Source organism: Juglans microcarpa x Juglans regia, chromosome 6S (assembly GCF_004785595.1).
Source record: "Juglans microcarpa x Juglans regia isolate MS1-56 chromosome 6S, Jm3101_v1.0, whole genome shotgun sequence".
NCBI classification, from domain to species: domain Eukaryota; kingdom Viridiplantae; phylum Streptophyta; class Magnoliopsida; order Fagales; family Juglandaceae; genus Juglans; species Juglans microcarpa x Juglans regia.
In genome coordinates this window covers 19,347,648-19,487,979 of record NC_054605.1, presented here as the reverse complement: position 1 = coordinate 19,487,979, position 140,332 = coordinate 19,347,648, and the positions used below count along the sequence as shown (strand labels likewise).

The 140,332-nt window shown below is 34.7% G+C and overlaps 13 protein-coding genes across 19 annotated transcripts; 8 read left to right on the top strand and 5 right to left on the bottom strand.

The window, feature by feature from the left end:
- The first annotated feature begins 9,388 nt into the window (after positions 1–9,388).
- LOC121236407 lies at positions 9,389–10,847 on the top strand. Its single transcript, XM_041132832.1, has one exon. It carries the CDS (start codon positions 9,737–9,739, stop codon positions 10,607–10,609), a length of 873 nt encoding a protein of 290 aa, XP_040988766.1. The 5' UTR covers positions 9,389–9,736; the 3' UTR covers positions 10,610–10,847.
- A 1,368-nt stretch (positions 10,848–12,215) lies between these two features.
- Positions 12,216–18,456, bottom strand: LOC121237670 (adenine phosphoribosyltransferase 3-like). The gene is made up of 7 exons (XM_041134513.1): positions 18,309–18,456; positions 18,047–18,136; positions 17,526–17,636; positions 15,195–15,287; positions 14,084–14,233; positions 12,835–12,893; positions 12,216–12,588 (listed from the first exon to the last, which is right to left on the bottom strand). Exons 2-7 carry the CDS (start codon positions 18,126–18,128, stop codon positions 12,535–12,537), a joined length of 549 nt encoding a protein of 182 aa, XP_040990447.1. The 5' UTR covers positions 18,129–18,136; positions 18,309–18,456; the 3' UTR covers positions 12,216–12,534.
- Positions 18,457–38,794: 20,338 nt separating this feature from the next.
- On the bottom strand, positions 38,795–41,758 carry LOC121237754. Of its 2 annotated transcripts, XM_041134626.1 has the most exons (7): positions 41,607–41,758; positions 41,022–41,111; positions 40,536–40,749; positions 39,830–40,009; positions 39,474–39,576; positions 39,035–39,379; positions 38,795–38,904 (listed from the first exon to the last, which is right to left on the bottom strand). In XM_041134626.1, coding segments are annotated over exons 3-7 (774 nt in total). In that variant the 5' UTR covers positions 40,680–40,749; positions 41,022–41,111; positions 41,607–41,758; the 3' UTR covers positions 38,795–38,902. The 2 variants fall into 2 exon arrangements, with proteins under 2 accessions (XP_040990560.1, XP_040990559.1); XM_041134625.1 differs by lacking the exon at positions 41,022–41,111.
- A 9,047-nt stretch (positions 41,759–50,805) lies between these two features.
- On the top strand, positions 50,806–54,714 carry LOC121237884 (flavin-containing monooxygenase FMO GS-OX-like 4). The gene is made up of 7 exons (XM_041134805.1): positions 50,806–51,572; positions 51,948–52,018; positions 53,116–53,268; positions 53,388–53,470; positions 53,614–53,749; positions 53,833–54,006; positions 54,324–54,714. Exons 1-7 carry the CDS (start codon positions 50,975–50,977, stop codon positions 54,534–54,536), a joined length of 1,428 nt encoding a protein of 475 aa, XP_040990739.1. The 5' UTR covers positions 50,806–50,974; the 3' UTR covers positions 54,537–54,714.
- Positions 54,715–55,932: 1,218 nt separating this feature from the next.
- Positions 55,933–57,560, bottom strand: LOC121237725 (protein RGF1 INDUCIBLE TRANSCRIPTION FACTOR 1-like). Its single transcript, XM_041134583.1, has 5 exons — positions 57,290–57,560; positions 57,011–57,187; positions 56,777–56,851; positions 56,524–56,667; positions 55,933–56,432 (listed from the first exon to the last, which is right to left on the bottom strand). Exons 1-5 carry the CDS (start codon positions 57,290–57,292, stop codon positions 56,070–56,072), a joined length of 762 nt encoding a protein of 253 aa, XP_040990517.1. The 5' UTR covers positions 57,293–57,560; the 3' UTR covers positions 55,933–56,069.
- A 6,417-nt stretch (positions 57,561–63,977) lies between these two features.
- Positions 63,978–70,312, top strand: LOC121236953 (3-oxoacyl-[acyl-carrier-protein] synthase 3 A, chloroplastic). Its single transcript, XM_041133479.1, has 8 exons — positions 63,978–64,661; positions 65,912–66,060; positions 66,338–66,474; positions 67,215–67,320; positions 67,405–67,523; positions 68,635–68,699; positions 68,785–69,007; positions 69,848–70,312. Exons 1-8 carry the CDS (start codon positions 64,468–64,470, stop codon positions 70,067–70,069), a joined length of 1,215 nt encoding a protein of 404 aa, XP_040989413.1. The 5' UTR covers positions 63,978–64,467; the 3' UTR covers positions 70,070–70,312.
- Positions 70,313–70,476: 164 nt separating this feature from the next.
- On the bottom strand, positions 70,477–72,418 carry LOC121236952 (probable xyloglucan galactosyltransferase GT19). The gene has a single exon (XM_041133477.1). The coding sequence runs from the start codon at positions 71,986–71,988 to the stop codon at positions 70,645–70,647; it is 1,344 nt and encodes a 447-aa protein (XP_040989411.1). The 5' UTR covers positions 71,989–72,418; the 3' UTR covers positions 70,477–70,644.
- An 11,474-nt stretch (positions 72,419–83,892) lies between these two features.
- LOC121236879 (probable trehalose-phosphate phosphatase F) lies at positions 83,893–89,399 on the top strand. Of its 3 annotated transcripts, XM_041133376.1 has the most exons (14): positions 83,893–84,030; positions 84,197–84,273; positions 86,435–86,522; positions 86,622–87,133; positions 87,238–87,378; positions 87,480–87,551; positions 87,642–87,770; positions 87,897–87,953; positions 88,047–88,148; positions 88,244–88,321; positions 88,475–88,544; positions 88,637–88,707; positions 88,937–89,029; positions 89,133–89,399. In XM_041133376.1, the coding sequence occupies exons 4-14, from the start codon at positions 86,831–86,833 to the stop codon at positions 89,211–89,213; spliced, it is 1,197 nt and encodes a 398-aa protein (XP_040989310.1). In that variant the 5' UTR covers positions 83,893–84,030; positions 84,197–84,273; positions 86,435–86,522; positions 86,622–86,830; the 3' UTR covers positions 89,214–89,399. The 3 variants fall into 3 exon arrangements, with proteins under 3 accessions (XP_040989310.1, XP_040989311.1, XP_040989312.1); XM_041133377.1 differs by lacking the exons at positions 83,893–84,030; positions 84,197–84,273 and adding an exon at positions 85,115–85,532; XM_041133378.1 differs by lacking the exons at positions 83,893–84,030; positions 84,197–84,273 and adding an exon at positions 85,371–85,494.
- A 6,098-nt stretch (positions 89,400–95,497) lies between these two features.
- Positions 95,498–99,222, top strand: LOC121236877 (acid beta-fructofuranosidase-like). The gene is made up of 6 exons (XM_041133374.1): positions 95,498–96,153; positions 96,719–96,727; positions 96,982–97,832; positions 97,993–98,390; positions 98,545–98,632; positions 98,738–99,222. The coding sequence occupies exons 1-6, from the start codon at positions 95,721–95,723 to the stop codon at positions 98,939–98,941; spliced, it is 1,983 nt and encodes a 660-aa protein (XP_040989308.1). The 5' UTR covers positions 95,498–95,720; the 3' UTR covers positions 98,942–99,222.
- A 7,833-nt stretch (positions 99,223–107,055) lies between these two features.
- On the top strand, positions 107,056–111,426 carry LOC121236878 (monocopper oxidase-like protein SKU5). Its single transcript, XM_041133375.1, has 9 exons — positions 107,056–107,394; positions 107,653–107,762; positions 107,854–108,124; positions 108,218–108,356; positions 108,890–109,256; positions 109,677–110,042; positions 110,151–110,229; positions 110,781–110,980; positions 111,065–111,426. The coding sequence occupies exons 1-9, from the start codon at positions 107,254–107,256 to the stop codon at positions 111,165–111,167; spliced, it is 1,776 nt and encodes a 591-aa protein (XP_040989309.1). The 5' UTR covers positions 107,056–107,253; the 3' UTR covers positions 111,168–111,426.
- Positions 111,427–118,408: 6,982 nt separating this feature from the next.
- On the top strand, positions 118,409–121,326 carry LOC121236880 (protein YABBY 4-like). Of its 2 annotated transcripts, none has more exons than XM_041133379.1 (8): positions 118,409–118,710; positions 118,863–119,018; positions 119,106–119,229; positions 120,103–120,151; positions 120,288–120,363; positions 120,492–120,566; positions 120,897–121,007; positions 121,192–121,326. In XM_041133379.1, the coding sequence occupies exons 1-7, from the start codon at positions 118,618–118,620 to the stop codon at positions 120,969–120,971; spliced, it is 648 nt and encodes a 215-aa protein (XP_040989313.1). In that variant the 5' UTR covers positions 118,409–118,617; the 3' UTR covers positions 120,972–121,007; positions 121,192–121,326. The 2 variants fall into 2 exon arrangements, with proteins under 2 accessions (XP_040989313.1, XP_040989314.1); XM_041133380.1 differs by having other exon boundaries at positions 120,897–121,015; positions 121,197–121,326.
- Positions 121,327–124,566: 3,240 nt separating this feature from the next.
- On the top strand, positions 124,567–127,985 carry LOC121237708 (thylakoid lumenal protein TL20.3, chloroplastic). 2 transcript variants are annotated; one of them, XM_041134561.1, is made up of 7 exons: positions 124,567–124,842; positions 124,952–125,150; positions 125,236–125,265; positions 125,934–126,040; positions 126,319–126,353; positions 126,452–126,580; positions 127,566–127,985. In XM_041134561.1, the coding sequence occupies exons 1-7, from the start codon at positions 124,695–124,697 to the stop codon at positions 127,755–127,757; spliced, it is 840 nt and encodes a 279-aa protein (XP_040990495.1). In that variant the 5' UTR covers positions 124,567–124,694; the 3' UTR covers positions 127,758–127,985. The 2 variants fall into 2 exon arrangements, with proteins under 2 accessions (XP_040990495.1, XP_040990496.1); XM_041134562.1 differs by having other exon boundaries at positions 124,701–124,842; positions 124,948–125,150.
- Positions 127,986–134,042: 6,057 nt separating this feature from the next.
- LOC121236435 (NAC domain-containing protein 7) lies at positions 134,043–138,746 on the bottom strand. Of its 2 annotated transcripts, XM_041132863.1 has the most exons (5): positions 138,518–138,746; positions 138,042–138,310; positions 136,906–137,090; positions 136,492–136,763; positions 134,043–135,212 (listed from the first exon to the last, which is right to left on the bottom strand). In XM_041132863.1, the coding sequence occupies exons 3-5, from the start codon at positions 137,063–137,065 to the stop codon at positions 134,487–134,489; spliced, it is 1,158 nt and encodes a 385-aa protein (XP_040988797.1). In that variant the 5' UTR covers positions 137,066–137,090; positions 138,042–138,310; positions 138,518–138,746; the 3' UTR covers positions 134,043–134,486. The 2 variants fall into 2 exon arrangements, with proteins under 2 accessions (XP_040988797.1, XP_040988796.1); XM_041132862.1 differs by having other exon boundaries at positions 138,042–138,746.
- Between the last annotated feature and the right edge of the window lie 1,586 nt (positions 138,747–140,332).

Sequence of the window (140,332 nt, the reverse complement as noted above, 5' to 3'; positions counted from 1 at the left end):
GGTTTTTTTTTTCTTTTTTTTCCTTCGAAGAAGCAGAGCCTCATTAATGCTGTTCTTACACCAATTTTTGGAATTATCACGAGCGAGAACTTGGCAGAGAGACTGGTTGGAGGCAAAGTCAAAACCTTTTTATATTACTCTTCTATATCAATTTACTATTCTTTTTATATTTAACTTTTTTTAACATTCTTAATCCGATTTATTATTTTTTTATATTTACTTTTTTTTAATTTTTAATTTTATTTAATAATTAAGAAAGTAACTATTAATAAAATTATATATTTTTTTAGTGATTAAAGATATTAAAAAATATTTAAAAAATAATAAAAAAATAAAAAAATTTAAATATAATATAAATAGTAAAAAAATAATAAACCGATTGCAAGGTATCATTGCCCATACTGTCAATACATACTGCAACTGTAAGGCCATGATGCAATGTCACGAGTAAACTTCCGTCGATCTGAAACAGAAGAGAAAAGTCGTAGTAGCACATTTCCAAGGTACACGTAAACATCAGGGACCATCTACAACAAGGGTCCCACCAACCGAACCCTCGCTTTTCATTCATTCATATTCATTCACATTATGCCAATACGGTCCCACTCCTATACAGTAAATCTCCATGTGTCACATTCTATCGAAGATTCGTAGCATTGAGCAGTCAAAATCAATTTTTATTTCCCAAAAAAAAATATCATTATTGATTTTACTGGACTGCCATTAATAGAAAGTTTAAAAACCAAAACAATTTGAGTGTTCCCACGAATAAATGCTCCGATCTTACATTTTTATGGCATAAAAGACTGCCGTAAAGATTGCTACTGTAGTGGTCCATGATGTTATGCTTCTGGTTGATTTGATTTTATAGCTAGATATGGGATATCAGAAATGGGTGGTCAATAAAATAATTTTATAACATTAATTTTATCATTTTGTTAATCACGTATTTGGCACACCTATTATCGGGTTTCCATCACCTGCAACGCAAGGGAAGTAGAGGGCTTAGAGTTGATGAAACACTTTTAATGTCTAAGTTAATTTGGATTCTATTAAAAAAAATTCTTACATATGAGAGAATGTAAAAAATAATTTTGACCTGGTGCTCAGCTTTAATACTGGTTATTAAGGTGGTATTCTGTATCTTACGTCAGAGGTATCTATCTTTCATATGGGACCCCCACACTGTCACCTTTGATGTGATGTGGCCTTATCAAGTCACATCCTTGTGACAGGTTAGTCAGTGCGACCATCTTCCATGCGTTTTGTCAGAGATAGGGGTAGTGTCGCATACACTGTCAAGGATAAGGTGATTCACCGTGATCCTTGTCCAAACTTCGTGTTAGTCCTTAAGGGTGGCGTGTCCTTGTCATTACGTGCGTGCGTAGGACGGTGTCAGAAATATTGGCGTTCCATCACTTCACGTCAACTGGATTTCCCGCGTGGGCCCTGAGCCTTTTTCTCCTTTCCCTGACTAGTGGACCGATTATACTATGGTTATTGGGCCCCCCTGTGTAAGTTAGGTCTAGCCTAGTAAGAGGTGTAAACATCCCCTTCCACATATGATATTATACATCAAATTATAAATTTATATAAATTTATAATTTATTTTTATAAGATACACATTTATATTTCTTACAGATCGTTCGAATTTAAACTGTTAATAAGAGGCACAAATTCAAGTAAAAACAAGACCGGAATGGTTGGATTTTGGGGATCGAAGGATAAGCAATCGAGCGTGCAGTTCATGAAGCGATCATACTTCAACTATGCTCCTAAAAGGCCCAAAAATGACCGATCATACTTTAACTATGCTACAAGTGCGAAAACAAAGAAAGAAAAACTTAATATATAATTACATTTTTTGCACTGGTTCCTAGGTAACAAATATTGCACTGGTTCCTAAGGTAACAAACCCAATTTTAGTAAATGAGTTTAGGCCCATCTCTTTATGTAATGTTTTGTACAAACTTATTGCTAAGGTTTTAGCAAACAGACTTAAAAGAGTGCTTCCTTATATTATTTCAAGTTGGCAAAGTGCTTTTGTATTAGGAATGTCTATAACAGACAATGTAATGGTAGTTTTTGAGATCTTACATTCAATGTTGACAAGAAATAAATGAAAAGTGGGGAGCTTAGCACTAAAATTGGATATATCAAAAGCCTATGATATGATAGAGTCAAATTTTTTGGAAAATATAATGAGAAAGCTAGGTTTTGTGGAAGGTTGGATAAGAATGGTCATGAATTGTGTGAGATCAGTGTCATTCTCAGTTTTAATGAATGGTAGACCTGGTGAAAGTTTTAAACGAAGTAGAGGATTAAGGCAAAGTGATCCTCTATCACCTTACATTTTTATCCTATGTGCAGAAGGTTTAAGTGCTATGTTATGTAAAACTGAGAAAGAGGGAAAGATAAGTGGGGTGGCTGTATCAAAAAGGGGTACCAAAATCAGTCATCTGTTGTTTACATATGACTGTTATATTCAGTAAAGCTAATAAGGAGAATTGGAAGGTTATTCAAGAGGTATTGGAAAAATATGAAACGGCCTCAGGTCATGCACTTAACAAGCAAAAGACCTTTATTCTATTTAGTGTTGATACTCATAGGGAGACTAAGAGAGAAATCATGCAGAATGCAGGTGTGATGTTGTGTGTGGACTATGGTTAGTACTTGGGGCTCCCACTGATGATAGGCAGAACTAAATTTCAAACTTTTAAGATAATAAATGAAAGGATATGGAGGAAAGTACATTGTTGGAAGAATTCTTTACTCTCTACAGTTGGAAGAGAAATCATGATTAAAGCAGTGTTGCAATCCATCACAACTTACACAATAAATGTCTTCTTGTTACCTAAGAGATTATGTATTGAGATTAATGCATTGATATCAAGATTCTGGTGGAAGAACAATGATGAAGTAAAGGCTATTTATTAGAGGAAGTGGTCTAAGATGGGAGATAACAAAGTGGATGGTGGGATGGGTTTTAGAGATATTGAGGTGTTTAATAGAGCACTGTTGGCAAAACAGGGTTGGAAATTGTGATTGGATTAAGATACTTTGGTAGCAAAGGTGTTTAAAGAGAAATATTTCAGAAGAACCCAGTTTATAGATGCAAAACTTGGATTCAGACCATCATATATGTAGAGAAGTTTAATGGAAGCACAATCTATTGTGAATGATGGTTAGACATAGAGGGTTGAGAATGGAAAAAAAGTGACAATTTGGTTTAATAAATGGCTACCTCAATCTGAAACACATCAAATCAGATCACCTATAAGGTTGCTAGCAGAAAATGCAAAGGTGGGAGAATTAATAAATGAGGAAAATCACAGCTGGAATGAAGAACTAATAGAATAAATTTTTAACATAGAAGAAGCAACTCAGATATGCAGTATCCCATTAAGCAAGAGAGGAGGGGTAGACAAAGTTGTTTGGGAGTATACAAAAGATGGGAGATACATAGTGAGAAGTGTTTATTATGAAGGGAAAAAAAAAAAAGAAAAGGTAGTTATGGGGGAAAGTTCAAACTGGCAGATTAAAAAATAGATGTAGAAGCTTGCGTGGAACTCGAATGTGCTAAGAAAAGTAAAACATTTCATGTGGAAAGCTTTGCAATCAATCTTGCCTACAAAATTGAATCTGTGGAAAAGGAATGTGGTGGAAGATGCAACTTGTCCTATCTATAAAAAGGAGGAGGAATCAATCCAGCATGTCTTGTGGACCTGTCCAGTTGCCAGTGATGTATTGGCTAAGAGATCTAGTGGCTTGCATAAATGGTGCTGTGAAGAAGTAGACTTTTTCAACTCTGGCAGAGACTAATGAAGACGTTGGAAAAATAGAAGTAGGAGAGAGTAGCAGTAATATTGGTAGGCATATGGTTCAGAAGAAATATATTTGTTTTTAATGAAAAGTTTGATAGTCCAGGTCTGGTAATGAAACAAGCTGAATTGATGATGGAAATGTTTCATAAATCAGAAGAAAAACAAGGTGAACACATAAGAGACATGAGAATAAGCAAGATAAATACAAAGTGGTTGCCACCTAATGAATATTTCATGAAAATTAACTATGATGACTCAGTTAATAGAGAAGAAAAGAAGATGGGAATTGGGATGGCAGCCAGAAATCATACAGGAGAAATTCTATTTTCATGTTGTGTTGTAAGGAAATTTGTGGGGGAAATTGAAGTTGCTGAAACACTAGCATTGTGGAAGGCAATGGAGACAGCTGCATAACTAAATTTGCAAGGAGTTATCTTTGAATGGGATGCACAGACAATAGCAAAAGTAGTGAGCAGTAAATATGTTTATCATGGGTGGATAGATCAACAAGTTCTGGATATTAAAGAGGTTCTATCACATAAGTCATCTTGGTCTGTACAATCCATCTTCAAAGAAGGTAATAATGTAGCACATATATTGGCAAAGAGAGCTATGTAGAGAGATGAAGAATCATTTTGGATGGAAGAAACTCCTTTTAAGTTTGTATCTGTAGTAGAAATGGAGAAACCTTGTAATGAGCTATGCTCTGTTATTTCTTAATGAAATGTGATCAAGTGATACCGTTTCAAAAAAAAAAAAAGTTTTTGCCCCAAAACTTTAATATTTTGAGGTATTTTTATAATACATACTTTACAAAAATTAATTCCTTCGTCCTCTAGAGCGTATGCCCTCTCAATTTATAATTTTCTTACGTCATCACCCCTGGATAGGGTGTATGTCTTCTAAAAGGATGTATTTTGAAGTCAATTTATTATAAAAAAAAAATAGTATTTATGACAAATTATTTACGATGAGAGTGATTATTTGTTATGAGAATAGACTCATTTTGATAGAAAATACTCATTTTTACATTAGGTAACTAACTACAATTAAGCATTTTTCTTATAGTGATTCTTGAAAAAAAATGCCTTTAATTGATCATTAAGTTGGTTTTGTTAAAACAAATATAAATGATCAAATATACATCTTCTTAATGTTAATATTTTGAGATAAGTAATTATTTCACTTGTATCAAAACAAAAAATTTTAAAATAAGGGATATATAATTTCACATTTTTTTAGTCAAAATCAATTTTCTTTGTATAAACACCCAAAATTCTTTTTTACCACAGCTTTGGTACCTCTCAATCTTCAATTTTCTTTTCAAATCTTGAATCTTTTAAGATAAGGTTTGGATAGTAGGGGTGGGCAATGGGGCTCCGCACCCCGCCCCCACATCTGGCCCCCTAGCGGGGGTGGGGGGCGAAGAGCGTCTAACCCCGCCCCGCACTTATATATTTTATTATTTAAATATATATTTATACTATACATATTTATAAATATTTATTATTTGTACTATAAATAAATATAGTAATATGTATTAAGTATAACTTTTACTTAATATTTTGTGTAAGTTGTAGTGTAGTAGGGTGATCATTTTATTGATTGCTAAGGCAATACAAGAATCCCACATTACTTAGCCACCCTACTACTACAACTTACACAAAACAATACTTAAGTGTGAGATTTGTATTGTGAAGGCAATCTATAAAAAGATCACCGTATTTCACTACATTGTATACAAAATATGCACTAGCAAATTTAAAAATTGTATAATTTTTAAATTATAGTCATATTTACAAATTTATTTTTACGATTTGGGTCCAAAAATATGTTTTTGATCACTTTTAGACCTAAGAATATTTTTTGGACATAGTAAACTGTAGTTCATTATTGAAGTCGGTGGGGGTGGGGGCAGATCAGGAGTCCGCCTTACCCCTGGTATGTGGGGCGCAGGTGAAAACTCCATCCTCAGTCCATGCAGGACGGGGGGCGGGGAGGGGTTATCCCGCACCGTATGGTGCAGGCAACACTCCTATTGAATAGTAAATTGAGATGAGAATAAATTATATAAAAGTTGAATAAAATATTAGTAGAATGTTATTTTTTAATATTAATATTATTTAAAAAATTAAAAAAATGAAATTATTTATTATATTTTATATAAAAAATTAGAATGATTACAAAATATAAATTAAATGAGTTGGAGGTTTTTAAATCAAACCGGTCAAGTGATTTATAATACTTTTTTGACAGCCTAAGCAAAATGGTTTTAAAAAGGAGGCTACCAATTAAATGCCAAAGTGCAATTTTGCAGACTGCATAAATGGCGTTGACCACTTGGCTTGGATTAGGACGTATGAAAAATCGCACATTTATTGTATAAAGGTCGGAAAGAAGAGGTGCATTTATTTGAGTTGAATACTTTGTTGCAGGACTAAAGTATTCAATTCAATTTAATGGGTTCACGGCTCCATGTCAATCAAAAACATACATATCAACCTGCTATTAATGTTCAAAATCAAGACATTTTAAATCAAATCCAAATACAAATATAAATTCATTTTTCCAAACTCAAATTACAGTTTTTTTAACCTAAACACCTTGTACGATTCAGGAAAATAGATGCAATATATGGATTCCACTGTATTTATTAATAGAGAAGTAGTCACGTGAAGATTTGATATGATTTGATATAATATGTTAAATTTATTTTATAATAAAAATACATTTAAAATCTAACTTATCATATCAATTTATAAATTTATTTTTATATAATTAACTAAATCATTTTTCTTAATGTTAAGGTTTACATTGTTCACAATAAGGTCCTTGAATTGCATCTATATCTCTCTATAATGGGAAAAAAAAATTCTATACATCATATTATTATCTCACTTTTATCATTTTAAGTACGATGTGACATATTTATCATTATTAAATGATTATTTAATACATACTTTTTTATAATTTAATGGTGATAAATGTGTCACATACTATTTAGTATAATCAATATAAGATGAGAGTGTGATATATAACATTCCTCGAAAATGAAAATATTCAAATAGATCTTATCTGGATTCTAAAACCAAACTAATTTAGCGCACAAAATTTATACAATTTGACAAAAAGTAAGTCAAAAGGTGAGAGAAGTTATGGGTTTAATACTAGAATTCCTACCGTCCACAGTGAAAGTGAAGTTCTGGGATTGTTAAACCGCAGCACGCCCAGATACACATACATGACAACGCAGTTCCCGGGACGTCTCAGATTTTGATGATTCCAGAGACGTGAGACCAAAGGCTGGCAAAACTCCACCCGCAGCCCCAACTGCCACCACTCCCAGTCCCATGACCCACCATATATACATTTACATATATTGCTTTATGCACTCCTAAACCATGCACTTCTTTTAATTAAACATCATGAGCATATATATACAACCTCATGATGACTATAAAATAAAGCAAATGGACGTGTTTTTTGGTTTAAAATTTTGATACTTTGCCGAAATGGGTTGCCCATTTCAATCACAAATCGTCGAGTACTTTTGGACCTCTAGGGGTTTTGAATTTGAAATGCAGTATTAATATTATAAAAATTTTTCTAGACTTTGATTATCTCAATGTAATTGTCTCCTTCTAATCCACCTCCAAGCCACTATCCCAATGGCACCCTGGATTGCTGTTTTGTACCCCACAATGGGGATTAAAGTTGTTCATATTATATAGAAGAAGTGGAAGAAAATCTGTCGCTTTACTTGTTTAAATTTCAGTGCTTTTTTAGACGCATTCTCCGCATGCCATCTTCTATTCTCCTTCCATTCTTCTGTTGCCAACTGTTCTTTCTATTTTATTTCCTAATAGCTTACCAATTTTTTAAGAGGGGAGAACCTCCCAGCCGGTCGGGTGAAAAAAAAAAAAAACTACTGGTGCTTCTCTCTTAAGCTTCTCTGTCATTGTTCCAGACCAGTTTGGGAGATGGGTGCTACAACTTTTTTGCATCTTGTATTGTTTTCTTTCAGCCTTTTCCTCAGCTCAAATGATTTGTATTATCTTTTCTTCGTCACTTTTTTGCGTCTTGTATTATTTTCATATCAGAAAATCATCATTGTAGGTAGAAAAATGCTTGTTGCAAGCACTTAGTGTAAATGGCGTACAAACGTGACTGATGTGGAGACATTTGATGAAAGAGAGACCGAGCTGAGGAGAGAGAGAGACTGAGCTGATGGAGCTGATAAGAGAGAAAGACCGAACTTATGAAAGAGAGCCCGAGCTGATAAGAGAGGAAGAATTTATTTTAAATCTGATGTGACATGGACAACTGCACGCCGATTGTATCTACTGACTGTATATAGAAGAATTGATATACATAATTGAGAGAGAGGGGTTGCAGGCGTCGGGGTGGGAGAGAGATAAAATAAAATCATGTACCTGTGGGTGTAAATTTAAGGTTGGTACGCGGCCTATGTGACAGATTTATATTGGCTAGTATTAAAATTAGATTCATACCCGACCGGCTGGAAATTTTTCTCTTTTAAGAATATGGAGAATTTAAGAATAGTTATATAAGAGATTATTATTTATTTTTAATTAATTATTGTAATGGCAACAATTACGGCAATATCTTGTAATATTAGAGTAGTTGAATTTTGTGAGGAGGAACAACATGCAGGGTTCGAAGTTTTTCTTGTTTCATTGAAAACTCTAAGCTCACCAACATATGAGTGAAATAATAATTAATTATTATTGTTGCTTTGATTTTAAGAAGCAACAAAGTAATGAACCATTCAAAGTTAGATGGCACAGGCACAGCAAACTTTTTATTAGAAAATGACCTCACCAGATTAATTAATTACGTACTTCTCCAACTGAATATATAAAACAAGTTAATGCAAATCAAAGTAGCAGTGTCTGAGTATTATGTATGATCTCTCCTTCTCTGATCTGCTGTGATCAATGACCAGTGTAGGGATTTGTTTTTAGGGCATTGAAAGAGACAAAAATAAGGTCTCGTGATTTTTAAGAAATATGTTTTAACTATCAAAATATTTTATAAAAATAAATTTATAAATCGATCGTGTGTTTTGATATACGTAAGGTCGTAATTTTATTTTTATTATAAAATAAATTTAATATATTATATAAAATTATATCAATTTGAGAATTTATTAAAAGAAAATTTGAAAAAAAGAAAAAAAGATTGGTATTGCATGCAAAAGAATACCAAATATGGATGTGCAAATAGTGCGTAATTTTTTTAAAAAAAATAGATAAATATAAAACCTATATAAAAAATTAAAAAAAAATTAAATTTTCAAAAATTTTGCTACTCACTTTTGAGTATTTTTTACGCACTTCATGAATATGCTTAATCAAAATAATTATTTTATATTAAAAAAATATAACTAATTATATTAGTAAAATCTACAAAAAATACATAAAAATTACCACATAAAATTTTTTATTTTTTAACAATGAATCTAACTCCTTTTGTTGCACAGCACACACTCGACTGTACGTACCATTATTTCGTGCGATGATAACCAGACGAAGACTCACCAAACAAAACCTATCGATGAAATTTTGTTTGTTTGCCCTAATAAATGGATTTGTTCCTATTATCTCCACTTCTCACAGAGAGAGAGAGAGAGAGAGAGAGAGCGTCCACGTGACGTGGGTAGTTCTGAGACCGTCAGAAGGGCAACTCAGTCATTTACGTCTGCATTTTCTAACCACGTCAAACCCACCAAATATCGCGCCATCGCAATCCCATCCCATTCTTTCTTGGAACCCAACGGGCAACCAGCACAGTTTAGCACATTCATAACAGAAGAAGATGAGAGCGACAGAAGCACCACGGTAATACGAAGAGAGTGAGTGAGAGGGGAGGATCCGAACCCTGGTTTTTGCATGGCCAGCGGGTGGGTCAAGTCGTTGCACTGCAAGTCCAGAGCTTTCGAGGACGTTCACCACCCCAACCCGAAGCAACTCATGCCGGGCACCAGTTGCAGAAAGAGCGTTCAGAGCATCAAGGACGTTATCGATTCCACCAAGCAAAAGCCCAAGAAGAAGCCGAAATCCTCGTCGCCTAAGCGGCAACCCGGTTCCAAATATAAGGCCGAGCCGGTTTCTACCCCGCCCAACCGTTCTAGGCTCAGTGACTCTGCTGCTCGGCCTGCCCGTGCTCCGGACCCGTCCCTCCCTGCACTGATGGAGCTGCATGAGGGCCATCCTTCCCGTAATGTTGTCGAGATTATATTCCACACGAGTTGGAGCCCCAAAGCCTTTACGGGTCGGATCGAGATGATTTTCAAGGTCCAGAACGGTTCAAGAACCGTGTCCCGGTTCGAAGAATATCGCGAGACGGTGAAGTCCCGGGCTGGTTCGGGCGGCCCGACCGGTGGCGCTACGTGGGAGGAGAATGCGCGGTGCGTTGCAGACGGGAACGAGGTGATGCGGTTCCATTGCCTGGGGCCCACCTCGGGCGGTGGAGTTTATGACTCAAGGGGCGGCGCGTGGGTTTTTCCAGGGCGGAAGGGCAGAGCGATTTGCACGTTTTCGGGTAGCGGTGGGGCCCACGAGAGCGCGGGTAGTGGGAGGGGCATGAGGGCAATGCTCGTGTGCCGGGTGATTGCAGGTCAGGTGTCGAAGCAACAACGGGTGAACGACTCGGTAATGGATGGCCGAGTGGGATTCGACTCGGTGAGCGGCGAGAATGGGGAGTTGCTAGTGTTGGATTCTCGTGCGGTATTGCCTTGTTTTCTTATCATCTATAAATTGTAAAAATACAAGCAATATTTTTCATTTTTTTTTCCTCTATTTAATTTTTTTTGTTGGCGAGGGTTCATAAACCTTCTTTCTTTGCATTTATCAACACAATTTTTCGTTTTCCCTTTTTTTTTTTTTTATTTGGGGGGGGGGGGGGGATATTTTCTGTAAGTTACGAAAAATTGGGTTGATAAATGCTAATTAACCAATTTAGGATTTCTTTTCTTTTCTCTTAATTTATATGTTTGTAAGATGTAGTTTCTATTACTTTTGCTTTTGGGTATTGAGTAATGTTGATATGTTGATTATAGGATTGACTGAAAATGGGTATTCAGCCAGATTATTTGTTAATGGTTAGAATATATGACAATGCTGCTTGATAATAATAATAGCAACAATTCTGGGGGGAAATATTGAAAACAATGGTATTTTTTGTAGCTGAAAGAGAAATATTACAAGAAATTCTTATAACACAATGGTGATTTATCATTTTTGCCGTTATATTTTAAAAAACATATTTAAGCATTTAGATAGAACGACAAAAAATACAAATCACATGTTATTTGAAGGAGGTGCGTAATATAAGACTTTCATATAGAATTTCTTTTTGTCCAAAATAGTAGAGTACCATTAAAAAGTAATATTTTTTTATTAGTTCTAAATTTATCTATTTAAAAAAAATACGCAAATTATTTTTCAGTTCAAAAGAGTTCAGCGGTGTTATTTATGTTTTTTTTTTTTTTTTTTTTTAAATATTCGAAGGTGCCTAATTATGTATGTTTTATAGGCATTTAGACTCGAGTTTCCATGCTCCAACCTCTCCATAAAAGTATATAAATAAAAGAAAGAAAAGAGAATTATGCATGTAGACTAGAGATCAAATGAAGTTGGGAGTCTTGGGAACGGCTAAATTCGAATGCGATTATTCGTTTCTTGTGCTTCTCGAATTGGCTAATGATATTGTATATGGGAGTGGCTTAACTAGTTAAGGTTATCTTTGAATTCATACAGCTTGGCCGTGGATGTGATTTCTTTTAAATTAATCCGATGCCAGCAGCTTTAATTGTTAGCTTTTCTTTATTTGGACATTCAAGATCTTTGCAACTCTCAAACAAACACAGCTGCTTCTGAATTTTGGAAAATTTCACCACAAAACTCAGTTGCTTGTTGGTGCTACAGCGAGTTTAAGGTTGACACAAAAATTCACACGCCTAAACTCCAGTTGAGTTAGAAAATTTAAGCATCACTAATAATTTTGTAAGATCTCTTTGCGGTTATAACACTTTTCCTATTGAAAACAACCTCAAGAATTGAGCAGCATTGTATTGTTAGCTTTGCTTTGTGCAGACTCCGTTTTGTTCCTCTTAACTTTTGTCTCATAACTTGAACATCTCAGGCAAGTGCAGGCCTATTCAAGTTTAGTTAATGAGGTGATTCTAAAGTGTGAGTAATAGCCTTGATGTGGTGTGTACTTGATCAGAGTCCCAAACTTTCAGCAAGCCTGATATAAATGTGCAGAAGCAAGTTATCAGGCTGCAAATATTTCAAGAGATAACGACTTGTGCTCGAAGTCTCTGTCCGTTTCAAAGTCAAAAGATCGAACTACAATCTGATGGCATGACAAAGAAACCCTTGAGAGGCGGTATGAATTCATTTCCAACCAAAAAATGTGCTCTACTACAAGCATTTCTTAGATCAACCCCTTTCCATAATTCAATGTTCTATACTAATAGGTGAAATGAAGGGTATCAATAAATGAGGTACATCAAAATCCATTAACAATGGAGCCGATAAAAGGGGGCAAGGGTGAAGAGAAGGGAAGGGAGAGAGGAGATCTGAAAATCAGATTCCAGATGGGAAATACCCAAATAATATCCTACTGTAAATGGCATCATGGTGATTGGTGAGCAATAGAAGGCAAACTGTATCATCAGCCATGATCATTGGTATTCCACTAGTACATACAACGGCTTACCATTCAAACGCCCACGGCCCTGCAATGTCCAGAAAGTTTTAGTTACATCCAATGCTTATGATAGATGTCGGTGTGAAAACTCAATTTCCAATAAAATAAAACCAGTACAAATTAACATTATCATGCAAATATATATTAATATTTCAAGAAGGCAACTAGGTGACAGGCATACCTAGTAGCATTAGCAAATTCTGTAACCATTAGATGGCTTATAATGGAAAAGCAAAAGAAACAAAATAAGAAAGAGTTGAAGCAATATGCTCACCTTTAACTCCGGTAACTCTATTAGACATGCGCATTCAACTACTACTGCTCCAACACGTTCTGAGAAGCAAAGCAATTACGTCAATATTGACTGAAAGTAATCAGCACAAAGATTTGAACACCATCGACAAAAAGAAATCACAAAGATTTTCAAATTCAGTATGACTTCGAATGTGAAAATCAGTAGCGCACCAAGTTCAACCAAGCAAGTAAATTTATTGAGCCAACAAAGTACCAACATTTTTTTTGAGGAAGAGGACAGTACCCTAATTTTATCGATAACCCTCACAACAAAGTACTAACATATTTTCCTTTTTCTTTTTGCTATCTTGACCTCAAAATTAGCAAACCTAGTATTCACAACACACCCCCCCCCCCCCCCCCAAAAAAAAAAAAAAAAAAAAAAACCAGCTTGATCATATAGAGTTCTGCTAAATGCAGTAGCTTGAGGACTAAAACATCTTTCAATACAACAGGCATCAAGAATTGATTCCAAAGAAATTTCATATTTAGACTCCCATTAGGTGTCAATTAGCTTCCTACCATGAGAGTAAATCCATTTCTTGTTCTTTACATAAAACACAATGTACAAACCCATACGGGACTGAATCCATGATCTCACTCGCAATCTATTATCTTAGAAGGACAGGAAATGTAATTTGGTCCCATCTCCAATGGTTGTGCTTGCTGGTGTTTTGGCTCGATTAAGTTTGCAGTGTCTAAATGCTACATTAACATTTTTTTAATGGCACCAAGTGTCCGAGAACAAAGTCCTGACTAATCCCGAGAGTGTACAGGCCCTCGGCAAGGAGTTTCCCGCAAGTATACCTTGAGTTCAGGTAATTCAAGGGAAGTTCCCCCAGTCTGATGACCCCTAGAAATTATTTACACCCAAGAGGATTTGAACCTTAGACCTGAAGGGAGCATACCACCAAGACCAAGGCATTTACCACTTGAGCCAACCCGTGTGGGTTTGCCACATTAACATGTTAAATATCATGTATGTCATGCTAGTTTAGCATTGTTATTCATGACAGTCCCATCAATGAAATGGATCTCCCAAAAAAATCTACCAAATGTTCAAAAAACTTACAAGATATGAATCAGTCATAAATTTATACTAATGTTAAATTAGCATGAAAATATTTATGCATGTGAAGTATTTAAGATCATAAGAACCCCAACAAAAACTGTATTTAGAATTTATGATGTGATTGCCTAGTGACCTATAAAAAAGATGACGTGATTACCTAGTAAGTTCATAGCTGCACAGAGTGTGCCACCAGTGGCTATTAAATCATCAACCACCAAAACACATTCTCCAGGTTCAACTGCTCCAAGATGCATCTCCAGACAATCGCTTCCGTATTCCAAAACATACTCTTCAAAAATAACTTCACCTGCCATTAAGATAGATTTAATTAGAAAAATATGAACAGACTAATTTCTGTCGTGCCACAACATCTTCAGAGTTGATTTCAAATACATAAATATATATATATATAAGTAAATATTTTCAGGTAATTTTAAAGCTTTTTTAACAGGTTATGCAAGATTCTTGAGAAAAGGAGGCTGCCAAAGGCAAAAGGCAAAATCAAAAGAGACTCAAAGACATGTCTTGGATAAGCCCTGATATCACTGTAGGGCTGAAAGTTGGTCGGTCCGGACCGGAGAAACCGACCGGACCGGACCAAATTGAGACTCAGTCCATGAAATAGAAGATCAAAAGTTTTTGGTCCAGTCCCGGGGTGGGGTTTTTCCAGACCGGACAGACCGAATAGTAAAATAATATATATATTATTATATTATTTATATAATAATTGTACAATTAATTATGTAATTTTCATCTAACCTATCACTATTTACATTATAAAATTTTAAATTTGTAAATTGTAATTACAAATTAATATTAATGTAATTAACTAATCCACACTAATAATTCACTTAATTTTAGCCCATCACCCCCCCCCCCCCAAAAGACCGGACCGACTAATTTACACACCGACTAATATGTTTTGTAAGAGCCATATCTGAATATTACTCTATAGATCTATTAGTAAACTAACTTGTAATCAGGGAAAATATATAAAGAAAGTTGCAAACTACAAGAGACCAAATTACAGGTTCAAGGATCACATTAAAATAAATAAATAAATAAAATAAGGCGAAAGCAACACATAAAAGTTTCTGAAAAAAAGCCATGCATTGAATCCGATAGCATTGCCAGGAACCAACAACCTATGTAAAGAAAAAGAGTCTTAAACATACATAAAAGTGGAGATCTTTTGGGCAGTATTAAATTGGAGAATAAATATATTCATGCAGAGAGAGAGTAAATAATAGTAGCAAGATTAAAAGTACCGGGCAGCTTCCTTGGTTTTCTCAAAGGAACAAACTTTGCCCCTATAGCCAAAGCAATGGGAGGACCAAATATAAAACCTCGAGCTTCGATTCCTGGAAAAACCCAAACAAAACAAGAAAGCACTCTATTTTACAACACAATGCAAAGGATAAGTTGTTAAAAAACTCATTAGTTTTGCATATAAAGAAAATAATTACAATAATTACAAGAAATGGCATGTGTGAGCAATGGCTATCCACATAACATGAATTAATGTTAAACCAGAGGCAGTTCAAGGGATAAGCACCCTACCAATTTGATAGTTGAGGGTGTATATTGTAAAACCGGAGCTAGTTCAAGGATGCTAAGTGCAATTTCACATTAGATTATTCAGTCTAACTCTCCAACTGCCAACTAAGAAATGGCTGTCCATGTAACATCAATTATGCAGATGAAAAAACAACATGAATTAATGCAGAAAACTTCATGAACCGTGTAAATCTGGAACCCCCTGTAGCAAATATACAGTTCATTCACAATCCATTGACTAGCCATATGCTAGAATACAGAGAGAGAGAGAGAGAGAGAGAGAGAGCTTCAATTCAAGCGGTGCACCACTGAGAGTCTTGTATAATTTTGACAACATAAACAAGCAGATTATGCCAATAAGTTGACTTTTATATTCATACAAACTACAAAGTGGAGTTAATTACATAACATTAGCCATTAGAAGTCCAATACCAAACTAAACTACTATTTGTAGTAGTGGCACTAGTAATAAAGGCAAACATCAGAAGGGTGTCAACTGTCAAGCCCAGTTCCTTATAGCATACTATTTTTTTAAGCATTCCTTCTAGAAAAATACCATTGCCCAATCAAAAAATTTCTTGGAAATACAATTACTATAAACTTGTTGAAAATACAGAATATTGATAATGGTTGCAGAAATGTCTAAGAGATATTAACACAGAAGACTGAATAGTGTTGAAAAACTGATACGACTTTGAAAAACTGCATTGGGAAAAGATATTGAAATAGACACGTCTTGGCAATGGTTGAACATAACATATCTTCACATCATTTCAAGGGTTCAGCTTTCAACCTAAAATGCCGTAATTTAGGACTTTAATGGTAATTGAGTGCAACATATCCTTGTGGAGAACTCGACAAAGTTCATATAAGCACACTAGGGAAAGATCCTGATGCGCACACGAGGAAAGAATGCATATAATGATTGTGAATCAAATCATCTTTGGATCCAATATGCAAAAAATGAGAGGCTAAACTTACAACAAAAGAAATAAAAGAAATGAACTTGCAACAAAAACGAGAGCCCAAGGCCCTGTCAATAATGAAATTCTATTAGCTTTTACAACTCCCCACATGTTGTGGGAAAACTGTTAGGATAAGAGATTTTCTTAGAGTGTGAGACCATCACTGCACAGGGCATGCATTTCATTAAGAAGCAACTATAGCCAGAATAGCAAGTCTTATTTTGTCGTCGGGTTCTCATTTTCGTCGATATTTTCCAAATTTCAATAACGGAATATCAGAATATTTGTGATCTCACAAGTTACTATCGTTTAAAGGGCAATTGAAAATTCAAGGATTAAAAAGAAGAAAAATAAAATAGTTGGATGATTTAGTTATTAGAGTTTCAGGGGTTAATCTCAAGAAGTTGAACCTGAAGAGAGGGAAAACCACAGAAAAGAAGGCAAGAGACAAACCCCTTGAAAAAAATAAAGCGCGACAGAGGAAGAAAATAAACGAGGCATCGAACCAAGTCAATTAACAGTGAAATGGCAAACCCATATGACAATGGAGCAGAAACAGCCGCCCAACTGAAACTCGCATCAGGCGGGTCCACATTTTTACAAGGTGGGCATCCATCAGCAACCACCGTTCATGCAAATTGAATCAGAGCACATGTCCAGAGAGAGAGAGAGAGAGAGAGTAAATGTGAGCCGCACAAGAATAACTTCAGAGGGAGTAATCAATGGCCACCCCACTACCAAAGTTTATAGTCAAACAAACAATCACTCCAGCAAAAACCCACAGTCACTTCCATTCCATAATGTCCCTCGAAAGCTTTCAAAAAAGACAACCAGAAACTTATGCAATTGAAAGTTAGAGGGAAAGAGAAAGCACTTTCTGCATCATCCAGGCCTACTTTGGCGTAAGAAAGGAGCCCACCACCTTCAAGCTAATCAAAGTGATGTAAAAAGTTCTCCAAAAAATCTTTTGATCAAAATCTTAACCCCACGAAAATGAAATCTTTTACCAAAATAATAAAAATATAGGAAGCTCTCTCTCTCTCTCTCTCTCTCTCTCTCTCTCTCTCTCTTTTTCACCTGCAACAACTGAAATGTTTTTGTCTTTGTATCGCTCAACGAACAAATCGACTGCGTCCTTGAAGGCTTTCGGATCCAGTAATAGAGGAGTGATGTCTTGAAACATAATACCTGCCATTTTGGCCATTGAATAACAGAAATGCGAAACAAAATAAACCAAAAAGGAAAAAAAGTAGTAAATGAATACGAATACAAGCAACCCTTTATGTGGTAGCCCGGGAATTTGCGGAAACAGAAACGAAACTGAAAAAATATAAAAAAAAAATTACTTTCTTTTTTGGGATAGAAAATATTCAACTCTGTTGACTCATGGGCCATTGTTTCTTCAAAAGGAAAATGGAAACCCACTACTATCAAGCCAAATAGCCGTACAAGGTGTTTCCCAGTTGAATTTCTTTTTCTGGGGTTGTAAAATATGAAAAAAAAATACCTGAAAAAAAAAAATCTCCTGCATGTAGTTTCATTTCCTACATTTACTCAGCGAGCAAACAGAGAAAGAAAGAGGAAATGACAAGCCGAACCTGGTTTTGGGAAATTGGGGACGACCCCAATCTTAGTTTTGATGCCATGGATACGAGGATCTTCGTCTCGGCAACCCGACATTATCGTATCTACGTCACAGACCGAACACTCAGCAAATAAAAATAACAACAAAACTCAAAAAACTCTCCCCTCTTTTCCGCTTTCTTTACTTTCCCTCTCACACAGTCGGTCCAGGCCGGAAGCTAAAAACACCCTAGCGGAGTAGAAGCACTGGAAGAGAAAGAGCAAGAAGTTACTTACAGATGGAAAAGTGTTTTGGTGAGAGAGGCTCTCTGCACAAGAATATATATGAGAGAGATGGGAAATCTTTTCGATAAGTAAGAAAGAGAGGGATCGAGCGATGAAATACAAAAAGAGGTATCACGAGGCATCTTTATAAATATTTATTGTATGGCATATGCTTTCTTTAGACAATAATATTATTCATAAATTATATTTAATTATTTATATCAATATTAATCCTCTCGTTTCCTTTTATGATGTAATTTCTAAATTTTAAATATCATTTTTAAAGAAATAATCTTAACGTACTGTCATGAAATAAAACTAAGAAAAGTTCAAAGGTTCTGTACATTGTGTAGTCTAGATAATTACTATACTCCAAAATATTTTTGATTTAAAAATGATAGCATAAATATCATAAATTTCACTGTTGAGTTATTCCTACAGTCCAAGATTCTCGTTCGTACGACATCTTTTTGACTATTGTAATGAAATATAAGTCACACGCTCACAATTGGTGACTTTTCTCAATTTATTCTTGCTGGCTTTTGATTACCAACCCATCAATTTATTCATTTTTTTTTTAAATAAGTTTGTGAAATTTGTATATATAAAAACTTTAAATATCATTTCTCTCTACAAAATAATCAAAATATAATAGCTTAAACACATAACACAATAGAATATACTTGAAAATATTTGTTGATATTTTTTTAATAGAATGTATTTTATCATCTCATCAAACTAAATTCTCATCAAACTAAATTAGTTGATGTTTTATATTTTAAACAAATTCTTGTTTAAATAATTAATTACTAAAATCACTTAAAATATATCATAATTATAATAATAAAAATACGGTATAATAAATAAAATTGCGAGACTACATTTGAATAATCGACTTGTGACTAGTTGTAATGTCCTATTTTTATTGTGGGTTTTTTTTACTCGGGGTTTTAGTCACGTTTATGTGATTATGTGATGAAATAATAATAAAACATTTTCAAATCAAACATTATGGGAAATGAATAATTTAAATAATTCAGAAGCTGATTAATTAATTTAAATTTAAATTTAAAGCAATTATTTAAGAGAAAAGCTACACCCACCGAGGATCCATCTCGATGATAGGTCCCGATACATTATTTTTAAAAAAAATTTACTTAGTAATTAAAGAAGTATTTTTTAATTATACTGTGAATTTTTTAAAAAATATTTAAGAATATAAAAAAAATGAATGAAACAAAATAAAAAACAATAAAAGGGACCAAATAGTCTCATGGGAGCTACACTATTGGTGGGTGTAGAACGGCTCAAAGTATTGGCATTGGTTTCATCAAATTTATCTTTAAATTTTGTTGAAAAGTACATATTTTTTATAATTTCAAAACTTCCATATTCATAACTTCACATTAGATTAGTTATTAGATTTATCAAAATAATAATATAATATTATTTTTTAATAATAATATTTTAAGTTTTTTTTCATATTTTACAATTACACTATCCAAAGAAAGCCCATTAATTAATAATAAAAGATTAAACGAAATGTATCCCAGATTGTATCGACAATTCTTTTGTTGACTTAGAATTAGATGGGAGCATCAGCTAATAATATTATATTATATTATTATAACAAATAAAAATTATTGTAGCTATAACCCTATACGAATTTAATTGGATTATTATTTAAAGAATAAATTATTATATTATTATACACCGTTTACTTAGGAAAAAAGTTGGTTTTAGTTTCTATAATAAGTATTACTTTTGATGATGAACAATATATCTTTAAATTTGAAGATGCACTTAAAACCACTATAGCTCAAAGTTTAAACTTTTATATTTTGATGAAGTCATTGTCGATTATTTTATCTATATTTCTTCAAATTTTACAGATATATTAACTTTTAATGAAGCTATTGCCAATTCTCTCATTCTTTAATAGTATACTTACAATGACATGAAATTGTTGGGTGAATCTAATTGCTTCGAAATGCGTTATGTTCGTAATGTGGTTACTGTAAGTTGTAAGAGTAACGATATATATAAATTTTAGATAGACAAATTTCATATAAATCTTTATTAATTTTTATTTTAATAAAGAATAGGCTTTTTATACTTTTTTTAAGTTAGATCTAATTTTTTACGATGACTTATATAAGATTTATATATTAGATTTGTACAAATCAATTTTTGAATCAAAAAGGGACATATGCCATGTCGTTACAAGCTTACAACTCTTGCTTACTATTTATGACGGGTGCACCGTTGGGGGCTCTCGATGGTAAATTTCATCTATGTTTTTTATTATATATATATTTTTTAATATTTATGTTAAAAAATATTTATAATATTATTAAAAAACATTTCTTTAATCATTAAATATGAATAAAAAACAAAAAAATTTCCAGCGGGAGCGCGAGCGGAAAGAGTTGCATTATTGAATATTCATTTATTAAAAATTTTATTGTCGCATGTATAGAGTATATTTAATAAAATATTTATATGATATACTTTAATTTAAAAAATAAATTTATATTAAATATATTTTCTATTTATCAACCTAAAAATAAAATAACTCATTTGACATTTCTAATATTTTATGGTTAACACTTTTCCGTATTTTCTTGAACTTTTTTTTAGTTGTGGCCAATTTTGATTTTATAAATTATATTATTTAATTAGATTTTGTCACATCAAAATCTTATTTCATAGGCATAAAGATATATAATCACGGGTAACACTACTTTTATCCAACGAGGTGGCTAACGTGGCACATGTCAGATTTTAATTGTGAATTTTTTTAAGTAATGACGTAAGTGCAAATTCCAAAAAGTTCAATGGGTAATACAGGAAAATATTGAAAACTCGGGAAGCTTCTTAAAATTAAGGGGAAAACCATGGAATGATTTGACATTTTACCCAAAAAGATATTCAGGGAATCTCAATTGCGGATTTGAACAAAACAAGTAATTAAAGGGTTTGTGAAAAGGTGGGGGGACAAAGGAAACATCTTATTCCCATACCCCATCTCTTAAGAGTAATGGTTTATGCAAATAATGCATGTGATATTTTATATTTTATATTGCATAATTAAAATAGGTGGTTTATGATATGGATCAGTTTTACATTATTTAAGAATAGGTTGTTACTCTTTATAATGCTTTAAATAGAACTTCAATTATATAATTGATTAATCTTTTTAAAATATAGATTGAACGTATTGATTTGTTGGACCATAGTAGCTTAGATTTTCTTTTTTCATGTTTTTGGCAGCACCGGAGGTTCGGTGGTCCAATTCCTTCCATGTGATAGATTGAGATTTCAACATCCAAGTCTAATTCGCATTTATAGGGGGGCGCAATGGTTTTATTCTTAAAGATCTTGTCTCTCTCTGTTTTGCTATTCCAGCACTTCTGTCTCGAACCAAACATCGATCATCGAAGACGAATATACAGCAAATAAACCAATACATGCGAAAGAAACCTTCTCTTTTTGTTGTAATCTTTTCATAACCACAGTGAAATATTGAAATTAAGAGCATTTATCGATAAGAACTACAAACAAAAGTTGGTGGTGTCATGTCTCAACCCGTTAGCTGAAAAAACTAATGGACAAGTCAATAACACTGTTAAGGTAAAAAATCGCACAACAGTCTAAAAGGAGATAAAGTGTATTTCTCAAACATGATTTGGGTCTCGATCAATGTGTTATGGAATCTCCTGCGTGGTCCGGTGTGGCAGTGCGTACTTTTATAACAGTGAATGAAAAATAAATATTAGAAATATAAAAAAGAGATAGACACATAAATTTATACAGTTCGACATAAAGTCTACATCCACAAGATTTTTGGAGAGGAGAAATTCACTATGATGTGCTTATTTTACAATCTCTCATCCAACTGTTAATGCAAAAAATCCTACAACAGTCTGGAAGGAGAGAGAGTCATTTCCTACCTGTTATGATGATTTGGGCCTCAACCGGTGTGATTTGGAGCTCCCGACGTGGTCTGGTGCAGCTGTGCGTACGTTTATGACAGTAAATGAAAAATAAAATTGAGAATGGAAAGAGAGATAGACATACAAATTTATATGGTTCGACGTAAAGTCTACGTCCACGAGATTTTTTAGAAGGAGAAATCTACTATAATATGTTTATTTTACAGTCTCTCATGATCCATCATTTCTCACTGTACAATAGAGATCTTGAACATATTTTTTTAGAGAAGATGTTCTCGTTGGAGCCCATTTTCAGAGATTTAAGAAACTGAAGAAGAAGTCCAAGAGTTCACCTAGAGTAGTCTGACCGTTTCCTTTTATTTATCTCTTCTTTTTGGGTGCTCCTCTTTTCGTGTACTCCTAGAGAGTGGTGATGATTTACCGCATTTCCTTTACGTGTCTGATATTCTCTCTTCTCTTCACTTTTTTCTTTTTTCTTCCCGTCTCTTTCTCCTAAAAACCTAATTTCCCTTGTCTCCAAGGGCAAAACTGTGTTGTAGATTGGGGCGGTAAAAAAGTTTTGAAAATTAATCATATATATTGTATAATTATAATTTTAAGTATAAATAGTCTTAAAATATTTAAAATTGTCCACTCTCTCAATACTCAAACACACGGTGTACCATTTAAATATCCTTTAAAGTCCATTAACATTCTTTAGGTTTTCACCATTTGAGCCCCAGAGGGTAGCATTGACACAACCAAACAAATTTGAGAGTAGCACTGACATAGAGTAGTCTACTTGACTACCTCTATGCCATGTATCCAGCTAAATGTCATTCCTTTTACCAGATCGAACAAATTTGAGAGAGAGTAGAGACAATTTTTTTTTTTCAAATTTGAGATTAAGAGGAAGCCAAACAAGAAAAAAAAATCCACAGAACTCGGAAGTCTATCCCAACACCATAGACACGAAAAGCAGAACTGGTAAAATATTTGATCTCTATTTCACTTTATTTGCTTTTGGTGTGAATTGTGTGATTTGTTTCGTATCAATTATATCATGTAAGTTTTTCTTATCTTTTTAAGTTTACTTAGTTACATAATTTTTTTATTTTTTTATTTTTCTAATCTGGGTCATTCTCAACTTTATTGAGTTTATTGCCTATCACCTGTACATAATCTTCATTTTACAACCTTTGAGATATTTTTAACCACATATTAAATCAATTAACTAACTAGAAGCTCCAAAAGAGTTTATCTAACATATTCTTGCATATAAGAGGCAACAAATTTATCTATCTAGATGATTAATAAGAAGTTTCTAGAAAGATAGAAAAAGTATGTGAAGAATTTATTTCCTTTTGTGAAATAAATATCTATCTAACATATTCACATGCTTTTTTTTTTCACTTATTGATAGTAATATAATTATATAAATTATACAATAAAAATCTAACGACTTTTATATTATTTGGTACTTTTCAGATTTAGGGTTAATTTGGATTCAGATATGAGATGAGATGTTTTTAGATGAAAGATGAAAGTTGAAAAAAATATTATTAGAATATTATTTGTTAATATTATTATTGTTTTGGGATTTGAAAAAGTTGAATTGTTTATTATATTTTAAGTTGAAATTTGAAAAAATTGTAATAATGAGATGAAATGAAATGTAATACTTTCCGAATACAAACGGGGTGTTATTCTTGATCTATAAATTTTTCTTAAAACTTAGAAAAATATGAGTAAGCCGAGAACAATTGTATAATTTTCTAACATATGATTATTATTTTTATATAATTACTTTCAAAAAATACATATTATTTATGCTGACACATACCACACACTTTGTCAATCGCCTCCCAAGACACCAAATCCTAATTCTGCCCTTGCTTGTCTCCTCATTGCCTCCTATTCATTTCTCTTCCTTTATTTTTTAGTGATGAGATCTCCCCCTTGACCTGAACTCTTCTGGGCTTGATATATTTTACCTATTCCAAACATCGTGCAAATAAGTTTTCATTGTCTAGCTTTTTATGATTAATATGATGCGTTTGAGTAGTGAGATATTTTTAAATATTCTGTGAATAATAGTAAAAAAGTCGTAAAAAAGTAATGATGGAATATTAAAAAGTATTAAATAATAACAAAAAATAGATAAAAAATAATGATAAAATAATAAATAGTAATAAAGTATTCTAGATATTTAAATTTTCGTTAGGAAAACTCGATCTTTTTAAAAATTAGGTAAAATATTTCATATTAACGGATGTAATTATAAATAACAAATCTACGGTAAAAAATAATATACATTTTTTTCTTTCGTATCAAATATATGGGTGCATGGATGGTTATTTAATTTCTTTGAATAGTTTGTCCCCTTCCGGGCATTATGGCAAATTAGGAACGAGCACTTAATTTTATATCTTTCCTAACTAATTACAGCTTTCTGACACAATCTGCCCATCTCTATCAATGTGTATAAAGGGTTGCTTTCCAAAATCTGCGTTGTAATATTCTGTGGGCAACTCTCATCCCTTTCTTGTTTCATGCAGCATCTGTATAACTGTTTTTAAATTATTTTATTATTATTATTTATAAATAATTTATTATTATTTCTTATTATTTATAGATATTTTAAGATATTATTAACATAGATAGTGATAGGCTTACTATTCTATTACTACCTATCTATTATCTAAATATATTTTAACTTTTTTTATTTTTTTCTTAAGTATTTTTTTAACATCCTTAATTACTAAGAAAAAATTAAAAAAATATATAATTTTACTAATCATCACTTACTTAATCATTAAATAAAATTAAAAATTAAAAAAAAATAAATAAAAAAATAATAATAAATAAGTAACCCTATCATTAATCTCTTAGCATTCAAAACTGAGTCTTATCAGTGATAGAGAGACCTGCCTAACTACTGATCTAACATCTCGTATATAAAAGCAGGGTCATCACAAATTATACAATAAGATCTTCCAACTTTATGCGTACCTTAAATTCGACAATGACTTTGGCACTTGGGTTTGGAGCACTCCTTCCGGGGCACACCATTTCAATGACAAGATATAGAGTAATGTTAATATCCCCTACTGTTCATGCATTTAATTTTATTTAATTTTGTTACTTACTGATTAAGAAAGTGACGATTAGTATATTAGTATTTTTTATTTTTTTAAAATTTTTAAACATATTTAAAAAATGTTTGAAAAAACAGAAAAATATAATTTGTACTAAGAGCATATCAATTAAGCAAATTGAGGGGATATAATAGCCCTACCCGAAGATATATTTGTCCTCCTTTTTTGTTGTCTTCTCATCCAATTGGCTGTGTCGTTATCATTTTTCCTTCAATATCTATCAAAATGAAATATATAAATGCAAGTATTTTATTTTTAAGTCGATAGAGTACATCATTTATATAACTTATATGTTAATATTTGATTTGTAAGATTTAAATTATAAAATTTAAAATTTAAATTAAATTATATCATATAAGTACTTTAGTAAGTGTACTCTACATACCGACACGAGGATATAACTTTTCATTTATATGGTTATATATAGAGGTGCTTATTTACATTTATTTTTCTTATAAAAGAATGAATATGACTAGTACTAAATTATATTATTTGGCAAGAATTTTTTAACTTTTTTACCAACTGATCTATCACATTTAAGGGGTGCCCAAATGCTGAGATTAAAGCCTTAGTAAATCATTTCAAAAGCTGGGGTTTATCATGCGGGTAGAGATCAAGATGATCTTATCTCATGAGGTTTGCAATAATGAAAAAAAAATAAAAAATAATAGTAAGATTTTTCGACCAAAATTAGTCGAATCATGTGGATTCTATGGACAGTAAAATAAAACACACATTTCAGCATCAAATTGTTCTTTATGATTATCTTTTCCGATTAGGAAGGCTTTTAATAAGCTAACCTACGGAAAAAAGACAACCTTCTGAGAACTGCAATGCCATTAGAAGTCAAGAAAAGTTGAAAGAAAGAATCTCTCTCTCTCTCTCTCTCTCTCTCTCTCTCTCTCTCGCTCTATACAAAGAATATATATAGTTCATAAAAGGGCCCTATCGATCCCTAGCTAGATGATCTATCTCTACGATAAAAAAAAAAATCATTTTGATCACTACTTTGTGAGCGAGCCTACGAGCAATGAGGTTCCCCTTTTTCTACCTTTTTATCAACGAGGCAATAATCACTCTCAGCATTATAGGCATTTCCATCGATCATTGAGATTTTGTGATGATGGTTCTTATCTGCATTTCATTGTTTGTCCAACAAAAATCTTTGCCATGTTCATACAGTGTTTTAGATTTTGAAAGATTATGCTGATTCAGCATTGCATGTTTTGTCAAAGGAAATACGGCCAATATATAATATGTTGCAGTCATTTTTGCGAGCTTGCTAGCTATAATGATTTAAAACTGTTGCACATTAGAACCGTCGGTGTTACTTTTCAATAGGAAAAATTGCTACTCCCTGTTTTACGTTAGCATTAAGCATATAGTTTGGTGGGTTATTGTAACGCCCCAATGAAATTTTCAAGTTATATGATCTATATTTACTTTGTTTGTTTTTATTGATGAGATAGAATGATATGTAATGAGTTGAAATTAAAGTTGAAATTTAAATAAAATTTTGTTATAGTATTATTTTTAATATTATTTTTATTTTAAGATTTCAAAAAGTTGAATTGTTTATTTTATTTTATATGAAAATTTGAAAAAGTTGTAATGATTAGATGAGTTGAGATGAAAGGAATTGTGAAAATAAATTAGGCTAAAATGATTAGTCAATAATATAATTGGGGTCATATTAGAACATTATAAAAAGTAAGAACTTTTCATTTCTCAAATAATGTGGTATCTCATAAACCACATATCCTTATTAATTATCAGAATGAATATCACATATCTCTTTAATATATATATATATATATATATCATTAAGTCTGTGTTTGAAAGATGAACTCACATCCATCCATCTTATACCAATCATTGATGAAATCTACTACCTTTTTAATTTCCTATATAAAGTTAAAATTCATCTTAACTTACTTCATATATTGAAACATACGTATCAATCTATTTGCATTTAAATACTTTTCAATATGATCTACAAAATACTACTATTTATAAATTAACTCAAATCATCTAAAATCACATCAACATCACGTGTAAAAGCAGCCTAGGAGTGAGATTTTTCACATAATTATTAACAGAGAAGTTACCACCATCATTAAAATTGTTATAAACAGAGCTATAAATATATATACACACACATAGTTAGGATTCTTGTAATTGCTTCCAAAATGATGGACTCTATCATGACAGTCACTCGTGTAATGAGAAACTTTTTTATTTTTTATTTTTTTGAATGACGTGTAATGAGAAACTTGGTAGATTAATCTCTGATTATAAGAGTGCTGGTGACAACGATAGCATACTAATCGTTGAATTAGCATTGAAGATAATGATATCAACGGTATAACTTTTGGATCTTGTGAAAATGATGACAATTGATGATAACGATGAGCATATATATAAATATATATAATATGATGAGTATCATGACGACGGTGAGCAACAATGTTGATGCTGTGATTGAGCAGAGTGATGATCATTTTTATTTTCTGGGCCAGAGTGATGATGATAATTAATTTTAAAGATTTTATGATACTCCAAATTCTGACTTTTACCTGACAATTTTATTTATTTATTTATTTTTATTTTTGAAAATGGATCTCGATCAGAATGAATTAGGATGCCCCTTTTTCAATTCATAAAACTGATTATAGTGTTCATAAATTTCTTACGAAAGTTTTTCACCATATATTTTCATTTAATCAAATATATTATTTTATCTTAATATTTAATCATGTACATTTAAATAAAATGATAAAAATAATAAATTACACGTCATAACCAAATATATATGGTTTGAGACTTTTTTATAGCATTTTATCTGTTTGGTGCTAATTAGACTGATCATCAACAATAGCTGCAAATTAATAAATAAAAAAAAAGTTACTCAAAATCTGTTAAACTCCAAATTTACCATATGCAGAGGATTCTCTAGACCAGAAAATACAATAAAAGTAAAAATATGAATCGATGACTTTTCTCAAGAAACAAACAACTTGGATTAAATGCAAAGGGAGTAAAACTACAAGAGAGGACTCAGAGGAGGCAGTTAGGAAGAATAGCGCGCGGAACATGGTGTTTGGCAGTACCTGTGTGGGACATGGCAAAAGCATGTAAAATTCACATGCTCGGATCCACCGGATGCTTGTATCCCAGATGACGTGGCACGATTCTGCTCCTTTCGCGCGGAAGACTGGTTCGTACTTCGTTGTTTGATGTCTCGAACATTTTTGTACGTTCCAGATATTCTAACCTCGCCAGCGGTAGACACTCGTGACAGGTGTATATATATCATTGGGTCCATATAATCACTTGTAAATCAGTGTAATTTTTTTTATTTAAGAGGTACCGATTAATGTCACCTTATAAACCTGCAACACCTCGAACGTACGGTTAATGAAGATATAGCTCAAAGATATAGTCGTACTCTTTATCTAAGTGTACGTAGCGTGGAATTGGATTTGTAATGAATCTATGAGATTCACGTAGTAAAGGGTGGTTGAAGAACCAAACTACATCAAACACATCCTATGAGTTCAAAGATAAAGGTCAGCCACAGCACGTATCTCTCTAATATCAAAGTAAATCCATAGAAATAAACTGATCACTGTTTAGCCAATGAAGTGTCGGTTCCTCAACAGTCGACACAAAATCAAGGCCTCACATGTTTGAAGGTCACAAAATCGATCACACTCAACTCGTGGCAATCATCAAGAGTGACTTTAATTTCTGATTTTGTATGTTTGTTATGAGTGGCGGCAGAAATCAGAAATGCTGATTTGTTGTCCTTTTCAAATGGATGTGTATATATATGGGTTTGGTAGCACTGTTTTTACAATATCAGAGGAGTAGTACCACCCTTGTCCCCAGTCCCAACCGACACCTTGGATTTGTCAACCCTTCTATGTCTTGATCGTCCTAATCTTCACAAGCATGTGAATCCAGCTTAGGTCGAGGGAATTTAAAGAGATTGACATATTTACTATCAATTAGTTTATCAGAGCAATATATATATATATATATATAGCAAAAGGTATCATTACTCATAGGTAATAGAAATTGTAGAGCATTATGTTAAAAAGTGAATAGATAAGATCATTAGAAGTTTGATGGAAAAGTGAATTTATCTTTTTACTTAAAACAATTTTGCCTATTTATTTTTTCAACGGATGTATTCAATGAATTTTTAACGGGATGTAGGCCGAAACCCTAAAATTATAAGTGTATGTTCTTTCATGGTCGGCGCAAACGGAGTAGTACATAGTTTGCTAAATGTCGGCTGCATGCGCTTGGTTAGTACATAATTATTCGTTAAACATAGTGAAGGTTAGGTAAGGAGAAGCAGAAAATATTTAATTCTGATCCATGAATTTAATCCTACATGATCGTGACATTGACATGAAATTTGGACCATCTGACTACAATTCCATCTATAGTGGGCATGCTAATTAGATTGAAGAGTGATTACTAATTTAGAGAATAAAAATAAAACCTCGTGAGGGCTAGGAAAAAAAAAATAACTTTAATGGTAGCCTTATCTTAATCTAATTATAAGCCTATGTTTGAATTAAAAACCCACTTCAATTTATCTCATCTAATCATTACAAGTTTTTTTTTAAATTTTTACATAAAATATAATAAACAATTCAATTTTTTCAAATCTCAAAATAATAATAATATTATGATAATATTTTATTTTATTATTTACAAACCATCTCAACTCATCAGAATCCAAACGAGGCAACCAAGCTCCTCTCTCTCTCTATCACACACCTTCTTTAGATCCCCAATGTTTCTAAAAAGTAAAAAGGTCTTCACTTTTCTAAGTTGTTTAACATATCCAGACAATTCCATCATGTTATGAATTATACCGCTCTACTCTTTATAAAGAGTTTACCCATAACAATCAAGTTATTATAATCTGAGGTGGACCTAAGAATTTGGTGTGAACTAATTTTTTTTCTTTTTTAAATAAAAAATTGCACAATCCTAGTCCTATTGGACTTGCATGCATGTTGGGGCCGCATATACCAAAGAATCATTATTTTAAAAGAAGAAACGGTACTCTTTGAGAAGGGTTGAGAAAGTTAATTACTTTGACAGAAATGAATTAAATTAATTAATGAGAGCAAAATCGATTACTGCGTAATTGAATGCAATACCGGTTTAAAATTGTACAACCGCCGGAACAAGAGATAGTGTCATCCCGATCCACGGATAGGTGGCTCAGGCCTTGACGAAGCTTACTGAAGCCTGTGGTGGCGTCTTGGGCATGTACGGTATATCTATAAGCTGTAAATAGAAAAATAATATAAAAAATATAAATAAAGAATAAGATATTCTGATTTAAGAAGTTTAGCCTAGAACTTACGTTCGTTCATGAGTTGTTTGGAGGGTAAATTTAATATGATGAGAATACTATTTTTACAGCCTCTCATAATCTCTTATACTTCTCTATATAAATGGGTCGATGACTCATTCTGACCTAGAGAATATGGTCTTTGGAGTCTCCTCATTGTGAGGTTAAAGAAGATCTCGAGTTTAGTTATTCTAATTGAAGTCACCCAGAAGTCTCCTTTAGCTTTCTATCATATCCTTTTATTCAAGCCCTTGGAAGTGGTAAGAAATGTCAGTTTTATATCACCTAAATTTTTTAGTGTCTGATTTCCTCTCTTATCTTGTCCCTGGCCTACTTTTACCTCTCTTGCTTCCCGATGATAGCTTCCTCCTTGACTGGACCTAAAATGCTATATTGGCCGGGGTCTGGTAGATTTTACCGGAAGCTTCCTCATGAGCATGATTAATTAGTGTCACCTTCACAGCAAAGCTTGGGGGTTTGACAGCAAAGCTTGGAAGATGGGAAACAACCATTTTACAAATTTTATGCAACTCTTCAATAAAATATAACTATTTTTTCATTTGAAATTCCTTAATATTCCTCGTCCCATGCGCATCATGTTCTTTTCTGCTTAATTGGTCAGTGGAAGAAATACGCACATTCAATGCATCAAAATCATTCATTTGGACACCTGCATGCATGCAGCATATATTTGATAGAGCAAGCAAGTTGTATGTAAGAATTGCAGATTTGCAATCTAGCTACTAGGCTAGCGCTGGACAGGAAATTCAGGAATTATGCCCGAAGCAATGAAACCATTATAAAGAAGAGAATGACGAGCATTTTCAGCGGTACTTGATGATCATATGCTCGATCTGATTTTCATTTTCTGTTTACCTTTAGAAATTATATTGCATGCCAACCGTACGTAATCATGAAAGTCCACAGCATTTATAAAGGCATCTTCCCATGTACTATCAGCAAATTAGAATAAGAATATGCCTAGGTCACACTCGATTCATTCTCTTTGATCCCTTTAATACTTTCTTTATTCGGTCAATCTATATAAAATATATGTGGGTCCAGCATGAAAACATACCCCGAGTTATTTCTACCATGAGTATGATCAAGATCGATAAAGCAATGCGCGACTGGACTAGCTATAAACAGAAAGTTTAATTGGGTGGAGATCGATGCGCTTTATTTCTTGGACAAAAAAGAGATCGCTGGGAAACATAATGTTCAGTTTTTAGAAGGTGAAAGTTTTCTACTAAAATGATGGGAGATTGAACTCTGAATGATATCGTTTTCTACAGCAAACGATAGAGGAATATAAGTTTCTTTTCATGTCCACGAAGATATGATTATTTTTAGGAAAAAGATGGAATCTCAAAAAATGAGATCTTGTTTGTACACAAACATATCATTCTTTGGCTTGGGTCCTCTCTCTCTCTCTAAAAAAAAAAAGAGGTCCTTACTAAAACCGACCTTCAATGATTTCAAGGGATTTATAGCTTCAATGCATCATCTACTAAAACAAAACTATTATGTCAATTTAATTGCTTGTGTTTGTCTGATAACAAGAGCAATACTATACTGATCTATATCTTACCATGCATGCATTTGTTTCAAGAATGTTCATACTTCATGTAATTATGAGCATCAAATGAGATGTCATGTATGTATTAAGATTTGAGTAATGCTACCATTCCATTATGTGGTATTAAATTCTCATATACCACATATCCTTATCATTCATTATGGGGTATCACAATCTCGAATCTTGAATTCTCGATGTCCTTGTAGGTCAGTCCATTATAAATAGCATGGCTCGAGTCCTATATTTCTAGTTGATATATGTTCTAATATCATTTCTAACGCACCAAATGAGGCATAAGCCACATCTGGACCTATATTCTAAAATGACTAATCGATAATATAATTAGTGTATGTTTCATTGGAACCTTTATAAAGCAAGAACTTCTCATTCTCAAACAATATAAAATTCTATACACCATCTATCCTTTTCACTTATGAGGTATCACATGAGACGTTGAGAGAATCATGGTAAAATAGATGATAAGTAGAATTTTTCTTCATATTGTTTTTATTAATCCTGTGGACAACATAATCGGTAGAGAGTGAGCATGTTAGAATATTTCCAGTAATTATGTTCTCATTGATAATGTTGTCGTGGTTCGTAAAAGTAGGTTGAATACGTTATTTAATTATGATGATAAATACTAAGTTCCATATTGCATTTATTGCCACTATTACACCTTAGCTGTGCATAGATTATAATTCTAAGTTATTACTTGAGTTGTGGTAAATTCCACGTAGGCCTATCTATCTAGTTTAATTTCTTTATTAATGTATTAATGTCGGTATCTATATATCTTTATTAATGTACATGTGGGACCGCACGCACACAGATTGTGGATGTTTACTCAACGTTAACAAGAGATCATGGGATAGAAAGTCTTGGATAATAAATATGATCTTGTACCGAAATTAAATTGATCATCAGCTGGTCTTCTACCCCACTTATTATTATACGCAGACTCGATGATCATCATCTTCTATATCTGCTTCTTTGTGAATTAATGACGTGTGTGTGATAATATTGGATAAGAAAAAAGCCACTTTCAAAAGATAATCATGACCTTCATATACATAAAATCTGGATTTCGAAGACATGATTTTGGTGCCTTGGGAATTTTCTTTATCTACCATAATTGATCGAGTTGGATCGATGGGCCCCATAATGTAATATTTCCAAATATTACCAGCTTACGAAAGGATCATAGCTAGACAATCGTATATCCGGGACCTACCATGCACCTTATTAGAGAAGTGATATAATTATAAAAAGAATTTATAAAATATAAAACTTGCAAATTGATATAGTTTCATGCAATACGTTAGATCTACTTTAGAATAAAAATAACTTTATAAAGTGACGTATTATATCAAACCATATCAGTTTATAGATTTGATTTATTTATATATTATATCCATCACTGATTGTGGTTGAGAAGTCTTTTGATCTTCTAGTTCTACTGCTGGTGCTGGTGTCCATTAGTACCCATTAATTCATGAATCAATCTAGACTCATTATCATCTTTGGATAAGCTTCGGACCCAACACCAAAAACTTATTAATTCTTGCTTATGAAAGGACCGATCGAGAAGATTCATGTAGGATACAGATCATATAATGATAAGAGGATCTTGAATAAGTCATTAATCCAGGAATTAAGTCACAGATTCTTTAATCAAATCAAGGATACAATGTCTTGGGATATAATTAATTTGCACGTAGTCAAATAGGCACTTGAGTGATGGATTAATCTAGATCATATAATGCAACGTATCTGTTTAATTGAGTCATGCATTAATCTAGAAAGATTCGTCTCCTTTAGAGTCGGTAATGGTCGGCCATATCAGTCTATTTTTTATTTTTTATTTTTTTAAAAAAATCCTAATAAATTAATTATATCGAGCTCTTGAATTTCTGCAGATCGAAGTCGTCGGAACCCAATTGGGAAAACATCGATCGAAGTCATTTATTTCGGGAAAAAAAAAAAGCCAATGCATGTCCTGCACGATTTTGTCCTTTATTCATTTTTGTCGATTCGTAGTGGAGCTAGTGAACTTATAGAATGAAAAGGAGAGAAGCTAGGGCGTTAATGCTGAAATAATATCCCGGAAAAAATAAATAAATAAATTATGGATCTTCTTTTTCTGAATAAATCTGTATCCATTAATGATCGTATATGCGTGTTAGAACATTAACTAAGGCTTTTTCTACCTCCTATTTAATTTCATGATAATTATCTATAATTGCATTGAAAAAAATGAGTGAAGTTGTTGGTTTTGCCAAATAGTCGCTTTTACATCAGAGTATTGTCGTAAAAAAAAAAAAAAAAAAATTTGGACCATTTCCTAAAGACAGTAGGAGGAAAAAAGAAAAAAAAAAAAAAAAAAGAGGCGGTTATAAGAGGTGGGTGGTTCGTAGGGGTGGAACCAGAAAATCAGGTTTTGGGGAGCTAAGTTACAAAAAAATAAAAAAATTCGGGGTAACTAATTTTCAATATAATCTACTTTATAAAAAATACATTTCAAAATTTAATTTTCATCAAATTTTGAAAATCTTGGGAGTCTAAGACCCCCCAATGCCCCTTAGTAGTTTTGTCCCTAACAATTCGAACTAGATTTTTTATTTAGAAAATTGGGCTATATGCCATCAAATCATCACGATCTTAGCACAGGGTATTTTGTTTTTGACTTTAGAGAAATCATAGTATTTGTCGCCACGAAGTTCTGAATTGTTAAAACTCGTCTTAAGATTTGTGCAATAAGTACGATAAAAATATATATATATATATTTTTACCAAGCCACACAAAGTTCCCTCCCCATGGGCCATCTCACAAGGTCAAGCTTTCATACCCAAAAGATTATGGCTATAGAAACACTATGTAAGGGGTTTTCTACTATTAATGGCCTATAAGGAGCAACTAAGAGAATAAAAAAAGAAGGCCTAGCTCAAAACAAATAGGCCCTTCGGCCCAGCCCGCAGGTAGGCTTCCCTAAATGCAACCCACATATGGGAGCAGATTGCAAGGGGATGGGACTTGCGTCCTGGAGATCCCTCGAACAACATCTAGACCTTGAGTACTTGCCTACAGGAACGAGTAGGAAGCAAAGGAGACCCTCAATCCTCTGATAAGGTGACATCGACGGACCACCGAAGAGGCAAAGATACTAGCAAAGTAAGGCAAATTGGAGAACTACGCCACATTAATGACACCACTACCCAAGCAACACACCACATTAGTGATGTCGCTGCAGAGGCACGCTGCATTAAAGGACTCTGACAAAAGGAACAGTAAAAAGGATATGGGCTCTACAGGGGCAAGCACGGTCTGTCCTCCAGACTCCCAATATAAATAGCAATTTTTAGGTACAAAAAAGCTTTAGACTCTCTCATTATTTACAAACTTCCAAAATACTTTACTGATTTTGGCATCGGAGACTCCCGACCCCAAGGCTGCCCTCTCCCAGTTTCTCTTTTCTTCTTTTTTGCAGGTCCAACTTTAAAGATCTGAATTGTTGACATATGATTTAAAGACGTACAAAACACGACGTTAACACACTAGATTGGGAAAACAAACACCATGCACTTAGAAATATTCAGGATCCCCAATCGCAGAAAGAACATCTGCTTCACAAAGAGGGCCAAGGCCCAAGAGCTGTTTAAGCTAAATACCGTTCGTCCATATCCAAAAGATCTAAAGAACTTATTTACCACTACTCAAACAAAAAGTAAAATCTTTCTGTCTGTCGTGGCTAGAAAATGACAATTTGAAGCATATTTTGTTCAGCTTCACGAATGCTCGGCCCCGTTTGGATGAGATGAGATGAATTGAGATGGTTTGTGAATAATAGTAAGATTTGTAAATTGTTGAAATTTGTTAATAGTAGTAAGACGAGTCTCCCAATCCAAACTGGCTAGTGCTTCATGGAACACTTAACTGTCGCAGGTGTTAAACCTCTATTGCTGCAGGCACAGCCGATACATTTTTGAGAAATAAGAAACCTGAACATATAACTAGGATGCTGAGATCCCTTTATGGGCTTCTGCCCATATTTCCTCCCGGAGTACTCATCAGGAGGTAAATCTGTTAAGTTTATTGGTTTATTCTGGGACTCTAGTTTTTCTCTTTATTCTCCATTTCCTGTAAGATAAATCACAAAAGGAGGGATATGAAACTTCATGAACAACCATTATCAGCGGACAACCAGACAGCAAGTCTAGGGTATCTGAGATATGAACGTGAAAAATGATATCGTTTCGTCCATCTATTTACCGATATTTGTGAGTATACATATACAATTTCCATGGCGTAAAAACCGACTTGGGGTATTCTAGTGGAAGTCCACATTTAAAAATGTAGAGATGCTACGCTACTGCATGCCTGGTTCCTCGCAGCTTACCTTCTATATGAACTTTGGATTTCTAGCCCACAATTTTATTACCCTTCTTCCCATGGCTTCTGTTATCTATTAAAGTGGTATGTAAAGCATCATCCCATTGAATTGTGTGAGAAGTTACTGTTGAGTGCCTAGTGTTCGGTTTATCTAACAAGTTTGGATAAATGGAAATTATTTCATCTCGTTTTATCTCATTATTATATTTTTTTAAAATTTTTATATAAAATATATTAAATAATTTAATTTTTTTAAATTTTAAAACAATAATAATATTAAAAAATAATATTTTATTTAACTCGTTTAAAACCATTTCATTTCATTATTTAAAATGCAATTAATGTAAAACAACTACCTTTCTCATACCAGACAACCTTTTCAGTCATCATCCTCTTTTGGCGAAGATATAATTGCAAAAAATATTGCCACAATGAATCTTCTTCTATTGCCAGAATAATCTAGAAGTTCGAAAAGGAGGAAAAGTGTTGATGTAGCTACTGGAGACCAAAACAAGTAAAACTAATATAAATTCTTGCTTCGTTTGTTATTTAAATCCATCTCAACTCATCTCAATTCATCATTATAATTTTTTCAAATTCTAACACAAAATATAATAAATAATTTAATTTTTTCAAATCTCAATATAATAATAATATTAAAAAATAATATTTTAATAATATTTTATCAGCTCAACTCAACTCAATTCAGTTCGAGCCTTCCTCCCCACTCGTAGCCATAAAAACCGTACGTCTGCGAATAGTGCTACTCCCATTCTAGAAAGAATTTTCATATAATGGAATTCCCCACAGGAATTCTTCGTTAAAATATTTTCCTCTGAACATAATTGATTCTTGACCGTCTGTTTCTCACGGGTGCACACCAGTCCTGTCCATTAGCCATCCTTGCTCTGATCTTTCGATATTCTCTTGATCTTAGAACCCCCTCCAGAATGCTTATATCCTCACGAATCTCGGGTCTGGAAACGCATGCAAGACAAAGAAGTATGTCCTTCTGAAAATCTTTTAATCTCCTACCCCTTTTTAACTTAAAAGCAGAATCTTTTGTCTCCATGTCATTTACTTCAAATGGCTTTGACGATACAGAATACTCATCTGCACTGCATTCTTTTAAGTTTAGAGCAATTAACTCAAAAGAATCAAAAGAACATAGGGGTTGCTCCCTCTCCTCATTTTTCATCTCAGTTAGTCCTGCTTTGGCAGAACAATCATGCTTACCAGATGTGATCTCCAATGAGAAATGGACAAGTGATTCAGCTGCCCTACGGATCAATGCATCTGCTTCAGATGATTCTTCTTTGTGATCGAGGCATTCATGTTTCAAGTCACTGCTGTCAGAAAATTCTTGGTCCTGATTGCCTGACTAGGTTTCTGCAACTTGACACCTTAAATGGGTTCCGGGAAACTGATCAAAAAGACCAAGATTTGAACTACCCATTTCAATCCTAGATTGCATTGTCTTCACACTGCTGGAGTCGTTATCACCATTGATGTGGGACTTGCAAGAAGCATGATATTCATTGCCACGCCCATCTTGAACTGTATTTTGACTTTGACCAGAACCTGAAAGCATAACATCGACTTCGCTCTGCTCAAAGTTTATCTGGCTAGTAGCTATAGATGTACAATTTGGGTCATGTAAAAGATCATTTTTAAGTTCCAACACAAACCCATTACTGCCATCCTTGGGGTAACGATTGTGGCCACCAAGGTCTTTGCAAAGGCCTGGTGGGGGCCCGGAGATGGCCTCAACGCCTAAAAGGCCAACTTCACTTCCACCCACTCCATCAACCTTCAAACTTCTAGCCCGAATTTTTGTTATATTGCTTCTGCTGTTGGACTCTACCAAAGAAGAATTCACTGCATCATCTTGGTGAGGCAAGTCAGAGATGTCATTTGAGCATCGTTTGTTTTCTTTTCCCCAAGTGATGGATGCACAATTGTCCTCCTGAACCCTGCCAACTAGCTCAATGAAAACCTGTGCTGAGTTGGCTGTTGAAGGATGGGCCAACATAATATCATTTGAGCAACAAGAAGATTCATCAAGCTGAACTTTGTTAAGGTCTAAATGTGCTTTACAGAAAGTGAGCTGTTGCATCTTGGTGGACTGATTGCCAGTAGGGATATTAGAATTGCAGTCTTTAACTTCTGAAGGAAGGGAAAACATAGCGTAATGATTAAACATACCAGAATTAGAATTTTGTTGAATCCTAATGATAAAAAGAGCTAAATTGCACAAGGCTACATCTCAAGAAGATGACTTCATGTATACAGATACATTTATTTAAATAGACCTGCTCTTGATGGTACTTTAGGTCAACTAGAAAAGCACGACTATCTGCAGTTCCATCCTGTAAATCATTCTTTACACCACTTGAGATGACTGGATCAGAGAGTACAGAAAATCCCAGCTGATGCTTGCCACCAGAATGAGGTGTCGGAGGAGCATAGCTGAAAGAAGGTGCATCTTTTTCTCCTTCATTTGATACCCTCTCAATTGACTCTTCTAAGTCAATAATGATGCGAGCGCAAGAATGGACTTTTTTATCAAGCCATGTTTTCTTAGCACTCCCCTCTCTCCAATTGTCATAACCAAAGCTCAAGGAGAGCTTAAACTCTGGATCTGAAACATTACCGCCACCAAGAAAAAAAAAAACTTCAAATTCGATGCTTCTCTTAGGTGATTGAAAATATTCCAATTCTTCGAAAAATCTTACCATGATCACAAGGAAGTTGAAGATCTCGAGGCCCCTGCCAAAGATTATAGGGCATGCCCTGGCGCCCTTCAAACATGTGGCCTGTAGATAGAGTAGGCCCCGCCTAAAGGACAAACTTATCACATTAACAGTAAAACTTAGCAGATCATTGAAAAAAATAGGTTAGTTGTGCAAGGCGGTGGATATAATGCATTCACAACCACCTAAAATGCAGGTAAGAGCAAATAAACCTATGACTGAATTTTAGATCCCATCATAGAGTAAAGACAATTTCTAATCCAGCTCCTCTTAAATAGTCATTCAAATGGTAACTCTCGAAAAACCGAATGTCCCGAAAGTTGGAGGCTTCTACTTACCATTTGAATTGAGGAAAACATTGTTTCTTTTGCAAGTGGATCATATCTTGCTGAATTTGCAAAAGGGAACAACTTTGAACAGGCACTTGCTTTCCTCAAATTGTATCTGTCAAACTCCCTCCAAGCAAGATTCTCCATTAGTGTCTTCTGTTTCGAATATAATCGATGGAGTTGCTCAACCTGGATATAAATCAATAGCAAAAATGAGAAAATATTTCCCATCTCAAAATAGATGGGATGTGTTCTTTTTGGGCTGTCCTAAAATACATAGTAGTTTTACAAAAAAGAAAGCAATTATCCATTAACTTCTCATATTTGTTTCTTTAAAGTTTGGATCCATTCTTGATCTACCAAAGGTTAAGAAATATTTTGTGTTGCTATATTCCATTAAAATGCATGCCAAATCCCACAACCATATATTAAAGGAAAAGTATTTCTTTCTTTTTTTGTCTTTTTTCTTTTGCGTGTGATTTTGTAACTACATGCATGCTCCATCACTACAAGTAGGAGCCATACTTCAAAGAGAGAGTCCCAAATACCTCTAAAGTCCAGTTAATTTAAGTAGCTAAAAAGTAGTAATCCATAAGCAATTTAAATGATTTATGTGTATCAAACATAGGGGACACAATTATTTCAAACAAGATATAAAATCCTAACTGAAGTCAATGCATAAATCAACAAAAGTAAAGTGATGGTGTCTGCATACCTGCTTCCTAAATATAACCTCCTGGCTAAGCATAGTCTTCTTTAAAGCTTCTTTGAGAGACTCAGCATACATTTTTAATGAACTCAAATCAAAATACCCTTGCTTCAGCATGATGTCCATGACAAAATCAAAAGATGATCGCATCAAAACTGAGGTTGCATCTTAGGAATAGCAACTTGTGAGGTTTTCACTACCCCATCCCCGAACAGCTCTCCTGGGAAGAAATGATTATCAAAACACCCAATTTCGAAAAGTTAAAAGAAAAGCTTTTAACATAAGTGTGGTGCTGCAACAATTAGCTAATCATTGAGAATGCACCACAATACGAATAAAATTTAATAGAGTGGGAAATCCGACTTCTTAGTTCCCACCAATTGAAGCATTTGTTCGATCAATGTACAATCTGAACAGCTCCAGAAGGTTGATTCACGTTTGAAATAAAACACAAACAAGCACACATGATATAATGCTATTTACAGGTCATACCGTCCCACAAAATGTGTCGTGAGTGTAACAGTGGGTAGGCCAAAAAATGCTTCCCCAATCCATACAAGCCACGATAACCAAACAGTAATACTGTATCAGATTGGAAAATAGATTAAATTTTGCTAAGACAAAACGTGTTTCTATTTCGAGTGTGATTCTAATTCCAATTTGTACCAACCAGTAAATCATTCATTTTCAATACCGATATTAACGAAAATGGAAAGGAGCACATTTTTTGAAAAAATAAAGATTTTCAGCTTCTCTCGTTGTGATTGCTTTATTTATTCATATGGGGAATATCCATCGATGGTTTTTGTAGCAAATTACTAAAAAAGTTAACGAGAATGACACTGTACATGCAAAATCAAGTAATTACTTTGTTCCCAATAACAACAGGAAAATATAAAATTTTTCAGAAGAATAATTAACCTGGTAATGAGTAACTACACACAAACATTTTACCATAATCGTTCTCGTATCATATCTTAGAAAAAGAAAACCCAAAAATTTAAGATTTTGTAACTTTACCACGACGGAACTACTCAATAGAAAACAGGGCGAGAGAGAGAGCGAGAGAGAGTTTACCGTGAGGCAGGGAAACCTAAAAAGAAAAAAGCTTTCCTCCATTAGAATATATGCTTCGGCTTCTAGTTTGTCAAGAAAATCCTCATTTTACAAAGCATATCACAGTGCATGATCCAACAGAAGCAAAGAAAATGGCCAAACAGTTCAGAGAGAGGGGGGGGGGGGGGGGGGGGGGGGGGGGGGGGGGGGGGGGGGGGGGGAGAGAGAGAGAGAGAAGGGAAAGAAATATGAGAAAGATACAGAGAGCAGAAAGGGAATCAGATCGCTGGGGACAAAAGTAAAAGGACTGGGGATGATCCCTCTCTCTCTCTCTCTCTGGGTGTGTTCGTTCGGGAGTGGATAAATAGGCGTGGAAATCGTATCTCTCTTTCAGGCACACAAACTCTTTGCCTCTTTACTCTCTTCTTTCTCTCTCTTTTTTGGTTTTCTCCGCTTTTCGCACTTTAAGATCTCTGGCTTAAAAAGAGGAGCAGTCAGAGTCAGAGACACGGTGGGAGTGGGGACTGTGGGACATACACACAATATCAACTGCAACTATAAACCCGACGTTGCCTGTTTAGTTACGGTTTAGATAGTAAAATGATATGAGGTGATATTTTTAAATAAAAATTTAAAATTGAATAAGATATTATTAAAAAAAATTAATATTAATATTATTTTAAAATTTAAAAAATTTTAATTGTTTGTTATATTATATTTAAAATTTTGAAAAAATATTATTATTATTTTAAAATTTGAAAAAACTTAATTATTTATTATATTTTATTTAAAAATTTAAAAAAATTATAATAATAAATTAAGAGGAAATATTCACTCTCCTTTCAGTTTTTCTCATTTTTACGTCCTTCTCCCTTAAGAGCACTAGCATTGGATTCATCAAATTTATCCTCAAAATTTGATGAAAAGTATATATTTTTCATAAATGTAAAACCTTTATATTCATAATCTCACATTGGATTAGTCATTGGATTCATCAAAATAATAATATAATATTATTTTTTTTAAAAAAATATTTTTAATTTTTTCTTTCATATCTTGTAATTACACTAACAATATGTTAAGTAATAATTTAATTTGATACTTAAATAATTTAATTCAAATTTTTATTTTTTTTTTAAAAAAAATAATTAAATCATAATTTGGAATTAAACCTTACAACATTTAATCTAACTTCCTGCCACATAACATTCATATTAAATTCACTCTTTCAGCTGGCTGCCATCACACAAAATACTAAACAAGCATCTTAGATCAAATTTAATTCCAACATTTAGATTAAAAACTGTAATTCTTTGAACTTGTTGCCACATAACATTCATATTAATCTAACTCTTTCATTGTGCGATAAGATTGGATCTGCAAAGATCACTTCATCACACCCACGGGTTCATATAAAAAAAGATTATGGAATTTTGAAAAGGGGGACCCTTCACTGAATAACCAAAAAGCTATGGTCCACAATATGGCAATTGGACTCATTGCAGATATATTCAAACAAACAGAAAAGTATCGCTTTAGTGACAATTTAGCTATCAAACTCATTATTATTACGGTTATACAAGACAAGCCATGCAACCAACCTTGCTATGTTGCTCCATCCGAACATCCAAGGGCACGTCATCTGCCTTTGTGAAACCTCCCAGAGGATGCAACAATAAAATTGGTTTCTTGTAACCCATTTCCAGAACTTGTAACCCATTTCCAGGATCCAAGGGCACGTCAAATTTGGTCTCTGTTCATCTCAAGGAAAAAAAAAAAAAAAAAAAAAAAAAAAAAAAAAAAAAAAAGCAAAATCAGCTCAGTACTCAAGTCACATGAAACACAGGGGATGACTTATCACAGAATAAACCAATACAGGGGATTTCTAATCGTGAAATATACCAACAATACCAAACAGAAAAAACAACCAAAAAAATATCACACACTGGGATGCAAATCTAGTAATCTACCAACAGAAAGAAAAAACACAATACCCTTTTTCCGAGTGGTTGACAATCCGTAACACTGAGTGCTGCTGAGAAAATAGCCAAAAAAAAAAAAAAACCAGGGTCAGTAAAATGTAATAGATGAAATTCTTACATGATTCCCACTAAGCAAAAGCCCACATCGAGACTGACCAATTCCATTTCTTCTTGAAACTAGGATTGCAGGAGAAAAGGAAAGAGACAAACAGTACATGAAAGGAGAAGAAGCAAAGTTTTGAATACCGTACCGGAAGTCGTACCGGTCAAGGCACTGGAACGAAATATTTCGGTATCGGTACCGTTTCGTGTACCGTTTCGGGATAATATTTCGGTCCCGATACCGTTTCGATACCGGTACCGGTACCGTTTTGTATACCGTTTCGGAATAATTTATACTTGAATAAATTATATATATACAAGCATTAACTGTATTATAAAATAACAACAGAATAAGTCATAAACTCAATACTTCTCAATACAAGTCTTAAGTTTTAAGTTACAACTAACATAAAGTTATAAACATCAACATTATCATGATAAAGTCATTAACGTCACCACGTCATCAAAGATACTCATCCTCATAAAAAAGACAATAAGGATCAGGATTCGACATGTTAATCAAAATATTTTCATCAACGTCATCACTGTCATCAACATCAATACCAACATTATCATTGTCTTCCTCATTTAGTGAGGCTAATGGCTCCTCAATATTTGCCCAATCCAAATATTCTCCATCAAGAAGCTCAGATTCTTCACCCACCCATTCTTCCATCAAATCAATGTTTTCAAGATTAATGGGATTTAAAGCATCTCTTCCCTTTTTTATGCTCCTATAAAATCAAACATAAGTAAAAATATTATATATTTTTCAAGAGTGAAAACATTAGTATTAAAACATTAACAACTAGACATTTATAACTATTAAAGTATAAAACATTAACACTTATAAGTAAGCCATTAAGAAGAAACTCAATCAAATCTAAACTATAAACAAACATCTATAAAATATATAAACAAACATCTATAAAAATATAATCTATCAAAATATAAACAATAAACAAACATCTATCAAAATATAATCTATAAAAATATAAACAAACATCTATCAAACATCTATAAAAATATAATCTAAAACATTTATAAAAATACAAACAAACACTATAACAATATAATCTAAAACATCTACAAAAATATAATCTATAAAAATATAAACAAACATCTATAAAAACATAATCTATAAAAATATAAATAAACATCTATAAAACATCTATAAAAATATAATCTAAAACATCTATAAAAACACTATAACAATATAATCTAAAACATCTACAAAAATATAATCTATAAAAATATAAACAAACATCTATAAAAACATAATCTATAAAAATATAAACAAGCATCTATAAAACATCTATAAAAATATAATATAAAACATCTATAAAAACAAACACTATAACAATATAATCTAAAACATCTACAAACATATAATCTAAAACATCTATAAAAATACAATTATGATTTATTTATAAAAAAAGTAACAAAAAAAAAAATCAAACTAAGTAATAAACAAAAAAAATAGTAAAATACCGAGATGAGGGCGATGGTCGGCGACGTGCGGTGCGACGAGACGGAGGGCGGTGGACGCTGGCAACTGGCTGGCCGTCTGCGGTTTGGGACTCGGGTGCTAGCGCTACGCTGCAGCTGCGTGATGAAGGAAGAATTCAGCCTGAAAGTGAAAGAAGAGAAAAGAAACTGAGGTGTTAGGTTTTAATTTTGAGGTGAAATTCCAACTTTGCCCCTAATTATTTGCCATAATTTTGAAAATGCCATCAGCTTTAACACTCGACTGACCCGGCCGAAATATGTACCGGCCGAAATTTCTGTTTCGGCCAAAACATAAAATACCGGCCGGTACAGGCCGGTACCGGCCGGTACACCCGGTTTTTAAACCGGTACAGAATAGCAGATTTTCGGTACCGGCCAACTGGCCGGTACGGCATGTACCAGCCGTACCGGCCGGTACGGAACGGTATCCAAAACAGTGAGAAGAAGCTCGCGCAAACCTGAAAGGAGAGAAACCAGTGTGCTTTGATTTGTTTATGCGTGAAGAATCGAAGAGATGCACTGCGAAAATGAGAAAAATATAGAAAGAGGGCACTGCGAAAACGAGAGAAAGAGAGAAAGTGAGACACGGCGAAAACAAGGGAGAGAAAACGAGAGAAAGACAGAAATGGGTTCACTGCGAGAACGAGGGAGAGAAAACGAGAGAACGATCGAAAAGGGCACTGCGATGGGAGAATGAGGGGAAGAAGAGAAAACGAGAGAATGAGGGGAAGGGAAAAGACGCGGGGAGGAAAAGAAGAGAGAGAGAGAAAGGAGAAGGGAAAAGATGTGGGGAGGAAAAAAAAAAGGCGGTTCGGATTAAAATGAAATAAAAAACACATTTGATGACTGAACAGTTACTCTTCAAATTTGAAGAATTCTATAAATTTACTGTAGCTCATCTCTTCCCATTCATCCCTTTGATGAATCCAATGCAGCTGAATTTTACTAAAATTCATCAAATTTTGCATTTGGCTAGACTTTTAATGAAGCCAATGCCAATGCTCTAACTATTTGTCATTTGCTTTCTTGGGTAAACTAAATACTATTATACTACCCCAAATTCCCTAGCTTCTTCCCCGTTGGATGGAGTGTCCAACAGCCTGTCCTCACTTATTGACCTCTCTCTCTCTCTCTCTCTCCCTCCCTCCCTCCCTTATTCATTGGGTTCCCAACATTAACCATGAAATATAGTTTAGTATCCTCGTAATCCCCAGACTAATCATGTCGATCGATCACCATTTTTTAGAATTTGGGACTTAGAATAGAAGAGATAATATTATTTTTTTTAAATCTTTGTACAAATAAAAATAAATAATATGACTATTTTCTTATAAATATATCTTTTACTTTAATTTTTAAAATAAACATGTTAATTGACCTTCATATAAATGTGACAACTTCCATTAAAGAAGGTATTTTTCTAGCAGTTTTCTAATACTGTGACAACTTCCATGAAAGAACAAAATCAAAGGGTTCTAGATTTCCAATACTATCATATCCATGCTTCTTCGTCTATTTCTATATTGATGCTTCAATAAAAAGATTATTGGCCACAAATTGTTTGTCCTTTTTTCTTTGTAATGCTTCCAATTGTTCAATGCCCGTCCTCCGCCCAACGTTCAAATAGTTCCAAAATTGTGGAGTCTGGTGTTGACATCTAATAGTAGCTTCCCCTCAGCTGCCCTACCGTCATCTTGCAAAATATCAAGACTTCAAGATTTTATTTTTTAGTTATTGTTGATGTCGTATTTCGTAGTCCGAGCAACTCCATGTTGGGGTCGATATGTTCTTGTGAATATGGGAAGATAGGGGGCTCGGGATGGTGAGAAACGTCTCTGATACCCAACTCTGTTTTGGGTTTTGAGTCTATAATTTAAGGGAACTCAAATGAAGTGTTTAGAGAGTTTTCTGCTCCACGAGTGGGGGTATATATACCTGGTAGGGGTGGTCTACTGGCGAGCCAATCATGGTGATGTTGCTTTGTATTCAGGTCGTATCCTCTTCCAACATTCTGTCATGCGACAAGCCATCCATGCCTAATCGTGGTGACCACTGACAGTCCAGGGTTTGTGTCGTGGCCTGTCTGTTTCCATCTTCCATTAAATGCGGCGTAGTCTCAGTCTGATGCACCCACCTTCTTGGTCTGTCCAGCCGTCTGTGCTCAGGGACCAGAGTTGTCCTTGACCTTATGCGTATGGGTTGTCGGCCAGTAAGGTGTCAGGCCTTCTGACTTAGATCCACGTCCCGTGTGTGTTACTTTGTTGCTTCTTCCTATGCTTCCTGGACCGACCTTGCCCTTCTCATCCCAGTCCATCCTGTCCTCCCATACCGACTTCCTTCTGCTGGGCTGTCCTTAGATCTATTGGTGCCTTGTGGGCCGGGTCGTGTGGTGGTTAAGCCCGACACTAGGAACGACCTTCCTCACAGGTACCCTTTTTTTTTAGCTTAATTGATACAGTCTTAAAGTGTGTACAAATATCACGTATTCTCTTTAAAAAAAAGTGAGGTTCATCGGTAAAAAATTAATTTTTTCATATAAGTCTCATATTTACCACTTTTTTCAAAACAAGTACGCGAAAATACTTACACAACATAAAACTGCAAATATCATTTCTCATATCAAAATATGTTTTTTATGCTCATTTTATCTACATTGTGGACCATTTATGAAAATTAAGTGTAAGGGAATTTTCCGCTCTATCTAGAGCCCATTGGTTCTAAGCCCCGACCCAAGAGTCCCCAGTCTGCTTAGTGGAGGAACGTCTGTTAGGAAAGGGCGCAAAATGGTTGACAAGACAGATCAACTTGATAGTCTACGGTCAGGTTCAGAACCCAGAGACGTGTGCAGAACGTAGAGGGAAATACGAAAGGTCGTCGATCCAATCAACATCAGACCATCTACGGCTCATAGCGACCGAATGCAAAATCAGGGAACCACGCCACATTAATGGCACTTCTGCTAAGTTACGCGCTACATTTATGGAGCCGACGCAGAGTCACACCGTATTAAAGAATATCTGACAATAGAAATATAAAGGAAGGCACAGACTTCATAAAGACAAAGACTATTTGCACCCACCCCCACACCATGGTATAAATAGCCAACTCTAGGTACGAAAAACTTCTCTCTGATCCCTAAACCCTTTTACTTATTTACAAACTTATAATAATATTTACTGACTTTGACATCAGAGGTTATCTGGCCCCAAGATGCCCTCTTCAAGTTGCACTTCCCTTTGAATTTTCAGGCTCATTTTAGAAGACCCGAATTGTCATAACCTGGCCTAAAGCCGCGCAAAGCACGACGTTAACATTAAGCATGTCCATAATCTTAAAAGTCATATCTCAACTGAGACTGCAAATCATAAATTACCAATGTTGATAATTTATGATGCAAAACGATGATAAAATGGGATGATGATAAAATGGGATGCATGAATTTTAAATTTTCCAAATATATATGATATAATTTTTACTTTTCAAAATTAGTACCATAATTACTTTCTCCAATGATTTTATAATTTTATATATCATTCTTGTTATCATTTTATAAGAGGAATGTTCTATTTATAAAGCAGTTTTACAAAAATAAAATGCATAAATTAATACGATTATATAATGATGGGTGAGATTTGTTTTATTAAAAAAAATTTTAATCCGACATGAAGCTGATTTATAAATTTAGAAAAAATTATCATTCTCACACCATATATTACACATTATTTTTAATTTTTTTTAAAAATTTTTATATTATATAATATAAAGATGTTGAGTAGAATAAGTTAATTTTAATTCCCTGATATTTCTAATTATAATGCCGTTGAGGCATAGACGACTGGCGCTTGACATGGCCGCCTCTACAAACAAACCAACCTTGGGCCACCATAGCGAAGTACCATCTCTACCCAATGAAGCCCACTGTGCCAAAAAGTCGAATCACGATTTAAAATAATAAGAACTAATTTAAAATTGTTTAAAAATTATAAAATGATTACATTTATATATATTTGTTGTTATATTAATGTTCATTGGCAAGATTTAATTATGTAACAAGAAGATAAATACTTAATCTAAAAAGAGAAATATAAAGAAAGAAGTTACTTTATAATAAAATAATATACCGTGATTGCCAAACATTATAGCATAGTAATAAATATACCCTTTTGAGCCCTAAATATTTCTAGAGAGAAACTCTACATTCTCTTTAGAAATCCAAACCGAAAACCATCTTAAAAGGGAGTGGGAGTTTTGGCTCTTCCCTCCCTTCCTCCCTCTTCACAGATGTAGTTTTATCCAAATGTTTAATTTTTCAGTTGGTGTTCTGATTTTGTTTTTATATTTTCCAGTCAAAGCATAGAGAAGCGGTGTTTGATGTTTTTCAATGGTTAGCGACCACTACGCGCCCCACCGCAAGGTTTCTAAGCCGCCGATCTTTGAAATTGCCGAAGGTTTCACCAAAAGGAGTGATATGTGATCCACATGCTTTGATCTATGTGTGCGCGTAGCCTCCACATGCTGCCACACAAGGCTTTGCTACTATCACGCGCGGCATTTTTGGAGTCAGCGATCTTGATAGCTTCAGGATCAACGGTCCAACACACTCCGAGCATGGCACGTGTCCTTCACGTGCCATTACGTCATCTTTGATCAGTGTTTTTTTCGGTTTTCAATGTATTTCAAGTTTTATGTTTTGTTGTATTTTTGTTTTTTCAATTTTTCCTATGTTTTTCTGTTATGTTACTTGTGTTATGTAAAAATAAAAAGAAATAGGATATTGAACTTATTGTCCATAGTAGGAGAACCTTCTTCTCCTTTGGAGGATAGGGGATGGTTTTCCCGCTCCTCCTTTGGAGGATGGAGGTGGTTTTCCATCTCCTACTTTGGAGGATGAGGTTGGTTATCTTGTTTTTACAAAGTGTTATATTCTTAGACAAACCAGGATTGAAATCTCAACTTTTACAAAATTTCATATCTCATAAAGTTTTGTTATTAAAGAGCTTATAGAAGTTAAGACAATGTTTGTAAAAAAAAAATTTGTGTGCGGGGAAGCCCCAAATAGATAAATAGTTTGACTTATAATCTAGGCTTATCCGTCGCAGCTGTAACTTCGATTTTATTAAATGAAATGAAATCTATTTTCTATTAAAATATATATATATATATATATATATATATATATACACACACGTATACTCTTTTATAAGCTTGTTTGTATTATTATATTATATAAACAAGGTAAGTTCATTGAATCCTAGAAAATCAGTCAGGCAATGCTCCGATTGATAACAAAATTTTTATCATTTTATTTTCCGAGAAGTGCAACGATGATAAAAAAATTTCATAAAAATAAAATTTTAGATTTTAGATTATATTTATTTTAATTTAATATATTATATTATATTAATTTATATGAAAATGTTTTTTTATTTTATATATTGGTAAAATATTGTCTTCTTATTTTTGTATTTTTTTAATTTTAAAAATAAAAATATTAATAATAAAAAAATCTCACAAAAATAAATTCTTATAAAATATTTATATAATATATTAAATTAAATTTATAATAAAAATAATCTTATAATTTAATATAACACATTAAAATCTTTCGTGCTAAAACATTTATCCTCTTACAAACACCTTGTCGTGTGCGACTTTGGCTGCTCGGCCGCATGCGTATCTGAGGCATGGTACTCATCACCATCGCATAGTACTCATCACAATCGCCGCGTTCCCCGCCCTGGGCAAGTGAAGTACGAGCAAACTAATATTTGCGACCTCGTCTTCTGTCGTACTATAATGCCAATCCCGGCAGAATCTACAGCAATAACAATCCAACGCCTGTCCATCTCACCCGTGTCCAATTCGGTCATATCCCGCCACGTGGCCGTGATCGGAGCCGGAGCCGCCGGACTCGTGACGGCTCGAGAGCTCCGGCGCAAGGGACACAGCGTCGTCGTCTTCGAGCGCGGTGACCAGGTCGGCGGCACCTGGGTGTATACTGCGATGGTCGAGTCCGACTGTCTCGGACTCGACCCGACTCGGACTAAGGTCCACAGCAGCCTATACGGCTCCCTCCGCACCAACCTCCCCCGCGAGGCCATGGGCTTCAGCGACTACCCGTTCTTCTACAGAGACGACCCGGACCGAGACCCGAGACGGTTCCCGGGTCACCGAGAGGTCCTCATGTATCTCAAAGATTTCGCGCGCGAGTTTCGGATCTGTGAATTGGTGCGGTTCGAGACAGAGGTCGTGCGCGTGAGATTAATGGAGGGCTCGAAATGGAATGTAAAATCTAGAAAGAGAGACGAAGATGAAGCTGGTTTTGATGAGATTTTTGACGCCGTTGTTGTATGTAATGGGCACCATACCGAACCTCGGATCGCCTGGATTCCGGGTATGGCTTTGCATACAAGTTTGGGCCTAAACTTTAAGTTTGCATTTGAATATTCTGTGTTGAGTGTATTGAGATAAAAGTTTAAGAATTAAATATAATATTATTAAAATATTATTTTTTATATTATTATTATTTTAAAATTAACAAAAATTAAATTATTTATTATATTTTATATTAAAATTTAAAAAAATTATAATGATTAAATAGGATGAGTTGAAATGAATTTGAAATCTAAGCAAACATAATAAAAGATATAAGGAGGATCATTTCTACTGGAAAACAGTTAGAAATTTTATTAAGGGTAGGCTGGCGCTTAACCAAAGCCTTATGAGGCTTACTCTTGGTCCTTGTTGATATTTATTATTGTACTTCCAGGTATGAATGAATGGCCGGGGAAGCAAATGCATAGCCACAATTATCGTGTTCCTGAGCCTTTTCGAGATCAAGTATGTGCCAGGTTTCTATCTTCTTTGTCCTTTGCGCTTGCGCTTTTGTGTGAGTGTGTGCGTGATGCGTGTTATGGTAATACTATTTGCATTTCTGGTTCTGATACCACTTGTCTCCATTTAAATATGTCATGCATGGTGGTTTGTAAAAGGCATTGCTTGATGCATAGAGAATATTCAGATGTGTTCGGGTGAATCTCATATAATTGACCATTGATAATTCTTTGGCTGATTGCCAGCACCACCGTACTTTTTCATTTTAAGCCTAGGTTCCTCGGTTTTGCCATTTCTGTGGACATGTATGGATAATTTAGAGGACATGAGATGAATCCGTAAGTAGAGTAATGCATACGTAAGTAGACTTTTTCATTACAAGTCCCGCATAGGCCCTTTGTAAAAAAATGAGTCCCACTAAAAAAAGAATGATTTTTTTTACACTTTTTCAAGGTGTGGTCCACTTTTTTACAAAGGCTTGTGTAAGGCTTGTCCATTCGGAGCTTATACAAGTCATTTCTCATACAAGCAAAGCTCATTGTCATGTTTTTTTTAGGGGTGGAGGGTGGTTTCTTTTCACCAACGAGCTAAAAATCACTAGCTTAGGAAAAACAAAACTATCACAAGTTCCGTATAATGTCACCCATGTTGGATGGCATCTCAAAATAAGGCACTCACAATAGCTTGCTTGAATTGAGGATTACTGATCAATGCCATCTCTTATAACACCAGATTATGATCTATGACCACGTATATAGTTCTTATTTGTGGAGTTTGATGGCATGGTTATGTTTGGCTATACAAATGCAGCTACCTAAGGTTGTTTCTTTGTTTCAATAGTGTAAAATTGCACTGAATATGTCTCGGTAGGTAAATATGCCTTGAATAAATACTCTGTGTGCACAGTTGTAACAAGCCAAATATTGATTATTATTGGAGACTGTTTTTCCTTTCCTTTCTTTTGGAATGAGTTGAGCACCGACATCATCTTATAAATAATACTTAGCAATTAGAATGAACAACTTACTGCCCATAACGTCCTTTCAGTTGCAATCCCTTCCACCAGTGATCGGCTTAGCTTATCCATTTCCTGCTATTGACAGGTTGTAGTTTTGATTGGGAGTTCAGCAAGTGCTGTTGATATTTCACAGGACATAGCTGGTGTTGCCAAAGAAGTCCACATTGCAGCGAGAACAGTTGGGGATGAAACATTTGGAAAACAGCCTGGCTATGATAACATGTGGCTTCATCCTATGGTAAACATCTTGATCCATGTTGGGAATTGGCTGATTATTATGGGAAGTCGGACAAGTAATCTGAGTGTGATTACAGGGAAGGCTGGTTAAAGTGCTAACCTTAATGAACTTTGATGCAGATAGGAAGTGTCAGTGGAGATGGTACTGTATATTTCCAAGATGGCAGTTTTGTCCTTGCTGATGTCATTCTACACTGCACAGGGTATACTGCATGCTCCATCAACTTGGCATTAGCTTTGATTTAGTACCAGAATCCTCTTTACACAAACTTTCATTTCATAAAATCTGTGAGTAAACCAAAAATGTAACCTTGAATGATCAGTAGAGGATGTTTGTCTTTTTAAGGTACAAGTATGATTTTCCTTTTCTTGAGACAAATGGCGTTGTGACTGTGGATGACAACCGTGTGGGGCCACTGTACAAGCACGTTTTCCCACCAGCCCTGGCCCCGTGGCTTTCCTTTGTTGGATTAACATGGAAGGTTCATCCTTATTATTTAGTTGGATCTTTAATTTGGTCTTAGTTAATGGTGGAAGTAAATCTTTTGCATTGGGTTGGTGACAGGTTATTCCATTCCCCATGTTTGAATTACAAAGCAAGTGGATAGCTGGTGTTTTGTCAAATCAATTGATGCTTCCATCACAGGAGGAGATGATGGAAGATGTTGAAACTTTATACTCGTCACTTGAAGCTGCTGGTACGCCTAAGCGATACACTCATTGTATGGGTATTAGTCAGGTAAATTCACCCTAGTCTGGAGCGCACATCATGGATTGATTTTGATTTTATTTTTATGGTGGCACATTTCCAATTAAAGTGTTGTAAAATGATATCCCAAGCTCTTATGGTGCAAGACATCATCTTGTCCCCTTTGATCTCGATGGTTAACTTACACCCTCATCCTTCCCCCCTCCCCAAAAGAAAAAAGAAAAGCAAAAAAACATAATGGTGGGTGATTTTTTGTGGAATGATGGAAATCAAATTTAGTGCCTCTAGTTTGATTTATTTACATTAGTCTGGTTAGGGTTAGAAAACCTTTTGGATGTCATTTGCAGTTCGAGTACAATAGTTGGCTTGCGGCGCAGTGTGGATGTCCTGGAAATGAAGAATGGAGGGTGCAGATGTATCATGCTCATGGCAGGAACAAACTTGCTCGATCCAAGGCTTTCCGCGACGAATGGGAAGATCATCACTTGGTTTTGCAAGCTCACGAGGACTTCATCAAGTACACCTCCAATGGCGTTAGTGACAAATGTGTCTCAGAGTAATCAGGTTTCAAGACTCCCTCAACCCCTGTATCATTTTCCGGGGAAAACCAATGATATGTTATTTTCTTGTACTTACCTTTGCTTAATCATTATTCTGAATGATAAATATTACAAGTATAAATTAAGAATAATGATCGTGATCGTGATCAACAATATACATGAAGGGTGCATTCTTCCATTCCTTCGCATTGAGCTTGAATAATTACAGAGTATTGCACCAGCCGGGAATTGGTCCCAGGTCTGTACCCTGGCCGGGTACTCTTCAACCACACAATATCTTAATTGAATTATATATAATGTATCATAAAGACCATTGGTGCACTTTCCCCTATTAAATTCAAAACCGTTAAATTATTTAAAAATAGAAAGCTCCCTTAAAATCTCCCTCTCTTTATTATATCTAAGGAGCGTTACAAATACAAAAAAAAACAACAGACTGAAATATTTACTCCTTTAGTTATTACATTAAATACGATTCATTGTCCGCCTACTAATAATCTATGGGATAAATAGGTATTCAACACGGTCATGTTTCCATGGAGTTCCTCTTATTTATTCTTTTATTTTTTGCTAAATTATTGGTGAACTTGAACTTTTCGTCATCCAATTACAAAGAATTTGAGAATTAAAGGTAAAATGTTATTTTTGGGTAGAAAATAAGGAACAAGAAGTGTACGTAGAACCAGAAAGGAAAAGCAAACACTGTTCTTTCAGTAGTATTTCTAGGACTCGTCCAAGTACATGGAAAAAGCTACTCGTCCAAGATCATGCATTCTTAAGAAAATGCATTATTTTCTTAAGAATAATGCATTTTCTTTACTATTATTTTATTATCTAGTAAAATGAAGAAATGACCTTCTTGTATGATCTAGAAGAGAATAAATTTAATCAACTAATATTTTTAATAATATTATGAATATTTTTAAAGAATATTTAAAGAGATTAAAAAAATATTAAAAGAAACTCGATAGACGTACTTTCTTTTTTCTTAAGAATAATGCATTTTCTTTACTATTATTTTATTATCTAGTAAAATGAAGAAATGACCTTTTTGCATGATCTAAAAGAATAAATTTAATCAACTAATATAACTATGTAAATTAATTAAAAATAAATTTAATTTTATAAAAATTGACATTCTTTTATTTTTTGAGTCACTTTTAATAAAATTGAATTTATTTTAGTTAAATTACATAATTATGTTGGTTGATTGAATTTTTTTTTTTTTTTAAATTATGCAAGAAGTTTGTCTTCTGAAATTTTTAATCTAAATTCAAAAAAGATAAAAAAAAATAACTAAATAATAAAACATTAATAACATACTGTAAAGGTATCATTAATTACGTACTTCAAAATGCTTTTTTATTAGAAAATATGATAAAAGATAAGTGGTGGGTTCCGACAAACACTTCGAATAATAACAACAGTAAAAATGAATTCATTAGCCCGGCAACTAAAGAGGACAATTATATTTATCGCTCTGCCCTCAAGATTTGGAAGGTCAATGTTCCTGTCCCTATTCTTCCATAACATTCAATTCCACGGTGAACGGCGAGGCACACCCTTTCGCCGGTTCGAAGCCACGGAAATCTTCTTCGAAGGCGAGCATCTAGGTCTGTCGGAATCCTGGTTCACCGACTTCAAGTTGCAGCGTTTATTTTTCACGAGCTCCCTACAAGCTACTGTTTTGCAACTCGCTGCACTGACACCACCACTGCTACTACTTGAACTTGCACTCGTTGACCGCGCTTCTTCTTCAACGGCCGAATCATGGGTCATTTGGCCGTGTTCTTCAATCTCTGAAACGCACTCACTTCTCGCTCTGTACTCTGGCAATGCTATTTGCACGAGTTCATGACAGTCTTCACCGTTGTTGACCACTTGTTGGTGATGAACCTGTAACATGATACGGATCAAAAGGTTGGGGAAAATATATATAAGGTTGACCCAAATAATAAAAATTGAGTTTTTGAGTGAGGAAATGGACCTTGCAGGAAACAGAGCAGAAGATGTATGGGTCTTGGAGCCTACGATCGCATGTGATGCAAAACTTGCCCGAGCCTCTGAAGGGGCGGGATAATATTGGCCTTTGGTTTAAAAATACGACTTTTGCACTGTTTGTTGTGTATGACTGTTCAATTCGAGAAACCCAGAACTAACATGTCTCAGCGAGAAAGGAAAAAGAAAAACAGAGTGTGTGATAATTTGTACCATTTGTTATATTTAGAGTTCATACTTACTTGGACAAGGGAACAGTCCATCAATTGTTGAGCATCACTCAACCTTATAACACTGTTATAAACATACCTCCGTATCTAAGATCAACAAAAAAATGATAAAGATGATGATATGGAAGCAAGAGGTGGTGCAAATTTGTACTAATTTTGCGTATAAATGAGGAATCTATATACGTATGATGTTTGGATTTTACTTATAAAAAAAAAAACGTATGATGTTTAGATTTTGGTATCGACCTGTAAGAGACGGTGAGAGCTGTGAGAGAGCATGCAGTGTGGGCATATGCTGGTGCAACAGTCCAAGCAAAATATGTTCTTCTCGTTCTTCTTTGCAAACTCGTGAATTACACACGGGTAAAAGAACTTCTCTCGTAGGAGAAATTCAAGCCAGTGAGGAATAGAACTTACATCAACCTGACAAAGTACCAAGAAAAGTAAATAATTGTGTTATTTATTTTTTAAAAATGGCTCCAAGAGAGGACCAGAAGTTTCAAATCTAAAGATAATCTAGTTTACCATTTCTTTCACGAAACAAAAAGAATGAAAAAGGTCGGGTAAATATGGTGGGGAATATAAGAAATGGACAACAAATGGTCATTCTTCAGATAAAGAGACAGAGAAGAGGGAAAACAGAACATGGGGAAGGAGATGACTGCATGTGAGATAGTGCAGCATGTGAGGAATGCAAGAGTGGGTAAAGAGCAGGCACTCTACTGCAGTCTGCAATAGAGTTGGAGTTACTTACTGTTATACCCTGTAAGGTGGTGAGAGCAGAAGCGAGTGGGGGGAGGTTGGCTCTCATTTAAAGCAGAGGTGACAATTCTCTCTGTTAGTTTTTAAGCAGAGAAGATAATTTTAGATGAAAAGTAAAAGTTAAATAAAATATTATTATAATATTAATTTATAATATTATTATTATTTTAAAATTTAAAAAAATTGAATTATTTATTATATTTTATATAAAAAAAAAATTTTAAAAAATTATAATAATTAGAGGAAATAGAAGATGATGTAAGACCAAGTTTTGTGTGCCCGTATGTTATGAAACATCAGAATCAAACTTTTTCGCAATTTTAAATTGGACCGAACCCTTGTGCAACTTTAACTAAAAAGCCTGAACGCCTCTAAATTCAGTACAAAAACATGGCTTGGACTGGACCCTACTGATCTCCAAGTATGACTATGCCAATGGCTGCCAGCCTGAGTCCCCATATCATTGGACCCCCGGTGACCTTTTCCCAGCTCTCTGTAAAAGCGGTAAAAGTTTGCTGCTAGCGGGTTAGCTACAGCTTTGTTTTGTTTTCTAAGGTCTAGATTTTCATTGTCATGATTTTGTTGTTGTGGGTATCTTTTTGGATTAATTTGACATGTGCAGAAAGACGATGATAAATTTAATACGATTAATTCATAGGCAATGACCTACCCATTTCTTGTCGTTCCAGTGGTTGAGCTAGCCATTGAATAAGGGCGTATAATACTTGAATGATAATAGTCGATGGTTTTTGCTTAACTTCCCAAGTGATCAAAACTACTGGAAAAAGTTGACAACTTCATTAAAAATTCATGGACAAGGGAACACGAGATTACCGATCAAAACTAACGTAGTTGACCGGCTGCTTATTCTCCATTCTTCCTTGTTTATCGTGAACAGATGATGAATATGAATATGAACAGATGATGAATATTGAATTATTAAGTATACAAGTCCACCCATGGACAAAGGGTGTCCATGTCCCTACGGATGAAGACAACGTTATAAACAGAACATTATGAACCCTCGTGTTCTTTGTAAACGCAGGCCCCCCCCCGGGCCGCCCAAAGATCTGGAAAACTAATAAATAATAATAATGGCGAAGAAACTTCTCGATTGGCGTTGGACATGCAGACCGAGACGATATAAGACATTGTACTTTCCCACTGTTTACGACCAATTCTTGAGTCACCCCTACGAGGAAAGTTATGAAAACAATATTAATGTGAGTAATCGTGCTGGGTAACAAAAGAATTATTTTAGATGCAGTCCTTTGCGGCCTTTGTGCGCGCGAAACGAAACGGTTCGTTTCATTTAAGCATATAATTCATTCATCTCAAAAACGAAGCTCTCCCCCTCACATGCTGAGTACCAACTACAAAAAGTGTCAATCCATCCACGCGTACGCACACTCTGTCTCTTATCTCTATGCAGATGATTTTCAAAGCCTCCACTGCCATGGTTGTCTTTCCTTGCTCCAGGGTCTCTCTCTTTCTTTATTTTATCTCTTGTATATTATTTTTTCATTTTTCGTTTAAATATGTACAGAGTTATAACACCTGGTTCATGTTTTCTTTTTCCTTTCTTTTGGGTTTTAATTGACTGTGATTTTGTGGTCTTTATTCTTATCGTTATGGTGGAAAGTTGTGATATGCCTTGAGGTTTTCGCTTTTCGTTGGCAAACATTTTTACCCACTTGAGAAAATTATGATGTGGAGTGGAATTCATGAGCAGTAAAATGCATGGTATTACTTGAAGTTTTTCCTTTTCGGGTAATATTTGTAACCTTTTGAGAAAATAACGATCGAAATTTTTGATAACATGTCGATTCTTACGTGGTCGGCGGCTAGTGAAGGAGAAGATGGTGTCCACTATGCCGAACGAAGCTAGGAAAGTGACCGACGGCATTGGAGTTTTACTCTGGACCTGTCTTCTGGTCTGGAAGAGAGATAAGAATGAGAGAGTTGTTCTACCCATAGGAAGGAAGATGAAGTGAGGGGTATTTTGACATTTGAACAAAATTATAGGAAAATTACTTAAACACCCTCTTCATGTACACGTATGTCTCTAATGAGAACTGTATGTAACACGACTCAAGTCTCAAATAGACAAGCATTATACAAGTTTTTTTATAAAAAAAAAGTAGGTCTTACTAATAAAAAAAGTTGGTCCTACTAATAAAAATGGATTTGAGAGATGAGACTGGAGGGAGGATGAGAACATTGAGCACTATCTTCAACCTCATAACGAGAGCTTTAGGATATGATATTCTTTAAAAAATATGTCTCCGACCTCCATTGTACAGAAAGAAATGAGAGATTGTAAAATACCTATATTATAGTGGATTTGCCTTCCAAAAGGACGTAGGCACTATGTCGAATCACGTAAATATCTGTGTTTCAATCTCTATTTATATTTTCTATATTTATTTTCATTCACTGCTATGGATGTATGTACGAGCACTGTATCACCACTCCAGACTGTCATCGTGGGTTTCGAACAAAGCAAAATGAGGTCTAGGTCACCATAATGGATCGGGAATTAGGGGTGCTACTCACATGGCATGAGGTGGGATGGACCCACCCCCGCACCCTGCCTCACGCCTCACTTAACCTAATGACCCCATTGGGTCTATAGATTATTTTTTAGACCCAAATTATAATATAATTAAAATTTATACATTAAAAAATAATATAAACTCATTAGAAATGTATTTTTTATTGTTTTAGCCTCCTAGGTCAACCTTTATATAGGAGGTCAAAGTAATACAATAGTCATACTTAAATAATGTGAGACTTACTGAAATTCAATTTCAAGTTTTTAACAAATTGTATATATCTATATACAATATATTTATATAAATATTAAAAATATAATTTTTTATATTAAATAAGGGAGAGTTGAGGAGCGGGGGGCGAGGGGGGGGTAGCCTATTCATCCATGTAGGGGCCAGATGCTGGACAAATAAGGCCCCAGCTGCCCACCCCTACCAGGAACGACTCTTTCTCCAATTCTTGCCTGTTGTGAGATTTTTTGCATAAATAATGTTGTTTATTTTCAAGTTATTTTTCTCTTGCCCTTGACTTTGCCATTCCAGCATTGAGCCGTAGTAAGTTTCTAAAGAGATCTCATAAAAATAATTTTACAAACTAATATGATTATACGTGATATATTAAATTTGTTTTATAATAAAAATAGTTTTTACAATATAATACAACACAATGAGCGACATCAGTTTGTAAATCTTATTTTTTAAATGTTTTTGTGAACCAAGCATTTCCCTCGATGAAAATACTAGGTTTGTCGCCTTCTCTATTGGTACAAGCTCAACTTATTGAAATCTCAAGAATTGATGATTAAGATAGTAGGTTATAAAGGAGAAGACAAATTGCATATCCGTAAAAAATAAAAAATAAATAAATAAATAAAATTATAAATTGATATGTCTTGATTGGTACGTTAGATTATAAAATTATTTTATTACAAAATATATATAACATATCATATAAAATTATATCAATTTATTTTTATGATATCTCGTATGGTTGTAGCCCTTCTCATTAGTAAATTATACAATAAATGAAAAAGAAAAGAACTGAATACATATTGGCCATAAACGCCTCCAACTCCAAGTAGCGTTGTAAAGCCCAAAGACTGCACCCTGGTAGCCAACCCCACCGAAACGACCGAATAACATTAAAGCCCAAGCCCAACACCACCCCCATGCCCATAGCACGTGCATAATTTTATAGAACTCTTTATATTTATAGAAGAAAAATGATTGGTTTATGTAAGTGACACTTCTTAGTTCTTACTGCCAAGAAAAAAAAAAAAAAGTGACACTCTTTACACCATGAACATAATAATAAAAAAAATCTTGTCGGTAACCCATAAGCGTATCATTACCTTTTATGAAAAATTATATTTAGAAATTTATATAAGCGAAATTTTTTTTATATTATTTGTGAAATTATCATTTATTCAAAAAACTTAATTAAATTAAATTGATAAAATAGATATATTTTATTATTTATTTATAATAATAAAAAATCGTGTAACTACCTTTGGAGAATTTTCTCCGCAACAAAGGCCCACATGATCTCAACCCAAAGACCCAGCCCAATGGGATCCTTAACCAAGCAAGAAGTGAATTGTCAACTAAGGAAATGAGCTGTCTGGACGACAAGACAACTCGAATTGACACGATGGCAGCCTTTCTCGGAATAGAATGTGTACAAGATACGCGGAAAACACGAGGAGCCCTCGATTCATCAGCATCAGAGCATCAATGACTCATATGAAATGGACTGAGGCTCAAAGAGCCACTCAACATTGATGGCGTTGCTAATTAAGTCACACTCTACAATTATAAAGTCATCACAGAGTCGCGCTGCATTTAAAAGTTCTGACAAAATGAACAACACAAGAAACTCGAGTTGCATAGTAGCAGGCATGATCTACTTTTCAAACCTGTGGTATAAATAACTGATCCCAGGTATGAGGAAACTTTCTCTAATCTCTAGATTTTTTTTTACTTATTTACTAAACTCAAAGAACATTTACTGACTTTAGTATTAGAGGTCTCCCGACCTTGAGACCGCCCTCTCAAAGCCGCATTATATATTTTTTGTGCAGGGATCATTGTAGAAGATCTAAGTTCTTGAAACTTGACCTAAAAGTATGTGAAACACGACGTTAATACTAACCATAATCAATTAAACCAAAGCTAAAAATAAGTCAAGACTTTTAAACATGACATTAAAGTTAACACGTGTTAATTCACATTACATACCCACAATCCGAATCAATCTTGTGCAGAAATATAAAAAGATGGAAATCTAAGGTTGTGATTGGATGAGTCTGGAAAATAAAACAAAATGAAACTATTAAAATTGATGAGAATTCAGTTTGATAATTTAAGTTTTTATTATTTGGTGTAAAATGGTGTTCATAGTCTGGACTGAATTTAAAAATAAAAAATAAATAAATAAATAAAGAAGAATCCACACAAGTTCAAACGGTTTTGTTGAATGTAATGAAAGTCATCGACCGTAACAACGAGGTAGTTGTAACAATACCGATGATCACGATGCAAAAATTAATGGCGGTACCGCGGTGCACATGAACCATACTAAATATCACAAAAAATATTTAAGCCACGAAAAAAAAGTTATAAAAACAAATTCAGACATTCATGCCGCTTAATGTAATATATTAATATATTATGTGAAGTCATATTAATTTATAAATTTATTTTTAGATGTAGTTATTATGCCGCCCCAACTTGTTTGCTGGGCATACCACCCAGTATAAAAAGTTTTTTTTTTTTTTTTACATTTTTTTAACATATTTAAATACATTTAAAAAATAAAAAAATACACTAATATATTTAAAATCATTTATTTAATCATTAAGTAAAAAAAAAAAAATTATCCAACGGTCAAATAGAAGTGTCAAAATAAGTAGGCATAGTAATATTTTCTTTTATTTTTATGAAATTTCTACGTGATAACAACATTCTCAATATTTTTAAATGAAAATATTAACTAGATTTTCAAAAAATTTATTTCTTTACATGTTAGTTATTATTGATAAGTTAAAAATTATAAAATTAAAAATTAAAAAACAAATTGACAAAATAACTTTTAAAGACGAGAGGTTATAACGAAAATCTCTAGTACCAGCCAGCTGCCTTTTTTCGGATTAGTAACTTGAAGCAATAAATGAACGCAGTTGTAGAGCTTATGAAACGTTTTTGTAGGTTTTGTTAAAGGAAATTTGTTTTCATTAATCACTATTTATTATTTTACGTTTTATACTTTATAAAAAATAACTACACACTTTATAAAAAAATAAAATTATAAATATAGAGTGTGAAAGTAAATAATAACTAATTCATAAAATTTCTCTTTACTAAAATCCGTCACGTGAAAAAAACAAAACCAAACAATGCACCTACATTTCCATGTACCATAAACTTATGTGACAACCCAACATCATGAAATATAAATAACCGACTTTCTTGTTGGCTGTTTAGGTTTATTGATTCCAACCCTTTCATCGCATTGGATTGCATTCTCAAATTAAAGTCTAATGAACTTCTAAATTCTTATCCGATTTCAGCCCACCAAGTACCTACTTAGCTAACCGCATCCTTTTAGGTTCGTGAATTTCCGTTAATTAATTGCAATAGAGGACTTTGTTTGGACAGGTCAAGCAAACTTCTAATGAGAATCATATCAACAAAATCTAACTTTAAAAGAGGGAAAAAAAGTCAATGAAAAAACCCATTTTGTAAACTAGTAGCCAAACAAACTTCCAACTTCTAATGTTGGTGTAAAGATTTAAGTTGGGATTTTGGAGAGAAACCGATAATCTTCATGCAAATGCAACTGTAAGAGGAGGATTTGAGTTCATATTCTCCACAATCCTACCCATTCGAGCCCATTGCCATCTATCCAAGTATTAAACAAGGGTATGAAAGTAGTTTCATTTGGAGCATCTAATTAGGTGGCAAATTCCTTTTACTTTTTTCCCAACTTGAATTATGAAAACAAAATTGAAGTAATTTGGAATGGGAAGCACTGGATTGTTCATCCCTCCTGGACCTTTCAAAAATAACGCCGCTACGAGCATAGGCGTTTCCCAACTTTGACGAAGTTGAGTTTTGGCAAAATCGCCCGTTCGTCTACCTGCTTCGGACCCTCCGAAGATAGAGAAAGAAAAGAAAAAAAAAAAAAAAAGCCTCACAATATACAGTGTTTTCTGTGTAAAGTGCCACACCTATTCATTGATCTTTCTTTTCTCTCATGGGCTCCAAATACTCTTGTCAAATTCTTCTTCTTCTCTCACTTGTAAACTAAGCTACAAGACCATCTCTTTCAGTCTTTTCCGGTGCATTTATCAGTTGTTTTGTTCTTCGGGTTACGGTGGTGGGTGTAAAATGGCCAATTCATCTGGATTCTTTACTTCCTCAGTTCCCAGCCTAAGAAGGAGGATTCAACCTCCGATAGGGATATGCCGATCTGGGCTTCGCTCCCTTGAGGGATTCTCCAACAGGGTCTTTTGCTCCAGCACCATTAAAGGTGCAGAGAAGCCTTCTTCTGGCGCTTCCCCTGCTGAATCTCGGGTACCCAGGTGACTCTCATATCTGACTTCTCCTGTATTTTTGTGATTGGTCATTTCTTGTTTTAGTTTTTAAAGAATGTGAGTCTGGAATTCAATTGGGTTAGTATATAGTCGCTGAGTTTCTTGGAAATTGTTTGAAGAGGTGTAATTGGGTTATTGTTTATAATCTTGTTTTGGAGACAAATGGATTCGAGATTTTTATTCTGTCTATTGGGTCTTGCTATTTCTTTTTCCTTTTTAGTTATGTGATTGTTGTGAAAGAGCTCGTGGATGATTTGCGCTTGCATGGACACTCACTGTATAAAGTCATGAAGGAGAGAATGCAAAAGATAAAATCTTTCTAAAGGCAGAATCTTTTTTTGATAAGGGATACCCATTTCATTACAAACCGCTCAAAGGGGCATTCCACGACGTGTACAAGAACGTCGACCACCAAGAAATAGAAAGAGAGACAAAAGAATCATGAAGAGTAAGCCCATTAAAGTCCTAGATGCCGTAGAGATGAGGAATATGTTGAAAAAGAAATGCTTGAGATCCTGTATCCCGTTCCCGATCCTCAAAACTTCTTTCGTTCCTTTCCAATACACCATATGAGACATGTAGGAACCATTTTTCACACTGTTGAGATTTGTGGACCATTGCCTAATCCTCTCAATGAGATTTGTGGAACCAATTATCAAGGTAGAATCTATCTAAAGGGAATATAATCAATATTTATTTGTTGTCTTTGTGATATTAAATCCTGTAGGGCGATGTTTAAAGTGGTAGGTTTGTTGGGAGAACTGAACTTTGTTGCATGAGAACTGAACTTTGTTGCATTATTGGGAGATCCATATGGAGTAAAAGAGATTCTTCTTGTTGAAGATTGGTTCTATGTGTTATGTATCCTTTAAAGTGGGTCTTCTTGAATTATTCTACGTTGCACAAACATTTGTGATTGCTGCATTATTGCTAGCATACTCATGAAAGGTGGAGATTCCATTGTGAGTTTGCTTCATGCATTCAGATGGTCCGTATGTGTGGTTTGAAGTCTGGCAAAGTGGAAATAGGATATGTCTTATTGGTTCATTATCGGTTCAATGTCACAATCATTACTGAAAAAAATTGTTGTCCTGATCTTGTATTTCCATATTAGAGGCATCCTCAGTTTTATATATCATTTGGCTCAACAGAGAGAGACTTTAGAATTTGACAATGACAATCAGAATTACTGAAAAAATGTTATCCTGATCTTGTACTTTGGAAATAAATTTGAGCAGGTTGGTCAGTAAAGGCTGCAAATTAGTTGGTTGCGGATCAGCAGCACCCACTCTGATGGTTTCAAATGACGATCTTGCAAAAATAGTTGACACTTCTGATGAATGGATATCTGTTCGAACTGGGATTCGTAATCGACGGGTTCTTTCAGGTCAGTTTTGATAGTGCATGATGGTGCCATATATTGGATAGTTGTAAATGGTCTGTGGTGAATTACCTGTCCTAGCCAAAAAATAAAATAATGGAGATGGTAGATTTGACCTCGGTGAAAATGTGAATGTTTGCACTGGATAACTTAATGTCTAGACCTCTTTTGTTTTGTTATCTACGTCACGATTCATATGAAATATAAATCTTAGTTTCATTATGAAATGGCATTCTAATTTTGGAAACTGTGAATAACTTCTGGTTCACCATTGCTCCTATAGACAAGGATAACTTAACCACTTTAGCAGTAGAGGCAGCAAGGAAAGCTCTTGATATGGCACAGGTTGATCCTGATGATGTGGACCTAGTCTTGATGTGCACATCAACGCCAGAGGATCTTTTTGGTAGCGCTCCTCAGGTATAGGAATATGAGATGATAAATTCTGAAAATTTGACTATGCAATAGCAATCATGTTAATTTTCTTTGTTAAAGTTGAGCCGCATGTATGTTTAAGATCATCTAGGGGTGCTTAGTTGTCATTCTGAGGAATATTGCCTGCACATGGTAAGCTGAAAAAATGATATTTTGCTATGTATATTCGTAAGGAACTTTGACCAATTGTAAACAGATAATGTTTATTCCATATGTCTTATGGGGTGCATAAATTTACTTCCCGTTTTAAATCATTTTGCCGCGCTTGTATTTCTTTCTTTCTGAGAATAAGAAATCACGAAATAGTCTCATTTATTTTTTGATATCGCTATCTTTACACCAAAAGGCTGTCTCACGTATGTGGCTTGTTTTTTTGAATTAATAATATCTTGAAAACTTTAAGGAGTATAACAAGAAAATATATTGGGTGTCAAGATTGATATGTATTTGACAGAGATGAGTCCTAATATATTGTCCTAGCTAAGTAATATGCCCTAAAAGGCTGGTTTGGCTTAATAGGGATTTGGGCTTAACTGAAGCTCAACTTTCCCCATCTTTGTTAGTCCAGGCTTTGCTTCAATCCATTGCATCTTTATATGGCTGAACATATTTCTATGGGACTAACTAGTCAAGAGAGTAAACAGTTTGAGAAGCTTCATGTTTAGCTGGTTTTATAAGCTAAGACTCTTCTATGCTCCTCCTTTTGGTGGTGTTGTAATTTTCAGATCCAAAAAGCACTTGGATGCAAAAGAAATCCTTTGGCTTATGATATTACAGCTGCATGTAGTGGATTTGTGTTGGGTCTGGTATCAGCTGCTTGTCACATTAGGGGTAATGGATTTGTCTACTTTTCTGAAATGGGTCCTCAATTACTCCTGTAATTAAAGTATCAAACTCTACTTCTGTAAATTACAGGAGGTGGATTTCAAAATGTTCTAGTGATCGGAGCTGATGCTCTCTCTCGATATGTTGATTGGACGGATAGAGGTACCTGTATTCTCTTTGGAGATGCTGCCGGTGCTGTACTAGTGCAGGTACTGGTCTTTATATTGGTATTTACACTTTTAACAGTTTCTGAACAGTTCCACTTTGGTGTAAAACTGAAGTACAAAAATACTCTTATACTATCTTATTGAATATTTATGTCTCAATTAAGATCTTTTGGAGTATAGTTTCTACGTAAGGTTTTTGGATGCTTTTGGTCTGCATGTGTCCCTTCAACTAACAACTTTGAAGAGTTGGCTTCATTTGAGGGAATGGGACTAGCTAGCTGATGTGATACTGTAGATGTCAATCCAATTATGTTGAGTTTGTCTGTCTTATGCCTTCTCAAAAAGTTTGCAAAAGTATGAACCTATAGAAATGGTTTGGCAGATTGGCAGTAAATTCGTTTCTGAGTTGATTATTAGAAACTCCTAATCCTTGTTTCTTCATAGTTTTATATCTAGTTTATTTACTTTTGACTTTGAACTGAATGCCCAAAGTCTTTAATATTGTTTCTTCTCATCTGTTCCTAGTGTGAAGTCTATGTTCTATATGAGAGTTATTTGATGGTGCTGTGTCTCCATATTAAAAAAGAGTTGGTAGATCAGAGGGATCAAACATTGAGATCCTCTGGCCCACATGGCACACATATCTCTGTCTCTATAACACAAGTTTGAACTCTTAGGGTGGGTTTGGATAGACAGTTCAGATGAGATAAGATGATATGTTTTGTTAAAAGTTAAATAAAATATTGTTAGAATATAATTTTTTAGTATTATTTTTATTTTAGAATTTGAAAAAGTTGAATTGTTTATTATATTTTTGTATGGGAATTTGGGAAAGTTGTAATGATGAAATGAGATGAGATGAGATGAGATGTTTTGTGTATCTAAACCCACCAGAAACCAAGAGGTTAAAAAGATGATTACTAATATGAATTCCGACCACTTAGACGTTTGTTATTTGTCTCTAACCTACTATATCTTTTACAATGTATTTGGTCTTCAACTTATGACACTATGTTTGATCTCTCATACTTCCTGTGGCAATTCTGATTCTACTGTTGCTTAAAGATGATAATTACCTCAAGCCTACTTTTATAACAGTTCATAGCTATGGGAAACACATTTGGGCATTTATTTGATATAAAAACTCATGCAGGCCTGTGACAGTGAAGAAGATGGTTTATTTAGTTTTGACCTGCACAGTGATGGCGATGGCCAAAGGCACGTGATTATAGTGTTCTTGACTAAAAATTTTTCACTTCCTTCTATGAAGAATGTGACCAAACACTTACCTCCCTTTATGCAGACATCTAAATGCCACCATGAAAGAAAATGAAATGGACAATGCGGGGGAATCTAATGGTTCTGTGTTAGGCTTCCCTCCAAGGCGCTCTTCATATTCTTGTATTCAAATGAATGGCAAAGAGGTCTTTCGCTTTGCGGTACGATGTGTGCCCCGGTCAATTGAGTCTGCCCTTGAAAAGGCTGGTCTCCCCAGGTCGAGCATTGATTGGTTGTTGCTTCATCAGGTATGCGATAAACTAACTACAAACTAAATACAAAACCATTGTTTAAAATCTAAGATACAAGTCCGCCCGCAGTCTACCTAGGAAGCTATCAAGAGCTTAGCTCATTAAACAATATACTAATATAGTTTGTTTTTATAAGTAGCTCATTAAACAATATATTAGGTCTGCTTTCGGTGTTTTTTTAACTCGTGCTGCAATAATATTATAAACTGAAAATATATAGAAAGGTCAATTGCAAAGAAATTGGAGGTGGATCCTTTCCACTATGGAAGTTTAAAAGACTGGTTCTGAAACCGATATAAATTTTTTGCATGCCAACCTTTGAAGGACTTGAGGAGGATCGCTATGTCTTGGATAGGAGGGTGTTGGATTGCAGTAATTACCATGGCTTCTTTCTATGACCACCCTGTCAAGCTTTCTATTTGCTGCTTCTTTGACTGCTAAGAGAGCAGTCAGAGCAGCAGTTGCTTTCAGTGTTATTTCTATCCCGAAATCACATATTTGTTTCACAATCCTTAGCCTTAAAAACCGAAGCTTTTGGCACATAATATTTTCTTGATGGGACAAACAAAAATTGACCCGGGACTTCTGATCCAATTTCACAAGACTTATAAGCCATTCATAGGCTCTATTTCCAAATTGCTTATGAAGTAATATGAAGTAGGTGGTCTAAACTAGAAAACAGAGTGAGAGAAAAATTCCAGACTTCTGTGCTACCACCGGAGCTCATACCCCTATTAATGGTTATGAAGTAAGAAGTACTTGGACTTCGAAATAAGGTTTTTCATATGTAAGCACCAGACCTTATACACATGAACATGACAGAGATTGATAATGCAGGCAAACCAGAGGATCATTGACGCAGTTGCTACACGCTTAGAAATCCCACCAGAACGTGTCATTTCTAATTTGGCAAATTATGGTAACACTAGTGCTGCTTCCATTCCATTAGCATTGGACGAAGCTGTTCGGAGTGGGAAGGTGAAGGCCGGCCATACTCTAGCAGCTGCAGGCTTTGGAGCAGGTCTTACTTGGGGTTCTGCAATTCTCAGATGGGGATAAAACCTCAATTTTCCAGCCAACCACTCATACCGAAGAGAGAAAATTTTGAGATGAAATGGAGTTCTCCGATTCCGCATGTCCTGCAGATTCTCCATCTAGTTATCCCAACCGGGGAAAAAAAACAGCATATTCTCCATCAGGCCTCCTTTTTGTTTGGTTGCTTTTATTACAATTTTAGCTTTGGAACCCTAAAAAATTTAATTCTTTTTCATCAGTCAAATAATGTATAATTGTTTTCATCTCTCTGTCCACAGTATCGGCATTAGCAAAACGATCTCCATTTAAACAAGGAAGATGTGCATCAACGTATCAATCTGTTAGTAAAACAGCTATATTATACACTGCAATCTAGAACCTCTGTGACCCAAAAACTCCACAGTACTGTACAATAAGAAAGGCACCATTAGTGACCTAAAACAATGTAAGAGATTTATTACCAAATTGGGTTACAAATAATCCACCCTGCACTTTTGCATTGAACGAACCATTGTGAATTAAAAATGAAAGACTAAAATAAAAGAAGGAAAATATAAATAGTAATTACAAAGACAAAATAAAAACAGAACGCATGGAAGTTACCCCACTGCCACTTCTTTAAGCCTAGACTTGATCCTCTGCAAAGTACCCTCAACTGCAATATCAAACGCATCCTTCTTTGTCTTCAAACCCAACGAACTCTCATGCCTCCTGTAAATAACTCTCGGCATTAACTCCAACACTTTCTCTCTCATCATCTTAACTCTAGCTCTTGGTATACCCATTAACACGTCCAAAATCCCCAGTCCCTTAAACACCACTTCCTCTTTGGGTATGAACACCGAGAATTTCCCGTACATCTCCTCCGGCAGATGCCACTTATACTGCGACTTCGCCGACATGTCCTCGAAGAAAACCGGGACGCACCCGGCGAGAAAGCTATCAAATGTGGACCTACGCGTAGGTGTATCTCCCGGTGGCTGCAAACAAAAGCTTGCTTGCAACATTGGCCTCATGTACCTAACTGGGTCGTGCTCGCACACCCCATTAGAGCAATCCACGATCTCGCAAAATTTCGCGTACCCACCAAGAGTTTGAGTCGCGTTATAATTCTCACACTCGGTCCTAATGCTCCGCCTGATATTGGGGGTGGCCGAGAACCCTCCGCCTCCGGCGAAGAGCATTAAGGTAGACCTTCTCGACCGCCTTGCACGTCGTATCCACGACTCCAAGAACGCGAGGCTCGGCGGGTGAAATGACGTTGGGTAAGGTATCGCTTGCTCCTGCCACGGCCAAGCTCTGGCCTCCAAGGTTAAAGCCGTCACGTTGAAGAACTCGGGGAGTTCGAGAAAGGAAGTGCCCCACGTGGGAGGGTCATGGCCCAGAGGTTGCGAGAAGTCCCAGGCGGGCCGAGCCATGACCAAGAAATGGTTGTGGCCGGCGTGGCGAGCCCATATGCGGGGGTTATCATCCTTTAAGAAATCGAACAAGTCGAGACCGTGATCGGCGCTAGCATTGACGTCGGGGCCGTAAAGGTAACGTAGGGCGTCGATGCCGGCGAAGTAAGGGAGGTAGACGGCATCGGCGAGGTCGGGATTGGGGGTAAGACAAGGGTACTCGAGCATCCGACGGTGGAAGATGAACTCGAGCATCAAAGAGTCGGTGCGGAACCAGCTGTGGGAACGGTTATGGGTCTTTTGGCCGAGGCCATGGTTGGGAAGGTAGGGGCAGAAGTTATCAAAGAGAGGGTATTGGGAGCAGTTGGATAAGAGATCGAGGTTGAACCGAGAGGGGAGGCGTCTGATGTGGATCCAACGGTGGGTGCAGTCGGCAACGGTGGGATCTGGGTCTGGGTTGGAAAGGATTAAATTTTGGTGGGAAATGGTAGATTGGAGGAGTAAGAGGAAGATTGTGGGAAGAACTATACTGGGTATAGAAACCATGGGGGCTGAGAGAGGAACTGAATCGGACGGATCGGAGAAAAAAAGTGGCAGGAGAAGGAACGGTGAAGGAGAATGCAAACAAAGGTTGGATTTTGTTTGTCTATGGCGACGAACCGTCGATGTGCTGTGTATGTGTGTGTTTTGTTCAGTGTTTTTCTTTTCCCCTGATCTCAATCCTATATTTTACACAAGGATGTTTCGAGTGTTTTTTTTTTTCTTACTTTCATTTTCTTTTATTTCTGCTATGTCGAGAGAGGGATCCATGGAATAAGAGTGTTGGAAAGTCAAAATTTAGAGAGAGAGAATGCACAAAGTGGTAGGGGTAAGGATAAGGGTTGGAGCTTGACAGCGCCATTGTCGGTGGGACTTAGGAAGGAGCAACCACTCCGCACAATGCGGCGGGCGTTTCCTGCCTTTATAGTTGTATCAGTTTCCCTTTATTTTTCCATTGCTTTCTTTTTCTCTTTTATTTTCTTTGTGCGCATAGGCATTATGGGTGTTAGCCAATTGCATGTGTTTGGTTAAGCTTCCGTTTCCGTTTGTATACCGAGAGTAGCTAAGATGACGTGTGAAATGAATAATTTATATATAGTAGTGCAGCAATTTGAGAATATTTTAAAATAATTGGGTTTCCAAATAAACCCCAAGAATATTTAATACCAAACTTGGATATATCGTAGGCTTGGTTTGGATAGTGAATTGTTTTCATCTCATCTTAATATCCAAACACCACAAATATAAAAACTTTTTAATTTTAAATTTTAACTAATTATTACGATTTTTCTAAACTTCTAAACAAATTATAAAAAATAATTAACTTTTTCAAATTTTAAAATAAAATTAATATTAAAAAAATAATATTATAACAATATTTTAATTTTATAATATTTTTATTCAATTTTTTATCTCTTATTTTCTAAAACTGCATAAAAAATTTTAACTTAAATAATTTATAACTCATCTCAACTCAACTCAACTCAACTCAACTTAAATATTTCATTATTATTTATAAATTATCTCAATTCATATCATCTCAATCAACTATCCAAACTGGGCCTAAAGACCCAGCTTATAATTTTAGAGTAGGTCTGGGCCCCAATAATATGGACCTCTTATGTTACTTTACAAGTCCTATTTCGGCCTTAATTTTTCACATAGGCATTGGATATCCCATAAAGTCTAGGATGGTGTCCAAATAGAATGTAATTTCTCCAAATTAACCTCCTCCTCCATTTTGGGCCACACTGTACCGCCAAGATTTTGTGGATCGGACTTGCATCTTTCCCATGAAAGTTCTTACTCCAATTAAATATATAGTATAAAAATAAACAGAGGGAAATTGCAACGGCAATAAATTTGCCATATAAATTAATATTTACTATAAGTTACTAAATTTTAAAATCAAGAAATGTTGATGTCGCAAAATCTAACAATTTAATTTGAAAAGTATATATAGTTTATATTTAGCATGTTCTATAAAGTAGAAGACCCTAACGAAAGATATATATATATATATATATATATATATATTTGGTGCTCGAATTCATGTATTTATTTATAAATTATAATATCATATATGTGGGTAAAGACTTTTGCATGTGATCCGATCGAACATGCATAATATTGAAGAAATTATGTCGAAAGTCTTGTCACTTGTGTGTGTATGAATGATCTCCTCATGAGTATTGATTGTTTTGGTTTCATAAAAATATAAGTTCACTATTCGTAATATTGATTAAGAACCATAAATTAACATTAATCATTCTGTATATATACTCTCCAATGTCAGCTTTGTTGTACCACGTGTTTCCCTTGTTCTTTCAATAATATATATAATAACCTAGCAGCTAGTCACCCGAACTTAAGTATTGTTTTTCTCCCCTATGCATGGGTTCATATAGGACTGGGCCGGAGTGAGGAACCCGGGTTGCAAAACTCAGACACACTCGATCCGGATATCGGGTTTACAACTCGCCTTTCAGTTTGAATGTTTTGATTATTCTTATTTTTATTATTCCTTCCTCTTGGGGCATTGTCGGTTTGTCCATCTCTCGAAATTGATTATCGTACATGTGGACAATTTTCATAAATAAGGCTTAAAGCCTCTTCCTGTTTATCGTAGCAACGTCCATTATGTTCATCATGGGCGCAGCAAAGCCAACAGCGCCGAGGGGTTGAACCAGAGCAAGCCTTAGAAGCCACACGCTGAAAGGAAGAGCCAAAGACCAAAGCATTGGCTCAAAATATTATGTTCAGCCTCTTATGATCTTGGATTTCATCTGAGAAGGGCTAGTGGATCAAGGTCGAAGCAGTACTGTTATTGTCCAATATAGGCATATATGGGTTATTAGGATAACAAGTCATGGCAGAAAGACAGAGATCATGGGCACTCACTGCTAGCTTCACAGCTCTCACCATTATAGACCTCATGATTTGACAATAAGTTTTGGGCCATTTCTTGAATCTATCCTTAAAAAACACCATGCCTATCTTAAAAATTATTCAACGAAGCTCTGAAAGAAAATTACATCAAGCACACAAAATCAAAACATTCAAACTGAAGAGGAGGAGAAGAAGAAGTACAAAAAAAAAAAAAAAAAAAGAAGGCGGGGGGGGGGTTTCAATCCGGAATCCGAGTTCCGGCTCGGATATATCCTAATTCTCAAGTTGGAATCCGGATGAACAGTTTTTGATTGATGCTTTCACATGAACTTATTGGATAAATAATTAAAGATAATCCATGCAAAAACTCATATCATTATGCCACTTGCCCTGACCGGATCATTATCCTTGTAATTAACAGGCCAGTCTACTTTATAGCTCACATATATAGACACGAACAGCGTATTGTAATTGGAAATGTAAATAAATTAATCCCACTTGATCATTAGCCTCATGCATGTAATAAGTTCTCTTTATCCTTAACAATCATTTTGTATAAATTTCAGTGCATGCAAGTTGATCAGATAATTAACTTTAAGAACGTTTCCAGATTCCCTTATCCATTCAAAGATGTACAACTTCTCTTGATCTTCGCATTCCCCACACAGAAAGAAAAGACAAATTAATAGCCACAAAAGGAATAATTGCAGTCCAGCAATGATCGGTATTTCTGAGTCTACATGATGTGCGTAGATCTAGTAACAAAAGAGGAAAAAAACTAGGTATTTTTTTGGTATTATACTCTGTGCTTGAAGTCATGTGAATACATATATTTGTTGGTCAGTTTTCCCTATTTTAGGGGTCATTTTTTAATAAAGGAAAGTGTTAAATGTACTTAAGAAAAATTTACAAAAAACTTATTTCTGTATATATCAGTTACTGATATATTGAAAATTATAAAATTTAAAATTTAAAATCTAAATTTTAAAAGAAAACTAATAAAATGAGTGTTATAGGTAAAAATGTAAGTAAATATATCACTATATACTCTTTAATAAAAGTTGGGAGACACGAAAATAGGGTTTTCAGGCCTGCATGCATGCAAATCAACCTGTGCTTTCGGTCCACCAAGTGGGACACCAAATTAACAAGGCTGTTGAAACAAAATGCAAGGAAAATGTTTAGCAAAAGACAACCTGCGATTATGCATGTATAAATGTACAGTCGACGTAATATTTGAGATAAATGTACCGGAAATTTTTATACGGAAGTCTTATATTATGTACAAATTTATACTTAATCAACATATGATTTGTATTTTTTTTTTTTATCTTAATGCTTAAATACTATTTAAATAAAATAATAAAAATAACAAACTTCTGCGTAGAATATTTTCTAAAATGTGCTGTAGGTAACAGCAACTGTTTGAAAAATGTGTCATTGTGCACTCGTACAGCAGGATCTGATGTGACCTTGCATGAGTTGATGAGTCAGTGCCATGTACGTTAACAGTTAAAAATAGATGCTTAATAAGTGTAAGATAGACATTTAAATTGTGTCAATAGTAATAGACGTGATTAAAATGACAAAATTTTCGAAGAAAAACAGGATTATACAAAATACCAGTCAACTTTTGGCCCGAATAATATCGAGGGCTCGAATCCACCACCGGACCACCGGTTATCTAGACAAAAAATGGTAAAAAAAAGGATTAAAATACATGCTGCAAGTCATGGATCCCAAGGCACGGAGCAGCTGCAGGTGATCAGGTTGGCCTCGACGACCTCCACCAGATGGTAGTGTTCCACGTCTTTTAATTCTGTTTTGAAATGAGACACAAGCTAGCTAGCAAAGCGTAAAAATTGCTAGCTGCAGAAACATGGACAATTCAATATGATCAGCAACTGTCTGATTCTTAATTGAAACAACTTTAATTGTTCTGGCCATCAAGATCAGAGTTCAGAAGTTGTCTTTTTCTTCTTTTTTTTTTTTCTTTTTTTTTTTTTTTTTTTTTTTTTTTTTTTTTTTTTTTTTTATATCAACCAAAATTTATAATCTTCTTGTCACTCTTGGCTCCATCTCTCTGTCAGCTCTGACTTCTTGCATTCAGAGAGAGACACATAGTGCTTTTAATTATCAAGAAAGTTCAACTTGTTTGTGCTTCTTTTGAATATGTTTATCCTCTTACCAAATTGCACATGTGCCTTCTTCATCCCATTAAGAAGTACTCGAAGGAACAGACCGTAATAGACGAGAACTTACGTTGATCATTTTTCGAGGATACCTTTAATGCAGCAAGTGTTTGCCAGCTTAGCCACAGCAGCATATGACAAGCGAGTTATGGAGCTAGATGCACGGGAATGGAGGAAAAAATGGACCTCTCAACTTTTTTGAACAGTAACAAACAATCTGAAAAGTCTGGTACTTTTGCTTTCATGTGCTCCTTCCAGTACTGTACTTGTCATTTTTCATGACAAAATAGGAATGACAACACAATATAAATGAATTGAAATTTGTCGATGGTGAGCCTGGAACAACCTGTCCATTCCCATATTTTTTTTTTCTACGTAGTTATAATCGCCACTAAATTCAATTTCGTACAATATTTTGTAAGCACATTTACGGCTGGGGCCAGGGAAATTCAAGTTATTCAACTCTTTCCAAGAACTAGAGCCTGGTGAATTTCGACGTCAAACGATCGACATTAAACCCGATGGTATGGTAGGACCTCTTAAGCAGTACTTACTACTAACTACTCTCTTTATGGCAATCATGTGACAGATTTGCTAGGTACGTACAGAGCTAGATCACAAACAACGAATAATTGCAACCCCGAGAGAAAAGCAGACAGGGTGGCTCTTCTTGTCAGTAAGGAGACAGGAAACTCCTTTGGGCACCACTCGCCACTCGGGATTATCTTTGTTTGTGTAAGGTGACAGGTCATCGGAACGAGTTGTTTGGAGAAATATGAGTCACACCTGACGGTGAGACCTCTAGTAGATCACCTTTGTCACCTTAAACAGAGAATTAAGTTAATTTTAATTTAATGGTGCATTGAGGATTAAAGTCTTTATAAAATACGCATGAGACAATAAGAGTGCAAAAAAAGAAAGCTACATGTTTCTCTGAAAATTTTTTACGTCACCATTACCTATTGATCACAGCATGAAGGAGATCCCATTCTAGTTTGTCTTAAATGACCTAGTGGTGATCCATGGAACCCACGAAAATAATTAAGTTTTCATTTTGATCAATTCAGACTTTCATTTTTTTTTTTTTCTAACCCTCGTGTCTTATGACTTGAACGATGAATATCGGACATTGGTGAACTAAAAGTGCAGAAAATTATACGAAGATTCCACCGACCAAAATGTTGGGCACCGACGAATCTAGTTGAATAACTCATTTTTGTTTTTAAAGTTGAAGTAATGTTATTATTTTTTTTATCACATTTATTAATTAATTAAATTAAAAAGCATTTGAAATGTATATAATTAAAGGGTAATACTAGATATAATTTTAGGATGGACATGTTCACGTACTCTCTTTAAAAACAGGTGAGGTCTATCAATAAAAAAAAAAAATTTATATAAATTTCATAATTATTTATTTATTTAAATAGAGTGTAGAAAATTTATACATATCAAAATTGTAAATATTATTTTTTATAATTAAAATTATAAATTTAAGACTAAAAACAAGAACGCTTTCGCTTTGGTGGACTTTCCTGAAACAGCACACTAGCACAGCACCTTTTCAACTTTCAATTAGGCAGGTCCTCGTCAGCTCCGACTATTTAATCACAATAAAGGGGCTTTACCATATTGCATATGTCAGGGCCACGTCATCTAGCGACTTTGCTCGGAGTCTGTACCAAAGAGTCCGATTTGTAACGTTGTTGTTGGTTTTTTTCACAGAGAATGGCCACGTTTGCGTTTGCGTGTAACATGAAACGATTTGACTTGTACTGGGCAAGGCGATGGGGTCAAACGTCATTGATCGTATTTACAGGGAGCAAGGCTTTGCCTCGTGTATCGGAGGTGGCTACACAAAGCCTGTACGCAAAGTCGCTTTTTACCTTCATCTTCAAATAGGTCCATAAAACTTGACATATTTTGTCTTGCAGTGGCGTCTACAATGACTTTGATTCGAAGTAGGGAAAGCTATCTTTTAGACAAGTTTTATTTAAGTTGGTGAAATAATGGCTTCAGTTTCACATTATTATAACTTCTGGTATTATAAGAAAAATAGATATTTGTGACTATTCTTTTACAATGAAATAGATTATTTGTGATAAAAATAGATTTATTTTAATAAAAATAAATCATTTCATTTGAAATAATTGGTTATAAATAAATAATTTTTTTATATTAAGATGACAGTTCATGTCGCTTTATATACATTTATTTGTTTGTTCTGTGAGTGTGGCCGCTCACCCACTAAAACTGGTCATTCCAAGGGCATGTTTGGGAAACGTTGTAATGATATAAAATTAGAATTTTATAAATAATAGTGAAATGATTTGAGTTAAAATATTTTATTAGACTTTGAAAAAATAAAGAGAAAAAATTAAATAAAAATATTATATAGTTAAAATACTGTTTGAATATAATTTTTTTAATATAATTTTTATGTTTTATTTGTAAGTTTTGAAAATTTATAATGATTAGGTAATAATTAGAATAAAAAGTTAAAATTTTGAAAATAAAAAGTGTTGTGTTTGAGTGATATTGATAAGAAATGAAATTATGAAAAGTTTTGAGATAATCTCATCTCATCAGCTGCATTTGGGTGCTGAGGTGATCTCAAATAATCTGAATTGATTTGTGAATGATAGTGTTTTGTAGATCCCATTAAAATGTGTTTGAATATATGGAGAAAGTTGAGAGATGTGTTTGAATGTATGAAATAAGTTAAGATTTATTTAACTTTTTATGAAAGTTTTTTAAAAAAAATAATTTCTATTAATGATTGATTTGAAATATGTTAAGATGAGTTTGACACCTAAACAAATTCCGCATGGCCTAAGACTTGCCGTTTCTTCTTTATATTAATATTTAATATTCGAAATAAAGTCTAGATTAATTGTAGAGGTGTATAGACTCTAAATAAGTAATTTCTCACATGTATATTAAATAATTAAAAGAAAAAACCTCTCTCGAAAGCGTCAAAAGTATGAATATTTGCTGAATTTCAAATTCAAGATGCCCGATTTATATGATGACTCCTAAGATTACTGTGCCACTCGTTAAGGCTACCTGCCAACTGGATCATATAATTGGTTTTTCAAGGGAAGAGAGCAGCTTAAGTTAAACAGAAAACCTAACTTTGACTATCTATAGTTGCCAAAAGAAAGAAAGGCTGATTAAATATTCAAGTACATTGTTCAAGTACATTAATATTCATATTATATATTAATTACGTAGACATTGCAGTACATGGGGTACTAGCTAGCATGTTTTCATTATAAAAAGGTAGCTAGCATTGCATTGGTATCCCTGGATGTTTGGTTATTAATGTTCCTTCCCGAGCTTAAGAAATCGCTGACAATAATTACCCACTAATATTATTTTTATTTATTTTCAATCTTGGATATTTTCTAACCTTTTTTTTTTTTTTTTTTAAAATTTGTGGACCCACAATCTCATGTTTTAATCTTTAATATCAGGAAAACATTTGCTTTCATTTTTATTAAGTATTGACAAATCGATAAATATTTTTCGAAACTTATAACATGACCTTCCTCTAAAAAAGAACTCCAATTCATTCAGAACTGCGACATTTATGGGACGGAGTAGAAGCAAAATTCTCTATGTATAGCTCGGATTTTGTATTAAAGCATTGAAAGAGAAATATATAGAATCATGCCAATCATCCTTTTTTACATAGAAAAAAAATATCTCTTCATATGCTAATTAATTTATGTGACATGATGGAACGTCAATATATATATATATATATATATATATATATATAATCTGTTATTTATCATGTAGATCAGGTGGCAAATATCCTTGCCTTAGACAGTGAAAATGTCTCCAAGAAAATGCCATTTCCAACATGAATAAATTTTGACCAGCCTTTTCTTGAGATCACAGGGTTATGTTTAATTTCTGTCTAATTTTGGAAGAAATTAAAAAAAAAAAAAAAACTGTAGTTTTCATTAGCAAGAGATTTATATATTCTGGTATATATTTCCACACACACAGATATTATACACATACGTACAAGTAAAGAATACTCGGGGGGTAAGAATTAGGCATCCTTTTGAAATTATCAAAATACTTTGACTTTATGTACACGATGTCCAAATAATCTTAAATACTTGAACGGTAAAACGACAAGGAAATTAAGGGCAAATGCATCTCCCTAGCTAGCTTGTGATCTTGAAAGTCAAATTTGAAGGTATCAATTAGTAAAGGAATCACAGCCAACGAAAGAAATCTCCAATAACAATTTTGTTTTGTTCCGTACCTATTCTTCATATCATGATGATCATTCTAATATTAATCCAGTCAATCGTAAACATATATGGCATTATATATATATATAATATATGTTTTGCAATCACTTAATGTTGCTTTTACCATTTATAATCATGATTAATACTAGATACATACATGAATTGTAAAAGCACCATGTATTTTTTTTTTTGAAAAATTTTGAAGTGTACAATTAAAAAAGTAAATTTTCATCTGGATCTCATATTTATTCATTTTTTCTAAAATAAGTGCGTGACGTTTGTGCACTCTATAACTGTAAATATCATTTCTCTAATAGATAATTAAAATATCATAATATTACAAATTTAAACGCAACAATATTGACATTGATCTTCTTTAACTTGAATTTGGAGCGTGCCAATTAATTCCTTCAATAGTAATTCAAATCATTCACTAAAAAAAAAAAAGAGATGCTACTCATCATCTCATATCATACACTTTACATATTTTTAAAAAAATATTTTATTTTATTTTATTTTATTCTTACTAAACTAATTAAATTGTTTTACAAATTATTCATATACCATATATATGTTATGAGAAAAAGGAAAAAAAAAATTTAAAAGAGGTGTGGTGTAGTATATGAAATGATGACTAGAATTTTTCTAATATTATAAGATAGTCATGTTGAGCATGCATTTTGTTCCAGATAGATATGCCTAAAGTGGTCTACATCATTGCAATGTAGGAAACACCTGTCTCACATCCCATATCGTTGTAGTGTTTGAACGTACTTATATGCAGAGAAAGATAGTAGTACCCATGCATGAAAGCGATTGAAGGGCTTCTTTATCTATGTAATATCCAATTCCAAACCTTGAAAGTACGCAAGTACTCTTATAATCAATGGAGAAGCCTTAATTCACTCATTTCTCATGGCCATATATCTCGCCTTCTCAACACATGAAATCTTTCATAAATTGGATATATATTTATATTTATGAAAATAATAAAACGAATTATATTACTTACAGTCATTTTTATATATTTTTTATGCACTTTATTAATGTAATTAATAAAAATATTTATTTTATATTAAAAAAATTACGCAACTAATCACATTAATAAAGTGTATAAAAGAATACGTAAAAGTGATTGTACATAAAATTTTTATAATAAAAATTCTTATTCAAGTACTATCAATTCTATCAGGAAACATCCTTATCATTATTGTCATGAATTTAATTTTGATTATTCAAAGAGTTCTAGAGTCCGAGAGATATCTACATATAGAAAAAGATGCACAAGTGGAGGCCGGGGAAATTGGAAATCTAGAAACATCGACATGACTTTTGCGTATTTTTTTCTTTTTTCTTTTTCTGCAAAACGTGCACCAGACAAATATTAGAAAGCAACAAAGCAACACATGAAGTCCTTGAGCACAGTACAAACACATGACCTATATTAATTTCATCGAATTATTGGAAGGTTCCATCCGATAAATAATCAACTAACCAACCAACCAATTTTAGGTGGTCTCCATCACTTTCCCTTTCAAACCGAAAATCAATCTCCTCACACAAATTAATAATTTATCAACTCAAGACTCGCGGCTTCTCTTTTTGGTTAAACTTTTTTCAGTTCAAATAAACTGTACATTTAAAATTAAATAATAATAGATTGTCCCTTTCGAAGGATTAAAGAGAGAAAAAAAAAAAAAAAAAAAAAAGCCGTTTTGCCAGCTCCGTCCGTGGGCTCCGTGACCTATCTCATCACAAGATTCGCGCGTCTCCAGCCTTTAAAAAGCACAACCGCTTTTACGCACGTGACGACCTCCTCGGACGGCACCATCCGCCGCCACGGTGAGCTTCTGTCTTCCTTGAGTTATGTTTGGCCGAAAGAAAAAGAACTAGTAGAAAAGGAAACGAAAAGAGAAAAGGGGCAAATATATGCAGACTCACACGTAATTGTTGCTTGACCAACGACTTCCACTCCAGATGCGAACGAAGGTGACGCAAGCGCTAGATCCGTCCGTCCGTCCTTGGGTGGCCCATGCAGACACGTGGCTACATTACCTTTGATACGATCCCAGATGTCACCATTGAAGTACTCACCCTAATGTAGGTGTCGTCCAAGGCACCTCTTTGACTGGTGCCATGGGATCTATATATAAAATAAAGAATAGTCATCTTCACACAATATATTTTATAATATATAATATAAAATAAGGATATTTTTATAAAATAATATTAATTTTATAAGATATTTTATAAAAATATTCTTTTTTTTAAAAATATTATTGTATAAAATATTATATATTTATCATTTTTCTACAATAAGATGGGTAATGCAATATATATTTTTAAAGCGTGTAATATCTGTATATTCTTCTTAAAAAAGAAATGAAGTTGTCAATAAAAATAATATTTTTTTTTATTTGGATCTTAAATTTATTTTTTTTAAAAAGTGTATAACGAGAAATGCATATGACAATAAATATCATTTTTCTAATAAAATTATTATTTAAAAAATTAAATTAAGGAAAAAGGCTTTAATTTATTATCTTAAAAAAATATTTAATTTACAATCTTTTAGTTTTTATATGACATGACAAGATTTAATTTGCATTTTAAATTCTTCTCGTAAATCAAGTTTTGCCATGTTAACAATACGAAGATATGCTTTACACAACCACTTACAAATATAATTTTTCAAAAATAAATTCACACGTAACTTGTTGTAATATATCAGTTTATAAATATTTATTTTATAAAAAAAATATTTAATATATTAAGCCTAATCTTGTCAATTTTGTAAGTTTTATAATTGTGAGAATCGTAAATACCTACCATTTTTCTTCCATGTTATACAACTGATTGATTTGAATAAATTATGGAAATTAAGGATTTCATAATATGGTAAGTAGCGGTCGTGTTTCCCAATTCAACAACGTCCAACTTGCGTACAAAATAAAAATAAAAAATAAAAAATAAAAACAACGTCCAAGTTATTTTTCTTATAACAAAAAAAAAAACAAAAAACTTCCAAGTTACCTTATTAAGCGCGTCTTATATTGGCCATCAAACTCTATAAATACGCATACTTCTCGCCTTCCATTTTCTTCCTTCCCTTTTGCCGTTTTCATATCAAAGTTTTCGTCTCCCTTCTCTCTGTCTGAAATATTCTAGGGCTTTCAAGAGCTTTTCATATCTTTGAGGTAATTCTATCAGCGCTTTTATGCACGAGTACTGAATCTGTTGGAATTCTTTTGATCCCATAGTTTTGGTATATGTATATATGTGAGAGAGAGAGAGAGAGAGAGAGAGAGAGAGATTGAATCCTTGTTTTGTTGGTTCCAGATTCTGAATGTTTTTACCTTTCAGGTTTTCGATCTGGTCTTGTTTGGTCAGTAGGAGTTAAAAAGATTCCGCTACGTTTTTTTATATAGCTCTTGAATCAGGTACTACTTCTTCCGCCATTTTCGTTTCGTATTCGTGCAAAAGAATTTAGTTTTCTAATGTGATTGCAACGTACATGAAATGCTGTTGGGATTTATGCCATAATATTCGATGCTTTTTTGACGTTTTCATATGTTTTTGCTGGATCTTAATTTGGCTTGGTCATTAAAAAAATGCGAGGTCGATCGATGAGCTTTTAAAGGTCATTTAAAAGCCAGGCCTGTCTTGCTTTTGCAAGAGAGAGATTTTAAATTTCTTGAAGGTGCATGAAAGGTGTTAGGCAATTGGCCGCTTAAGATTTGATTGCTATTAATTTACTGCATACGGAGCTTTCAAATTAGGCAATTCAGTTTGGTCAAGATTTTACATACTTTGTTTTGTTCGATAATTTATCTTAATTACCCATCAATGCCTATAATTTTTGGTGCAGTAATTATTTTCAATTTTTATTTTCCATAATAAAATAAAACGAAGGCGTGGAGCTGTATAAATTAAAGAAAGTGATGTGACAGCCCATTTGTTTTATTTTATTATGGATTCGTGTTCTGTCGGTTGCTGATAACTAGGTAAAAACATCTTGAATGCTTTTAATTGGCAACGTGTCCTCGTCACTTTCCGTTTGGATGTAACTCATATGGAAGAAAGAAGTTCATGCAACCCTTTGTTTGATCGAGAATATGACGTTTGTTGTTCTATTGGCAGTTTTTAATACTCTTTATTTGTGACCGTGCCAAGAAGTTGCCATTATAAGCATTGACCGAGGATTCGACGAAGAATAACATGCCATAACTTTGTGACCTTAAACTTTGTGTCCAGAATTAATTAATTTTTTTTTTTTTTTAAATCTCTCTTCTCCTCCTTCCCTCTCTATTATATAATATTTTCCACCTTAATAGTTGGGGTTTAAGGTTACGTTTGTCTCGATGAATGTAGCTAGTGTCTTATCCATGTTGGGGATTTTCAATTTTTTTTTTCCCTTTGTTCATTAAATATTATGGATCGAGATTCCGATGTCAATTTGGTAATGCAAAATTTATTATTTCCATGTAATTTTTTTTTTTAAAATACGATCAACTATTTAATGACGTGTCTATGCAAGGAGATATTTTTCTATCTGAGATCAGCAGTACCGTAGACTGTTATAGATCTACGAGAGAATTGTTCTTGTATGCTCAAAAGTAAGCCCACGTGCACCCGTGGAAATCTTGCTACTAGACAAATATGTGAGTCCAGCGATTATCATTTAAATGATCTGTTCCAGGTAAAGTCGATGCATCCGCGAAATGGAGCATTATAAATTAAATTTAGCACTGACTGGAGATTTAGATATTTGGAGATCGACAATATTACAAATATTTATTATATATAGTTGCATTGCATCGGTTCTTGATCAAAAGTTGTGTTGAATAGATATATAGCCATGAAATACATTTTATTTTAACTTGTTTATACAGATCATAAAGAGTATTAGTTCCAATTAATGTTTCAACGCTGATCATGTTTTAGGAAGCTCTAAATAGCGTGATTAAAGCATATATTTTGCTCCAATGGTTGCATGATTTGTAATATTTTCCTGGGAAGGAAAAAGATTGGAGGAGACAAGCTGATTATTCATCAATTTTTTGGTTCCCTCTCTCTCTCTCTCTCACTCTGTGTATATATATTTTAAATTTTCTTCCATGAAATTGGTTTATATATAGTCATCATCATGTCTTATTAACTGTTAGCCTCCGCCTCCGGTCGGGGAGAGCTCCTTTGATCTGCAGACGTTTATTATTATACTTAAAAAGTTTTGGTCGAAGTGGTTTTCCGTGGAAAAATGTTGTAAAGGCAATAGTCGTTTTCCTTCAAAAATTCTTACAGGATCGCTATTCCTGTCAAAGATAAATTGAGATCTGCCCAAATGTCATTATTATTATTATTTTTCTCTTGGATTCTTTCGCGTCACACCTGACAAAATGTCAAAACTTCTCATTTTTCCAAGAGCATTGGTTTCTTAATTAATACCTTCTAGTTTCAGTCATTAGAAAGTGGCTTATTTAAATATTGATGCACTTGTAATTGTTAATAAAGGTTGTAGAATGAATTTATTTTTTGTCTTGTTACTTATTAGTTAATAATTCTGCTTACCTTTAATTAATTTCCTCATTTATCATTCTGCAGGTAGATATCTGTCCTATCTCAAAAGATCAGGGTGCAAATGATGTTCAGTCTCCTCCTATAAATGCAGTGCAGCATTGAAAATGAGAAGGTACACATAGTTTGAACATGTTATGTATTTGATCAGTAGGTTTCTTCCTCTCTGGTAACTATTCTTGTTTTTATATAATGCTTTTGATGTCATCGACAGTTTCCGGGAAGCTTATGCTTGATGGACTGCAAGCCCAGCAGCAGTGACAAGAAGACGTTGAAGAGGTGGTTTTTCATAGACAAAAGAGTTGGGTAGAGAAATCTGGAATAAGTACCACTTGATTCTGCATTTTTATTCACTGGCAATTGACATTGTACACTTAGATTAACCCTTTTTGATCTCCCCTAATCCTAATTAATCTGGATCCAATGGACCTGAAGTCGAATCACGCTTCTCCTGTTTTAACCGATCCTCCACCCATAAACAAGTTAAGACTAGGCATCCCTTCTGGTTTGTTGGCATTGTTGCCTCACTCACAGCCAGGAGCTTTGTTCTCCTCGAGCAAGTATGTAACTATTCCAAGGAAAAAGACCGGAATGATTAATGATGTTCGATCTAATGGTTGGCTGGATGCCATGAAATCCTCTTCACCCCCTCGGAAAAAGCTAATAAAGGATTTCAATGTCGAGGTTGCTTTAGACGATGCTGATATTGCTTCTTGCTCCTGGATGGTATGCCTGCTTTAGCTGTCGTAGATTAAGTTGCTTGACACGCTTATTCTGCTATTGGTTCTAATACTTGATTTTTTTTCCCCTGCTGCTTTCTGATTCTGCAGCTGAAGTATCCATCAGCACTCAATTCTTTTGAGCAAATTATAAATCGTGCGAAGAACAAGAAAATAGCGATCTTTTTAGACTATGATGGTACTCTTTCTCCAATAGTAGATGACCCAGATCGTGCCCTAATGTCTAATGATGTAATATTTCATGCTTATATTTGGTTTTTGAATAAATGTAACCTCTCCCCCATTTTCCCTTTCCGTTCTGACTTTTATGATATCAAACGAACTGTTGTCAGATGCGTTCTGCTGTGAGAAATGTTTCAAAGTACTTTCCAACAGCAATCATCAGCGGAAGAAGCCGTGATAAGGTAACTGAAGATCTTCTTATTGAAGAACCTGAAAGTTCATGTGTATCTTCTGGATGCCATTAGAGTACTCTGATCCATTGCATCTTTCAGGTTTATGAGTTGGTTGGACTCAAAGAACTCTGTTATGCTGGTAGTCATGGAATGGATATTATGGGCACTCTCAGTCACAGTCATGTTTCTAATGACCATTCAAATTGTATTAAATCTAATGAAAAACAGGTAGAGAGATGACACATCCTGTCATGACAATGCGCTCTTCTCCACAAAAGATATTCTAGAACTGGATTTTCCTATTGAAGTTTTTCCACTGCACTAAACTTATCTGTTTCTACTTTTATTTGGTAGGGTAAGAACGTAAATCTCTTCCAACCCGCTAGAGAGTTTTTACCTTTGATTGACGAGGTGCACGATCCCTTTCCATTTCTTATATCAATTTAGGCTTTGATTTATCTTCATATTAATTTACTGAATTCATCATGATCTTGTTTTATGCAGGTTTTTAGAACCCTCGTTGAGAATACCAAAGGGATCAAAGGCGCAAAAGTTGAGAATCACAAGTTTTGTGCCTCTGTACATTACCGTAACGTAGATGAGATGGTGACGAATATTTTCGGTGCTTAAGTTTACCAATTTTTCGTATACCTTCATAATGCACGATTTTAATTCAGTTTTTCATCGTTTTCTGACTTCAGAATTGGCCTACGATTGCACAATGTGTCCATGATATTCTAAAGGACTATCCCCGATTGAAATTAACCCATGGGCGGAAGGTAGTTTTGCTCAATCTTTCATGAACACCGATGTGTATATTTTCCCTATACACTTGTATGTATGTGAAAGTTCATGATCACCATTAATCTTGTGTAAAGATTTAAGCAGCTTTCCATGTTGACAGAATTAACTTGGGTTTTCCCACTTCTCAGGTTTTAGAAATCCGTCCTGTGATTGACTGGAACAAAGGAAAAGCAGTTGAATTTCTGCTTGAATCTCTTGGTATTGACCTCTTCTGTCTCATTTTTCACGATGATAAGGATCTAGGATACAGTTTTTTCTAACTTTTGTCTGTCAATGGATGCTGCCTGCAGGGCTCAGTAATAGGAATGATGTGCTTCCAATCTATATTGGAGATGACAGGACCGATGAAGATGCATTCAAGGTACGTAGCACCGCTAGCTGTGACTGCATTTAATTATAGCTGTTTGTAATTAATTATGAAAATGTATTTGCAATGTCGTTTATTAATCCATTAAATATGCTAATAATTTATATATATATATATATATAATAAAAAAAGCCTCTCAAATCAATTAGCGTAAAAGAACGTATTTTATTTTATAACTATAATGGATTCTATAAAATTAACTTTTTTTCTAATATTTCACCAGGTATTGCGGGAGGGTAATCGAGGTTATGGAATACTGGTATCTGCTGTCCCAAAGGAAACCAATGCATTCTACTCTCTCAAGAACCCCGATGAGGTTTGCAACTTTGATCTGCATATCTTGGATTTCTGCATGTTCTTTTCTTATGCTTTCAGCGCCTGATTGACATACAAGAAACCTGTAAAAAAAAAATATGCAGGTCATGAAATTCCTCAACTGCCTGGTGACATGGGAGCACGACCAAACTAAGTCCGCTATTCATCGGAGGAGCATAGAGTGATCAATTTATAGCCATAGTTGGTATTTCTGATTGTTTTACTTCGTAATAATTAAACAAGGCTATTCGAGCCAGCTGAATTATTTCAGATCTGAATTGACATTTTTGTATGTATTTTGTAAGTCCTTTTTGGCCAAAAGTGGTCTACTCTTGTTCACACTTGTGCCCTTTAATTGAGTCGATTTTTTTTTAAACAATATCCTGACTAATCTTGAGAGTGCACAATCGTTCAAAACTTCAAATTGAGTTTTTTACAAGTGCATTTTGAGTAATTTAACGGAAAAATTCTCAAATTTGATATAGTTTTTAGAGATTTTTTTTTTTTTTTAAGGTAGAACAAACTCCATTCATTTATAACGGGGCATCACAAATTAGACATCAGACATACAGAATACAAGCTAATTACTGCTTTTAAGACTTCCCAATACATAAATTTCTTTGTGATTGACATGGTCTAATCCATTCATGTAACTCTCTACAGAGACAACACTCTATTTGAAGACAGATTTAACAAACTCTATATTCTGTCCTAAGATAGAATTAAGCAACCCCACACTTTATTTAAGACGGAGTAGATGACACATTCTAAAGACAAAAATCCAAGAGACTATATTTTTTTAACCTAAAACAAAGAAAATAACAGAAAACGTAAAAGATACATAGGAAAATAGCGAATTACAGTTTGGAAAGCTAATAGATCCGTATTTTCAATCTTAGAGGAAATAAAAAAAGCAAACACCGAGACTGTAGTGGCACATGAGGGACACGCGCCACCTTAGAAGTACGGCGGAACATCAAGTTTGAAGAAATCGATGGCCCTGGTCCCAGAAAAGCTGCGCGTGTAGCTCACGCGCCGCTCTGTTCAACAAAATTTTTGTCCATCTAAACTATCGGTGCCTTGGAAATCTTGTAGTGGGGCATGTGGTGGTTGCCTAACTCCGGAGAACAACATATCTTTAGTTCACCCTACTATGAACGGAAAAAACAAACAAAACTAGAAAAATAAAAGAAAAACAAGAGAGAACCTTATACCTAGAGGGAACAATCTCCAAATCCAAGACCTTTACCACTTAAGCCAACTCTTAAGATTGTTTAATTGAGTGATTATTTCATGTTGTTTACCACTGTGATACCGATGGAATTCATTGTAGAATTTATTAGATTTTATGACTTTGAGATTGTTTGTGTAGCCTAGAAAAAATTATTGTACTCTGCAAAATTATAATGCTTATTGGTTAAGCTCTAAATGCTTACATTATTGAGGCCTTATGTCCAATAAGGCATATCCAAAATTACTTTCTTTAGGCATTATTTAAGAACCAATTAATCCTTGATATAGAAACCCAAAAACAACTGTTGAGAGACAATCCTAGACACTTTTGTTCCTCTCACAAAAAGCCCAAGGGAGAGAAATCTTTTTTTTTTTTTTTCCCCCAAAAGATGGAAATTTACTCTTAATTCAAGCTCTTAACGGTTGGTATAATTTTGCCAAACGCAAGGAGAACAGTACACTTACTTGACTTTCATGTAAAAAGTAAGGTAGTTGCTGAGTCGTTGACGGGCCACAACAGTCACCCAATGCATCATCAGTTATGGACTCAAACCCAATGCTATTTAGGACTCTTTATAATTGTAAAATAATAGTTACAATTGTGAGGATGTAAGTATCGTAAAATTATTTTAAAAAAATTAAATAAATACGAAATTTATATGAAAAGAAAATTAATTTTTTAATAATAAATCTCATTTTTTTTAAAACGATTACATGATATTTACGCATTCCACGACTGTACATAGCATTACTCTTTATAATTTATTTTATAATCAATTAATATAATTATTATATTTTTAAAATTAATTTTAATTTTACATAATAACTCTCAAATTAAAATAGAATTATAAGTTTATCGTGTGCCACTCGAGATAAAAGGAACATTCGAGATCAAAGAAACCTATTTGCTTGTGATCAACAGATAGTACAAAGGCAGAAATTAATATTAAAGCCGGTCCAAACTCCAAAATTTGTGAACAATTTTCCTTATATCTTCGTGAATTGTTAAAACTTGTTTAAATTAAAAGTTATTCGTTTGTACAGTGAGATAAGATGAGATGAGATAGTTTTAGATAAAAGTTAAATAAAAGATTACTAGAATACTATTTTTTAATATTATTATTTTTTGAAATTTTAAAATTTTAAATTGTTTATTATATTTTGTATGAAAATTTGAAAAAATTATAATAATGAAATGAGATGAAATTGTTTCTGTATCCAAGCGGGATCTAAGACCTCTCCAATTTACTATATGATTTGGGATTAAAAAAAATTCTAAATTTATTTATTTTTATCTATATAAATGGTTTATTTCATGAAGAAATAAGAAGATTAACCTCTTTATGGAGTTTGTCCTCGTGTTGTTATTTATAGAAGAGGGTAATCTCTTTTAGACTTGGCTTGATCGGTTTGTTTAGGGAAATTATTCTTCCTAATTCTTGCAATGGGGCCATCCTTGCAACAACTTTGCCAAACAGGCAGAAAAATTACGAGTAAAAGTTGTTTGATTGGCTGGACTTGTGCTTTTCTTCCGTGGCCTGTCTTCAGCTATTTCATGCTTGGGAATATAATAATAAAGCTTATTCAAAATTGGAGGTGGAAGGATGGAAAAGTTTAAAGCAAGATCTGTATTATTCACTTTAAAATGTGAAGGGTGGGTCCTTGATTTGTAGGCTTCTGGACACATGAATCAGTCCACAACAAACCCACGTCACCAGGCAAATCATGTCCATCTTCTTGCATGACTTGTTCACATGATTTGATATAACGGCCCCGGGGATATATAGATATAAATATATATATATATATATATATATATATATATCTACACATAAAATCAGCCAACTGATTTGGACCGGTTCAAACTTGCCGTTGGAGTTCAGAATTGACAGAAACTGACAGAGAATCGGTTAGTCATGAGTGGTAAATTAAAAAAACTGGCATCGGCTAGTTTGGCTCTCGTTTGAACTAATCAAAAATCGATAAACCGATAAATATTAACAACCTGTTTTTTTTTAATTATATATATCATTATTAAACGATGCCGTTTCACTTATTTAAGTAAAACAACATCGTTCTACTTCTTTAGTTTAAAAAAAACTAAAGGGAACAACACCGTTTGGCATAAGCCAAACTATACCATTGTTACCTAGGGCTTATTCAAATCTCCTCCCTCTCCTTCTCTTCTCATTCGAGCCCTCAGCTGTCAGCCGTCTCCCTCATTTCATCTCCAGCTTCAGCAGCCGTCGTCCTCCACTCCACTCCCCACTTTTCAGCTATAGCGACAGCTGTAGCGGCCCAACCTCCACGACGTCCAGGTCCCTCCGGCATTGCCAAACCAACAAATTTTTTTTGTTTATTTCTATTTTCTTGATTCTGTTGTTTATTATTTTTTTGGATTCTTAGATGATTAGGGTTTATCTAATTTCGAAATTGTTATAATGCTGTATATTTTTTAATTTTGTGGTTGGATTGAAATTCTTAGATGATTAGGACTATTCATTGAATGACTACTTTGGGCAATTGAATTGCAAGACACCCAGGCAACTGATTTCCAACAAACCGCCAAACCTACCGTGAATCGATCGGCAATTGCACCGGCTAGTTTTACTCCTTACACGGTATGTTGTCAGCCGATTTTTTTCCCCAAAACATTAGTTTCAATTGGTTTCAATTTTTGCACAAAATTGAACCGAGAGGTTAGTTTTTCACCCATAAGTTATAGTTCAAAAGACCATCGTGTAAAATTAAAGTATGTCAAACAATTACCGAATGTGTTCATGAATTTGTTTGTACTACAATATATATAATATCTATGTTAGGATTAATTGGATATCTAGAGACGACTTTGAAATAGATTAGTGGAAGTAAATAATAAAATCGACAATCTCACACATAAAATATCAAGATTTAAGTGGTTCGGTTTAAACAAGTCTACATCCACTGGCATGATTAGTCATAATGAATTCACTATCAAATAAAGGTGAAATACAAGATATCAATTACAAAATCTTTTAATCTCAAAGTCTCAATACACTCAATGAGCTTTCAAGAATCTCACAAAAGGAATTCTTTCACTTTTCTCTGTATTGGCCACTACTCTCTACATGTCTCACTTTTAAAACAATATGTTTATACATCAAATGACTTGAGAATTTAGTTTTCTGAATATTTGCTCGAATTGACTATGGAGTGAACAACTTGAAATGATATTTTTTTCAATAGAAATCAAGCCATCATTCTAATAATTTATATGGATTTGGTAAGACAAATATGACAACCGAAGATCGCTCCTCAATATGACATTCTTTAAAGAGTCATATTATTCCCATTTTATTTTTCGTTTAGCTACTATCGGTTGATTTGATGACACATTAAAAAAAAAAAAAGAGTTGATGAATAGTATATTTTATCTCTCAAAATCACGGTTACATTGCGTGTTTGTATAAATAATATTCCACAAAATGTGATATCGAATATTGTAATAATAATAATAATAATCTAAAAATTGGAATAGTATAGATGTAGATGTAATCTGGTATCATTCTCATCCCTCCAGTTCCTTTTGGAGGAAATGCGCGTGGAACATGATGCGAGACTGTGGGCCGGCCAGCATGTTTAAACTGGAGAGGCAGGTAGGGCATTATATGAGCACGCAAATGGAGACTATACAAAAGAAAGGTACGTTTTTGTCTGGTTTTATGTGGTTTGTTTTTATTAGCTTTGTCTTTGGTTAATAATGAGTAGGGCTGGGCGCAAAATTTCCAGATCTCCACTCGTGAGGTCTCCATTAATGCAATTTACTGTTATCTTTGAATAAAACAGTAAATAATTTTGAGAAGAACAGATTTTACCCTTTTGATATGAATAATGATAGGATTATTACCATTTTACTACCAATGATCTATCACTCTTTTTATATTTGATTTTTTTTAATTTTTTATTTTACTTAATGATTAAGGAAGTGTGTATTAATAAAGTTATATATTTTTTAAAATTTTTCTTAATAATTAAGGATGTTAAAAAAATACATAAAAGAAAATAATAATAAAATAAAAAAATTTGAAATGATCAACTTAAGTAGTAGATGGGTAGTAATAGAGTAGTAACCCTATCACTACCATTTTCTTATTGGTTGAAGATGGTTATATACACGTCTGTATAGAGAGTTTATATGAGTACAATAACTATTGTTTGAATATTTGAATTATACATGCGATAAGTGCTATCTCTCTAATTCATTAGATAAACTTAATCTTGAATCTTGAATTGTTGTTGAGGTTGTTGCCTAGGTTCAGGATGACATTTATCTTCAATAAACCGCCAGCATGGAACACATGATTTCATTTAATTATTAATGCGAACAATGTTATTCACATGCCGTTTTTCAGTTGGTCTACTTCCGTTTTGGCTCGTGTCCCCGGCATTGGTTTCCCCAAAAATATTAAAAGTTTCTATCAACAAGCTTGCTTATTGACGTACAAAATACATTACCAACGTATTTGCTATATTAGTTTGCTTAAAAAGTAATCATATTTTGAATCTTATCACGATTTACATGATTTTATAACAAGTTGATGCATTTAAACATCGAGGACTTATAAATAGTAAAACTCCGAAATATATTATTACGAGTCAAAATTGTAGTCAATTGATATTTTATGGAAAATTCCCAGTTCCAATTTAGGCAAGACGAGAAGAACAGCAATCTAAGAGACGAGAAACATCCGGGTCAAAGTTGTCATTAGTTGATGTTTATGGCAGATGACCCAGCTCTGCTCCAATTAAAAAGACGAGATGGGAAGAACGGCTACGTAACTTGCATGCTTAACTTGTGACAAAGAATATTCTAAGTTTTTAATCTAGTGTTTTGATTTGAAGTCATTGCAGGAATTGGACCCAAAACTTTTCGAGCAAATGACCAAAACGGATGTTGAGAGTTCAATCATTTATGCCAAACCCAAAGCTTTAATTCCATTGCCAATAAAAGCAGCAAAACCCCAAATCCATGCCGCAAAAAATGAGTCTCACATGAATGAAACTACGCTGTACACTGTTATGGAATGTTGCATCAATTAAGCTATTTTGGGAAACGAGGTGATGTAAATATTAAATAGTAGTAAAAATTAATAAATGAATAATGATAAAATATTAAATAATAATAAATAATTAAAAAATAATAATAAAATATAAAATAGTAATAAATCATCCGACTACCAAACACAGCTTTATATACGCAGTTTCTGCTTTCTTGCAAATCCCTCTCTCTCTCGCTCGCTGCTCAATAACATAGAGCTCATCCACAAATCCGCCATATGAACAAAAGCGTTTCTATCCTGAGTATCCTCTGACGCTCGAAGAGCAACTTGCGGGCTTTCCTCCATCTCCTTCTTCTCTTTAAGATCATTTTCTGGCTACACTCCCTGATCTCTTCTGTTAGTAAACAAACATCAGGTACCATGCTGGAGTCCGACCCATTCCGTGACTTCTCAAAGCATGAGGACCCCTCCATCGCCCTCCCATGCTCGTACATTTCTCTTCCCGATGGACCTCACACCCGGGAATTAGCTTCGGCGAGGCGCATGCCACCCAAGGGGGCTATATTCAAGGTCTTTTCTGGGGTTTTGATGCTCGCTTCATTCTTCGCCATTATCGTCGGTGGTAGGAACTCAGATGTCCATGCAAATGGGAATGCGTTATTGGCTACATCGACATCATCGATGGCGTCGGAGCCGTTGCGGCCGGTGTCCCGTGGGGTATCCGCTGGCGTCTCGGAGAAAGCGAACCGCGTATTTTCCGGCATCGAAGTCGTTTCGTTTCCATGGAACAATACCATGTTGTCATGGCAGAGGACTGCTTACCATTTCCAGCCGGAGAAGAATTGGATGAATGGTACCTTTTTTTTATTCTTTACAATTGTTTTTGTTCTGTCCTTGCTTGCTTGTTAGTTTTTTCTATTTCTTGTTAAGAAAGATAAAACCTTTTTTCCAAGTTCTGAACATCTCCACATAATCTCTATTTGAATTCTGTTAGTCTCAAAATCGAAACTTCAAAGATATCTGCATTACCGGGCTAGAACAAAGGAATAATGATTCAACTGAGAATAAACAGAATGAATTAAAATTGTCTTCAGGCATCTAAAAGAGGATAGGCATTAACATACAAAATTCATATAGAATAGTGATGAAGGCATTCATATTGCCCGGGGAAAAGTGTGCGCAACTGGTTTGCAGAGTTACATGCTTTTCCACGTTTTCCGACGGTGACGTTGCAGCCACCTATGGCAGTTAGAATGCCAAATATGTATTTTAAGCAATTATATCTCACCGTATCAATTGAATTATTTTGTTTGATCTTGTTCTTATAAAATGCTTATCTTGTTCCCTTTTTTTCTCCTGGTTGCGCGCTTCAATTATGATCATGCTTTGATGGGGGAATCTGGTTTAATCTGCTTCAGATCCTAACGGTAAGACCCTTTTCTTTTCTTTTTTTGAAAAATTATTAAGTAGTAATACGGATTACGTGATACTATTAATCTATCACAAGATGTCGACATTAAAATATTAATTTTTAATACTAGCATGACATGAAAATATCACGTCTATGACTACTTAATAACTATTTGCCTTTACTAAGGTCGTCGGATAATAGGCTGCCAAATGTCTTCCTTTTCTTTCTTTTCTTTGCCTGATTGTTGACCAATATTAAACACCTGTTCAGGCCCTATGTACTACAAGGGATGGTACCACTTTTTTTACCAATACAATCCTAATGGACCAGTGTGGGGTGACATAGTCTGGGGCCATGCCGCGTCCAAGGACCTGATCCATTGGCTTCATCTCCCTTTAGCAATGGTTGCTGATCAGTGGTATGATTTGAACGGTGTTTGGACTGGTTCTGCTACACTCCTTCCTGATGGCCGAGTTATCATGCTTTACACTGGATCCACCAATGAATCCGTGCAGGTTCAAAATCTTGCATATCCCGCCAACCTATCTGATCCCCTCCTCGTAAACTGGGAGAAGTACTCCGGCAACCCCGTTCTTCGCCCTCCGCCGGGCGTTGATTTGAAGGACTTCCGTGACCCGACAACGGCTTGGTATACATCAGATGGGAAATGGAACATTGCCATAGGGTCCAAGGTTAACAAAACAGGCATTACTTTGATATACCATACTGAGGACTTCAAGAGCTACGAGCTTTTAGATGGGGTACTGCATGCTGTCCCTGGCACTGGAATGTGGGAATGTGTGGACTTCTATCCTGTGTCGAAGATATCTGGAAAAGGTTTGGACACGTCGGCTAATGGACCTGAAGTGAAGCATGTATTGAAGACAAGTCTTGACAATGATAAGAACGATTATTATGCAATTGGGACTTATGATGAGAAGGCTGGTAGATGGGTTCCAGATAACTCAAAAATTGGTATTGAATTGAGGTATGACTATGGGATATTTTACGCTTCCAAGTCGTTTTATGATCTGCATAAGGGAAGGAGGGTGTTGTGGGGTTGGATTAAAGAGTCCGATAGTGAAATAGCGGATGTGAAGAAGGGCTGGGCATCGGTTCAGGTATGTTGATTTCTTCCTACTTCTAGCCTCATGAGTCATAGATTATTATGTCCTTTCTTTATTTGTTAACGGAGCCAAAAGAAAAATCATTAGCTTGTGCAAATCTCGCAAAATTCAATTTCCTTGAAAAGAATTTTATGTTTTTGTATTGATCATCCAGAGTATTCCAAGGACAGTCTTGCTTGATACAAAAACTGGTACTAATTTGCTTCAATGGCCGGTGGAGGAGGTAGACAGTTTGAGATTGACCAGCAGAGAGTTTGAAAGGGTGGAGGTCAAGGCAGGATCTGTTGTTCCACTAGATATTGATGCAGCCACACAGCTTGATATTTTCGCCGAGTTTGAGTTAGATAAGGAGGCTTTGGAGATGACAGCACAAACCAATGTGGAATTCAGCTGCAGCACCAGTGGTGGAGCTGCTGAACGGGGTGCACTGGGACCCTTTGGACTTCTTGTGCTTGCAGATGATAGCCTTTCCGAGCAAACTCCTGTGTATTTTTTTGTTGCCAAAGGAACTGATGGCAATCTCAAAACTTTCTTCTGTGCGGATCAAACAAGGTATTCTACATCCGTTCAAACTGTTTACTCAAGAAGTGAAATGTTTGTTAGTTTTATGAAACATGACTTGGTAGTGTTCCAATCACAAAACCCATTATTTTGGCTGTTCTAATAGGCCCTCTTTGAACCACATACCTTAATTGTTTCCTTTCAGGTCGTCCGAGGCAACTGATGTTAATAAACAAATTTATGGGAGCTCTGTTCCAGTACTAAAAGATGAAAAATTATCTGTGAGGATACTGGTAAGTTGAACCTTGGTTTTAGTTACACATGAACGAAGAATACCTGCCCTCCCTAGTTATCTATATCCATCAACTTAATACTGCATGGAAATTATGCTAATCCAGGTGGATCATTCAATAGTAGAAATCTTTGCTCAAGGTGGGAGAACATGCATCACATCGCGTGTTTATCCAACAAAGGCAATCTATGGGGCTGCTCGGCTATTTCTATTCAACAATGCTACTGGTGCCAGTGTGACTTCCTCAGTCAAGATATGGCAGATGAATTCTGCATTCATACGCCCCTTCCAGCCTGGCCAAGATGCTTAAATTGGTTCAAGAAACAGAAGATGGTGATAAAAACAAGAAGCGCTTCTTTGGCAATCTGCATAATGCATCAAAAGTACCAACTCCAATCATTTTTTTTTTGGTCTGGTGGGAAGGGAATAAAAAAGAACATAGATTTAGGAACCTGTTGCGGCATAACACAAGATTAATCACAACGAGCATCTGCAATCGGTGCATTGAAGATTGAGTTTGATGCCCTGTTTTGTAGCATTAGTTCGATGCCATATTTTTTCCCCATATAAGTGAAAAGGGTCAATTTCTTACATGAACAATGAAATGAAGAAACCCCATTTATCATGTGCTTGACTTCTGCCTGTTCCTTGTAGTTGCCGTTGCCAAATCCTGCAATTAATGACATTGTGTAAGCAGGAAATAATTATTTTGATCGAAATACATACATCGAAATAATGTTTAATTTAATGTCACTCAAAGTAATTATAATCCATTTTTAATATTTTATAAGCAATCGAATCTTTATTTATCTATTTCTCTTGGCAACCCAATTATTTTTCTTTTTTTTTACACATCCCATTGCAAGTTGCAATCCAATCAAATCATGCAACGAAAAAGGGCAACCCAATCAATTGGACGCGGTTAGATTTTATCGTTACTAAATAAAGAGTACTGACATACGTATAATTATATTTTTTATTTAAAACATAATTATATATATAAAAAAAAAAAAAGTAAAAAGTTCATATATGTAAAGGTGGAGAAAACCTACCCTTAAAAAAGGGCCTCGATTTGCACAGGGGAAATGAATGTTAATGCTTTACACGTCTTGCTTCAGGTCCTTTGACTATTGTGGGCACTTCACAGTTTAAAAAATTCTATACATCGTATTATCATTTTACTTTTATTTTATAGATGTGTCATATCTATTACTATTGAATAATCTTTAATGACAAATATGTCATATCCTATATAATAAGATGAAAATAAGATAAAAGTATGAAGTATAACATTACTCAAATAGCTTTATTTATTTTAAGAAAATGAGGCACATATAATTTTTTTTATAAAAAGTTTTATGTCATAAATAAATTTTATAAAATAAATTCATAAATTTTTATAATTTTATGTAATAAATAAGATCTATTTTATAATAGAATTAATTTTACAATATAATGTATTGGATAAATTTATATCATACCGATCATAAATAAAGGCAAATTATGTCATCCGCTTTATACAGAGCTGGAATTAATTGCCCTGCATAATTGTCGCTTACTTCTAACATTGAATTTATGGTTGATTGAATGGAGTTGGGCAAAATTATCATAGAATTTACATCCCACAACATACACGTTGACGGCATTGAAACCTAATCTATCTACTTTCAGAAAAGCAAGAAATGATCAATTATCGACATCTTTTAAACCATTATGTCTTACGATTTTCGTTAATATTTGTTTACAAATATAAATGAAATGTTATGTTTATAAAATTTAATTGACGAAATTAATATTATTAGAAATTTTAGAGATATTTGAAAATATTTTTTATCTCATCTCATCTCATATTATTGTATATTTAATTATGTGTGCCTTCGTGTCCTTGGTAACCGAATGGATAGATATTGAATATCGGGATAATTCCCCAATAAACCATAGAGAATAACAGAATGGTTCGAGTTGTCTTTTCTTCTAAGAAAGTCTTTCATTATATAGGCAAGACTACCATCTATACAAGGAAACTTAAATTGTACATGCTAATCACATACAGTGATCCTAGGGAGCTATATATGGTAAGCTGGCTAATTACATAGAGTGATCCTAGGCAGCTATACATGGTAAGCTAAATCTCCTCTCCTATTTAGGAGAGTATATACAACCTAGATTAATGAGTTAATTATACCTATTACTCAATAGGAATTTATCTATTGACACGACATAATTTATGGCCTTTTATTGACATCCCCTATCAAATTGATGCGGGTAATCCATAAGCATCAATTTGTTTGTAAAAAAAATTACGTCGTTATCATGTTAGAGCCTTGGTGAAAATATGTACCGCTTGAAAAATGCTAGACACATGGGGAAGAAAGATAGTCTGAGCTTCAAATGTCTCACGGATGATGTGATAATCAATTTCGATATGTTTAGTGCGTTCATGGAAGATAGGATTGGCTTAAATGTGACTGGCACTAATATTATCCGCATGAAGAGAAGTAGGACCGCATGGAGAAAAACCATGCATAACCAATAGCCCACAGAGCCAATGTATCTTAGCACAAGCTTGGGACATAGCCCTATACTTGGACTCAATAGATAACTTAGAAACACGGTCCTATTTCTTGCTTTTCCAAGAAATAAGAGCCGGGCCAAGAAACATACACCAATCTGTAGTAGAACGTCGAGTGTCACTACACTAGGCATAATCAGCATCACTATATGATACAAGATCGAGTGAAGTACCGCATGATAGAAAAGTCCCCGCAAAGTTGTGCCCTGGACATAGCGGATGATTCATCGAACTACAGCCATATGGAGGTGCCAAGGAGAAGCCATGGACTGACTAACCTGCTGGACTGCATAAGAGATATCAGGTCCAGTGATTGTAAGATAGACCAAGCTACCAACAAGTGTACGATAGGCTGCAGGGTCTGATAACATGTCACCCTCTTCTTTGCACAGCTTGAAATTAAGTTCCATGGGAGTATAAAGAGGAGTAAAGTCATGGGGACCAACAGTAGCCACCAAGTCCTGGTCATACTTGTGCTGTGATAGAAAGATACCATGTGAACCAGCAGTAATCTCTAAACCAAGAAAACACGTGAGATAGCCCAGGTCCTTCATGTGAGTCCTGTAAATGCTGCTTTAATTGGGAGATCAGAACCGAATCAATACCCATGATGATTATGTTGTCAATATACACTAAGAGAATAACAACACCAATCTCAGTTTTGTGAAGAAACAAAGATGCGTCATACTTGCTTTTGAGAAAAGCAGATTTCAGTAAGGTAAATGTAAATTTCTCATACCACGCACAACGGGCCTGTTTGAGACCATACAAGGAGCGACGCAACTTGCACACTGCAGAAGTAGGGGTGGGAAGTAAACCTGCAGGAGGATGCATATAAACATCTTCCTTGAGATCCCTATGAAGAAAGCCGTTCTTCACATCCATGTGGTGCAAACCCCAATTTTGAGAAGCAGCAATAGCCAAAATTGTGCGAATGGTGGTCATTTTTGCTACCAGAGCAAAAGTCTCCTCGTAATTGACTCTATATTCTTGATTATTTCCAAGAGCTACTAAGTGGGCTTTATACCTGTTCAAACTACCATCAGACTTAACCTTAATAGAATAGACCCACTTACATCCAAGTGGAGTCACACCTGTAGGGCAATCCATCACTTCCTAAGTCTTATTAGCTTTAAGAGCACATAGTTCCTCCAGCATGGCCTGCTGCCAGCATTTCTCTTTGACTGCATGTGAGTAACTAGTAGGAATAGAAATAAAAGATATAGTGACAGACAGTGCAGGAGTAAAGGTACCTGCCATAAGTGACGAGAATCCATAACAGTCAAGAGGACCAGATACTCTAGAGGAGTGGCGTAAGGGAGCAGATGGCAAGACATGAGCGGAAGGGGGTAGCACTGGAGGGCCTCGCTAGTATACCATGCCTGGGTTAAACCTTTCAACCTGAGTACTAGGAGCACGAGAAGTGTCATCAAAAGAAGGCAAGAAAGCAAGGGAAGGCTACGGTGATGAAGACATAGGAAATAACCATTGATTTAAAAAAAAGAGCACATTCCTTGAAACATGAACCCGATTGGAGTTTGGATCATAACATAAATAACCTTTTTGTGTGACACTATATCCCAAGAAGGCACAACAAATGGATTGGGTAGAAAGCTTGTCTCTGTTCAGTGGGGGAAGATTTGTATAGGTAGGATTGTGATGATGAAGCCTGAAATATAGGGACTCGAAATCCAAAACTTGAGAAGGAAGTCTATTTATAAGAAAGGTTACGGTGGTGAGTGCTTCTACCCAAAACTTAGGAGGAACAAAAGACTCAATGAGCAAGGTCTTGACAACATCTAAAAGATGACGATTCTTTCGTTCAGCTACTATATTTTGTTGCGGAGTATATGGACAAGAACGTTGAGAGAAAATACTTTTAGATTGCAAGAAAGATTGGAACTCATGAGACATATATTTCCCACCCGAGTCAAACCGAAGAATTTTAACAGCAGCTGAAAATTGAGTGTCAACAAGAGCTAAGAACAATTTGAACATAGGAAAAACTTCTGATTTGTGCCGCAAGAAATAAACCCATGTATATATGCTTTAGTCATTGATAAAGGTCACAAAATGTTTGCATTGGGCATGAGAAATGATAGGACTAATATCCCAGACACACTGTGAATTATCTCAAAGTTGTGGGTTGCTCTACTTCCTTCAGAAGGAAAGGGTAAAGTCTTACTTTTGCTAAGTATACAAGTTGCACAATTATGAAACACAGTGGAAGAAGAATGCTCTTTATTATTCAATAGACCAGATTTCAACAAATAAGATAAAACCCTAGAATTAGGATGACCAAGGCGTTTATGCCATACTTCATTTGACACTTTAGACTCATTACAAAGTAAAGATAGTACAGAGAAAGAAGGTAAGCTGTGTGGAACAGGTAGTTACAGAGAAAAGAGACGTTCATGCGTAGGCCCTTTCACTATCAACTACCTTGATATCTGATCCTGCACAACACAACCACTATGAGTAAAGTGTACATCACAATTTTGGTCCACAAGTTGGCCAACATATACTAAATTCACAGAGAGATTAGGTGAGATAAGAACATCATTAAAGGAGGAAGATGCATCACCAACTGCCACAATGGGTAGAGCATTACCATTGGTTGTTTGAATATGTGAGGAGTCACAATATTCTCTAATATTACTTAATCCATGGAGAGAATTAGTCATATGATTAGAGGCACCTGAGTCTAAGATCCAAGAGGTAAATGAAGAACCAATACCTTGAAGAAGAAATGCTGAAAATGCACTCACAATCATTTCTTGCACCATTTCTCGAGTTAGAAAAAGTGTTGGAGGCTGTAAAGCAACAACAGAAGTTGCATCTGTAGCAACAAGAATAATAGGTTGTAACGCACCAGAAGTAACAACGGCATGATAGGCCTTGTTGGAGCGTGAAGGATGAATAGGACACATTCAATACCCTGGATGCTTGTTGTATTTACAAAGTTTCTAAGGACAGTGAGGGGCAATATGACCATATTTCTTACAACTATAGCATTGTGTGGTGCTCATGTCACGACCCTTCCCCTTGCCATGAGCAGTATAGGCAACTGAGACAGTATTAGAAGTAACACGAGTATGCTCCATAATATTCTGAGTATTGAGACATTGTTCCTCATGCAAGAGTTCTTTAAAACAGGTCTCCAAGGTCGGAACAGGATCTCTATTTACTAGAGAGGCACGAATAGATTCAAAGCCAGGCCGTAATTTCATTAGAAATTGATCTCTTTGGCTGGTTTTGTGTACATGTTGTACTGCCGCCAATCCTTCTGCAGAGACCTTGGTTGTAACAAGGTCTGAATAATCATTCCACAAAATCTGAAAACCAAAGTAGTAGTCTTGAACTGATAGATCCCCCTGGGTATAGTTAACAATGGCCAACTCAAGTTGGAAATGCCTAGCATTGTTGTATTGGTTATAAACTTGCTTGAGATAATCCCATATAGCCTTTGCAGACCTATGAGGAAGCAGAGAAAGAATCAGATGAGGCTCCATAGAACCAAGAATCCAGGACATGGTTTGGTTATCTTTGGCAGCCCGAGCTGCCTTGTCAGCCGCCAAGCCTTATGCAGTAGATTCCCCTTTGCTATTGCCATCTATATGGCCCCATAACTCCTTACCCTTGAGAAATATCTCCAATTGAAACTCTCATGTAGCATAATTTTTGCTAGTGAATATGATACAAACATTATCTGACTTCTCCATAATCACTGAGGCTATGACTGATGAAGCTCTAATGCCATAACAAAATGATTTGAATTGTCTTCTCTTTTGAGAAGGTCTTTCATTATATAGGCAAGATTGCCAACTATACAAGGAAACTTGAGTTATACATGCTAATCACATAGAGTGATCCTAAAGAGCTATATATGGTAAGCTAGCTAATTACATAGTGATCGTAGGGAGCTATAGATGGTAAGCTAAATCTCCTCTCCTATTTAGGAGAGTATATACAACTTAGATTAATGAGTCAATTGCAGATATTACTGAGTAGGAATTTATATTGACACGGTATAAGTTATGGCCTTCTATTGATAGAGAATGCTATTGTTACTTCAAGGAGAGAAGAGAAGGCCACAAGCTACTAACTCACAAGAAGAGGATTAGGATTAGTATTAGTAAGACGCAAGGGCATTCAAAGAAAGAAAAGAGAACAAAGGTGAATAAAGTGCCTCACTTCCTCGTTTTGAGAAGTGGCTTGCAAAATTTTAAAGAAGAGAAATGATTTATTTCAAAGGAAAAATCAATTATAGCAATTGGGTGATATGCCAACTTCATCTATATATTTATGGTAGTTTGTTGAAATTCATAAGTTTTAATATGAGCTGTTCATATCTTTTGCTAAATTTGCTTGAGGCCAAAATATATTATTATTCAATTGGCTAACTTATCAGTTCCTGTATACCAAGAAAGAAACCATTTTTTGGAGAAGTTAGCTTGATGCTGACTGGCATCATGATTTTTAGCCCTCAATTGGTTTTGCAGATGAAATAAATTGAATTGAAATAAAAATAAAAATTTAAATAAAATATTATTAAAATATATATTTTTAATATTATTTTTATTTTGAAATTTTAAAAAAATTAAATTATTTATTTTATTTTATATAAAAATTTAAAAAATTTGTAATGATTAAATAAAATGAGATAAATGAGATGAGATAAGAATACATTTTTCGTGTTTGATGAAGCACGATTTTCCTCAGTTTTCTTTCCCACGTTTTCTCGTCTTTTTCATTAATGTATCGGGGAAAATGAGAGATACTTCTAAATGTTGTCATTTGTATACCATTATCCCACAAGGCTCAGTTATCATGTTCTGTCTATCATACACACCGCTAAGAAGGAAAGTGGTATAAACAGAATCCGAGGTGGCAATCCAGGTGGGTGGGTAATCAAAGGTATCGTCCACCTCAGAACACCTCATTACGTTATCCGTATGGCTGCTTTTAATTTTATGCCACGCCCAAAAAGTGTCTGTAAAAGTGGAAAAATTATATATCATGAAGCAGTCCCCCACCCCACCTCCCACCAAAGTTCCTCTCCCTCTACAAGCTACTACTATTATTATTTCCATTTCGGCATCTCGGGGTTAATTACCTGAACAAGATACCATTATCTTTGAACAAATCCATTACATTACGCTACCAAAATGTCAGAATCTGGAAGGGGTTTGGTGCTCGCTCTTTAATTTTAATCAGCCCTGCATCCATTTAAAAGGGTAGGGGTCCACGCGTGGACAATGGGGCTCGCGGCTGTTGGCGCTTTCACAGAGATCCGAACGTTGTATTTTTTTTTTTTTAATTTTTGGTCTTTTTCTCCGTCTCTGTTTTTTTTTTTCCATCATCAGAAGATATCATTCTTTTTGAAAAATCTTTAGACGTTGAGACAGACAACGGTCAAATTAAAGCGTACATATGTTGGCGAAAGGCATGTGTGCTGGTGAGCGAGTGCATGCACTCTAATTGTAAACTGGATACTGGCTGTCACTCTCTCTCTCTCTCTCCTCTCTCTAAAACTTGGTGTCTCTATCTCTCTCGTGGTCTCGTACCGTATGAATTACAACTGGTCCTTGGAATCAAATCTTAAAAAACCAAACTTTTCGTCTGTTTTCGCCGATTAGGGATAAAAATTGAAAATTTAATCAAATATTATTAAAATATATTTGTTTAATATTATTATTATTTTAAAATTTTAAAAAAATTAAATTATTTATTTTAAAGAATTTAAAAAAATTATAATAATGACACTCTGCTTTTCTTCTGTAATTTAGTGCTTTTCTCCTCCTAATTATAGACAGAATACGTTTTCAACTAGTAAGGGCAAGCAATCCGCATACAGGACAAGAGTCAAATAGAGCCGTTTCTCTCTCTCTCTCTCTCTCTCTCTCTCTCCCTCTCTCAGTACCCTCACACACATACGCATCCTCCCTCTAGAAGCTCCGGCTCTTTTTCTTTCTGATAATTTAAAAATCACAGAAAAGCTAGACGAATATTGCCTCTAATCTCTAAGCCCGAATTCAAAAGTCGCAACAATGGCTTTGTGTAGCTTTTTCTCAGTGTTCCTCATCTACATTACTTTATTTGCGAGCTCGTGTTTTGCTGCGGATCCATTTGTGAACTTTGAGTTTGAAGTCTCTTACATCACTGCCTCTCCTCTTGGTGTGCCTCAGCAGGTCTGTTCATCAAATATCTTCCACTCTCGATTATCTACATTCTCTCACTGCTGTCAGTTAAATCTTTTTCATGTGGGTCTGCCTAACATTCGTTGGTGACAAATGGGGTGGCTTTAGATTTTGCAAAGTTCAACTTTTTAGCTCCAGATCTACGAAATGTGCTTGTATATTCATTTTCCGAGCTTAATGTTATGCTGTTTACTGCTTTCAGCTAGTAAGCTTTGAGCTTTGTGTTCATATATTCGAATTATCTTGTAGGTTATTGCTATTAATGGCAAGTTTCCTGGTCCTACTGTCAATGTGACTACTAACAACAATGTCGCTGTCAATGTCCGGAACAAATTGGACGAGAATCTCCTCATTACTTGGTAGGATTTGGTGCTGTAACTTCTAATAGAGTTTGATACGAAAAATTGCAGATTTTAGTGATCGAGTGTTTGGAATTTGGTTGGTTTACAGGTCCGGGATTCAACAGCGGCGTAGTTCGTGGCAAGATGGAGTTCTGGGCACGACTTGCCCTATTCCTCCAAAGTGGAATTGGACTTACCAATTTCAGGTTAAGGATCAGATTGGAAGCTTCTTCTATTTTCCATCTCTCAATTTCCAGAGAGCGTCCGGAGGGTATGGCGGAATTATTATCAATAACCGGGCCATAATTCCAATTCCTTTTGCAACCCCAGATGGGGATATAGTTATTTTTATCGGTGATTGGTACACCCGGAACCATACGGTTAGTGTTTATTGGATAATCCGTGTTTCCTTATTGGTGCCGTTTGAAATAAATTTGTGTTTTGAAGCTGGTACCTTTTTTTTTGGAATGTAGGCTTTGAGGAAGACTCTTGATGCAGGGAAAGATCTTGGAATGCCAGATGGGGTTCTTATTAACGGGAAAGGTCCTTACAGATATAATGATACGCTTGTACCAGATGGCATTGATTATGAAACAATTGAGGTCCACCCAGGTGATTAGCAAAAAAAAGATGTTTTAGTTTGTTACAATGAAAAGTGTTTTAATACAACGTTTGAAAATAGAACGTGGGATCTGATTGTTGCCCAAATGACTGATCCACAACATTGGACTTGTTTTCCAACCTTTTAATTAGGAATTTAGGATTATGCCTTACAGGCGAAGTGCTTGGATCATGTTAGTTATATGCTATGTAATAACTGGTTTTTGGCTTAATTGAAGATTACTATCAAATATATAGAGTTGTTCTTTAGCATTTATGGATCTTCTCTATTTATGTTATTCCAAATGTTGTCCTTTGGCATCAACGAGAACATTGTAACAGAATTGTGCTTGAAGATGCATATTGATGCTTAAATATATTAGTGTAGTGGGTGGTCCTTACTCTGAAACTTGAAAGTGTTCTTTGGTTACTACCAACCCCCCCCCCCCCCCCCCCCCCCCCCCCCCCCCCCCCTCTTTTTTGTGGTTCAGTGAGGTCAAATTTTCTGGACTACTAAAATGACAGCTTCATTATTTTGGAGACAGGAAGAACTTATCGCATTCGTGTACACAATGTTGGAGTGTCAACTAGTCTTAACTTCAGGATCCAGAACCATAATCTGCTTCTGGCTGAGACGGAGGGATCATATACAGTGCAACAAAATTATACCAGCTTAGATATTCATGTCGGACAATCTTATTCGTTTTTGGTGACCATGGATCAGAATGCAAGTACCGATTACTACATTGCAGCCAGTGCTAGGTTTGTGAATGAATCGCTCTGGAAAAGAGTTACTGGTGTCGCCATCTTGCATTACACAAATTCCAAAGGAAAGGCAAAGGGTCCCCTCCCAGACCCACCAAGTGATGAATTTGACAAGACTTTCTCAATGAACCAAGCAAGATCCATCAGGTTTGTTAACATCATGATTTAATACCTAAGCAAATTTTGCTTGTTACCTATGTCTTAATCACAGACTCACAGTGACACTTTTTAAAGCATTTGAACAAGTTAGCTGGTCTGGGATTTTTTTTATTGGTAGCTGTCTGGGATTCTTTAGTGACATGAATTTGTTTTTTGAGGTTTATGTTTCAAAAAGAAAAACTGTAAAAAAAAAAAAAAAAAGAACTTCAACCATCACTCTGAAGTAATTTTGAAGAGAAAAAAAAATACAAGATAATTGAGGAAATTACTGATATTTATGAAAATATTTTGGGAATCTGTGAAAAATTGAGTACAGTGATGACAAATCAGGAAAAACTATCATTCAAACGTAGGACTAAAAATCATTCAAAACTGATTTTTTAAGGATTCTGTTCTAAAATTCTCCAGGTGGAATGTATCTGCTAGTGGTGCTCGCCCTAATCCACAGGGTTCTTTTAGATATGGCTCAATCAATGTGACTGAAATTTATGTGTTGAAAAACAAGCCACCGGTGACAATTAATGGGAAAAGACGGACAACACTAAGTGGAATCTCATTTGTCAATCCTTCCACCCCAATCAGGCTTGCTGACTGGTTCAAAGTAAAGGGAGCATACAAGCTGGATTTTCCCTCTAGGCCACTTACAGGAACATCACGGATGGAAACATCAGTTATTAATGGAACGTATAGAGGATTTATGGAAGTCATATTACAGAATAATGATACCAAGGTGCAGAGCTATCACATGAATGGATATGCATTTTTTGTTGTGGGGTATGGATCTGTCACTTTTGTTCTGATTCATTATGTTAACACACCTATTGATGGGTATTTTATCTTTCAACATGCTTTTGAACCTTCAGTTTGATTTATATATTGCAGGATGGATTATGGTGAGTGGACGGAGAATAGCAGGGGCACATATAACAAGTGGGATGGAATTGCCCGCTCCACAACACAGGTATATTCTTCGCATGATCTTATTCTTATTTGGTTTATCTTAAAATTAAAACCTTTATGAGTTAATATTTCGGTTACTGTTTTCCTTTCGACTTCTGATCTTCAACAACTATAAATTGTCAGGTTATTGGAAAACATATTTGATTTAATATTTGTGTTTTTTCATGCCTTTCTATCAAAATCACCCTTCAGGGTTTAATATTGGCCGCCGGTCAATCTGTACATGACCATGGTGGGATCAGTGTAGGTTTCTAATGTCCTGTGTTTTGGCAGAGTTCTTCAAATTCTGGTAGACTATCGTTTTGGAGTATGGCTTTAAAGGGGTGGATTATACCCTGTCAACTCCAAAAGCCCTCCATATTGATCGATTTGACATTTGATAGGAAAATATGAATTTGGTACTACCAGATGAACACAAGTTATTATATTCGAGTAAACAATTGAAAAATAAATTTTTTAAAAATATGTATTACTTTGTGCATGCTCAAAATGGTCCTATTATAGACTATAGTTACTGATAGGCTTTGGATCTTGACCTTTCTCATTGTCTAGGTTTATCCTGGAGCTTGGACAGCAATCTTGATATCCCTCGACAATGTTGGAGTCTGGAACATTAGAACAGAAAACCTTGACTCGTGGTATCTTGGCCAAGAAACATATGTCAGGGTTGTCAATCCAGAGGCTACTAACAAAACCGAGTTACCCTTACCGGACAATGCCCTATATTGTGGCGCCCTTAGCAAATTGCAGAAGTATGCACCTTTGACTCATTTGTGCTAAATTCTCCATTTTCATCTGAGAAAAAAATTTGACTATTAGTTTCTTTTCTTTTGCAGGCCAGAAGATATCATCTCCTCAGCAATTTCAATCATGGCGAGATCAAAGCTGTTCTTAACCCTGCTGATGATCGTCTGTGCTGTAATTCCCATTTCCCGCTAAGTAATTTTGTTTGAGTCATTCCCTCTACGATGGTTTCTCTTAGTTGAGGTTTGTGATCGAGTGCTTAGTTCTGTAAATTTAGTATTGTTGATATGATACTTGGGTGATTTTTACTTTCATTTTTCTCTTTTTGCCATGTGCTAGATCATGTTGCCCAGTTTCCTTGCTTGTTTAGAGACCTGTCATTCTTTTGATATCTACCATTTATTGTGTTCATGACGATTCATCAAGTTGCAATACACTTCTAACTTCCCATGTAGTTCTGGTCTGTCATGCGTCATAGTTTTGAGAAAGAGAAACACTACTTTGCCCACCTATTGTGACCGCTCCATTTGACTGCTTGGCAAATTTTTTTTTACTTAGTGATTAAGGAAGTGATTTTAAGTGTATTAATATTTTTTTTTTATTTTTTAAAAATATTTAAATGTATTAAAAAAATATGTAAAGTAAAAAGGGAAAAAAAAAATGTACCGCCCAGTGGTCAACATTGTGCGGCATAAATTTGTACCGCAGAAGACAAGGTGGAAAAACGTGTCTTTTGTATGTTTTTTTTTTTTCTTGGATTGCCTATGATTAAATGCACGAGTTTGAGGTGAATCTGAAGGAGATCACTCTCTCTTTCGATAGCAGTATAGATATGCGATCCATACATTTTTAAAATCCAACCAACGGTCTAACAGATCTAATCTGCTGGACATCATATCTCCTATACAATGCACATTCATTATGCAAACGATTTTTTTTTTTTAATTTTTTCCCTAAGCAAGCAAATAATTCATTGAAAACCGAAACGAGATACATGAGGAAGGCTAATTGGGGTTCTCCAACAAATATCTCATTACAACTAGGGGTGATAAACGGTTCAGTCAGACCGACCGTTTTGGTTCGGACCGAGACTGAGACCAGTCGGTCTCGGTCCACATTTTAAAAGATTGAAAAGTTTCGGTCCAATCCACTGTCCAGGATTTTTCCCAGCCGGACAAGACCGAATGAAAATTAAAAAAAAAAAAATTATATATATTATTTATATAATAATTATATAATTAACAATATAAAAATTTTAATTATGTTATTAATACTTGTTAATATTCTATAAATTAATAATATTTTATATATATCTTCATCTAATCTATCACTATTAACAATATAAAATTTTAAATATGTTATTAACACTTGTTAATATTCTATGAATTAACTAATATATAATATCAATTAGTTAATTATATAGTAATTATATAAATTAATAATATAATTTTCATCTAATTTATTATCATTGACCATATAAAATATTTTTTTATTGAATTTGTTATATAATCTACATTAATAAGTCACTTAATTTAATTTAGTATTTTAAATAATTTTTTTATTAATTATTTAAAAAAATAAAAAAATTAGGTCAGACCGACCGAACATATTCTATTTTCGGTCCATCGCCGGACCAGACCGGATTGGACCATTTGCACCCTTAATTACAACAATCACAACCCAAAAAAGAAAATCTGAAAGTGCATTGCAATTTGTTATTATGAGAACTTCTTGTTTTGAGATGCATGCAAACGAACTTTCTTGTAAGAAAGAAGAAACAAACAACTTGTCTATTACAGGGTTAGGGCTGAGCTCTGACTTTGATAGAGTCAGAGTTGTCGTTTCCGAACTCCGACTCCGACAGGAGTTGGAGCGGAATTTTTACTCCAACTCTGACTTTGAACAGAATCAAAGTCCAACTCCAAACGGAGGTCGGAGCTCCGACCATCTATTGGGCTATGTGAATGCCTTTTTTCGACTTTTGGGCTCATCAAAGTCCAAGTCCGAACCTGTAAAAAAAATACTAAAAAGATTAAAAAAAAAAAGCTTAAATACAATAGTTTAAAAACTAAATAATATGTATGATGTAGCCATAAATTATAACTTATAACAATCTCATTTATAACGTAATAACAACATTGACTTAGCCTTGAAAGATAATTATATAAATATTAAACATTGATTTCACTCAAATCTTAATAGTCTATTGGTCATGTCTGAAAATGAAGATAAAAAGTTACAATCAATAAATAAAAAAAATTGATAATAAAAAATTGAATATAGTAAAAGTAGAATTTAATTCTTATTAAGAAAGAGGGTTCTCCATAATCTATAGTCTCTCAACTCCATCCCAACTCTCAAAGGACGTCCGTCTTAGACTCTCAGTCATCGGTAATTATGTTAGAGTTCATAATTAGTTCTATAAAATCATAAAAAAAGTAGAAGTTAGAAATATTAAAAATAATTAAAAGGATGATGAAATAGAAAGGGATTTTAAAAATCAAAGACCGTGACTAATGCAAGTGTTCGGCTTTAAATGACCAAAACCAGCACTCCCTAACACGGATTCTGCAAAAGGAAACTAATGTTGAGACTGATGAATGAGATTGTGTCAAGCAGCGTGGAATGAATTATGAAACAGAGAGATTCAATGGTATAGACTATAGATAAGGTCACAAAGTAGCCAGACACTCATCAGCGTGCCATCTATCAAATTAATGACCACATCTGCGTAGGCTAATCCTCCCACTTTAAGCTATACTTCCAGTTGCAGCATGCGTTAGTTCCATGATAGTTAATTAGTAATGAATGATGGCACATTGCATCTCTTACACATTTTATCAAACTAATTGCATGCATACAACACAACTTACAAACACATTACATATTTTATCAAACACATTTCCTTACTACAACACAACAATTAATCTCAAAACAAACTAATTCCAGGCATCCCAATAGGCCAACAACATGAGCTCGGAATTGAGTACTCTTACTAGAGGCTGAAGCTGAACGGAGGCTAGAGCTTATAATCCTGTTGCACACTACGAAAGCGCAAAGAGAAACGGCAGGCTGGCGGCAACAGAGAGGGAGCGAGGTGGCGAGACGCAGAGGTTCAGAGAATGAAGAAGGGAGAAGGAAAAAGGAAAAAAGGGGAGAGGGGGCCCTTTGTGTTATGAAACGACGCCGTTCCACATTAAGTAAAACAGTGTAGTTTAATAATTTTTTTAAATCCAGATGTAAAACGACGTCATTTTATATTTAGATTTGTTTTTCGACTCAGTCAAAGTCAAAATCTAAGCGGAAGTCAAACGGAATCAAAATTTTCAAAATTTTGCACAACCTTAAACATATATATCATGACATAGATTTTATATCCTTGAAAGTCCAGTTCTCATTCATCTCCGGGAAAGCTTTAACGCCACCTTCTTTCTTAAAATCACATATATAAATGAAAGGAAGTAAAATAAAGATAGGATTTGAACTCACGGATCACACATTTCTGTGAAATTAGATTTTGCATAATTCAGATAGGATCATGAAAAGACAAGCAACGATTTGTGGTAGGAAGAAGTGGGTGCCATGGGCAAAAAAATTTAAATCCCAAGGGAAAATGTTGGAAGAAGATTGACAAAAAAAAAAAAATAAAATAAAAATAAAAATAAAAAAGAAATTGAAAGGATAAGATTGTAATAATCAATTTGGATTGTTTCTCAATTCTGGCTGCTTATGACATAATTAAAGAAATAAAGTGATAATTGAAATGAGGGTCGGTAAGCGGTGGCAACGCCATGGGTGCTGCGTGGACCTTTGTTATTTTTTATATATATATATATATATATATATATATATATATATATACACACGTATTTTTTAAGTTTAAAATTTTAATTTTCTTAATTTGTTTTGAAAAAAAAAATATATTCATCATCTATTTTTTTATTATTTTTTCATTATCTTATAATGTGATATTAAATTATTAATAATTATTTATTATATTTTATTTAAAAATTTATTATTTAACATTATATCTTAAAATAATAAAAATAATAATAATAATTGAAATGATGAAAAATATTGCTCATTGTTTTAAGACAAATTGTTATGCGCGATGCGCCTTGTCGCATTGCTTTGAGAGGGACCATTTAAAGCATTGACGGGCATGGCTTTGACTGGGGCAGACAAAACGGGCCAGCATGGCAAATGTGGTGGTACACTTATCACTACCCGCTGTACAGTAAGATTTTCAAACTTTCTATTACATGTGGGACCCGTCCTTAAGGGCTCAGCCCTCAGGGAGATGCCGAAGTGGGGCCTAGACGCAGAATGTTTGATTGTTCACTACTCATCAAACATTATGCAGTTGTTTTAGGCCACTTTGGTTGTTCGAATCTTTTTAAATCAATTCAGTTTAATCTAATTTTAAATATTTTTTATATGTAAGATTTGAAACATTTTTTAATTTAAGAATTCTTTAAACACGAAACTTATCTTAAGTGGATCTCATAAAATTTACTCTATTATTTTAAGTTACTACTATTTATAAATAACTCAACTCATTTCAACTCACTATTATTCATAAAGAACTCAATTCATCTCAACATCTAAACGCAACCCTAGTAGATGTCTTTTTCTCACCATTACCAGACTTGATCTAGCATATTCAATGCAAGTTCTAAGTAGGTTTATGGACAAGCCTGCACAATCCCTTATGACAGCTGCTCAATGAATCTTAAGATATTTGAAATCAACTCCAGGACAAGGCATTTTTCTATCCGCTTCATCCAGTTGTCATCTTAAGGCATTTATGATTCCGATTGGGTATCTTGTGTGGATACTCGAAGGTTAGTCATAGATTTTTGTGTGTTCCTTGGGGCTTCCATCATGTCTTGGAAGTCAAAGATTTTGGCATCCAACACACTCAGCCAACCCTTTTGTTCCATGAAAGTCAAGTTGCATTACACATTGCAGCGAATTCTGTGTTTTATGAAAAAGCAAAGCACATAAAAATTGATTGCCATTTGGTTTGGGATAAAGTACTTGGTGGAGTAGTTAAAACACTACATGTTTCTTCTGTAAATCAGCTAGCAGATTTGTTAACTAAAGCTCTTCCTTGTACACAATTCAAAGCACTTCTTTTCAAGATGGGTGTGTTGAATATACACAATCTTGAGGGGGATTGTTAGAATTACTGCAGTCAAATTTTCACTTATAATTTCAACCAATCAGATAGTACCTTATATAAACCCATACTCATACTGTGTAAACTACTACAACATAATATCAAGAATTCATTTCTACACGTCTCTTTCTTTCCGTTTCTTGCTGCTCTGTTTTCTGATAATTGTCTCTCTAATAATGTTGTACGTTGTTTCCTACAAGGCCAAATGTAAATAGTACAAGTGAGGCATGCATGAAGGAGTCTGAAAAAAGAAGAAGAAGAAGAAGAAGAAGAAACAGTCCGTCTACAGGTCCATTCAAGTCGTGTCCTCTGTTCTATCCCAGTCGAAGCAAAGTAATAGGACGAAACTGATTCAAAAAAGTAGAGCAACCCTGATCTGTTCCCTGTAATCCCATGTCCCTTTGTGGGGCATGCACAAAGTTCTTTTGTGTTTCGAAAAGAACAAGAATTGAATCCCATATGTCCATGCAACATGAGGCATGCTGGATTGCGTCTGTAGCAAATTAAGGCTAAGCTAAAGGTCATGAAGACCACCACCGGCTTTCCCCAAAGCTGGTACGATACTTGTCTCACAGAGGCAGATCTAGAGGCAAAGTCAAGCCACCGCGGTCAGGTCGAGAGGCCAAGGAAATATCAGACAAGAGAGCAACAATGTTCAATATCAACTTTATCGGTTTCTACGCACCTCACCGCTATGAGAGAGAGAGAGAGAGAGCATGAAAGATCCTCATATCCCCCACAAACAGCAGCAAATAGCTCCTAGCAGGCTTTTTGCAGTGATTGCTTTTCCTCATTCGCACATTCAAACATGATCAGTCCATGTATATATATGCATTGCATGCATGATGCATCCACATTGCCCACACCATGAATGAAAGTAATTTTGGAGGAATCATCGGTACTCATGAATAATTAAGTATTGAAACATAGAACTCAATATTTACACTGGACAAAGTTTTCCTTCCATTTAAGTTGTACGTACGCGTACTTATCCGTCCACTTTGAAAAACGGATGGTCAAATCTCATTTACATAGCTAAGCAAGGGTGCTCTACCTTCTATGTTTAGACAGAAATAGTTAAGGAGCGGTGTATATTTGGAGGAGTGCCAAGCTAGCTAGCTTGAGATTAAAATAAGGAATGTATGGTATTGTATGGCTGTGAAGGATATATATGATTCGAGCAAGGTACGTACGACATAATATTATTGAAGAACTTATAAAGGGATAGATGCCTTTGTAGTTCCCTGGCTGTGATAAATATGCAACTTCTATAACTTTCTTCTTTCCTCCATTTCAAACACATTTAGTTTTTGCACATGACGATCCATTCAGTTTTGACAGTGAATAAGAGAACAGTACCTTTTGGGCACTTTTTGGGAAGAGTCCATCCATAGATGAGCATGGATTGCGATTGTTTTGATTTCTGGAACATTTAAAGTCAGTAATAAAATAAATAATGGAAACCATCTTTTTCACGGGTTAGGATGTTTGTGAAACTTATATTTTGTGGAGATAAAAAGGCACGGGATAGAAAAGATTCTAACCAAATTAGCTCACATAAGCCAAAAAGAAATAGTAATTATCCAGGACAGGACATATATAGGAGGTTTTTATTGCTATGTCTATGTGTAGTTAAGACGAATGGCATAGAGATGTCAAATCAGAAAAAGTACACGTAATATAAAATATAAAAAAAAAATGAGTAAGTATGGAATTATATTGGTATGATTATGCTATCATGGCATTGGGGGTTTCACGAACATGCAGTTGAAGCTAGCCTTGAAGGTGAAGAGCCCTAGGGAGGGGGTGGAGGGGCTTATTGTCCGGGAGTTACTTGGAAGGGTCGTGAGATATTGGGTTCGGAAATTGAGGTAGATTAAAGAAATGTTTTGAGAGCACACCACAAAACAACGCCCTAGCTCTTAAATTCTGAAAACAACAGGTGAGTTTGTAAAAGCTATATCACTGCCATGCACATGTCCCTTTCTGGCTCCTCTCACCCATATCTGCTGCTTCGCCTTGCTTCTCTTCTCTTCTCTCTCTCTCTCTCTCACGCACACACACATTGGTAACTCCAACCACACGTTATTATCTTTTGGTTAGCACCAGCGCGCATGTTAGGAGTCTTCACTCTTCAGACTATGATGGTGCATATGAACATGCATGCATCCATAAATGTATGACAAACTCCAACATGAGCACACATTTTAATGACCTATAAACAGCACAAATGAGCAGTGGTGAGAGATCGTGCTCTCTGCTTCTTTGCCTTCTTTTATATACTAGAAGTCTAGACGAAACAGGGCACGTCTCTCTCCTCAGCTTGCACCTTTCTTTCGCAACTCATAATCAAGAAAAAGCAGATCCAGGGTGGTGCTGGTGGTTAAGCTGTCAATCCATCAATCAGTCAATCAACCTGACCAATCATCGTTCAAACTTCGAAGGAAAATAAGATATAAAAAAATGTCCTCCTCTTCTACCCTGGCCTTGGACCACTTTCCTCCCTCGGAGCAGCTCTGTTATGTCCATTGCAATATTTGCGACACTGTCCTCGCGGTATCATATATATACGTTTAATTTGACACTTTGTTCTTTTTCTCAATTAGATTTGTGTTTACCAAACATCCATTATAGGGTAATTTGTTTTCTTTTCTCTCAGGATAGAGTTTTAAAATATATATTATGTGGATTAATTTGGTTTGGTTTAGGTGAGTGTTCCTTGCACCAGTTTGTTCAAGACTGTAACAGTAAGATGCGGTCACTGCACTAACCTCCTGCCAGTGAATATGCGAGGGTTGCTTCTGCCTTCGGCTAATCAGTTTCATCTGGGCCCATCTCTTTTCTCTCATCCCCCTAGTGTTCTGGTATATGACGATGCAATGGTTTTTACTGGGGGAAAATAACTTGCTTGCTATAGTTGCGTTAGTGACTTTGATTTATGATTTTTGCAGGAAGATCAGATACCAAATCCAACACCAAACTTCTTGATCAACCAAACCAATGCGAGTGACTTCACTATGCCCGCTAGGGGAGGAGTAGTTGACGAGCTTCCACGGCCCCCAACCATAAATAAACGTAAGCTTCATTACATATTTCCTTTTCAAGTCCTTCTTCGAGACCCACTTTTCAGTCTTCAAAACTGATTAGGCCAAAATCTATTTTTTCCCTCCTTGTCCATATATATACATATATATATGTATATCTTTTTTTTTTTTTTTTTTAATCTTTGGCAACATCAACATTTGATTTTTTATGCAGAATGAAAAGGGTACTAGGATATTGATTTGTTATGATTGATTATCTATCAAGTCATTTGCCTTTTCTGCCCACTTTTACAGTCTCAATGGCCTTCTGGACTGGTATTTAGGTGGATCGGTAGGAACTCTTCTCTACCAAAACCCCCTTGTGCCTGCCATTCCAGCTTTAAACCTCCATATAGGATGCTTTTTTTTAGTAAAATAAACTTCTGTTAATTTGTTGGTGGCTAGTTCTCTAATATAAACCCTAAATGCTGCAATATTGTCGAGAAACTCAAACATTATTGTAGGAAAAGTGATGAACTTTTTATTCTCCCTTGCGGGATTATATTCAAGCTTGGCTATTCTAGCTGACAAGAATAAAACATGAACTGCAGGATGGTTTTTCCAAGTCTTTGTTTGTTGAATAAGATTGAGGGTGTTCGCTCCTGGAAATATAGATGCATTGTAATATAAAATGGACCGCTTTCTCCTCCCGAGTCATAGAAAATTAGCTAGCTAGAACGTCTTTCCTATATGTGGAACTATATATGGATCATATATGTGTGTCTATATCTATATATATATATATAGAGAGAGAGAGAGAGAGAGAGAGAGAGAGAGAGAGAGAATAAAAGGAATTCATTCAAAGTTGTCTCTCAAGCGATCATCTCAACGTATACGTATCTGTGTTTATCTCTCATGTGTCCAGCTCCAGAAAAGAGACAGAGAGTTCCCTCCGCCTACAACCGCTTCATCAAGTATGTAATGATGTCAAGCTTTCGCAAAGACTCCTTCTTTCTCTCTCGCCATCTTTATGCACATATTTATTCCGTTTGAAACTTGCTAAATTGGAAGAAATATGTGATCATTAATGGTTCATCGGTGAATCTGCAGGGACGAGATACAACGCATCAAGTCAGTAAATCCCGAAATATCCCATAGAGAAGCCTTCAGTGCCGCTGCCAAGAATGTAATCTCACCCAGCAACATTTATTCATTTTCTGTTTTACCATATTTGCTACGGTCTCAATTATTTTTTTCACTGTTATCAACTTTGTGGGGTCCTTTCACAAACCAGTTTTGAATTCTCTGTATCAGTGGGCCCACTTTCCACACATTCACTTTGGTCTCATGCCTGAGCAGACTATAAGGAAGACAAACATGCGCCAGCAGGTACGTACTTAGCCTAGTGCACCTTCATCTGTTGCCATTGTATGTGCAGTAACGATTTATACAATGAGAAGTGCTACAATTAAAAGTTCTGTGCAGTCGTTTACTAAAAAAAGTAGATCGATCCACTGTAAAATAAAAAATAATAATAATAATAATAATAAAAACCTTTTCTTTTTAAATGGGATCCATTTTCTAGAGTCTGCAAGAAATTTGTCTATTTACATGGAACTTGTACCTATTATTATTCTAGTCTTAAATATATATATATATATATATATATATATATATATATCGTTGATCAGTTCTGATCTGTGTTTTGGTTTCGAGTAGGAAGCAAATCAGGATGTACTTATTAAAGATCATGGGCTTTTAGCTTCAGCTAATGTGGGTGTTTCTCCTTATTAAAGAAATAAAGCTTCTGCACGCGTACGTTCATCATGAGCACTAGTTGTGGGAGAAAATCTTGAAGTTCAGATGTAGTTCTGTGTCAAATTGATCTATATATATATTCGGTAATTCATGATATTTTCTTCATAACCTATGATCTGCAAGTACTTAAAGCTGTTAATGTTGGCACTTCTCTAGCTAGCCAGATAAGTATATAGTACTTAATTTAGGTCTTCAGTTTCTACTCGATCTCTTGGAAAACCTAATGGTGGAAGATCTAATCCTTCTAGTTATGACATCTCTCACGAATAATATTGTCGTTTTAGCTGCTAATCAACTATAGTTTGACTAATTATTGATATTTTAAACTCTTTTCTCGTGGTGTAATATCTTACCAGTATTGTTTATTTTGATTGTTGATTGATTCACGATGAGTTAGAAATATTACTGCATGCATGCATTGCCATGTACGTAATTAACGTTTTGGCGTGAGATTAATTACTGCATGTGCCTTATTTGGCAATTAACAATTCCATGTTGAGGTCAAAGTTGTTGATCATAAATTATATCTTTAATTCCATCGCATGAATCAAAACGACTATCTTTGTGTGCATGTTGATTATTTGTTTTGATTTTCTAATGTGCATATATGGTTTCATGTTGATATTTTAATTCCGTCCACTAGACCAAAATCTAAAACGTACTGAATGATTAAAACATGATATTTGTCGAGTGTATTAAACTTCGAATTAAGCTTAATACATATATTACATATATTACATGTATAAATTAAGTGGAATTTGATGCCCAGAATTTCGATGCGAACATACATTGCAGCTTATATATATAAGGTTGAATACGATAATTCAATCAATTACCAGCAAGCTGCCATCGTCAAGGTTTGTCCCATGTTCTGGAAAATGGACAAGATCGTTCATATATAACATCGTCGGATCATATAAACCTACGACCTAAGCAAGATTATGAGTTATTAATAATATATATTGTCCTAATATATATATATATATATATATATATATATGTATGTATATTGATCCCATGCATGCACATATTAACGTACGTGTACTGCTAATTTTTTATATCCTTTTTTATATCCCACAACTAATTAATTTATAAACTATTGATGATCACTTCAAACTCAATTTGATCAAATCATGAGGGATCAGAAGAATTTACAAATATTACTCTTCAACAAAATGCTAGAGAGGATTCGGAGACTTCAATATATATATATATACATATATATATATATATACATATATATATATATATATGACCTTAATTTTTGGAGCATCGACGATCGTTTGCATTTTCCATGAGTTATGGAATGCTGGTGCCTAATCCTCTCCTCTGACCGCAAGGTTCCTCTCCAGTACTATAACATATATGCATGGACTAGTTGAAGCAGTCAACAAGAAGATGCATGGTGTCGAAAACAAAATGCGAGAAGAGCTAGATCATCGAAAACAAAGTGCAGGAATTATCTTTCAAGCACTTATCTTTCAATACTGCAATTAAATATAAAGAAATTTAATAAAAATATACTTAATTACAAATTGATCAGATCATGTCGCTCCATGTGATACATTAGATTTATTTTACAATAAAAATAATTTTATAATTTAGTGTACCATATCAAACTATATCAGTTTACGACGAAATTCCTTTATAAGCATTTATCATAATAAAAACTTAATATCATGAATATAAAAGCTCAGAAAAAGCTAAAAAGATATATTAACAATTAAAAAATTTGTACGCCTAGAATTAATCTAAAATAGGTTTTTAAATATTTTAAAATTTTTAGTTAATATTTATTAAATTTTTTGGCTGGGAAGTCTCCAATACTAAAGCCAATAGAGTATTTTGATAATTTGTAAATAATAAGAGAGTCTGGAGAGTTTTTTCGTATATAGAAATTGTTATTTATATCGGGAGTCTGGAAGACAAATCGTGACTGTCCTGTGGAGTCCATGTCATTTTTATTGTTTCTTTTGTCGTGGTCATTTAAATGCGGAGTGCCTCTGCAACAGCGCCACTAATGCAGTGTGGTTTCCTGATCACTTTATTTTGCAGACTCTATTGGCCGTCAATCAATGTTCCATTGTTAGAAGATTAAAAGTTCTCCGTCTTTCCTGATCTGCTGCCCTGTACAAGTCTCCATGAGTAGGATGCAGCCCAGCGCATCAGACTTGTTCGTCCTATCATTCATCATTACTTACTTTCCTTGTAGGCGAGTTGCTTCATGGGCAAATTTGGACTTTAGGGCCAGGTATCAGGATGAAGCTAATTACTCTCGACCGAGCGCTTAGTGAGCTTATGAGTGATGGGGAAATCCCCTTACAGGAAAATGCGAAGAGGTATAGGCAATTCAATGTTGTAAAACTCGAAAAGTTAAGTGCATGTATTGGATTCTAATAAAAAAAATATAACTTATAGTTTTAAAACTTATAGTTCAAGTAATAAGTTTTATTATTAAAAATTTATTTATTGTTTGACAACCATGCATATGTTTAAAACATTTTCAAATATGTTACATTTGTTTAGATGTAAATTAAAAAAATATTTTATGAGATAGAAATGACAATAATTTGATTTTTTTTTAAATTATGACCATATTTTTTAAAGTTTGAAAGTTGTATGGATATTTTCAACTATTGACAGTCTTTTTAAAATTAGTACTATATTCCGCATTATCTGAAAAAAACACTTTTAACAATATTTTTTCTCAAATATATTTTTTTAACTTATTTGAGATAAAAAGTAGTTTAATATGAAATACTAACAACCTAGTTTTTTCATTAAACAACTTTTAAAACTTTTTAGGTTATGTTTGGTTATTGAATCAAACTCAACTTATCTCAATTCAATTATTGATGAGATCTATTATTTTCTAATTTTTTATAAAAAAATTAAATCCATTTCAACCTATTTCATACATTTTAACTTAAAAAGTTAAACTCATTCAACCTAAAAGAATTAACTCCATTTTAATAAAATTGACAAAATATTTCTACTCAAAATTCAACTTTTAATAAAATTCAGAAAATATTACTCAGAATTCAACTTTTAACTTATCTCGATCCCCCCAAACGGGTCTAAGAGCATTAGCATTGGATTCATCACTTTCATATTCAAAATTTGATAAAAAGTACATGTTTTTCATAAATAAAAAACATCTCTATCCATAACCCCACATTGGATTAGCTATTAAATTCATCAAAATAATAATATAATATTATTTTGTTAATAATAATATTTTTAGTTTATTTTTTTCATATTTTACAATTACACTAACTATATTTTAATTAATAATTTAATTTGATATTTAAATTATTATTTCTTAACTTAAATATATTATAGCTCAAAATTAGGAAACTATAATTTAAATAAATAAAATAATGATTATAGAGTGTGAATAGTAAATCTTCAAATTTAAAGATAAAGATAAATGTATTGTAGTTAAAAACTTAATATTTAAACATATGATGAATCCAATAACAAGATTTTAAAGTTAAAATTATTAAATTTTAAAGATCGGACTCATTTGACGAGTCCAAACCGAAGCCAAAAAGAAACACGTACGTGTGCCCATCTCGACCAATCCTCTGCTTGCGAAATAAGTGGATAAGGGGAAAGGAACATCTCACCTTCATCCCCTCCTTGTCGGCACAGTATTCCTTCTTCTGTGTTTCTTGTGTCTCCGCAGAACATAAGAAAATGGCACTCTCCCCTATCTCCCCTTTATCGATAAAATCCCTCGGCAATATTTCTTCATCGAATTCAAAGGTTCCTTCCACTCTGCAATCTCTCGCAAAGCCTTTTGTCATTGTCAGTCAGATAGACTCGAAGAGAAAATCTTTTCACGGTGAGTACAATTAATGTATAATATATTTATTCTCGATCGGCTCTAGGATATTGAGTTACCATTATCAACATGTAATTCATAGCTTACTGAATTTTGCTTGAAAAGGAAGATTATTCTGAAACAAGGCACTCGGTTGCGAAATCAGAGTCAAAGAAATGGAGCAAACTGGTTTCAACCGCACTGGCTGCCGCGATTATTACCTTCAGCTCCAACATGTCTGCTCTTGCTGATCTCAACAAGTTTGAAGCAAATACTCGTGGCGAATTCGGGATAGGATCAGCGGCCCAGTTTGGTTCTGCAGATCTCAGGTACATTTCCTTGATGATGAACGTATATTTGCCAAAACTTTTGGGTTCTGATTGTAGTTGAGACTCTCTGTTTGCTGTCATGCAGGAAAGCAGTACATGTGAATGAGAATTTCAGGTAATTTCCATCTCCGTTTCGTTACGAATGCAATAGGTAGCGCAGAATCTAGAACCAGTTGTTGCGAAATGAACTGGAATTATATCTATTTAATTCTTCGTACTCTTGGTTCTTTATGAAACAATATCCCATTTTCAAAACAGAAGAAAGTGTCACGGTTTAGGCGTAGAGTAATTAAAGTTGCAATCTTTTTTTCCCACCTGTAATTTGAAAAGAAATGTAGGAAATAAAAATAACTTCAAGTTTTACCAAATCCATACCCATATTCAATCTTTACGAAATCTATACCCATATTCCATCTTTTCCTTTGTATGTAGAGAAGAGCTACTACATACACAAATGAATTATATACAAAAGTAAACTTACAAACTTGCATAACTTTATATGATTGTTAGATTTACTTCACGATAAAAGTAATTTTACAATTTAACATACCATATCAAGGCACGTCACTTTTGGGTTTACTTTCGTGTGATCTATTTGTGCGTAAAATATTTCTCTTGTATTAATGTTATCATTATAGAGAAAATAAACAGTCTCACACAATAAGAGGGCATCCTAAATTTGTTCTAAGTGGTCTGTTCGGTGGCCAACTGACAGTAATTTTATGAGTAATATTTTTCTTAGTGTAAACACGTGTTTATAATGGTTCTCATTGACTCATACAGAAGAGCCAATTTCACATCTGCCGATATGAGGGAATCTGATTTTAGTGGTTCAACATTCAATGGTGCATATCTTGAGAAGGCAGTGGCATACAAAGCCAATTTTACAGGTAATCTAGCTCATTGTCATTTAAAAAGTAATGGTACGAAACATACGGAAACAGAAACTCTTGAATTGATGAATAGAACCATGAAGTAACAGAACCATGCAAATGCAAATTTAGAGCTTCAAACATACAGGAAAAATGACTTGTAGAAGAAGATTTTATTTAATCTTGGGCTGTCCATGGGCCTGGCCAGTCCCGTATTATGGGTTTTTTTTTTTTCTATTTTTGCTTTACTGATCATTTGTTAACTTTTTTTTTTCTACATTGGTCATGACTCACAGGTGCGGATTTGAGTGACACATTGATGGACCGCATGGTAATAAAGCATGATAAACTAGTTTTCAACATTCGGTAGATTGATTCAGAAAATATTGATGAATCATGCAAATCCGTGGATTTTGATTCCATCTTTAGGTGTTGAACGAAGCGAATCTCACAAATGCCGTGCTGGTTAGATCGGTGCTTACCCGCAGTGACCTAGGGGGAGCACTTGTTGAAGGTGCTGATTTCAGCGATGCTGTTTTGGACCTTCCACAGAAGCAGGTTTTGTAATATATGTCTTATGCATTACTTATGCATTAGGCATTATCTTGTTCTATTTCTAGCTTTCTTCCCACAAACTTATGTTGTTCTATGTCACTATACTGTTTAGGATTTTTCTTCTTGCTATTAAGTAGATGGGAAGATTAAAACCATCAAATAATGTGGTTCCCCTGATCGTGTCAAGATAGTAGGAATGGTTGTGGATTAACCTTGTTGAATTATACATCTCTACCCAAAGAGAATGCTGTATATGAACCCATTCAGACCTCTAATTAAGTAGCCAGAGTGGCTGGAAAGAATCTGTACATTAGCTTGAAATTGATTAGGCTTCTAAAGATGAAGGCTGAAAGAGTGCATATAATAAAGTATCTCTCAGTTCATGTTTTAGAGGATGTGTAGAAGTCTTTTAATTAATAAACAGTAGGCATCAAACAGTTCAAACATATTGCAAATTCCAAAATAATGTGCATAATTATTAGTTCTTGAAGCTGGTAATATGAGAACCTTGATATTGTTGTGATTGCTCTTGATCATCTAAGCAAGAAGGCGAAGAAAAGTATTAACACAGAATATCAAATACCTGGCATATATATCAGCTTGTTGTTTTGAATAATTTTTACAAAGGTAAAACAGCCAGTCTCATTCATTTTGGTCGATGATGTTGCTATGCAGCTTTTGTGAAGAGAAATGGCACTCATCATCCCCGCACTACACACCAATATGTGATTTGTTATTTTTGTCCTTCTATTTAAACACACATGTTTACACATCAATATGTGTGCGCTTAAATATAAGGGCAAAAATGAAAAATCACATATTGGTGTGTGGTGTAGGGAATGATAAGTAGAATTTTTCTTTTGTGAATGTCATTTGTTGGTTTTCTTGCAAAATATTTGTTGGAATTTATTAGTACCCAAACTATCGATTTACCCTTTTGGTTAGTATTTCATAATTAACTCAGAAATATTTGGATTTTATGGTGTAGGCTCTTTGCAAATATGCAACTGGCACAAATCCTATTACAGGGGTTAGCACCAGAGTAAGCTTAGGTTGTGGGAACAGTCGACGCAATGCTTATGGTACCCCATCTTCTCCGCTATTAAGTGCTCCACCACAGAAACTGCTCGACCGGGATGGTTTCTGTGATGAAGCCAGCGGTCTTTGTGATGCAAAATAATATCAAGACTCAATCTTTATAGGGAATTAAATAGCTTAGTTGCACACAGATCCATATGGAATATTGAAAATTCAGTGCAAAATGTAACCTCTGGATGCAACACCTACAAAAGTCATATGGAACAGGAGGATGAATGTATTTAGTTGTACAAACAGTCAGAACAGTTTTGTTTAACTGCTCTATGATTGCCGTAGATTGTATCTGCCAATACCATCTCTGTTTTGAGAAGTGAGAAGTGGTGAGAAACAATGTGCAAGCGGACATTGCTGGCAGGTTTTAAACATTCTTTCATTGCTTCATTGTGGTTGAGCATGTGCAGTCCCTAAAGGTGTCAAGTGGAAAAGTGCAGTGATGGATCGGCCATAACAAGTAAAGAAACACAAGTATCTGAACTCCTTTAGATTGTATGACTAAATTGACTCCCCATAATTCGTTTGGAAAAATGACCCTTAAATTCTTCTCCCCCAGGCACCATTGCATATACCAACATATTTCCTTTTTATTCGATGCCCTGTTTCCAGACTCTACGAATAGCAACTATTCCCACGACCGGAATAGTGGGAATATGCACATAAAGTGGCCAGTTTTTCTGGCATGGATAGTTGAATAAAGACTTTTTGGTGCCTACCACTACAGTAATCAAAGCTAATAATAAGGCAGATAAGGCATGTAAGTGTAGTATGTACTGAACATCTCATCATTAGACCTGCACGCCATTCTCAAATGGTTCCTTCTATATCTTGGCCGAATTTGGAGGGCTGGCCATGCAAGTTGGAGCGCTTGAGAATCTGGTCAAAGAAATAGCCATCTTCAAATTTTGAAGTCGTGCAGTATAGACATTGACCCACCCCAGATTGTAGGCATTATGTGGTTCTGATAATTTAGGGCATCTAATCCTTCAAGCTGTACCTGTGAATAGATTACATTAATTTGGCATTGTTAGTCATATAGGATATAAAACCTGCTCTCTATGATAACCATCGGAGAGAGAATCTGCAATGAAATTTTGTGCGAAATCATTGTTTTTTTGCGGCGGCTTTGACTTGTCGTAAAAAGCTATATTTGTTTCACATGGAGCCATGATCTATTGCAGAAACAAAAGGATCAAAAGTTGCTTATCCTTTACTTCTTCTCCTTTTTCAAAGTGGACCAGCAAGCACAACCACGCAAATTAAACACAGAGTGAGACATCAATCAACAAGCAAATATTCTGTTGTCTGCTTTATGCGTGGTTGCCCCCCAACAATTCTCAATATATAGGGGATCGAATATGTATCTTCCTAGCCCCACAACTAATTGAGCTGCCATCTAGTTCAAGCAAGGGAAACAATAAAATAAAATGATTGTGTCAAATTAAGCCATTATTATAGGGTAGATCGTATATGTTGATAGTATCTACTTGGGCATCATCACAAGCCCAATTGAGAAATTAATTTCAAAGAAGATCACAATATAATCAGAAAATGATCATCATGAAGTCCAGACTCCGGAAACAGTGGACGTTCGTTTGGGTCCTTTGGGATATGGGGAGCTAATTAGGAAGCCTCACATGCATGCTGACTAGCTAGTAATTTCTTGGTGGTTTTTTTTTTTTTTTTTTGGGTGATTAGTTCCAAGATATATATTAAAATGCAAAATAACTAAGCAAAGGGATTTTCTAGGCCCCTAGGCCTTCAAGCACACCATATATAGTACGTCTCATCTTCATGTGATTAAAAGTTTGCGTTAAGGTTCTTCTTGTTCGATCTGTTCGCAAATTCTCAAAAATAAGTCCAATATTGGGAGCATAAAGATCAGCAAGAACGTAAAAGATGATCTCCACTCTCTCGTTTCAAACACTGCAGTGTCCTCTATCTAATTAATACTGCAGTAGTTACGACTCGATCTTCACAACAAAAGATGGGAGTGCACATCTTATAAGTCCGTAAACATATTCTAATGAACCCCTTAATTATTCATAATACATACTGCAACAATGCGCATGGTGAAGTGCTTGTTTTGGGCTTGGCTATGGCAGTGTGAACCCACATGTAGTCTCTCCTCTCATTTTCCTGGCAAAAAATGGAACCTGTAAGGGGTTTTTCTCCCTATCGACCTGTGAAGTAAGCCCACGAGAGATTGATGATTGCCTCAAAGGAAATGGTGGAGGACGCCATACCTCAATCGACACTGATGACTGCCCCAAAAGAAATCGAGGAGGGGACACTGGGCTGCTGTCGGCCCTAGCTAGCAACCTCTATGCAGATTTTCTTCCCCTTGCCTGTGGGATGAGGGCTTGCCGAACACTTTCGAACCGGTGTGACTTTGGGCTGCATGGGAATGGTGCGATCGTCGAAAACAGTGTGACTAAGAGGAGGTAAAAAGGCCCATATGTTTTCCTCCCCAAGGAGAGCCTTTGAGAGGACATCGAATGGGTGTTTCTGTACCCATTCTTTGACCAGCGCAATATGACGTAGCTCCTCAGGAAAGGCCTTCTGCAGACCGCTTTGTCGTAAAAAACCACTCTCCATATGTCTCGAACGAGGAACTTGTGGCGATTCACCTGTCTAACTAAAAATTCCCACCCGCGGTCGGACAAAAAAAAAAAAACTTAGGAGTCCAATCATTGACTTTGCGATAACGCGATTCCAGAGAAACGAGGGTGTGCATCGCCCTGAAACTGTAAATATTTCCCTCATGCTTTATGAGGTTATAGGTCAAGAGAAACTGGCGACCAGTAAGGTTAGCGTGCTCTGAGTCTGATTTCGACAAAACTCGTCGCCAGAAAATACAACAACACATCAAGATCCTCCAAGCATTTGGGTGGAGTTGAGAAAGGGCTAATGCGAGGCGATCTAATAGGTCGCGAACAGGATGAAGGAAGGGTAACCTCAGCCTGCAAGAGAACATGCTAGGGAAGGCAACTTCGAAGCATAACCCTCATCGTCGATAACCCCCTCACGAGGTCCAGGAGCCTCAAAAACCACATTCTCTGCGACATGAAAGGTGGAAGCCAACGACGATAAGAAATCAGGGGTGACATTTGAATGCCAATTGTATCCGATGTAGAATTGTTTCGCGATGCAAATCTCGAGCTAGTCTAGTTCCCTGAGAATCTTAGGTTAAACAGTCTTCTTGGGAGCCATAGAGATTGAAGTTGAGAAAAGTAACAGAGAGGAAGAGAAGTCAGGGAGCCACATCTCATTAATGACACTACTATCCGAACTCCACACTGCATTAATGAAGCTGCCCTAGAAGTCACTCCGTATTAAAAGATTCTAACAAATGAACAGTGGAAATGACCTAAGTTCCTCAAAGTCAAGGATGAGCTGTCCCCACCAGAAATCTAGTATAAAAGTCGATCTCCAGGTACGAAGAACTCTTTCTGATTCATCTAAGCTTATTAAGGAGATATACTAACTTTAGCATCAAAGACTCCCCGACCACCACCAAGACCACCCATTTTTAGTGTTTGCTTAAGTGTGCAGATGAACCCAACTCAAAGGCGTGCAAAACAGGACGTTAATAGAACTCATTTGACATTATTCCTTATATCGTAAGTGGTGTGAGGATAAAGCTAAGAAACATTGTGAACAAAGTATACAAACTAAAGAGAAAAGAGTATAATTGGGTCAAACTGGGTGAGAAAGAAGCTAGCATTCATGACCCTTTAAACCTTTTTCCATGAGGAGTCCTCTCAAGCATGCTCTCTCTCTCTCTCTCTCGATCTCTAAGCAAGATCAGCTGATGCATTATGAGTCCTGGAAAGCATGCGCGTCCAATTAATGTTATGTGATCTCATGCGAAGTTCTCATTGCACAAAAGGAACTTTCATGCTTTACTTCAACCCAAGTAAGAAGATCCTCCGTATTCAACATTCATACAACCAATATCCTTTTCTTATTCATAATTAGTTCCAACATTTATAACAGGTTTGAACTTTCATCGCCCTCCTGTTGCTATTTAATCCCAGGTAAGTTCTGAGACATGAAACACACACACACATATTTTATGTACTATCTATTTACATATACATATCTATATATGCATATCTATCTAGATACTTAAGGCGCGGTGAAATGCGGGCAATATCCTCCACCCTCGAACTGTAGCTCATCCTTGAAAGCTGAGGTGGGTACGTACCTGATCATTTTTTGTTCTCGTTATGCTATTTACGTCAAAATATTTTCCTGTACGGTAAAATCCTGGATGCATGGTTGAAGTTTGAGATCCATATATATCCGTATATAAGCTCTGAGTAGCTAGCTTTGATTTAGTTCAAGTATCAAACCTATGGGAGAAACAGTACTGTTTTCGTGCCAATGGCTTTTGGTTTAATTTTACAGCGAACCTCTGGCACAGGTATGCATTGGGCCGGGCAAAAGATATATCGAAAGTCTTTCAGAAATGATCTTCATCGTAATTAATTACTCATGATGTACTGTATGATTGAATTCAAAATTTCAATGTTGATCTCTAGGGGATTATTTAATGTTTACGTATTTATATATAATTACAACATGCGAAAGAACATAAAATTAATTAGTTGATTGCAACTATGAAACCACAGTAACGACTATACTATTTATTGTTCTAGTACGTGTGTCTGAATCTCCTTTTTTGTGTTCGCTACCTCTCCATAGCAGCTGATCCTTATAATTAATTTCACAAGTGCATGCAGCATTCCCAGCGGAAGCATTAATAATTAGCACGTACATATACGGCAATAATTCCATTCTTTATCACATATATCGTAAATTTAAATAGTACTGTATTTAAGGGATCGAGAGTTTGAAGCTGAGAGTATATCCAAAACATTAAGACATAAATATAAATAATAAAATTATTTAATTATCTCTTATCATTAGTTTAAACTTTTGGACAAGTGATGATATTTTCACACAAAATAATTACTCCCTAACCAAATATGATCTTTAGCGCCATGTATATATGTGTGTGTATATATATATATATATATACACACACGTGAGCGCACTACAAGAAAAATGGACTTTTGTGATCAGTTAATTCCAGCGAAATGACTATTTATAATTAAAATTGTTTGCGAATAGTCTTTTTGTTATAATAAATTAGTCACAAAAGCCTGTTTTTCTTGTAGTGGCGATGGATTGAAGGTCTCCAAATAGTCACTAGCTAGGCGTGTATTCGGAGAAAATTGATCTCCACATGTACACTTTTCAATATTCCATTCTGTAACATGCATGTAAATGATGTACTTTTGCAACAACAAAGTCTTTCTTCTGGGCGTGAATGATCATCCTATATATAGTGGTTGAGAAAAAAAAAATAAAGAGAAAAATGATCCTATATATATTGCTTAATTTGTCGGGAAATAGAATATTAGATTTCTTGAAAATGTTATTGTATTGGGTACCTTTTTAATGAAAGCGGGTTGGTAGAATATGAGAATTTAATTGTTAGGATAAATAAATTTTAAAATAAATTTTGTTTAGAGATTAAAATTTTGTTTTGAAAGGTTTGTTCAGATAAATTAAAATTTTTATGAGAGCTGGTTTGATTAATGCTTTTAGATATTTAAAAAAAATTGGAAAGGTCATGTTAATGAAAGTTGAAATTCCCACGTACACTGGATTGATATAAGTCACACACACACACACACACACACACACACACACACACATATATATATATATATGTGTGTGTGTGACTTATATCAAATTGATCGAATTTATTTTGTCACTTGCATGACCATTAAATTCTCAAGTTGTTTTGAATTTCACTGCTAGCTGGCTTTTAAAATAGCACCTAATATATATTGATATAAGTCACATCTGCTTATTTTGCGATGTAAAATAACAGTGACGTACATATATACTAGTAATCCTCGCAATTCATGGCGTTATCAGCGGTGATTTTTGTTACGTTAACAAGAAAATCGTCGGAAAATGCTGCCTTAATATATTTCTTGTAGTACTGCGTCAATAATTGACGGGGGTACATTAATTTGCAATAATGTAAAGTCTAATGATGCAATATATAATAATAAAAGATTATTTTTTTATAAAATAGACAATAAATATCTACAAAAAAGACGTACACAGTTGAGATCGAGGACTAGTTCTTGAATAGGACTGGAAATTAATTGAATTCATCAGCTGATCCCCCAAATAATTAATTATTTCATGCATAGCTTTCACAATTTTCTGTGATTTCTGATTAATTTTAGCTAGGTCATGTACGTACGTTGTCTGCATGGACCAAGAATAAAATTAAGACGGAACTTTTTTTTTTTTCCCCATCAATTAATTATTAACTATCGCAAAATATAAATACTTCTTGCATAAATTAAGATGCTTGCCCTGTTACATAATAAGGCAAGAGTTACATATAAATTAATAAACCTTCCCATGCAGATCATGCAGATTAAGCTCATATTTGTAATAATATTAAGGGAAATTACAATATTCAATATTCTCCGATATTGGAGATAGTTCCAACAGTTGATCTCGAGCATAAGTTCACGTAGATTAAGCACTAATATTTTATTTGTCGTAGGTATATGTACTCTGGTCTACGTACCTAGCTAGTTGCCCTGTATCAATATTCAACACAAAGCTAGGGCGCCACCGATCCAAAGTCCAAATATAGCTAAAGCAATACCGGTTTTGTTTTATTATGTACATGTCTGCAGGATCGTTTTTCAAACTGTACTCCCTATTGAGATTAGTATGCATGCATCATCATCTACGTGATCTTGTACGTACGTTTTCACTTCCACATGTCAATTTGGCAACTGGAGGCAGATGTGGAGGCAAACTCCTCGGTAATTTCTGGTCTTTTGGAGTCATGATAATTGTCCGATAACATGTTCATATGTTCAGCCACATGAAAGACATGAGCTGCACTAGAATGATTCGTGTCCTTGGAAGAATCCTGATGATCATGGCTGAGCTGAGATGCAACAAATTTGTCAAGGACACGCCAATCTGCAGTACTCACCTGTTCCACCGCTTGCTCGTTATTACAGTAAGATGAATTGATCATGTTCTGCTGATGGCCAGCTTTGATCTGCATCATGTGTTGTTGTTCTTGATCTTGCGTGAGGTTCGAGGACTGCAAAGCGCTTCCAGTCCTGTTCCTATCAAAGCAAGCATAGGGAACTATATTTGAGTTACAACTTACGCTGGTGGCTGAGTACTGTGGAAGTTTAGGGCTTTCTAGGTGTGGGAGCTGGAGGAAAGCATGATCATGATGATGATGAGGCATATTATATTGCAACTGATCATGATGATCAGGCTCTTGCTTGCAGTGATGATAGTGGTGGTGCTGGGCGTAGGATGCATTGAAGGGGTGAGAAACTCGCCTTGGGGAATCAAGTTCGGGCACAAATGAGACCTGTTCATTGTACCAGTTATAAAGGGACTCATACTCGCCCACTTTCCTCATTGCTGTCATTCGCTTCTTGAACACTCTGCATACAACCCATCCTTCTTCCTGGTGCAATCACCATAATTACATCAATTTAGAAGACAAACAATCAGGTTCGGGGAAATTAATGAGCGTTAGTGTTTGGCAAACAAATGCTTGTGAAATGAGTTGGTTTTCAAGTTTATGAAAGCAGTACTAAAACTAGAGAGAAAGTTACAGTGTTATTTGATCACACCTGCAGTTCATTTTCTGATATTGTGGATATTGGTATTGAATGAATATATAGCAATTAAGTAGAGTGCAGGAATCACCTGATCATATTCAACTGCTGATATTCTAACTTGTCAGAACTGATCAAAGTTTCTCCATGGTTAGGTATAACTAGGCATTTATATTAATACCCAACTTCTTCTATATATGTATATAGGCATTATCATTCTATGTTTTGAGTCTTGAGCATGGCTTATTCATCTTAACTAGAAGAAAGATATATATATATATATATATATATATATATATATATATATATGACATGTTGTTGTATTACTACTAGGGTGGAAGCAAAGCAATCTAGCTCCAAGATTCTTAACCTCTTATATATGCCGTAACGATCGATCATGCAGATATATATGGCATTTTTCTGCAATCATTTCCAAGGCCCATATTTCCGTTGCAACCTAGCTTATTTCATTGTTTTTTAACTCATGTACAGGTTTTGAAACCCACACATTGATGTATATACGCACCTTTTTCCTTTACTAGCTAGGCAACTGAAAGGATACTGTTATAGTGGGTTGACTAGTTTTTTTTTCTTAGATATATGACATTGAGATCATATGATATAACGTAAATTAAGGATATTGGTTGGAAAAGAAAAATAACATTGATCGCGTAAGAAATTATTTATATTCCCTTATTAAGGGAAGAGATCAAGAACTAATAATTATCTTTCAATTACCTCATATATGCATACATCTATATAATGCACACAACTACGTATATGTTCATGATTTCATATCATTCTCGTATTGGTAACTTCATAGAAGGATGAATCACATTAAACCTTATCAGTTTGTAGAATTACTTCTGTATAATTCTTTCGTAACTAAAAGATTTCTCTATCTTACACCTAAAAAACATGAATTTGTTTTTATAAAAGTATGTTTCAACTTGTTTTCCTTTTCCTCTCTCTTTTTATGGATATTGAGGACTCCAGATGCATACTCAGGTTCCCTTTGGATGTGATAGGAATTAATAGCCCTATTGGTCCTATAAACCGTAAATAATTAATTAGAACAGTTTCAGTTTGAGGTAAGAGAAAAAAAAAAGAAATAGAAAGACTTGCCTGAGAGGTTCCATTTTCGTTTGTTTCTAGTCGATACTCATGCATGATCCAATCTGACTTTTGGCCATTAGGGGCTCGTCCTTGATAAAATACTAAAGTTTTTCTCATGCCAATCAAGCTATGCCTAGAGTAAATGGCCTTGTCTCTTCCAGTAGCTTTCCAGAATCCTGCTTTTGTAGCTCTATTTGTGCGAGTCCCAGTTGGATACTTCTTATCTTTATGGCTAAAGAAATACCATTCATTCTGATCGTCAGTTCCAAGTTTGCATAGTTCTGTACCAAATTAATTAGCAAAAACGGTCAGTATATATGAATGCATGGCTGATTTGAGAATATATACAACCTAGCTATGATCTGTCTTTTTCCAAAATCTTAACTCCGTCAACAAATATTAAACTATAATTGCAGTACATACCTTGAAGATCCCATGGTTCAATTTTGTAAAGATCAACATCTCTGATGACGTCTAGATCAATCCTTTTAGAAGCCATCTTTTTCCTCAGATAATAATCAACAAGTTCTTCATCTGTCGGGTGGAATCTAAAGCCTGGAGGAACATGTGAAAACGCATTCATATTTCTCCCAAGAACTTGATCAGACCTGCAAATAATTCTATGCCAAATGCTATTAGCATACGCGCGACCTCTACTGTAAAAGAATATAAAAGAAGGAAGCTGATTAACTGCTCTAATATTATAAAAGATATTGTTTTCGCTTCCAAAATTTAAGTTAGAAGCCTTAGTACGTAGAAAAACACAATTAATAATAATAAATGCTGTTTAATGTACTAAACCGGAGAGGAGAAGCTAAAATTGCACTGAGAGGAAAAGCTGGCAAAGGGATCGATACAGAAAAATTGATGAAGTGCATGCATCAAGCACCGAAAATAATTAATGCATCCCCACTGCTAATTACCCATCATGTGGATCTATAGCTAATTGAATAGATCAGGCCTTGGCTTTATTCCACTCATAAATAAACGTTCATGATCAGTTTCATGCAGACATAGGAATTTTCATTGAGAATTTCTTTAGCTTTACCCTATGAAACAAGGGACTTATCATAGTAGATCATGAGATGAATTATATATTAATAATGCAGAAAACCGATCGAACAATATGATCATGACTCCAAAATATATATTTCTTCTAGCTACGTACGATCAGGTTCTGGACAATTTGAAGCATGTAAATCCACATTGTTGTCACCTCTATCAGAGAATTCTAGAGTTCGAAAATCATGAATACATAACTTGAGATCTAAATGCAAAACAACTCAGACCTAGAAATAAGAAAGACGTACTGCACGCTTTTGTGTCAACTAGCATCATGCATATATGATCAAGACGTAATCTCAAAACTGAATTCTACAGAAAGTTGAATGGTAAAAAAGATACAATTAATTCTGGAATTAATTATAGCATTTAATATTATGCTCCTTCGGTTAAGTTGGGATACATAAATGATCAGAATGAATAACAAAAAGAAAACCCAAAATTAGCAATAAGAAGAAGATCAAGAAGAAGAAGCAGAGCTAAGGACCGCACACGACCTTGAAAATCTTTTACAGCACTTTCTGTCCAAAGTAACAACTCCTCCGATCTGGTTGTGTCCAACCTCGTATCGACCAATCAGCTTAAAGCCAAAAGACTTTAAGATTTCTTTCGTCACCCTTTTTTAACTTTTACAAACCAACTGAAGTACCAGACAAAGAAAAACAGACAGAAAGGGGACAAGAAAATAGCAAACAAGAAAGATGCATAGGATTGAAGTGACCCTCGGGAATTGAACTGAACCGCAACTGTTGTACCCACATGAAAACTATCCACGGAGAGAGAGAGAGAGAGAGAGCAGATCCCGAGGATATCATGAAAAAAAACCGAAGTTAAGGAAAGTGAGGTAAAAGGGGAGATCGATGTATGTGGAATGGAAGTACAGAGAAGAGGTAGGGTTAAATAGGAAGCAAACACAAACAAAACAAACACATGCCCTAATGATCCATCCTTCTCAAAGTTTCTCCCTCCTCACCTTTCAAGGGGAGCTTGATTGCTGCAAAAGCTTTGCGCGAAAAAATGGAGGCGCTAAAGTGGCTCAAGAAAGGAAGAAAGATAATGAGAGAAATGTAGACAGAGAAAGACAGAAATTTAGAGAGAGAGAGAGAGAGGTGACAACTTCCAGCACCTCCCACCAGCAACTGAAAAAGACCAGAAAAGAATGTTCTGTTCTTTGACGCTGCCGAGAGAGAGAGAGAGAGAGGACGATGAATGCTAGAAGATCCGACGGTGAGGATAAGTTGGGCTACTTAAAATGGACTTGACACGACCAAAAAGCGACTTATAGAATTAATCGACATTAGTGTATTATGGTGATGATGACATGTAATCATCAACGGGTGATATTTTGGTGGTGACCTTGAGCTACCTCTACATCCATCCTCATCCCCGTCAAGATTCAAAAGTTACTCCTCCTTCAGTGTAAACCGCGTGTTGTACACGATCAGATCAATAATTATGAGGTTACATCCCTTCTAGATGAGCCTCAATTAATTATTATATATTATTTATTTTTCCTTACTAAGTTTTGGTTTGATTTCTTTTTAAAATAGAGAGAATGTAAAGGAACAATAGGGCAATGCTACATATCGTTTTAGAGTGAGCATGTGATCTCATACATTTCTTTTGAAAAAAATGAATCTATCATAAAAATAAATGTTAGTTTTTTGACATGAGCTTTATACTTTTCTTACTATTTTCAAATGATGCACGCGAGATTTGCATATTCTATAATTGTATAAATAATTTATTCAGAATAATAACATTTCAATTCCCACACTGTTAAATATGAAGGATTTATTATTGAAATATAATTGTCTGTTGTCATATAATTAGGCGTTATCACTAATTAACTAACTATGAAAAATTCTATTTAAAAAATAGTGTTGATAATAAATTTAATAAAATACTTACGTGACATAACTTGATTTGAAAAAAAAAATTAAATTTTAATCTTACAAATCAAATTTTATCATGTAAGTGATATAGATAATGTGTTTTATATACGAATAAAAGAATGATAAGTAACCACTCTCATCTTCTAAATACTCTTGATTTATACTGAACTTATCTGTTAATACACAAATTAAGAATTGCTTTAAAAGCAGAGACTTATGTTGGGTTTGTGGATTCTGATTTTATTGGTGTGTTAGCTTGATTTGATGACTTGACCCGATAAGGATGTGTTTTGATTTTTTTTTGTGGATTTTCAAAGAGGCTTAGGCCGAAAAGTTTTTTGGCAATGTTTGCAATCAAAAAAAGCGATAGGCAGAAAGTTCGCTCAACATTCATGCGACAAGTGACTCAAGTGAAGCTTAGGTAAAGAATTCATTCGAGTCTCGCTCGACACTCCACTCGAGTGAATAATGTAGAAAATACTACAAGAAAATAGATTTTTGTGACCAGTTAATTTCAGCGAAATGACTATTTGTAACTAATTTTAGTTGCGAATAGTCTTTTAGTTGCAATAAATTGATCACAAAAATACATTTTTCTTGTAGTGAAAATGAGAATTAAGGTTTACATCGTGTGACACTATAAATGTGTGCTTAATGAACAATTTAATATATCTTAAGTGTTTCGAATAGTGAAATTTCACTCTTAAAATATATTTTGTGATTCTTCAACGTGATAATAAGATCATCAACAGAAAATACATTACAATTTTGTTTCATATAATTGAATTACTTGTATTTATTTTCACTTATTTGTTATCGTTATTTCCCAACAACTTGATCTCTGAATATCTTTGTATCTTTGTAGAAGAGTTGGCCAAAAAACTGCCCACCTT

Bases quoted from the DNA above. Each gene is read 5' to 3' on its own strand.
- LOC121236407 (XM_041132832.1), top strand. From the start codon at position 9,737: ATGGCCAGCGGGTGGGTCAAGTCGTTGCACTGCAAGTCCAGAGCTTTC.
- LOC121237670 (XM_041134513.1), bottom strand. From the start codon at position 18,128: ATGTCGGGTTGCCGAGACGAAGATCCTCGTATCCATGGCATCAAAACT. The intron at 17,637-18,046 runs GTTCGGCTTGTC...CCAAAATGGCAG, and splicing joins CCCCAATTTCCCAAAACCAG to GTATTATGTTTCAAGACATC. The intron at 12,894-14,083 runs GTAATCACGTCA...TTTGCTTCTCAG, and splicing joins TGCAGCTATGAACTTACTAG to AACGTGTTGGAGCAGTAGTA.
- LOC121237754 (XM_041134626.1), bottom strand. From the start codon at position 40,679: ATGCGATCATCTTTTGATTTTGTCATGGACATCATGCTGAAGCAAGGG. The intron at 40,010-40,535 runs GTATGCAGACAC...ATTTATATCCAG, and splicing joins AGGTTATATTTAGGAAGCAG to GTTGAGCAACTCCATCGATT. The intron at 39,380-39,473 runs GTAAGATTTTTC...GTAATGTTTCAG, and splicing joins TCAACTTCCTTGTGATCATG to ATCCAGAGTTTAAGCTCTCC.
- LOC121237884 (XM_041134805.1), top strand. From the start codon at position 50,975: ATGCCAATCCCGGCAGAATCTACAGCAATAACAATCCAACGCCTGTCC. The intron at 52,019-53,115 runs GTATGTGCCAGG...TGCTATTGACAG, and splicing joins CTGAGCCTTTTCGAGATCAA to GTTGTAGTTTTGATTGGGAG. The intron at 53,750-53,832 runs GTTCATCCTTAT...GGTTGGTGACAG, and splicing joins TTGTTGGATTAACATGGAAG to GTTATTCCATTCCCCATGTT.
- LOC121237725 (XM_041134583.1), bottom strand. The intron at 56,668-56,776 runs GTAAGTATGAAC...CGAATTGAACAG, and splicing joins TGGACTGTTCCCTTGTCCAA to TCATACACAACAAACAGTGC. The intron at 56,433-56,523 runs GTCCATTTCCTC...ATCATGTTACAG, and splicing joins TCTGCTCTGTTTCCTGCAAG to GTTCATCACCAACAAGTGGT.
- LOC121236953 (XM_041133479.1), top strand. From the start codon at position 64,468: ATGGCCAATTCATCTGGATTCTTTACTTCCTCAGTTCCCAGCCTAAGA. The intron at 66,475-67,214 runs GTATAGGAATAT...TGTAATTTTCAG, and splicing joins TTTTTGGTAGCGCTCCTCAG to ATCCAAAAAGCACTTGGATG. The intron at 69,008-69,847 runs GTATGCGATAAA...TTGATAATGCAG, and splicing joins ATTGGTTGTTGCTTCATCAG to GCAAACCAGAGGATCATTGA.
- LOC121236952 (XM_041133477.1), bottom strand. From the start codon at position 71,988: ATGGTTTCTATACCCAGTATAGTTCTTCCCACAATCTTCCTCTTACTC.
- LOC121236879 (XM_041133376.1), top strand. From the start codon at position 86,831: ATGGACCTGAAGTCGAATCACGCTTCTCCTGTTTTAACCGATCCTCCA. The intron at 87,379-87,479 runs GTAATATTTCAT...AACTGTTGTCAG, and splicing joins GTGCCCTAATGTCTAATGAT to ATGCGTTCTGCTGTGAGAAA. The intron at 87,954-88,046 runs GTGCACGATCCC...TGTTTTATGCAG, and splicing joins TTTTACCTTTGATTGACGAG to GTTTTTAGAACCCTCGTTGA.
- LOC121236877 (XM_041133374.1), top strand. From the start codon at position 95,721: ATGCTGGAGTCCGACCCATTCCGTGACTTCTCAAAGCATGAGGACCCC. The intron at 98,391-98,544 runs GTATTCTACATC...GTTTCCTTTCAG, and splicing joins TTCTGTGCGGATCAAACAAG to GTCGTCCGAGGCAACTGATG. The intron at 98,633-98,737 runs GTAAGTTGAACC...ATGCTAATCCAG, and splicing joins AATTATCTGTGAGGATACTG to GTGGATCATTCAATAGTAGA.
- LOC121236878 (XM_041133375.1), top strand. From the start codon at position 107,254: ATGGCTTTGTGTAGCTTTTTCTCAGTGTTCCTCATCTACATTACTTTA. The intron at 109,257-109,676 runs GTTTGTTAACAT...AAAATTCTCCAG, and splicing joins AACCAAGCAAGATCCATCAG to GTGGAATGTATCTGCTAGTG. The intron at 110,981-111,064 runs GTATGCACCTTT...TTTCTTTTGCAG, and splicing joins GCCCTTAGCAAATTGCAGAA to GCCAGAAGATATCATCTCCT.
- LOC121236880 (XM_041133379.1), top strand. From the start codon at position 118,618: ATGTCCTCCTCTTCTACCCTGGCCTTGGACCACTTTCCTCCCTCGGAG. The intron at 118,711-118,862 runs GTATCATATATA...GGTTTGGTTTAG, and splicing joins TTTGCGACACTGTCCTCGCG to GTGAGTGTTCCTTGCACCAG. The intron at 120,567-120,896 runs GTACGTACTTAG...GGTTTCGAGTAG, and splicing joins AGACAAACATGCGCCAGCAG to GAAGCAAATCAGGATGTACT.
- LOC121237708 (XM_041134561.1), top strand. From the start codon at position 124,695: ATGGCACTCTCCCCTATCTCCCCTTTATCGATAAAATCCCTCGGCAAT. The intron at 124,843-124,951 runs GTGAGTACAATT...TTGAAAAGGAAG, and splicing joins GAAGAGAAAATCTTTTCACG to ATTATTCTGAAACAAGGCAC. The intron at 125,151-125,235 runs GTACATTTCCTT...GCTGTCATGCAG, and splicing joins TTTGGTTCTGCAGATCTCAG to GAAAGCAGTACATGTGAATG.
- LOC121236435 (XM_041132862.1), bottom strand. From the start codon at position 137,065: ATGAATGCGTTTTCACATGTTCCTCCAGGCTTTAGATTCCACCCGACA. The intron at 136,764-136,905 runs GTATGTACTGCA...AATTTGGTACAG, and splicing joins TGAACCATGGGATCTTCAAG to AACTATGCAAACTTGGAACT. The intron at 135,213-136,491 runs GCAAGTCTTTCT...TGATTGCACCAG, and splicing joins ACGAAAATGGAACCTCTCAG to GAAGAAGGATGGGTTGTATG.